The sequence below is a fragment of the Vigna unguiculata genome, chromosome 8 (genome assembly GCF_004118075.2).
Source record: "Vigna unguiculata cultivar IT97K-499-35 chromosome 8, ASM411807v1, whole genome shotgun sequence".
Classification (NCBI taxonomy): Eukaryota; Viridiplantae; Streptophyta; class Magnoliopsida; order Fabales; family Fabaceae; genus Vigna; species Vigna unguiculata.
Window position 1 is genome coordinate 25,173,725 of NC_040286.1, and position 144,179 is coordinate 25,317,903.

Genomic DNA, 144,179 nt, shown 5'->3' on the forward strand with positions numbered 1-144,179 from the left:
GTGCAACGTATGTATAAATTCTTGGTTGTTTATGTATGTTGGTCCGTGTTAGTGCATAATTCCTTGGGGTCTCTAGGTGAGACTTTCAGGGTTGCGCTTCAATGGGCGGGACGTAATTCCATGGCCCCTATTAGTGGGTGTCCATGGTGGTGTCCCATCTATATAACTAGGTAAGAATTCAAGGTAAGGTTGCATCCTGACACTCTAAGGAGTCCGTTAGTCTCACTTAGAGCGGACTGACTCCTTTGGTGAGGGTAGCAGGAGGCCTGCAATTCATTAAGGGCTAACCTTGTGGAGAGGGAAAAACTGATTCATTGTAACACTTGTAACACGTAGCTCGGGGGTGAGCAGAGGTATCCACCACAAGTGCAAGCATCCGCTGAATCCGACCAGGTTATACGTATCCGAATGAGTCTAGTCGAGTCGTAGTGTATTGATTGAAAAGTCTTAACATGCGTGGATGTTGTATGAATATTGGAAGGTGAAAATATATTTGACCGTATGATGAATATGTTGTCGGCTCTAGCTTACCCCTTTTGTTGAATGGTTGTATTGTATGTGGCTACTCTTTCTCGCGATGATCATCAATGTGATTGATGGGAGCAGATGGGCGAGGTTCTCGTGGTCAGCAAGGAAATGGCGATTCCGCTGCTTAGCCGTCTAGGCTGGATTTTTATTCTCTTCATGGTTTCCTTAGGGCTATGGCCCGTGTATTGTTTCATGCCTTCTTGATCTACTCTCTATTGTTAGACTTTTATTTAGTTTTTCTTTGGCATCGTGGTGTGCCCGGATTTGTAGGGGTTGTGTTAAGAACCCCAGGACTACGCTACATTGTTATCTCTGTGTGACGTTTCCTTTAATTTTGCGCATTAAATTAAAAGGGGCGATACACACTCTCATATATTTAGTTTTCTTTTGTTTTCGTTGAAGAAAAAGGAAGTTAAACATAAACTCATTATTTGTGCTGTCATTTCTCTTTTGTTCTCATTCATTTTTGAAGAAAAAATGACAAGTGTCTCTTCTCTCTCTTTATTGTAAAGTATTAGTTTAATAGTTAACATTTTTTTTCATCTCATGAGCCTTTTGTGTATTTATTTTTTATGAATATAAGAGAAAAGTTATGTATTGTGTGTTCTTTCATAACCAATTTTCAATTGCTGCTTGATTATCATGGGTTTTTATTTTAGAAATTATGGCTCTCAATTTTTTATCAGATTATGATAAATTATCTTTTAGCCTTAAACCTTGTTTAAATATTGTTGAAAAATAAAAGAATAAATTTAATTTTTAAAAGTGATAAATGGTGAAAACAAGATAAATTCAACTTCTTCAAATATTCTGGAGGATGATACCAATGATCCAATTGTTCAATTAGAGGGACCCTTTATTATTGTTCAAAAAATTACATGTGAGGAGTTTCATATGAGGTGTAACATGTGATGGATGCTTTGTTTATTTACTTGATTGATTGTTTAATTCGTCTTATTTTAACTCTTATTGTTTCTTCAACTACAACATAAAGATAATTTTCTGTAATGAAAATTATTAAAACAAGATTGTAGAATAAAATGGAAGATGAATTTCTTGCTGACAATATGGTATTTTGAGTGTATTATTTTGGCTCCCCAAAATTAGTGGTCAAGATCTCTCACTGATAGTTTTATTCTTCAACCAAAACCTATACTCATGAGGTTAAGGTATTCTGTTATCTTCAAACCAAAGCCTATAGTTATGCAAATAATTTCGGAAATACCACCACGTTTTGAAAGGATTCGTATATCTCGAAACTATAGCCTATTATTAGATGAAGTTAAATCATCTTTCTACACTAGTGATAGGTGATCCTTTATAGGATTAAAATTAAATACACTTAAATATTAAATATAATTAATTATTTAAATTTTTAGAAATGTTCAATTTTATTAATATGTTGTTATTATATATATATATATATTTTTTTCATAAACATGTATTTCATTTAATGATTTTTTTTTATAACTTAATCATATTATGCTATGATCAGTATTAATTTTGGGCATTCATTCCTATTATTTTCTTTTGTTTTCTCCTATCAACACTACACCATTTTTTACTTTAGACCACACCGAACTACTAGCCCACATGTATAAAATTGTTGTCTAAACGTAGAAAAGACCATAAATATATAAGTGTGACTTAAAACTGCTAAAGGCCACATTTTATAAATTGTTGATTATTTCGGCAACATTTTGTTTAAATGTTGCCAATGAAAAATGTGGGAAAAACAATAAAATTGTGGTATCTTTATTGTGTTGTTTCCTTCTCAATTCTACTATAAGCTATTCTTCATACCTATTAGGCAACGCTGACATGGCAATAAATGAAAAAACATTGCATAAAATATGAATAAGCCACGGTTTTTTTATTGTTGCTTATATAATTAGTTTTATTTGCCTTAAACTTAAAGAGCATACAACAAATGTTTCCTATTTGTTTCACGCAATACAGTAAAAAATGTTGATAGTTATAAGCAACAATTGTTAAAATGTGGATAGTTTAGACCACATTTTTAAAATTGTGGTAATTTAACTTTAAATATTTTTAAATTAACATCATGTGACAAAATAATAATTAAATTATTGTAAGGTGCATCAATTTTCTCATGGTAGAAGATAGGTGGACCAAGTCACAATCAAATCATGACACTTAAGTTGTTATAATCTTAAGTAGAAGAGGTGCAACCTAATTATTAGTTTTAGCTTTTGACTTAGTGCTAAGCGCTCAATCCAAAATTTGGTATGACATTTAAGGTCACGAGTTCGATTCTCAATCATGAACTTGATCACAAAGAGATTAGATAAATATGTTCTAATTAATAAGACCACAATTTTTTTTTTTTTACTTTAGACAACATTTTAAAGTTGTTATTTGAACTAAGAAATGGCATAGTGTAGGGTCATGGATGAATCCAACTATCACTACATTCATTCTTTCTATCATCCTAGTTTAGTATTTCTTTTAATACTCTATGTGAAAACAATTATAGTTCATGAAAGAAAGTGATTAAAATGACATTTCATGACAAGAACAAAATATAATTTTGTAGATGATTACATTCCGAAACCCCTGACAGGATCCATTGCGCATGTCATGTGGCTTCCGAAAGATAGCATTTTTATTTCGTGACTTTTGAACTCTCTTTAAAGGATATGCAAGTGAGAGTTCTACATTTTTCATCAGCCAAACAAACTTGGAGTGATATCCAATAATACTTTGAACAATGCAATCTACCGTTGATTTTCAATGAAAACGCAATCTTGTTTTGCTTCAAATATACATTTTAGTTTAATCCTATCACGCAAAGCTAAAATCAACAAGAGAATCTTTGATTAAATTGAAGTTTGGTCATATGTGTAACTAGAGCGACATCAACATGATGTGTGAAAAGCATGTCCCAAAAACTAGAGGTGGACATGGATTGAATTTTTATTGATCCAATTCACATCCATTTTAGATCCAAATAATTGTATTAGATTTTTGACCCAAACTCATTTTTTCATCAAAATTAGTTTGGATTTTTTTAAATTTCAGATCCAAATATTTGGATTAAGATTTAAATCCAGTCCAAATATTTGGATCAAGTTCAAAATCTATAATTCATTTTTTATAAAAGAAATTTAAATTGAATTTTCTAAAATTTGTGTCCTTAAAGCCAACACGACTCAACTTGTCCGGATCGTCGAGCTCGCTCGGCCCATCAGGGTCTTAGGCCTGCTCAGGTCGTCAGTCACGACACATCCAAATCGTCAGGTCCGCCCGGCCCAGCCCATTCGGGTCTTTAGGTCCGTATGGCCCATTCGAGCATCGAGCCTGCCCGGTCCGTACGGGTCGTTTACCACAATCCGTCTGAGTCGTCGGGCTTGCCTAGTTCGTACAGGTCGTCGGGCCGGACCATCCCAGTCCATCAGAGTCTTCAGGCCTGCTTCGCCCGTTCGGGTCTTCGAGCCCACTAGCCTGTTCGGGTCATCGAGCTCACTCGACTTTTTCAGGTTTTTGGGCCCAATCGACTCATCCGATTTGTTAGGCCCGCCTAGCCCATTCATGTCTTTAGGCCCGCCCAACCCATTCTGGTCATCGGGCCTACCTGGTCCGTACAAGTCGTCAAGCAAAGTCCATCTGAGTTTGAATTTAGTCTAATCCATCTCAACCTTTAGCCTAGTCCAACTAAAAGTTAAATTGAAAATTTGGATTGAATTTTTGGATTAACCATTTTTAAAAATCTTGATTTATAGAATGGATATTCAATCCATAAAATATATAAAATGTAGATTAGATTGAAATCCAGATCCATTAAAATGGATTGGATTTTTAATAAAATGAATTTTAGATGGATTGAATCAAGAAAATTATATTTTTTGTCCACCCTTATTCCAAACATAAGAAGGGAGGTTTGAATCTCATTTCAAGATTTTTTTAAAAATATTTATAGTGAATTGTCTAATGATCACTAACGCAAAAGGAGTCTTCCAAAACATCACATACAATAACTAATTTAAAATGTATTTCTTATTTTAATTAACATTTCTTATTTTTAAACTTTAGATAGTATTTAATTTAAAATGTACTATGTCTAAAGATCGAGAATCACATATTTATCATATTAATCAAACCATGCTTGGTACCACTCAATCAAATTCAATTAGCTCTCTTATAATTTACTAGTTTCCCTTTCCTAGATAGACACTTATAAACTCAAAAGGTATTTCACGCAAACTCTACCTCACATAGGTTGTTCTACCTGCATACAGAAAACTCTGATCAACAATTAGAACACATCCTTACAATCCTAACCAAACAAAAATTCACCTTAAGCCCTTTATAATCACATGCAAATATATACACAATTATATGCAACAAATTTACTAACAAGACTCAAAAAAGGAAAAAGATGAACTTACTTTCTTTAAGATTATAATCGGATATGATTGTAAACCTCAATGATATGAGTCTTATGGTGTATTCAATCTTCAAACAAATGAAGTATGAAGTCAAAGATCTAGAGACAATGCACAAAAATGTTTTAAAAAAATTGTAGAGAGATTGTTATAAAATGAAATTCGATTAATAAAAAATTCTATTTATAATTTTATTTTTTAAATAATAAAATAATTGAATGTCATTTTTAAAAAATCATTATTACCTAGATTATTTTCCAGGTCGTCGTATTCACAATTTAAATAATATGTAATTATCTATATGTATATAATCACATTTAATACGTTACCATATAATTAAACACGTTACCATATAATTCAACAAAATTATTGAACATTTAGTTTAACAAAAGTCTTGAAATATTATTTGTAAGGTTATTCACACTGATTATTAAACTAGCTTATTCATTTAAAACTATATAATATCCTGAAATTTGATTTTATAATAAAAATTAAATTTAAACCTGTCAGTCGATGCACTTTAAATATCATGTTAATTCATCCCACCAACATCACACCCAAAACACAAGCCACAGGACTGGAAACGGGTCATTTCACTGTAGTAGCTTGTTCATTTAAAAGTATACCACGTCTTGACATTTTCTTTTTAAAAGAGAAAATTTAGACCAATAAGTTATTAAATTCACTGAATAACAATAAGACAAGCGGAGTTTCCTGTACACCCAGCCGGCGCAACCCGGCCATGTTAAACTTGATCTGACAAGAAAGACAACATGAAACTGCAAAACAACCACAAAATGCTCAATTTTCAGAAACTGTCTCTTCTACTGACGTTGCTGTTTCTGGTAGTGAAGCCTGCAACGGCCAAGAACCTCTGCGCGGATAAATGTGGTCACGTTCGTATTGAATTTCCATTTTATCTCAGAAATAAAAACTTGAATCACACCACCGACTACCCTCCTGAATTCGGTCTATTATGCTCCCAACAAAATGAGCCCATGCTGAAGCTGCCTGCTGTTCCAATACCATTGTTTGTCAGAAAAATTGATTATAAATCTACGCTAATTGAAATATATGACCCCCAAAATTGCCTTGCTGATCTACTCTTGAAACTCAACAACGCGTCCATCTCTCCATTCCGATTCGTCAAATATTTTGGTCGTCCTCCTCCCGTCTTTGACGTTTCCTTCTTCCGTTGCGACTCATTGTCGTGCCCTATTTCGCTACTAGAATCCCACAACGACGTCGTTGACCCCCGATTAGTATCCTGCACGAAGCTGAAAGATGTTTCCGTGGAATGGTGGTGGTCTTGGTATTTTCAGCAGAAGCTTTTTATGGAATGGTCCAAACCTGACTGTGGATACTGTGAAGCACAAGGCCTAAAATGTAAATGGAAGAATGGTACTAACGGTGCAACTGAATGTTATGCTTGCCGAACAAAAAGGATTCCCACGTCAACTGTCGTCCACATTGCTACAGGTATGCAGTATTACAGCGACTATTATGCTATGATTTTTCTATTTTGTTGATTCCACCAACCACATTTGGAACTGTATGTGATCCTTGCTTAAATTGTTATTCACTTTTGTTAACTTATTTTTTCAACAACAGGAGTAGTAGTTGGTTTGATACTTTTGCTGCTACTGGTCAAGGCATTGTTTTATGCGTATGAATATTATGAGAAGAGAGGAGAAGACCAGACTCGAATAGAGAGATTCTTGGAGGATTACAGGGCAATGAAGCCTACCAGGTTCACTTATGCTGACATCAAGAGAATCACAAATGGGTTTAGTGAGGGTTTAGGGGAAGGATCTCATGGAGCAGTGTTCAAAGGAATGCTCTCCCGTGAAATTCTTGTTGCTGTGAAGATACTCAAAGATACAGTGGGAGATGGGAAGGATTTCATAAATGAAGTGAGAGCCATTGGGAAAATTCATCACGTTAATATTGTTCGCTTGCTTGGTTTCTGTGCAGATGAGTTCCACCGTGCTCTCGTCTACGATTTCTTTCCAAATGGGTCGTTGCAGAGATTCTTGGCTCCACCGGACAAGAAGGATGTTTTCCTTGGTTGGGAGAAGTTGCAACAAATTAGTCTTGGTATTGGCAGAGGGATTGAGTATCTCCACCTTGGCTGTGATCATAGAATTCTTCACTTTGACATCAATCCTCACAATGTTTTGCTAGATGACCTTTTTGTCCCAAAAATCACTGATTTTGGACTAGCCAAGTTGTGTCCCAAAAATCAGAGCACGGTGTCCATGACTGCAGCCAGGGGAACTTTGGGCTACATTGCCCCTGAAGTTTTCTCTCGGAACTTTGGTAATGTGTCATACAAGTCGGACATTTACAGCTATGGAATGTTGCTGTTAGAAATGGTTGGAGGAAGAAAGAATACAAATGTTTCAGTTCAGGACAGTTTCCAAATTCTGTACCCAGAGTGGATCCACAACTTGGTGGAAGGAAAAGATATGGAAATTAGCGTTGAGGATGAGGGAGATGCTAAAATTGCCAAGAAACTTGCCATTGTAGGACTTTGGTGCATTCAATGGAACCCAGCGGATCGTCCTTCCATGAAAACTGTGGTACAAATGCTTGAAGGGGATGGACATGAGTTAGTAGCACCCCCTTCTCCTTTTCATATTTCTGGTTCTTCTACAGCAAAAACTGTTGTTCCGACAAGACGTCAAAATTTTGAGTTGGAGGTTATTCATGAAATAGAAGAAAACAATGTCGATCACTTTTAGGTTTCCAAATGTTATCTACATATTTTAAAGGAGTTTTAAGATTGATCAACTATGATAATATTAACCATGTAAGCTTCTTAATCAACTTTCTTATTTCTTCTCACCTTAAGCTTCAACGATCCATTTTGATTAGTTTTGATGAAAAACATATATATTTAAAAATCAAAAATATCAAAGTATACAGGAGAATTGATTTCTATGTACTCACAAGAATTCATGAGAACTGGACATCGATCAAACTCCATTAAAATCAAATATAAGTACAAAAGAAACAAATAAAAAAGCAAAAGTAAGTGCCTGTAACTACTCAATACATCAAACTAATATAAAAAATAAAGAAAAAGAAACCAAAAATAGAATAATAGTACAAGACTTATTTTTCTAACCACATTTGTCTATTAAGTTTATTTGAGTCTACCTTATTTTAATAAAATTAAGGTTCTCACACTAAAATGGCCAAAATACACATTCCAAAAGAAATGTGAGCTTGGCCTAAAGAAATGACTTATTTACACATTTACAAAGCTAAAAGAAAGTAACATTGGTCCTTGCCATTGGCCAGTGTTGCAACTCCTTGGATTAGTTTGCATCTTGTCTCATTTGTCAAAGAAAGATGAAATATGATATAAAAATTAATCAATCATATTAACATTCAACAGTCACAAATTCGTTAAATTGAAGAGTAATTTTTAATTATTTGATTTATAGATCTTGAATTTTGATAAACTTTTTTGTGATGATGGAGTTTGAAGTAGAAATCTAAACACATTTTGAAATTTAGAAACCAATATTTTAAACTTTGAAAGGGAGGGTAATGTATACAAATGATTAACTATAGGACAAATGTACATAATAAGGTGGATGAAATCAAATAACCATGGTACATAATCCAACATTATTTGTTAGTTGCAATTTTCATAGAGGAACTAGAATAACTAGTAAATTCACTTGCTATTGTGTGTTTGAAATTTTCTGTGACTTCATATGGATATAAAGAAAATTTTGGAGGGATTTTTAGGTTTTCCATATCTCCTTCAAGCATTTCCACTACTTTGTTCATGGAAGGACGATCATTTGGATTCATTTGTATACACCAAATTGCAACTATAATCATCTTCTTTGCTATTTTCTTTTCCTCCTCAGTGATATCTTCCATTTCTATATCTTTCTCTTCTTTAATGTTTTCATAAACCCAAGATGGAAAGTAAACTTGACTTGAATGCTCTGCGTGGGGATTTAAGTTTTTCCTTTTGCTTGCCATTTCCATCAAAAGCATTCCAAAACTATAAACATCAGACTTATAAGATATTCTTCCAATGTTTTTATAAAATAATTCTGGAGCCATATATCCAATTGTCCCTCCCACTACAGTCATGGTGACAATGCTATTATCCATCGGATATAACTTTGCCAATCCAAAATCAGAAACCTTGGGATTGAAATTATCGTCTAGTAGAATATTATGGGGCTTTATATCAAAATGCAAAATTTGCATCTCACATCCATGGTGGAGATAAGCAATTCCACGTGCTACCCCAATTGCTATATTATATATTTTGTCATATCCGAAATCTATATTTCTATCTTTAGAAAAAAGAATTTTATCAAGAGATCCATTGGACATGAATTCATAAACAAGAGCACGTCTTGAACCCTCAACACAAAATCCAATTAAATGTACTACATTTTGATGATGTATTCTTCCAATGGTAGCAACTTCACTTATAAAATCATGTCCATCACCTTTTGATTTACCTAACACTTTTATTGCAACACAAGTTCCAGAAGATAACTTTCCCTTAAATACAGAACCATAGCCTCCTTGACCTAATTTTTCTTTAAAACCTCTAACCATCTTCTTGATTTCGGTGTATGAGTATCTAATAGGCACCAATTCATTGTGTTCTAGATAATTTTCAATATTTTCATATATTGAAGAATGCCTTTTCCGCCACTTGTATGTCAAAAGCATAATAAGTAATGTCACCCCCAACGAAAATCTCACTAACAAAAATACTGGTAGAACATAGTGTCCTATAATGAACGATGCTGGTTCAAGATAGAGATTTTCATCAAATCTTTGGTTTCCTTGTATTGCTTCAAGCAGTGCTGAAAATTAAATCAGGAATGTAACTGTATTTCAATAACGAATGATAAAGAAAGAAATATGTATATTTAGGCGCATATAAATCTAATTCTTTCATTTGTGTACTTCAAAGTATAATATCAATAATTAAAAAAAAAATCAATTATATTAATATTTTAATTAATTTTAAAGTTTGTTAAATATAAATCTTTTATTTGATCACAATTTTCAATTGTTCATTTTTAATCAATAACTAAACTTTATTTTCTAAAGTGAACGATTTTATAAGAGAGTGAAATCCAGTTTCTTAATATTCGAAGTTTTTAATATATGAAATGGTTGAGACTACCATATTGATGTTATTATAATAAATAGTAAAAAGCCGGCATATACTAATATTATTTGTAGCATAAAGAAGTAGAAAACTCACCTGCATAAATGTTATTCAGAAAATCTGCAAGAAAAATATACTGAAATCAGAAAACAGCGTAAAAATATTAGTTTGATGAGAAAGTTAATTCTAACTTATATCAATAAATTCAGTTCTTAATGTTACATATTCAGTCAATGTCATCTCAATATTAGTATTCGTCTACATAAATTATTTTTTTTTGTCAATAATAAAATATTAATATTTTTGTATTATATAGGGTTAAAATAAAAGGTTACGTCTATTTTAGGTAACATTCATATTTGAAAAATATTTGTTAAATTCGGATAATATGATACTACAAAGTCATTATTTAAAATTGTGACCGATGCAAGTGAGTGATTCTGCTAATCTATATTAAATATATTTGCCCACATACAAAATATTTTGAAAGAGGGACAAATATACATGTATTCTTACTGAAAAGTAACACATGTTTAGAAATGTTTTAATACATGATTAATAAATAAGAAATTATATATGTTTTTAGAGTAAAATAAATTATGTAAAAGTATATATTTATAGTAATAAAACATAAAAAAATCAATTCATGTTACACGATTCTTACATGCTGGATAAGCAAGCACCTGTAACCATATCCCGGTACCTGAAAATGAAAGAAAATATCATTTTCAGAATTCGTTTTATCACTCCGAGACCAAGAATATTGAGTATCATGTCATATATATATATATATATATATATATATATATATATATATATATATTTTGTTAGGTTTTCAAGGAAGGGTATCATTGGGGAGATAACAAACACCAATGAGACCACATAAGATACTGACATCACTCTCAACCCAAAACCTGAAGGTAATAAGTTTATGGGTCTTTATTCTTAGATAGTGCTCTACTTTCTCATTTCTGATCAATGTAAGACTTAGACTCACACTTGGATTCCTAATATATATATATATATATATATATGATGATTCGTAAATAATGAGTTATCATGTATGATGATAATTGAGGAAATTTAAATATTGACAAACAAATTAAAGGATATATATATATATATATATATATATATATATATATATATATATATATATATATATATATAAATAAATAATAGGTTTCCTTTAATTAAAAATATTAATTTAACTTGAACATGAATTCCTTTACCACATTTGGTTTCCAGTACTCCGAATATATCGTTGCAGTAGGGGAAACATCGAAGCTTGAGGGTGGAAGAGTCGAAATAGCAGTCGCCATATGGTGAGTGACATTGATCCTCACAGGCGAAATTTTTCCACGAAATCTCAAATCCATAAAGTAGCGCTGAGTTCATCATAGTGTAGGAAGATTTATTTGCGTCCAAACCCCACCACGACGTCGGAGAAAGCAGCTTTATACGACAACCAACTTCAAAGTCCGCTGATGTTAAGTCGCCAGCAATGGCATACATATACCCTTTCGACTCCCACTTAACACACGGAGTAGTATTCACGTACTTATAATTCTCACTCACTGGATGGCTGCAATTCAAGTATATTATGTGCTGGAAAAGACTCTTCCGGTGAGGACCAACCTCAGAGAATTGGTCTAGGGTGGCTCGGTATGGATCCATATCGCCAGCATGATAAGCATCACTGAAATTGGATCGAGACAAGAAATAGCGAGGAAGGGAGGAGCAACTTTGTTCTTCAACTCCCGGATCAACCACCCGGAGTGTGAAATTAATGTAGTTGATTGCCTGCACATGATATTTTCTCGAATACAAATTTAACACTGTAATATTATTTTCACAACTCAGTTCATACCTTCTGTCGCCGCAATGTACCGGGTCACCTTTCAATCTAAATGGTCGACTTATGTTTGCGATTTTCCCACAGGAAGAAGGGAGACAATCACTGGCGTGTTCTTGCTCATTCCTAGCACATATTTGTTGGACTACAAACAGCAAGAACATCACCAATAACACCATATCTTTCCATATGGTCATGGTTGGAGACTTGTCATTAGGAGTCGGACAATGGGATTATATGCGTGACAATATTTAAAAGTTTAAACGCAGGCTTACATTTTTTTACTAGGAAACTCTATCTGGATTTTGCACTTGCACGAAATTTATAAATGAAAAACCTATAGTGCGATTCCACATCGATCACGCTGTTTTCGCTTTAAAAATTTTCGTAATCACATTTAAAAGTTAAAACGCGGATTTCAACTGACTTTATCCGTGATTCCTCTCCGAATTCTTAGACCGAAACAAAAATATAAATATTGTATAAACGTACAGAAAAATCCGCGACATGTGTTTTTCTGTCTGTCATCACGTTCTTTTCAAAAAAGAAACCAAAGCATTCAGTGGTGTCCTTCCAAGTCAATTCCATGTTGATCACGCAGTCTGCAGGTATAATATTTTTTTCTTGAAAAAGTAGTGCGATGAAATTTAAAAGTTAAAACGCATACTTACGCTGACTTTGACTAAATTCTTTCATGTAACGATATATTGATTGGGTAAATTCTAGAATAATGGGACATTATAGATGAAAAAATCACTATTCTAGAAAACACTTCCACTCTTTCTGCAACTAAGTAAAAAGAGTTGAAAGAAGACAAGTAAAAGGATTTGTTAGGAATCTAAAGTGTGAGTCTAAGTCCCACATTGACCAGAAATGGGAAAGTAGAGCACCATATAAGGATCAAGGCCCATAAACCCATCGCCTTAAGATTTTGGGTTGAAAGTGGTGTCAATACTTTATGTGGTTAGTTAATGACACAATCTTTCCAAGAATAATAGGTAGGTAGTATTAAACTTCATTCTGGAAGAAAAGAGTTTGAATTAATAAGAATAAAAAGAATTTGAGACATAGGTATTTCATATCTTCATTGATGGCTTCTCTAAAATAACATGAGTCTATTTCTTAAAGGAAAAGTTAGAAGTCTTTGGAATATTCAAGAAATTCAAGGCCCTTGTCAAGAAACAAAATGGAAAACAAATAAAAGTACTTAGAAGTGATCATGAAAGGGAGTACACATCTCGTCCACAACAAAACGACTTCTTGGAATTAGGAAGAAGAAAAAGCTTTTAAAAGCAACACTTTAGTTCCAATACAACAACATCAAGAAGAAACTGAAGAAGAGGCAAAAGCTTCAGGTACACTTTCTTCACCTTCATACTCGAAGACGATACGAAACTTGCAATATGGCCATGATTGATCCTAACTTGTATGAAAACGTATGGTTAAAGGCTATGGAAGAAGAGGTTAAAATGATTGAGAAGAATAACACTTGGGAGCTCGTAAACTATACTAAGGGAAAAGACATCATAGGAGTGAAATAGGTATATAAAACAAAGCTCAATCTTGATGGAAGACAAGAGGGGTATAAAGAAAAGGATCAATGAGGATCATGAGTTTTAATATCAGAGGGCTAGGAGGTCCTGTAAAATGGAGATATATTAGGGAAATCATAAGAAAAGAGGAGGTTGACATGGTATGTATTCAGGAGATGAAAACAATGACAATAACAAAAGATAAATGTTACGCAATTTGGGGAAATAATAATGTGTAGTGGGAACATTACGAATCAGAAAGGGGGGTCAGAGGTTTGTAAACAATTTAGAACATAAACTTTTCATTATCAAATTCTAAATCTAGTAAAGGATACAAAATTCTAGAAAGGAAGTGGGGTGATAAGAAACAACCTATAACTATTGTGAATGTATACTCCCCTTGCATATATTTTGAAAAGAAAACAATGTGGAAAGAATTATATAGTAGTAGGAAAGGTGATGCTAACAAGGTGTGGTGCATGTTGGGGGATTTTAATGCAATTAGAAAATCTGAGGAGAGGAAAGGGTTAACTCAAAAACTAACGATGGAAGAGAGATTGTCACTTTCAACATGTTCATTGAGAGTTTAGAACTTTTAGATATACCCATGATTGGAAGAAAGTATACTTGGTAAAAAGTCAATGGGACTGCTAAGAGTAGGTTAGATAAAGTTTTAGTGTAGAAAGAATGGTTGGACATATGGTCTCAAAGTAAACAATATGTACTTGACAGAACAGTTTCTGATCATTGTGCTCTAATAGTTAAAAATACAACGTTTGATTGGGGTCTGAAACCATTCAGAAGTTTAGATGTTTGGCAAACAGAGAAAGGGTTTATGGAAATAGTGAAATGTTGTTGGGGTAGATATGAGGTAAATGGAAATGAAATCTGGACCCTAAAGGAGAAATTAAAGAGACTTAAGCAAGATTTGAAAATCTAGAATAAAGAGATTTTTGGGGACATCAATAAGATTAAGCAAAGGGTTATATCATCCATAACAGATCTAGATAAAAGAGATGAAGAAAATAGTCTAGATGATGAAGGTACGGTAGAGAGGTGTAATTTATTTGCAGAATTAAAAAGAATAAACTTTAGACAAGAAGCTCTAGAGAAACAAAAGTCAAGAACCAAATGGTTACAGGTAGGAGACTTGAACACTAAATACTTTCATAGAGTTACTAAATGGAGAAGGACAAAAATATGATCATGGGTTTGGTAATTGATAATGAATGGTGTGAAGAGCCAGAAAAGGTAAAAGAAGAGATAAAGAACATCTTTAGGATTAGATTCAGTGAGGATTCTAATGTGAATGTTAGGCTAGATAACATAGGCTTCCCACTTATTAAATCGGAGGATAACAATCTATTGATTAGTAGATTTTTAGAAGAGGAAATTAGGGAAGCCGTATGGGATTGTGACAGTAGCAAAAGCCCAAGGCCAAACGATTTTAATTTCAATTTTATTAAGCAAGCTTGGGATATTATTAAGATGGACATTTTAAGGGTTGTCAATTGTTTTCATAGTTGTGGTAATTAGCCCACTCGGAGTAATGCATCCTTTATTAGTCTTATACCTAAGACTGAAAATCCCCAACGGTTGGAGGAGTATAGGCCTATTTCATTAATTGGTTGTATATATAAAATCATCTCTAAAATTTTAGCAAAGAGACTACAAAAAGTTATACATAAGATAATAGACAAAAAACAATATGCATTTATAAAGGATAGAGGTTTATTAGACAGTGTGGTGGTTGCAAATGAAGTAATAGATGATGTAAGGAGGAAAAGAGATAAATGTATCATAGTAAAGGTAGATTTTGAGAAGGCATATGACTCGGTTGATTGGGCTTTTCTAATGTATATAATGGGAAGATTAGGCTTTTGTTCAAAATGGATCAAATGGATAAGGAGATGTCTAAAGTCTTCAACTATATCTGTTTTAGTTAATGGTAGTCTCATAGAGGAATTTAAACAACAAAAAGGGCTAAGGCAAGCTTGTGACTAAGGGGCTAGCAGGGGCAATTCGGGAGGCAGAAAACAAGGGCCTTCTATAAGGGGTAAAGGTAGGGCATAAAGACCTCTCCTTAAGCATGATGATATTTGCTGATGATACCCTCTTTGTGTGTAAACCAATGATACAAAATGTTTTGGCTCTAAAAAGTATTCTGAGATGTTATGAATTGGCCTCGGGGCTAAAGGTCAACTTCCATAAAAGTAGAATAAGGGGTATAGGAGTGCACTTAAGTGACATAGAAAGGTTCTCACTCATTTTAAATTGCAACACTATGACCATACCATTTACTTATTTAGGAGTACCTGTTGGGGGAAATCATAGAAAAATAGATTTTTGGCAAGTGATGCTAAGAAAAATGAGAAAAAGATTAGCTATATGGAAAGGAAGACACATATCATTTGCAGGAAGGGTCACCTAAATTAAATCTGTAATATATGATATTCCTATATACTTCATCTCAATCTTTAAAATGCCCTAGAGCGTGTTGAATGCAATTGTTAAAATACAAAGGCATTTCCTATGGGGATGGGGGTTTGAGGGGAGGAAGATTGCATGGGTGAAGTGGGAGCAAATGTGTAAACCTAAGGAAGAGGGTGGACTAGGCTTAAAAGATATGAGATTTTTTAATTTCGCTTTACTTGGCAAATGGAAATGGAGGCTAGTGAATGAAGAACCAGGTCTGTGTAGAGATATTATAATATCAAAGTACGGGTCTTGGAGAGCCCTAAATGAGACAAAAGAAGGTGCACATGACTCATGGTGGTGGAGAGATATAAGGAAAGTTTGTGGGAGAGGACAATGGGGTAATTGGTTTGATAGTAATGTAACATGGAATAGAGGATTAGGAAATAAAATAAAGTTTTGGGAAGATGTGTGGACAAAAGATTTACCTTTAAAACATAGATTCCCTCGACTCTTATCTAACTCAGTTTTAAAAGATGCCACTTTGAGGGAGGTTGGGTTTTGGAACGAAAACCAATGGATTTGGAATTTGGTATGGAGAAGAGAATGGTTTGAATGGGAGAAAGAACTGGTGGAAGAATTGATGAAAGAGATACAAGAGAGTATACCCAACAGAAATGGGAGTGATGAATGGTTATGGAAAGCAGATGAATCAAAAAAGTACACGATAAAGTCAACATATAAGAGGTTTTATAATGGAAATATAATGGATGACAATGACCAGTTTGTAAAACTTTGGAAATGCAGAGCATTACCAAGTGCTCAACATTTTGCTTGGCGAGTTTTTATCAATACGGTTGCAACAAAAGACAACTTTATTAGGAGAGGAATGACTTTAGGAAACAATATGTGTGTAATGTGTGGAATTATAGAAGAATCAATATCACATATGTTTTTTAGTTGTTCGGTGACTAGTCAAATTTGGAACAAGTGTGACATTTGGTCTAGGATAAATTTAGTTCACAAAATTGTGCTAAAGAGCACTTTTCACAGTTTCACATTATAGGGTTGAACAACAAACAAAATATTGTTTGGAGATGTATGTGGGTGGTAGTTATAAGGAATATATGGAATCATAGGAATAACTCTATCTTTAGGCATTGTAAAATTGATGTGGAGGAAGTATTTACCCTAGCACAAGTAACGGTTTGGGCTTGGATCACAACTAAGTATCCAAAAACAACATTCTCTTACTTTGATTGGTGTTTTAGCCCGATCACTTGCCTTCAAACAATGCATTTATAAGTCGTTTTTAGTCTTAAGGGGTAAACTATTCTAACAATATGTCTTCTAGATCTCCTTGTCTAGGCTAAAACTTGCTCACCTGTTATTCAAGTTATGATATACTTTAATCAAGTAAGTTTGGGCTCACATACTTGTGCATGTAGGTTCAATTCAAACGGAGGTATTGTGGATTTGTTTGCAGTTTGGTTGCAGGTTGTGTAATAAGCATGTTGTAGCTTACAGGGGTGCTGGAACATGGCTGTTAGGTAGCAGTTTTCAGGAAACAAGCATGAATGAAGCATCTATTGGTTGATACATGAAAGAAATCACTAGCAGTATTGGATCAAAAGCGTATGAGATTGTTATGTTCAATCAATTTTTTCATGTTTTTGTAATAGGGTCTAGTATTTGCTTTGTATGTATGGACATGCAATGTTCTTAACCTTTGTGTTATTTGAGAATGTCAGGTTTATGCACAGTAGACTTAGTATGGGAGAGGAAACCTTAAGACTTTTTTTGTTTTCTTTTTGTATTGTGTATATGGGTTGAGGTAACCCGATTATCTCATTAATTTAATTTATTTATTTTTGCCGATTAAAAAACAAAATTGTGGGACTTTATATCATAATTCAAAATTTGCATTTCACATCCATGGTGGAGATAAACAATCCCACGAGCTATCATCATTGATATATCATATATTTTGTCAAAGCCACAATATAATTTCTTATTCATAACATTGACAATTTTATCAATCAATAGTTTTTTATTTTATAAAGTAATATTTAAATTGATCAAAATAGTAATTTTTTATTACTGAAATTAATTATTATTTAAAAGTTTTCTTATCTACCCTAAAGTGACGAAAATGCATGCCAAAAACTAAAGTATAATAATTATAAAAATAGTTTTAAATAATAAAAGTGCACTATTTTAAGAGTGTGAAATCTAGTTTGTTAAGATTCAATTTTTTTATTAGATGTACTTATACAAATTATTATAATAATCCTCTAGTAAAAAGCCATCATAAAGAAGTACAGGACTAACCTTGGCAAGCACCTGTCACAAAATAATCTGCAAGAAAAATATACTTAAATTAAGTTGCCTGAAACATATATGTTTGATAAGAAAGTTAATTATAACATGAGATGTAAGTAATATATTTGGTAAAATAAAGGATGAATTTTGTTTCTAAAATTTGATAGTTTGTTAAAGTTTCATACTAAGTATCAACTTAGTAGTAATAATAATAGTAACAACATTAAAAGAAAAGTAAATGAATTTAGTTGATATGTTGCTACACGTAGTCAAGTTCGTCTAGTCTAAATTAGCGTTTAGATGTCAAAAATAAAATATAAAAAGAAAATGTTCTATAAAGGGTTAAAATGAAAGGTTATGTCAATTTTAGGTAACCGTTTCACATTTTACATATATTTGTTAAATTAGGTTAATAAGATAATACAAAGTCATAGTTTCAAATATGTGACAAGTAAAAGTTTATGATTGTACTAATCTATATTAAATATGTTTGCCCACATACAAAATATTTTGAAAATGGGACAAATATAGATGTATTATTATTAAAAAATAACATATGTTTACAATTGAAAAAGGGACAAATATAGATGTATTATTATTAAAAAATAAAATATGTTTACAATGTTTTATTCATAAACATCAAATTATATACATTTTTAGAGTTAATAAATTATCTTGAAGTATATTGTTGAATATAGTAATAAATTAAACATCAAAATCAATTCATCTTATTATTCTCATGACCAAAGGGCAGGTAAATTAGGATGATACTATTCTTACATGCTCGAGAAGGTAGCCCCTGTAACCATGTTCGTTTTGCTGTCTCTGAAAATGAAAGAAAATATCATTTTCAGAATTTCTTTTATCACTCCAACACAAAGAATACTACATAATGCCATAAAAGGTTATACCCATTAACAAGTTTTAAAAGTTATTATTTTGTAGAACTGTTAAAACATATATCTTTTTCTAAGTTCAAGTAAACCATAAAAACAAATTTAATGAATAAACGTAGACATGGAAAGCTTTGCGTGGAAATATCTCAAATTATTAGATTTAACAATAGACAGTTGGTTTTGCTAATAATTGGTAAACAAATAGTTATGATGTATGATGAGAATTGAAGAAATTTAAAGATTGCTGAAGAAATTAAAGGAGATATATAAGGCTTTCTTTAATTAAATACATTAATTTAACTTGCATTCGAATTCCTTACCACAAAAAGTGAACAGTAATTCTTTTGATCCTCACAGCCGAAATGCACGTTCTGTGTCTTTCTGTCTGTCATCACGTTCTCTTCCCAGAACAAAATAAACCACTCAGTGGTGCCCTTCCTAATTAATTCTATATTGATCACGCTGCACGCAGGTACAATATTTTTCTCTATAAAAAGTTGTGCGATGATATTTTAATGTTAAGACGCAGACTTGCGCTGACTTTGACTGTAGCTTCTCTCTTGATTCCTGAACTAAATGTAACAACAAAGATTCATTGATTGTGTAAACTTAAATTGAAAATTCTCCGAGTTTGGTTATCTAAGGTTCTTATCGCAAAAGAAAATAAAGCCTTGCACGGTTTACACTAGAGATGTCAAAGCCTAGTCTACTGTCTCTCCATGGCTATGGCATATTGATCACACTGATGCTATCCCTAAAGCTCATTCCTATCAAAGGTAGCAGCTACAATAACGAGTGCGAGGAATTGTCTTGTGGGGCAAACCAACCACCTATTAGATTTCCCTTCCAACTCGTCAAGGGGATGCATGAATGTGCTCATCCTGGCTATTGTCTGTATTGTACTCAAGAAAACAACACCATGTTTGTGCTCCCTACCATAAAACTCCAGGTCGAAAACATTGACTACAAAAAGTTTCAAATTTACTTGAAGGACCCCAACAATTGCCTTCCAAAAACCCTTCTCAACCACTTCAATTCTTTTAAAGATTATTACATTACCGTATCAAGCAGCTTGAGCTTCTTTGACTGTTCTTCAGTTGGGAATACACAACTCAGAAATCAATATGGATCGTACCAAGATATGAACTCCTGTCCGATTTACGTTACTGATTCTCAAGCAAGTGTCTTAGAATGGGACCTCACATTCTGTTCAAAGATGTTCGACGTCCCTGCTGCTACCGTCTCGGCATTGGAGATGCTACAGAATCAGCTGACGTTGACATGGTCCAAACCAGCTTGTACTGCGTGCAAAAAAGGTAAAATATGTAAATGGAAGAACAACAGCACTGAAGTTATCGAATGTTTTGATTGCTACGACCGCAGGAGCCTTCAGAAAAGAATCACGAATTTCAGATCTTTTATTGTTTCTACTACAGGTAAGATCAGATTCTTGCACACTACTTCGTTAAAGCTTTTCATATCTCTTAACTCTTTTTAATCGAGTCTCCAACAGTTATCGTAGGTTCAGTTCTTTTGGGCCTGCTGATCATTGTGGCTTTTAAGACTTTCCGCTATTTTAGAGAGAAGGAAGAAGACCAAGCAAGAGTGGACAAGTTCTTAGAGGATTACAGGGCAGAAAAGCCCACAAGGTTTACATACGCCGATGTCAAGAGAATCACCGGCGGTTTTAAAGAAAAACTAGGGGAAGGAGCTCACTGAGCTGTTTTCAGAGGAAAACTTTCGAATGAGATTCTCGTGGCTGTGAAGATCATCAATAATACTGACGGAGATGGGAATGAGTTCATCAATGAAGTTGGAATTATGGGGAAAATCCACCACATCAACGTGGTTCGTTTGCTAGGCTTTTGCGCCGAAGGAATCCATCGTGCTCTTGTCTACAATTTCTTCCCAAAGGGTTCATTACAAAGCTTTATATTTCCACCCGATGACAAGGACAATTTCCTTGGATGGGAGAAGATGCAACGCGTTGCTCTTGGTATAGCTAAAGGGATTGAGTATCTTCATCAAGGTTGTAATCATCCCATTATTCACTTTGACATCAATCCTCGCAATGTGTTGCTTGATGACAACTTCACTCCAAAGATTTCTGATTTTGGATTAGCCAAATTGTGTTCCAAGAATCCAAGTTTGGTGTCCATGACGGCTGCTAGGGGAACCTTGGGATACATTGCACCGGAAGTTTTCTCCAGGAACTTTGGAAATGTGTCCTACAAGTCAGATATTTACAGTTATGGAATGTTGTTGCTAGAAATGGTTGGAGGAAGGAAGAATGTAGACACGTCATCCCCACAAAATATCCATGTTCTATACCCAGATTGGATTTATAACCTGGTTGATGGAGACGTACATATCCATGTTGAGGATGAAGATGATGTTAAAATTGCGAAGAAGTTGGCCATTGTTGGACTTTGGTGCATACAATGGCAGCCAGTGAACCGCCCATCCATGAAATCTGTCATACAAATGCTAGAAACTAAAGAGGAAGATCAGTTAACTGTGCCTCCTAATCCATTTCATTCAACAACTTCAACTACTGCTAGTCTCACTTCAGCAAGAAGACCTTTGGAGTTGGAAGCGATTCATGAATAAGAGAATAGTTACATTAATAAAGATGTGTTTTATTGATTTATTATCATAGGAAGAAAACTGAGTATTTTAAGTTGTAGATTAAGTAAGAGTTGTATTTTACTCCGTAGAAAAAGTAACGGCTGTAATTTACATGATCTATCAAATACAATGGGAAAAGGATATTTAACAACTATTTCCTTAAACTTAATAATAAAATATTATATTTAGATGATAATAAAAAGTTTAAACAATAAATTTGTTTTGATCCATGATGATAACGTTTCTTGTCCCAGGAATAGTTTGTAAGACAGGATAGTAGCTCAATAAATATTTGTATAATTTTGTATCATGAAACAGAAATTCTATATTTGCAGGTATTTCATTTATATATATATATATATATATATATATATATATATATATATATATATATTTTTTTTTTTCTTTTTTTTACTTAACGTGTATGATTATAGAAGGGATTTTCGAAGTTGTTAAAATAAATACTCTTAAATATACTTTCTTTTTTATATTTGTTTATATTGTTTAGGAATACTACAATAAAATCCAATATTATTGATGACCAGTTATTCGTTAGTAACAGCAGAAATCCGCAATTAATTTTATTTTTTATGGATTACTTTTTTATGGTAAACAAAATTGTGATCTATCGATAATTTGACATGGATATTAGCAATGAATTTTCTCATCAATAAATGTAATATAATTAGAGATGTCAATTCGGTCCCTAGTTCATGGGTCAGTCCTGGCCCACTCTTCATAAAGTCCCTTATAGGGAGCTCCTAAATAAGGGGATCAAAAAAAAGTTCCAGCCCCCAAAGTCCCCTCTCCAGTGGGTTAGGGCTAGGATTAAGGTGGATTAGTCCCCCAAATAATACTACATTAAGTCAGAGTCAAAGATCAAGTCGAGCGACTCGAACGAGTCCGATGACCCGGACGGGCTCGACGACCCGGACGGGCCCGATGACAAGGACAGACCCGACGACCAAGATGGGCCCGACGACCAGGACGGGCCTAACAACCCGGACATGTCCGACAACACAGACGGGCCCGATAACTCGGATGTGCCCGACGAGGTGGATGGGCCCTACGACCCAAACAGACCCAACAATTCGAACGGGCCGACGACCCGTATGGACCCGACAACCCAAACGGGTTCTACGACCCAGACAGGCCCGACGACACGTACGAGCCCGACGATCCGGACGGGCCAGACAACCCGAACGAGCGCGACGACCCGGATAGGCCTGATAACCCGGACGGGCCCAACAACCCCTAAGGGCCCAACGATCCGAAGAGGCCAGATGACCCAGACGGGCCCGACGATCCGGACAGGCTTGACGATCTGGACGGGCCCAATGACCCTAACGGGCACAACGACCCGAACGAGCCCGACACTTCGGATGGGCCCGATGACCCGGACGGGCCCAAAGCTCCTACGGGGCCCGACGATTCAAACGGGCCCAACGACCTGGACGGGCCCGATGACCCATACAGGCCCGACGACCCGAACGAGCCAGATAACTCAGATGGGCCCGACAACCCGGACAGGTGCGATGACCCAGAACAGCCCGATGACAAGGACGGGCCAGAAGACCCGAACGGGCCCGACAACCCAAAAGGGTCTGACGACCTAGACGGGTCCAATGACCCGAACGGGCCCAAAGACCCAGACGAGCCCGATGACCCAAATAGGGCCCAATGACCCAGATGGGCCCAGTGACCCAGAGGAGACTGGATGAGACCTTTATGGGTTATTGGGCTCGTCTGGGTCGTTGGGCCTGTCCGGGTCGTAATGCACATCCGGGTTGTCGTGCCCGTCCAAGTAGTCGGGCCCGTCTTGGTCGTTGGGCCCGTCCGGGTCGTCAGGCTAGTTCTGATCGTTGGGCCCGTCCGGGTCATCGTGCACATCCGGGTCGTCGTGCCCATCCGGGTTGTCTGGCCCGTCCGGGTTGTTGGGCCCGTCTAGGTCGACGGGTCAGTCTAGGTTGTATGGCCTGTCTGGGTCGTTAGTCCCATCCGGCTCGTGGGGCTCGTTTGGGTTGTCGGGCTTGTCGTGTCGTCAAGCCCATCTAGGTCGTCAGGCCTGACTTTGTCGTAAGACTCGTCTGGGTCGTCGAGTCCATACGAGTCATCAGGCGTGTTTGGGTCAACGGGCTTGTTTGGGTCATTGGGCCTGTCAGGTTCGTCGGGCCCGTCCGGGTCGTTGGGCTGGTACGGGTCATCGAGCCCGTCCATGTCGTTGGGCTCGTCCGTGTTGTCAGGTTTGTCCTAGTTGTCGAGCCCGTTTGGGTCGTCGGGCCCGTTCGGGTCGTTGGGCCTGTTTAGATCATTGTTCCCGTTTGAGTCGTCGTTCTTGTTGAGGTCGTCGGGTAGGTCCGGGTCGTTAGACCTATTTGGGTCGTCGTGCTTGTTCGGTTCGTTGGGCCTGTCCCACAAATAGTAATATATTTTTCATGTGGAAGATGAAAGCCCATGGGTTGGCCCTATCCCACAAGGCTTTTGTAGGGTTTTTGGTCTTGTGGGCCTCTTTGTTGGGGGCTTCTTTTCAATGTGGGCTTTTTTGGCCCTAGTCCAAATGGGCCAGAGCCAAACCCTGTGGACTAGACCAAATTGACACCTCTAAATATAGGCATCTAGTGTAGAGATTTTTATTCTCTGTATGTAGATAAAACTTGCCAATACCAATTAAGCAAATAATGTTGACGGACTTAAATACTATCACATAAGACTTAAATACTACCACCTTATACAACTTATGAAGTTCATCTAACTTTACCAAATCAATGACTTACAAATTGAAGGAAAGAATGAACACAAATAAGTTATGATTTGTCTAACATTTTTTGGTAAAATACTATGAATAGCCGTTAGTAACAATTGTTGTATTAAGATGTGGGAGTCGTGAGACTTCGGTCTAATGAGCTTCAAGTCCTACATCAACACTGTAAGTTCTTAATATTTAAAGAGTATCCTTGTTGGACCTTGACACTCTTTACAAAAACTTATCTTTTCTTGTTTGGACATAGTATGCAAGGGTCAAAAAGGTACGTTTACCAACTGCCAATGGTGCCAAGAAAATCCAAATGAGCATTTCACTAGTGGAAAAGGGAGAATCTATGACGACTTATTGAGCCACCTGTCATAATAAGTTGACTGGTGGCATTTTTGTAATAAAAGTAACAATTATTATGACGGGTGAGAGGGGATCTACCACAATAAGTGAAAAGAGGAAACTTATTATGACGGGTGCAGTAAACCTATCATAATAAATAGATGCGATGGCAAAATTGAAATATGTTAAAAATATATTATGGTAGATTTTGGGAGACCTGTCATAATATCTCTAAATCCCTAATTTTTTCCATTCTCTCATCTCTCTTTCTCGCCTCCCTTCTTTCTCAAAGTAGTTTCATTTCTCTTTCTCGTCCACCTTCTTTCTCAACCAGTCCATGTTGCGTTCGTCGTCTCCTTCATTCTCAAACAGTCGACGCGACCTTCGTTTCTCGTTGTCGTAGCTTCCACAAGCGTTGCCGTCATTAGCCTCTCCCAACGATGTTGTTTGGAGCGTTTTTCGATGATGTCATTCGCCGCGTCATTTGCCCTCATTGCCACATCGGTGATTCTGCCATCGTTTTGACAGGTTTTCCCTCTTTCGTTCACTTAGTTTGCACATGTCTGTCGGGCTATGGTTATACTTTGGAGTGACTGAGAATTGCTTTGTCATTTTAATGTGTGTTGCAATTGTTATCCTGTGTTGGCATCATATTGAATCTTAAAGGCGTTTCTAGATTGGTTGAAATGTTACACGGAAATGAATGCTTATCTTAGGTTGTAATGCTTGTGTTTGGTTTAAAGTTTTAATTTGGTTGGTTTTCGATTCATCCAAAAAATTTTATCCATGTTACTCGGTTTGCTTTTTTTCCTTATTCGAAAGTTTTGGGGGAATTATGGGTTTAATTTTAATTCCCCTGATCTTGTGACTTAAGAATTTATCTGTAGGTGCTAAGTTTAGGGGTTGTCTTTTATTTTTATTTGGCTCATTCATGAAATTTTAAATCCCATTTTAATTTGCAAAATAATTGGTTGGACTGATTTCAATGGAATTTGTTTCATACATACATAAGCAAACAACATGCATTACCCAATTTTTTTAGTAGAAAGCTTCGGTGACTAAATTTTACTGATTAATTATAATTATTTTATTCATAATAGAGATTGTTTTAGTAATTAATGATTTTTTATTTTGTAAATTGATTGTTATAATGATTAACAATTTTTTATCATTGATATTTGTGGTTGTTAATAGAGGATTTTTTTTAGTGAAGATTAAATGATGTAGAAAAATAGTCCATTCTTTTTAAATAATTTATTTGTGAATTTAAAATTCATAAAAACACTATTTTTAAAATTTAAATTTACAATAAAAGAAACCTATTGTTTTTAATCGATTATTTTCACAAAAGAAAGTTGCTATGATTTTTATTTTCATAAAGATTTGCTGTGGATAGTTTTCATAGGAACTTTGGCAAGAAATTTATTTTGAAATTTTACAATCATTAACTATTTACAAACAAATTATCTATCAATTAAAACGGACAATATATACAATAATAAATTACTTATCTTACATATTCTAAGAAATCTAAAAAAAAAACTCGACAAACATTTGTCTTTCCTAAAATATGTGTGAACATGATTATGGAGATCGAAGTAAATTTGAGCAAAATTATAAATTTGGTAATCCATATTTTATACTTCAAAATATAAAAACAAAGGAGAATAAATTATACAAATGAGAGCATATTCAACATGTCAAAAATTATACCCTATTGTAGGATTGGTTCTGATTCTCTAGAGTACTAGAATAACTAATAAATTCACTTGTTATTGTTTGTTTGGAGTTTTCCGCAGCTTCACATGGATATAAAGAAAATTTTGGAGGAATTTCCAAGTTTTCTATATCTCTTTCGAGCATTTCTACTACTTTGTTCATAGAGGGACGATCATTTGGATTCATTTGTATACACCATAGTGCAACTACAATAATCTTCTTTGCTATTTTCTTTTCCTCTTCTGTGATACCTTCTAGTTCTATATCTTTTTGTTCTCTAATGTTTTCATAAATCCAAGAGGGAAAGTAAATTTGGCTTGAATGCTCTACTTGGGGATTCAAGTTTTTCCTTCTACTTGCCATTTCCATCAAAAGCATTCCAAAACTATAAACATCAGACTTATGAAATATTCTCCCAATGTTTTTATAAAACAATTCTGGAGCCATATATCCAATTGTTCCTCCCACTGTTGTCATGGTGACAATGCTATTATCTACCGGATATAGCTTTGCCAATCCAAAATCAGATACCTTTGGAATGAAATCATCATCAAGTAGAATATTGTGTGGCTTTATATCAAAATGCAAAATTTGCATCTCACATCCATGGTGGAGATAAGCAATTCCTCGAGCTATCCCAATTGACATATTATATATTTTGTCATAACCAAAATCTACACTTTGGTCTTTAGAAAAAATAATTTTATCAAGAGATCCATTGGACATGAATTCATAAACAAGAGCACGTCTTGAACCCTCAACACAAAATCCAATTAACTGTAATATGTTTTGATGATGTATTCTTCCAATGATAGCAACTTCATTGATAAAGTCATGTCCATTACCTTTTGATTTACCTAGCATTTTTATTGCCACACAAGTTCCACTAGATAATTTTCCCTTGAACACCGAGCCATAACCTCCTTCACCCAATTTTTCTTTGAAACCTTTAACCATCTTCTTGATTTCCTTGTATGAGTATCTAATAGGCATCAAGTTATTGTCTTCTAGATAATTTTCAATATTTTCATACATTGATAAATGCCTTCTCCGCCATTTGTATATCAAAATCACAATAAGTAATGTCACCGCAAACAAAAATCTGAGTAGCAAGAATAATGGTAAAGCATAGCGTCCAATGATAAATGATATTGATGCAAAGCTAAGGTCTACTTTTTCAAATATTAGGTTCCCTTCTTTTATTGTTGCATGGACTCCTGAAAAATAAAATTACAAATGTAATTGTGAAGAAAAAATGTGTAAGTCGGCACCATATAAGTAGAACTTCCTAAATCTGGTTAATAAAGTGAGAAGAGTACATGTTAAAAGTTCACTTATGAAATTATATAATTACTTTTAAAGTTTGTACATAAGTATAACTTCCTGAATTCGCCTACTAAAGTAAGGAGAGGACAATGTTAAAAGATCAATTATAATAATTATATTATTACTTTTAAATTTTGTTATATGAGAGTATTTTGATTTATCATAATTTTGAGTCATTGTTTTTTAATCAATAACTAGACTTTATTTCTAAATTGCACTATTTTAAGAGTGTGAAATCTAGTTTCTATAAAGGTTTTTATTAGACGAAGTTCTAGAGACTATCATACACAAATTGTTATAATAAATGTTCTATTAAAAAGCCAGCATATAACTAATATTATTTTTAGCATAAACAAGTAGAACAATTTACCTGTCCAAACATAAGTCACAAAATCTGCAAGAAAAGTATACCTAAATGAGTAAATAGAGGGAAAAACATTTGTTTGATAAGAAAGTTAATTAACATGGGATATTATAAGAAAATATATTTGTTAAAATAAAACATTAATTTGGTTTCCAAAATTCGATAACAAATAATAATAACATTAAAAGAAAATTAAACTTTGTTTCTAAAATTTGATACCAACCATCAACTTAGTAATAATAAGAACACCAAAAGAAAAAAAATTGTTTGTAAATTATATCAAAAAATTTAGTTCTTTTGCTGCTACATATTAGTCAATTCATGTCAACATGAAAGAGGGACAAATATAGATTTATTAATTAAAAAGTAAGATATGTTTAGCAATGTTTTATTACTTGATTAATAAATATGAAATGATATATATATTTGTAGAGTTTATAAATAATGGAAAAGTATATAGTTGAATAAAGTAATGACACATCCAAATCAAAGAGCAGATAAATTAAGGTGGTACTATTCTTACATGGTGGATAAGCTAGCACTTGAAACCATATCCCTGTACCTGAAAATATCGAAAGAAAATATCATTTTCAGAATTATTTTTATCACTTTAATACCGCATAGAAAAAATACATTTTAACACGTTTCTACATTTATTTAACACATTGTTTTTACTATCCCATTATAAAAATCATGTCAAAAAAAATATAAGTGTCATCTTATCATTGCCCTACTGCATAATGCCATAAAGGAAATACCCAATAACAAGTTTCAAAAATTATTATTATTTAAAACTTCTAACGCCTGTATCTTCTTTTCTAAAAGTTCATGTAAAGCATACAATTAATGAACAGAGTGACGTATTAGTCATAAAAAAAATATAAATATAGACATGGGAAGCTTTGCTTAGAAATATCTAAAATTAGTTTTAACACGATGGGTTTGGTGATCATTGATAATATATATGTATATAGTTATCATGTATAATGATATATAATTGAAGAAATTTTAATTTTAATTTAACTTGAATTTGAGTTCCTTTACCACATTCCGTTTGCAGTAGTCCGAATATATCGTTGCAGAAGAGGGTGCATTGAAGCTTGAGGATGGAAGAGTCGAAATAGCACTCGCCATGAGATGAGTTTCCACATTCATCCTCACAGCCAGTATGTAGCCACGACATCTCAAATCCATAAAGTAGCGCTGAGTTCATCATAGTGTAGGAAGATTTATTTGCGTGCAAACCCCACCACGACGTCGGAGAAAGCAGCTTTATACGACAACCAACTTCAAAGTCCGCTGCTGTTAAGTCACCAGCAATGGCATATGTATACCCTTTTGTCTCCCACTTCACCCACGGAGTAGTGTTCACGTACTTATAATTCTCACTCACTGGATGGCTGCAATTCATGAAAATTATGTGCTTGAAAAGACTCTTCTCGTTAAAACTAAGTTTAGACAATTGGGCTTGAGTGGCTCGGTATGGATCTACAGCACGATAATTATCAGTGAAATTGGATTGAGACAGGAAATAGCGTGGAAGTGAGAAGCTTTGTTCTTCAACTCCTGGATCAACCACTCGGACTGTGAAATTATTGTAGTTGATGGCCTGCACATGATATTTTCCCCCGTACAAATATAACACCGTCACATTGTTTTCACAATCCAGCTCATACCTGTTGTCGCCACAATATATTGGGTCACCTTTCAACCTAAATGGAGGCCTTATGTTTGCGATTTTCCCACAGGAAGAAGTGGGACAATCAAGAGCGTACTCTTGCTCATTTATCGCACATATTTGTTGGACCAGAAACAGCAAGAACATCAACAATAACACCATCTCTCTCCAGCATCTCGCTCAAGTGGAAAGCCCATATTTTGGACGACAGAGCATCTCACTCAAGCGAGAGTTCCTCCAAAATTGTGGGGATTGTGTGGTTCTGCTTGAGCAAGCTCAAGCGGAGAGTCTTGTTTTGGGCGACAGAGCATCTCGCTTAGGCAAGAGTTCCTCGCCTAAGCGAGAAATCGTGTGAATTCGTGTTGTTTCTGCTTGACTCGCCGCCTAAGCGAGAGACTTTGGTTCTAGGCAAAGAGCGATCTCGCCCAAGCGAGAAGAACTCGCTCAAGCGAGAATTTGCATTGTGACACTATAACGCGATCGCTCAGGCGAGAGACCCTAGCTTAAGCGATCAGGCCTGGTCGCTTGGGCGAAGATTTCTAGCTTAAGCGAGAATAGTGTAGTTGTGTGGTTCCAGCCAGGCAATATTGTTGCAGGCTTGGATTTTTGTGTGTTGTTTGTACGCATTGATGCAGACTTGGATTAAGAGATATTGTGTCATGAGCGGGTAGGTTCATGGATGGTGGTGAACATGTGATGATATGAGTGGGGAGGTTCATATCCAGTTACTCTCGTGAAGGGATACGAGCGAGGTAGATTTGTATGTTCTATGCTCACACTTGAGAGATAATGTGTGCGGGGAGGTACGTAGCTAGTGGATCACGTGTGTTGGACTATGGGCAGATAGGTCCGTAGAGCAGGACTACGAGCGGGAAAGTTCGTAGAGTAGGCCTATGAGCGGGGAGGTTCATAGAGGCATGACCATGAGCGGGCATGTTTGTGTGAGCATCATAAATCCTGAGTCCAAAGCTAACTGTTTGTCTGAATTGAAGGTTGAAAATCCTTGGGATATTAAGGTCTTGGCCAAAAACTAACTGGGATGAATCAGATGGGTGAATTGCTTTTATTATGTTAACTGATATGTTATTCTATTTATAAGCTCACCCTTTCTGTTTGTGTTTGGCGATGATCGTGTGATTCGTTACATGGGAGCAAATAATGCTACAAGTGATGTTGTTGACGTTTAAAGACAGAAAGTGGGGCTAGCTTGGGATTCAAGCTAGGAATTGATTTATGTTTTTTGTTATCTTTATTGGATTTTGGAAATTGTAATAAGGCTATTATTTTAGCTTCAATAAATCTTTGGTGCTTTGAATAATTTGTTTTAATTTTCCAGCATTTGGGAATAATGAAAATATGAGGTTGTTTTATAAATTATTTATTTATTTATTTCAATGACGTAATTTTCAGTAGGGATGTTACAATTGTGACTTTTCTCTCTTTGCATTATTTTTCACATTCCAAATTTGATTCATATTTAGAGTGGAATGGTGCAGTTGTTATCTTTTATTTTGATATACTTCTCGATGATGGACATTTTTGGTTTTCCTTTTTTTTATATCAATTTTTGGTTTGATGGTTAGAGAACCATAGCATGCATAGAAGGGTCATTTAGTTTTACAGTGCAGCCACAACGTTTATGGGCATAGTTTCTCTTTGTTTCTTTTCTTAGAGCCTTGTAGGTAGTTTAGTTTTTGTCTTTTAGCATGATTGGGAGCAACGTGCACATTTAGGAGTGTGGGGTAACTTGTGTTTAGTTTCATGTTAACATCACATTTTTATCTGTTGGGTAGGAAATTGGGGTCCAATTTCCTTTGGTTTTTCTTTAACCACGTAAATGCATGGATCTTGTGTTTTTTTGTTTTTGTAGCAAGCGTGACTTTCTTTCACAATACATGAGTAAGTTGCTATAGATATATGTGGGATAAGGTAATTAAAGCTAGATGGGACATTGGTACTTTGGAAAGGTTTGGTCAATGTCTTTCTTGTTTTATTTTGGGTTGGTATGTGTGGGCATTGTTTGTGGTTTACGAAAATGAGTGGCAGCATCATGCAAGGGTTTTGTAATTATTCACATGAGTGCAGGTTACATAAATATAGTATTACCTTTCTTAATGTGCAGTACATAAGGGCTCATATAATAGTGCATTTTCACTTCCATAAGTTTTTGGGTTTCTCTTCTTTTTCACTTTACATGGTAAGGTGTAGCCACTTTTGGGTCAATAACTAAGTCCTCTTTCTTGGATGCAATTCTATTTTGTTTCACTAGCTTTTCATTTGGTTTTACTAGTTGTCTTATGTTTTAATGTGTTGGTGGCCTTTGATGGGATGAGTGTGTTCTTTGGCTTTACTTTGTGCCTTATATCATGTGATGGTTATCTTGCTAAAGTGGGTTATATAGCCATAGTTGCAATGTCAATGCTATGTCTTTTGCTTGGTTACAAGTAATATTATGGTTGAGGGTTATTAAATTAAAATGGTGGCTTGGTACTTTAGTGTTTGTTGCTTCTTTTGGTTTTGAAAACACTATTTAAGTTCATTGCTTGAATGTATTGTTTGGTTTTTCGATAGAACTTTATTTTCAATGCATGATATGGTGATGTGTACTTTGTTGGTAGTCTATAATTCTCATGTATTGTATGCTGAGAATCTGATTGTGATTATAATACTTAAGCATCATACTTGGATGTTACTTGTTTGAAAAGTATTATTTTACTAAGAATCTTTTATATATCATTGTTTATGTTAGCTTACCCTATTTGGTTGTTTTGTGTGTTTGTTGTGTGTGTAATGATTGTATGACGTGTGTGTTGTACAGGAGCAATTGATAATGCAGAGGATTCTGGCAAGAAGTAGATCGTCGAGAGGATGGGGTGAACTCAGGAGTTTATTATAATTTGTTTAGTTGTTTTAAATCAGATACCGGAAATTATGTAATTTTTATTTTCGCAACTATTATTTGAATATTTTAAATCAAACTACAAGTTTTTTTATTAGTACATTTTCAATGATAATGCTTTTCTGCCAAACGCGTTCATTTTCTAACCTTAAGTGAAATCCCAAAATTGGGGTGTTACAATTGTCAATCTGGTGATATCATAAGAGCATGGAAGTGGTTATTAGATTGATAAATTTCTATGGAAATGGTTGTTTTGTTGTTTTTGGCTTCGGAGTTCAATGCATAAATTTTAGTGATGAATTTTGGTTGCATGATTTTGACCTATGCATGATTCTTATTATATTGCATATGTTGAGTGGGTGCATGTCTAATTGTGATCTAGTGCATAAATTCTTTCATGTTCAAAGTGGTAAATTGGTTAAATGAATTATATTATATTCATTTATGTGCATACTTTGGAAGGTTAAAAGGTAACAAAGAAATTTCTTGTGAAGGATTAAGAGAAACCTTAAATTGATATAGTGCTACTTGGTGTATTCCAAGTTTTGGTGCTTTAGAGTTAACCAAATAAATTTTGGACATTGTTTTTTGTAGTCCTGTACTTGTCAGGTCATTTGGCAATAGGGTTTGTTGTTGGGCGAGGGACTGTGGTGAGGCAAACTAGTCACTAGGCAACTGATGCATTTGCTGAAATAAAAAAAATGCAAGGTAATGTGGTCGTTGGCCAACTAGTGGTCACTAGTCTACTAGATTTCTTGTTTGTCAATGCATGTTTTGTTCGTTTTGACTGTTAGGTTGCTTCTTTTGTTTGTTTGGTTTGTTTTGAATATGATTGTAGGTTTTGTTGTTGTGATACATGTATGATGTGATGTGATAAGTCATTTTCTAATGGATTCACATGATGAGTTGAGGTGTGGTTGATCATACGATGATCTTATATGGGTGTACGAATGTAGGTGGTGATGGTGTATGTGTTCTCTTGTAACCATAAAGTCAGGTTGGTTCATTTACCCAGAGGGCTTTAGTGAGTCGGGTACAAGAATTTCTTTCGACCATAAAGCTTTGACATGTGCTTTGCAAGAGTGCTCTTAATAAGGCTTTGGTGAGCAGGTAAAGTTGTTTCTTGTAGTTCTTATAGAAAGTAAGGGAAAGGCCCTTTCCAACAGGCATTGGTACGAAAGGAAGGAAAATGGTTGGTTATGAGAGAATAAACATATGTGATCATGCTAGGTGATTTGTATGTTGGCAATATATGTTATGTGATGTTTTATTTGGTTAACTCACCCTTCCATGTTGGTGGTTGTGGTTTTCAATTGTGATGATCGTATAACTTGTGTTATACGACATCATATGTTGATAAAGATGCAGTTGCATAAGCATAGTTGTGAGGAGACTCATTCACTACTGCATATTTGGCTTTCTAACTCAACCTTTATGCCTCGGTCACAAAGGAAACGAAGCATACAAACATGTGGTAACAATTATGAAATTTTTGCAACATTTTATACTTCGGTTTGTCTTGCACCCGAGGCAGAAACTAGCCTTCTGCCTTGGTTCCTACACACCCAAGGCCTAATGCCTCTCAAAATTTTCATCATTCCCGCCTTTTTGAATTTTTAAATTTGAACAGAAAGAGTTTAAGCCTCGGTTCTAAAGGACCCGAGGTAAAATCTAGTTACCTACTTTTGTTTTTTGGGTAAGCCAAGCCAAAAAAGTTTGTCTAGTGACAATGATAAAGAGGAACTCAAGCAACCATCGAACGATGATGACGAAGAGGAACTCAGGCAACGATTGATCGGTGGGGAAAAAGTGGAAGTGAGAACGAGAATGGCTGATTTTTTTAATGCCTATTAAGCCTTTGTTATTCCCTAAGCAAGGTAGTAAGTTTCACTTTTCTGCCTTGGTTGCCCTAGAACCAAGGCAGTAAAGGCATAATATGCCTCGGTTGTGAACCGAGGCAGAAAAGTCACTTTTTTTACCTTGGTTGAATATGCCTCCGATCTTAAGCCAAAGCCAATTGGCCAAAATAGCCGCGACCGAAACCCTTTCCTGCACCAGTGATTGGGAAAGCTTTCGGGAGTTTTGGAAAGAATTGGGAATGGTTTTTTCTTATGAATAAGATGTAATAATTAACTTTTTAGAAGTTTTGATTCGAATTGGAAGGATTTGTAATAAGTTTCCTTCAATGACTTATACAAGTTTGGTTTGGTTTAATGTTGACTTATTTTGGAAATAAAGTTTTTATTTAGATGAAGTTTTGCTGATTGTTTTTGAAATAAAAATTTTGAGAAGTTTCTGTTTAATTAGGATGGTATTAAAGATATGTTGAGGTATTGTTTATGGCTTTAACTTCCAAGTAACATCCTCAAAGCAGTGTTACATTTAATGTCTAATTCTTGGTTTCTAAGACTAATTTAGTTTTTATAGTAAATTTCCTTATTGTTGCAAATTTGTTTTGATAGAGTGTTTTTAGCTATGATTTTAATTTAATTCTAATTTTGGTTAATTTCTAGCTCATAAAATAGTAGAAGTCATATTTTAATTCCTAGTTCTAAAGTAGATTTGTAATTGTTCTTTTGTTAATTTTTCCTTAGTGATTGTGCATAATCTAGCTTAACTTTGATTGTTTAATTCTGATACGTATTTCAATTTTTAATAAGTGTTTTTAGGTGTTGTAAATAATTGTCTAGTGTTGTACATTTCTCATGAGAGGATTTTAGAAGGAAGTTTGGACAAAATTAAGGAAACCTGCTGAAAGCTGGAATTGGATGCACCTCACGTTACCAGTCCTGGCTTTATTGTGACAAGTTTTTACTTAAGCTTGCTTTGCATAGAAGTCTTGCATGAGAAGCGAACCTACTGTCAAGCTGAACTTGAACAAGTGACTTAGAACCTACTAGAGCTTAAGTGGTGACCTAGACGAGTTGGGAGCTCCAAAAGTCATATTTTGTGCACTAATCAAACCTACACTGACAACAGTTGCATTGGGAGGAAGTTGACATGGTAACCGACTACTTATGTGTTAGGTTAAGTTAGTTTAGTCAGTTAAAACAATTTGTACATTATTGTACTGGTGTTAGGCAATCAAAGTGACTTATAATTTCATGTTCTTCAAATTTTAAGAATCACCAATGACAAGGCATATAAAGCGAATATTTTTAGATTTTCGAAAGAGATAAAACTACATTTTTACATTTTAAGATTTTTTTAGTTTTAAGCTTTGTAAACACTTTCCTCTGAAGAATAAGATTATATTGACTACAACGTGAGCTGGATAATCATTTCTTACATATTTTAGTGTGATTGCTAGTTAGGTTTTTCTTCATTCAGTTCTTTACAATTCTCTACCGATTCAATTTTTGTTTTCTTTTACTTGTTCTAGGTAAGTTCGTTTGTCTCTCACGCCACTAGTTTTATGTTTGGTTTGGCTATTGATTTCTAATTTCTGGTGCTTAATTCTAGTTTTAATTCTAGGTTTCCATTTGTTTATACGATAGAATCATGTTTGTGGAATCAATCTTAGGTTTACACTTAGAATTTCAATTCTTACATTTTCACAATAAGTTCAATTAGTCTAAGTTTCATATGTTAGGTTAGAATTAATATTTTCAATTCTATCATTGTTATTGTTAATTCTCTATTCCATTAGTTAATTAAGATCATTATAAACACATTTGCATTTTCATTTAGCGAAATTAAATAGTTGGGCAAAGTAGAATAGGAAAATATAATTTTTACGTCACATTAAGCTAGTCTTTAGTTCTACCATGTCAGGTTTAACATGTGTAATTTTGTGAATTTGATGTTGTGTGATGATTTTGAACATTTTTTGTATATCATTTTCGTGATTCTAATAGGTTTCGTGCATTTATAAAGCATATAGCTTAAAATTTACATTTAAAACCATATTCTACAAGTTTTGTCAAAAGCTGATGAACTTGTTCCTTGTCAAATTTAGAAATGTGGTCTTCAATCGTGATTTTGTGATTTTTGCATTATTTTCTAGTTCTGCATGCATATCATACTTTGTTTTAGGTTTATGAATTTGTTCTAAGCATTACTTTTGCATAAATCTCATTTTTAGTTCATTGTAGCATTTTGTTGAACACATTGTAAATTTTCAGTTTTCACTTAGGCATTTTCAAAAATACATTGCATTTTCATTGTTCTACATTGCTTTAGGTAGTTTGATAGTTTAGAATAGGTTCAATATCAATTTTTAATACATTCCACACAATCATATATGATTTCCATGCATTAAAATTCATTATAGATATAAAAAAACAATATACCCTGTCAAATTTTATGTAGTCTTAGATTTGTTAATACAAGCAAGCTTGGTCCAAAGATTTGATAAATCAAAGTGCATGAGATAACATGTGGTTGATGAAGATTGATGAAGATCCATTCAAATATCATGTTTCTATTGTATTAAATATGGAAATATTCTTTTGAATATGATGGTTACATGTTATACCATATTGGTAGGCTATATTGTTGACATGTGAAGCCTGGGTGGTGTGTCTCATGAAGATTTGATGAAGCTATGTTGAACTAACTTGAAGCCATTGCTTTGAAATCATGCCTACATTGATGAAGTTATGGAGATTTGGTGGTATTCATGTTAAACAAGCCTTGAAAATGTGCCCTCCACATGAATCAATCATTAGGAAAGAATGCTTGATGTTTGTAATTCACATTTTTTACCTCTTAGCAATAGTTTGATGTATTTGGTCTTTATCGTGTTTTTTGAATTTGTTGAAATATTTTTCAACAGGTTAAAATGTGTCTTTTAATTTGTTGAATGGATTTTCAACAGGTTAAAAGGTTAACTGTAGTAGTCTCAAACTATGACTTATTCAATCAATTGATTTAATTTTTAATGGATTGATTTTACATAAGTTAAGTGAAATCAACCTGTTGAATTTCGTAACAGTTTGACTATAAGTGTTATGATTTTCGAAAGAGAGGTAACAAGACCATTTTTTACCGTAAAACTGTTCTAGAAACCTTGGAATTCACTCTCTTTCGTGATCATTCAGACTGCAGCTGTTGAAGATTGATCTTGGATCAATTCTTAGAGGTTTTTACTTGTGGTTGAAGCTTTGAGAAGGTGTTTTTGGTAGGCAAGACTGTGCTACCATTTAGGTTTGATCTTTCTCAAGCTTTATGTGTGTGTCTAATGGTTTTTCAAGTCTGCAAGAGGTGTCTTGTTGTGTTGTTGTGCTTCTTATGTGATTCAAGAATCTTGTGTGTGTGTTTTTGCTTATTTTGAAAGTGTAAGAGTGTAAACTTTATAAATCTTTTGAAATAGTGCAAAGTCAGGCTCGGGTTGTCTTGATAAACTGGATGTAGCTCAGGTTTGAGTGAACCAGTATAAAAATCTTGTGCTCTAACCTTTTCTCTAACCCTTCTCTCTTGCATTATCATTTAAAGTTTAAAGAATTTAGATTTAAACCATATTTTTTATATTCTTGTGTGTTTTGGTGGCATCTACAGCATTGAGTATGTTTATATAATCAATTAGAACCTGTCTTGATTGATCTTTTACATTGTTCTTGCTCTAAATCACAAATCCGCATATTTGTATTTTTTCCAGTATTTTAGTCAACTATTTTTCTGATTCAATCAATTAATTATACCAATACAGTATCTGTCTAGTAAGTTGAAAGTATATTGTCTAGAAGTTTTTGCTTATAAACTTGGTGATCGAATTGATTCAATTAAAGATAGTTTTTAGCCTTTAAAGATTGCCTAATTTTTTAACTAGCCAATTCAACCCCTCTTCTTGGCTTTTCAACCATTTCAAAACTTACAATTATATGACATAGCTGAGATGTCTTGTTAGTTTCATTGTGTCCTTTTTAATCTGTTAAAAAGGGTTTAATAGGTCAAAATGCTTGTTGTATATACTTTCTGGTATGAATGTATTCAATCAGTCTATATCGACTGAATTTACTAATAGATTGTACGAAAAATTCAACTAATTGATTTCACTTAAGACAAAACTATATAAGTTGTGTTTTCGAGAGTAGAGGCACGATTTCTTTTGAGCACAAAAACCTGTAATTCATCACTGAAAAACTCTCTTTGTAGGAATTTTGGCTCGGGAGTAACTTGAAGATCTTGTGTATGGTTGGCTAGGGAGAGCCACCATCAGGTTTTGTAGTTCTTGTGCCTTTTCATATGTTCTTGGTGTGAGTCCAAATTTGTGAGTGTGATTCTTGCATGGTTGTAGTCTAAATTTTTGTGTGAGTTTCTTTGTTCAAAAGTGTAATCTTAGTGTGTGATTTTTAAAACTTTTGAATATAGTGGAAACCAGACTCAGGTTGTCCTGATAAACTGGATATAGCTTTGTGACTAAGTGAACCAGTATAAAAACAACTGTCTAACTCTCTTTCGTTCATCTCACTCACTTTAAAATCTAAAGAAAACTAACCAAATCATTCTTTGTTATGTTTAAATGCGTTTCTGTGTAATATGATACTGCAACCTTGTTAGAAATATTATTTGGAACGAATCTTGTGTGTAAAAGTATGTTGTTTGAGTGAAATTCGTGAAATCTGTATTCTGCATAATTTTCCAAAATTTTAGTTGATTGTTTTGAAATTTTAATCAACTAATTCATAGGTGTATGAACAGACTAACTTGTTGTCTTATTTTTTGACCAATTGAAAGTGTACTATCCTATAACTTTTGCATTCATGTTTTGTGTGGTCAATTTGATTCAATCAAAAGGGGTTTTAAACTTTCGAAAAAGTTTTAAACAAATAATTCAATCCTCCCTTGGCTTAAATCACCATTTCATATCTAACAAGATATAGTTCATTCATCATTTCATTAGCATTTTAGGACCTTTTCGTTGTTGCTTAGAGTATTAGATTGCATTCCCCTTATGCTACACACACAATTTAGATATTTCACATGCCTAAATCACTCATCACTTTATCATTTCCTTGGATTGATACCCAGGTTATTAATCTACTACATTAGGCAACAAAAGGGTTTAAGAGCATTAAGTGTAAGCTTCCAAAAAATTGATGATATTTAAAAGCACTTTGAATCATAAACACAAGTTTAGTTCCACCTTGTAGGAATATCTAGACACAACCACTTGATGCATGAATATTCCAAATTTTTTAAAGGCATTGCTTAAATTTAATCATTCTACTCGTAGAATCCTTAACATACTTGACGTTCTCCAAAATTTGATCTAGAGCATCACCAAGTACATTTAAACCTTCCTAAATAATCAAATTTAAAATGTGTACACAACAACGCATATGAAAGAACTCACCATCACTAGTAAGTGAATTTTTCAAAACAAACTAACATTTTAAAGTATTTTATGAAACATCATTTCTAGAAGCATTATCCAAAAGGATAGAAAATATTTTATTTTTCAATTTCCTAATCATGCAAAAATTCATTTATCTTCTTAGACAACTCAAATCTAATGCGAGGTGGAGGAAAATGGTAAAAGTAAGAATTTTGGTAGCTAAATTCCAAATTGAATCAACATAATGTGTTGTCTAACATATAAATTTTATAGTGCAAGTTGTCCATAAATTAAAAGTTAAAATCCCACTTGTAAATTTATTCATTTCTTCCTTTAGCAAAAATTTTTCTTTCGTAAATATTCTCAATATGTCATTGTTAATAGTGTTTCTAGAAACTAGACTTGCATCAAGATTCAAATAACTTAACCAAGTCCTAAGTTCTTGATACTCAACAAATTTGTATGGTAAACCATGTCGAAATATTAAGTTAGCCAATAATTCACAGGACACCATTTGATTTTTTGTTGTCAACTTTCTCTGCATGTCCAAAATCATTTAACTTGCATATTAAGATTTGTTTTTACCACATCTTTCAACATTACTCTTTAAATGGGAAGTCCCATAATTTTTAACACCAATTATATATTTTTTGTTACAACCATTACAAATTGCACTTTCTTTTCCATCATCATAAACACCAATCCTAGTAAAGAATTTCCAACAATAAGATATTATAGACTTATCTTTTTCATTATTAGGATCAACACTTTGAGATCTTTTCTTAATAGGATTTTTAGCCCCATTCTCAGCCACATGATTGTCATGGACACCAATGTCACAAAGAGGTTTACTAATAGACTTGTCCATTATTGTTAATGTTTAATCCTATTACAAAATAAAAAAGTAAACTTAATTCCTAATATGCAACATACCATTATCATTGAAAAGTAAACTTTTCCTAATATTAGCATACAAATATTATCGGCATATCAATATTCTAAGCATACCATTGTCATTTTGCAATGGCACACTCAAAGCAAAACTATATGAATGAACTAACCTTCCTTCACTTTTAAAACTCTTGCTAAGGATGCTTTCCAAGCCACAACTAAGCAACATATGTGTAATCATAATGACCAAATACATGTGTGACAGTGACAAGATCATAACAAAAGAGAAAGATGTAGAGTGGACCAATGGTGATACGCACAAATGAAACTCTAACCCTATTTTTCCCTATAAATCAATTAACTCTAAGAAGTGAAAGAAGACTAGAAAATATATAGAAGAAGAAAGATGGGATGCAACTCTAATTCGTGTCCCTAAACTAAATGAATTTGAGAAGAGAAGAAGATAAGAACAATAGAGAAGAAGAAAAAAAGAATGCAAACCTAATTTTTCCCATAAGCAATTACATCTAAAAAGAGACAAAAGTTTAGAAAACTTGTGCAGAATAAAGATGGATGCATTCATGGTTTCGCGCAATGTGTGTGAGTGAGAACAATGTGTAAGGGAGAGCAATGACTATAAAATTCATAAAAGTAGTAAAGAAGAAAGAAGGATGTATTTGTAGTTTTGAGCAGTGTTTGTGAGAAAGATGTGGAATTAAAATTTTATGGTTAGATGGGCTAACAAGGTGGCCTGCCTCGCCCTATTTGTAGCCTGACGAGTTGGCGAGCTAGGTAGGCTGAGTCGCTGCGAGTTGGCAAGTTCAAAACTGTACAATAGCCCGCTTTGCCACCCTTACTTAAGTCACACATACATAATGGTGAGATGATGTAGATGGTGAACATGAGATGATATTTATATATGTTAATATGCTTATATACATATGTGGTATTATTATTGTTGATGAGATGCATGCATGTATATGTTATACATAATGTTGTATATTGTATGTGATATATGTACGATGAAATGGTTCTTTTGTGTATGTGTTTCCCCCTATGGGTATGTCACTAGTGCAGTTTTTCTATTTAAAATAGCCTTATATGTTTTAGTTTTATGAAAAAGAAGCATATAAAAATGCAATAACAATTTTCAAATTTCCGTTAACTTTTATGCTTCGGTTCCTAACAAGTCGAATCATATATGATCTTTATGCTTCAGTTTGATAGGAATTTACAATTTTTTATTTTTGTACTATCCTTTAGGCATCAATTTTACTAATAGCTGAAGCAGATTAGCTTTCAGGCTTCGGTAAATAACCGAAGCCTAAAGGTTTTTCTTGGCTTAATCTTCATGAAAGATTCAAAGGTGGCCACTTCATTTCTACTATTTTTTTCTTCCTTCCTCCTTTACGAACTAGCTCATCGTCACCCTTGAGTGCAACTGTCCTTACACCGTTGTATGGTCGAAGCCATGCCACTTGTTGTAAGGATATCATATTGTTGTATGTAGATTTTGGTTTATTATAGGTTTCGTAAATATAATGTGCTACTTCTGTGTTGCTTCTGTCTTATTATTTGTAGGTTTAATATGTAGTACAAAAACAAAAAATATATTTTAAAAAATTTATACATTAGGCTTCAATTATAACCAAAACCAAGCATAAAGGGGGTATTAGGTTTCGGTTAAGGTAATAACCAAACCTTAGTACCCTTTATGATTAAAAATATTATTTAATTTTAAGGGTATTAGGCTTCGGTTTTGGTAATAAACGAAGCCCGATATCCTTTATGGTTTAAAACATTATTTAATTTTAAGAGTATTAGGCTTTAGTTCAAGTAATAACCAAAGACAAATAGTCTTCCTAATTTAAAACATTATTTAATTTTAAGGATATTAGGCTTTTACTATGGAGATAACTTAAACCTAATACCTTTTTTTGTCCTATATTTATTTATCGTTTCATGCTTTGGTTAATATGGAACTTTATGCTTTAGTTCATAACCAAAGTCAAATAGCCACCCTTTTTTCTCTGCCTGTAAATGCTTCGGTTGTTGAGCCGAAGTTCAATATCTAAAATAATCTGTGCTAAAACCATTTTCTGTAGTGAAGTGGTGTGACCTTTATGTGGATGTGGGGTGATGGATACATGGGATGATATGATGATATCATATGTTTAGTTAATGATCTAATTACATAGATAAGACAGTAAGTGATGAAAGGTTGAAGAAAATCCTTATAGCAATTGCAAGGACCGTCTTAACATAAGAAATTGAGGTTGATTTTTACCAGTTGTGTTTTTGAAATTCATGTGTTAGTTTTTACTAGTGAAAAAATATCTAATCTATATTGAGTCATATCTTGTGAAAGGTATTGAGTATGATAAGTTTAAATTTAATTATTTCATTGATATACAATTAAGAACTCATGTACTCTTGAATACATGTTATTCCATTATAATTTTTGTGTTGTATGTTCTCTATTATGAAAGTGTAATGTAATTGATGCTTATATTATATGTAAATAGTTTTGTATGATAAATGAAAAATAATTAATTTATTCTTGTATTTGTATTTTGTAAACTATTATTATCACATTTGATACATTAATTATTTAATTACAGTGAGTTGTCTTTTTTTTTGTTAAGTATATATTTAGTCTCTGAAATTTGATGCGAAATTGAGATTTGTCTCAATGTAAAACTTTGATATATTTTAGTCCTCAAACTTTAAAAATAAATGGATTTAGTTCTTTGAACACTAATGTTAATTTTTTTATCTGTCAAACGCTTTTTATGTTAGCACTTGAGTTGATTATATCGGATAAAAAGTTCTCGTCTCAATATTTGTTGTTAAATGTGTTGATGCATCCAAAAAAAATTAATCTAATTGGATTAAAAGCACTAAATTCATTCATTTTTTTTTATAATTTAAGAACCAAAATATATCAAAGTTTAAGACATAGACAAATTCTAATTTCACATTATAATTTTCTATGACCTTATATCGAAAGTTTTAAATTCTTACATATAATTTAAAAGCATACTAAAATTAACAGCATTAATGCGTGTTACCTCCGGCAATTGAGTTTATTTATTTTACTAGTATTATGGTTATGAAACTAAAGGTTATTAACTTATAAAGCAATTACAAAAATAAAATCATACTCCACCAACTTTAACAAGATGATTACTGTAAAAAGCATTACGCTCACTTTAAATCAAATTAAGTAACCATATTTTCTGTATATATAGTAATTATGAGATCTATCCTGAAACATTATGATTGGTTCAATGTTTTCATGATCAATTCATATAACATTAAAAATAATATTTGATCAAGAAGTATGTTCTTCTCTCAATAAAAACATAAGTTATACGTTCTCAATGAATAGATTAGTCCTAATTTATAAGTTTTAGAATATTGCATAATGAGATAAGAGAATACGTGAAAACAAATACAAATGGAGTCGGGTGGATTAGGCAACTTGCGAATGGCGAGTGCAGTTTGCTGTAAATTTGATAGTCAATCCTTTCTCGGCCATGTTGTGGACGCATAAATCGATGCTTCACTACTTTCTGCATATTGTAAAGGTCCCACACTAAGTTGTCAACTTCAAACCTAAATCATGTTATCACATTTCTAAATAAATTCATGCCGACATCACCTCACAGGTAATAAAAAGAAAATGAAAATATGTTGGACTAACCAAACACATAATTAAATTACACCAGATAAAGCATCGTTACCGTATAAAGTAGTGTGTTGTACATGGTCAAAGTGTCCTATAGGTACTCGGCCTAGAAAATTAGTGTGCCATATGCAGCAAGATACCCTACAAAGTACACAGTCCGGGGTCAGTACATACCGATCCTCTACGACGATATGTTCTCTAATTGTTCCAATGAACCAAGCCGATATAACCATCATTCAAAGAAGGTAAATCCAAGGTTAATTACCTCAATCCTAGTATAAAAGGCACATTTATGAAGTACATGATTATGTTTTCTCTAACATTTATTTTCTGGTATCTCAAACTGACTTTGGCATCGAAGTACCTTTTGCAAACACCTCACCCCCTCCCTTGTTTGCAACTTTAGAAGATGAGTTCCTTTCGAGACTGAGTTCATGAACCCCTAAAGCTTTTTAGGTGAATTTACAAAATATTCTATGAAGAGGAAGCTCTGAAGATTTGAAGCCATAAGAAATGGTCTACAAGGAACATAGTAGTGGTAAGAGGAGCCATACCTTCTATTGACCTCGTTGTTATACTAGAAGCTCAGACAAAGATGCAACAGAACTATGATGACTATACGAAACAAAATGTTGAAGAGATGGAGGCCTTGAAAGAAAAGAATGCAAGGTTGAAAAGGAAGATCGAGGTCGAGAAGCAGATTAAGGGTCAAATAATTAATGACATTGTGCATGTAGGGTCGAGGACCCTATCTAGAGGAATAGCCGCTAACGAACAAAAGAAGAAAGCGAGTATCCAACCCCTATGACTAGGGGCGCGACCTAAAATTCCTTAACAACAAAGAGCAGCCACTGGCATCCCTTCATTGATGGCATCACCGAAACATCCCTCTCCAAGCAATGGAAGACCCCCAATATTTGTTATGATGACACCTCAAATCCTGATGAGTGTGTGGCATGTACACCAACTAGATTAACCTTTACTCAACTGACAACGTCGTTTTGTGCAAAGCGTTTTCTTCTACTTTAGGAGGACCAACTCTAGATTGGTTCGCTAACATACCACCATTCTCCATCGACTGTTTCGACACATTAAACTCATCAATTACAACCCACTTTGAACCAAGCCGTGATCATGACGTCTCCTCCCTCTCTCTCTACAACATAAGGCAAGAGCAATGAGAATCCTTAAGAGCCTTCATTGATAAATTTGGCATAGTTTCCCTTACAGTGAAGATTTTGAACCCTGATATCATATTGCAATATATGATTAATGGTCTCTAGATAGGGTCGTTCACTGATAAGTTGTGCATTAATCCCCCATTAGGATTAATGATTTGAGTCAACACACTGCCAACTTCATAAAGGTGGAGGATATGAGGAAATATAAAGCTTATGTCAAAACCAACATCTTCCCTATGGAGATGGAGACTAACAAAGCACCCGTCCCTCGAAGCAATGTTTGGCAATGAGAGCGCAAGCCTATTCGAAACACGAACTATGCACCCCTCAACGCTCCTAGGTCACACATCTTGGAGGAAGCTTTGTATGCTGACCTCATCCCACCACCATAGATGTTTGAGATCCCACTTAATGTAGATATGAACAAATAGTGCAGGTACCATCGCAACAATGGTCCGACGATTGACGTATGCTTTACTTTGAGAGACATAAGAGAGCTTATTAGGGTAGGAGACGTCAACATTTCGTTAAGCGAGAAGATGAGGGGCATAAAAAATGGGTACCGCAAGTATGATGATAAGAAGGATGAAAGAGGAGATCCTGAAGTTTGACCATCACTTATCCATGTGAAATTTACCTTATTAACCTCTTATCCCATAACGTCTCTCGATCTCTTGAATATTTGCTTTCCATTTCTCGATACCCCTAATAGTATTAGAAGAACTTTCTAGTGTATCATCTGCATTGCAAATGGGGGCACTAGTGCAGGAAAGGGTTTCAACAGCGATTATTTTGGTCATTTGGTCTCGTTTTAAGACCCAAGGCTTATCTAGCGGAGGCAAAAAAGGGTCACCTTTCTGCCTTGGTTCTTAACCGAGGCATATACCATCATTACTGCCTTGATTCTGATGGCAATCAACAAGACGTAATATGCATTAAAATTTAAAAAAAAATACAGAAACTCCTCTGCCACGTTCTCGAGTCTTCTCTTCTCCAACTTTCCACTCTCTCGGCCTTCCAGCACCCTTAGCCTCCCTTCCTGCCTTTAAGACACAATAGTCGTCGCACGGATAGGAACATGTTTCCATCTCTCGAGATTAGGGGTTTTCCATCCAAGTTTTTCTATCAAAATACAAACCCAATTTCTAGAAAAAATCATTAGAATATCAAATTCAATCTTGAAAACCCAAGAACATACAAAAAATGCAAAAAAAAAAAATGGAGAAGAAGCAAAAACGAACCAAAAATGTGTGGTGGAGGGACAAAACTAAAAATTGTGGCAGCAATAGAGACAATGCCGCAACGCTGGAACGCCAGCGGTGATATGAGCATGAGTGGCTAGCATGGTTGCTACGTGATGGAGGAAAGAAACGCTAGCCAGAGGAAGAAGACGAGCAACTGTTGTGGGCGAGGATGAAGACAATATTGTTCATAATTTGGGTTTTTTAACCATAGGAATACTTATTGCCTCGGTTAATTGAAACTAAGACATAAATCCTTATATGCCTCGGTTGGAAAAGGCCCGAGGCCTATTCTAGGTCAGATGCCTTGGTTAAATTTGAACCGAGACATAAAATTCACGATGAAATTTAAAAGTTTCAAAATAGCGAGAAATGTGAAAATTTTTTATAGACATATGCCTCCATTGTATTGATAATCAAGACATAAAACCTAGTTTTCCTCAATTGTAATGAAAATTGAGGCATTAAAGTACTCAGAAATTACAAAAAATGGCACCGTGTCTTCGTATATCTTATTTGTGCTAGAATCCCTGCATATAGGACGAGTTAATAAGTCCAAAATGCACTAGTGGGAGATTCAATGGCGAGACCCATGAATGAGGAGATGAAGTTGCTTCATCTAAGCAATACTTAAACTTTTGCTTGTATGCTTATAGGTTTTAGGTTGATCAATTATAAATAAATTTTAAATTTTGAAGATGGTAATCTCGGAACCGATCAACAAAAATTGCAAAATGGGATTGGAAGCCCAAGAATTTACTAAAAGAAAGGAGTTGATTATAATGATGTTTTCTCTCTTATCGTTATGCAAAACCCCCTATAGATATTATTAGTCAAGGTTGAAGAGTTTAACCTTCATATAGAACAAAAGGACATTATGATTGTATTCTTATATGGATACTTAGGAGAGACCACCTACATGAAGCAACCAAAATGATTTGAGGTAAGGACATAAGAACGATTGTGTTTATAAGCTAAATTGATTTTTGTATGGTCTGATAAAAAAATCCTCAAAGCAATGGAATAATAAGTTTGATAAGTTCATTAATAATATTAGTTTTAAACATATTAGTTTCTAGCAAAAGATCGCTCCATATTATTATTGTTGTATATTGTTGACATTTTGATAATTTATAATATTAAAATATAAGATTAAAAAATATTAAGGATGAACATTATAATAAATTTGATAAGAAGTTGCTAGAAAAGGATTGATATATATTAGAAACATATTTTTATTTAGTTGAATTGCATTATATTATGTCGGAAAAAGGAAAGTACACTAATAAAGTTTTCGTTTTGTTTGTTTATGTTTTTAGTAAGTTTTTTTAGAATTGCATCTTATTTATTAAAATGTTCTTTGTTCTTGGTTTATTAAAAAGGGAGGGTACAAGGAACAAACTTTTCTTTGTTCTTTACAAGAGCAACAAACACATATAGTTTCTAGTGCTGATAATTGTTGTTATCAAAAGGTTGTGAAACAAGAATGAGAGCATAACTTTGTCCTAAATGCAAAAAAGAGCAATGGCCGGATTGGTGAGATGATCGAATTGAGAAGTGACCATTAAGAAAAAAAAAAGAACAATGACGCAAAGTTAGACTACTACCATGTAAGTGTATTGAAGATGAAAATTAAGAGAAAGATAATTCTTTATTGAAAGACTACACGTTAAAATTACATAGAAAAGATATTACATATATATTTGCATATTCAAGTCACTAGAGAAGCGAAGAAAAAAATCGGAAAACATAAGCAAAAAAAGATTAATGTTCCTGCATGGATAATGTTAAGTTATTAGGGGAATCAAACCTTATCTGGCTCTTCGGATGGATACTCTACGGTCTTGTTCATGATGTCTTCATTAGTGGATACTTAGGGGGAACATGGGGTCGTTACCTGTTGAAAATACTTTGACGATAAAGTCAGCAAAAGCTCTTAAAGTCAAATTTCAGATTATGCTCTGATGAATTGCGTACCTTTAATTAATGAGGTCTGAATTTATTTATAAAGGATTAATCACTTGTAATTTCCTTGCTCGGTTTACTCGTGGGTTAGGCTTTAACTAGGTTTAAGTGCCTTTGAACCAATCTCTATAGGACCTAACTGGGCTTTATTGGTATTGTGCTTTAGGCCCAATATCATTTGAAAATGCTTAATTTAGACTTTGCCTTATTTATGCTTAAGTTAGAGTTGGTTCGGCAACATACCGACATAACAAACTTTGTTGTCTACATATATTTGGTTATTGTGCATGTCTCCTCTTTAGCTGAAAAGGCTGGATAGTTCACCAGTTTTGCTGCTATGTAAGAGACCTTGTGCATATAAGGTGTAGATAGAGGTCAGGAACCATGCTATTTGTTATGCTACAATGTATCTGGCTGCAATGTTCGTAGTATATTGGGTTCAACGGTCATTTGGGTTCACGACCATTTCGGGTTACCGATTTTATGGAATAACGACCAATCCGATCCCTATAGTACAATCAATATAAGAAAAAAAATAAAATATTAATCATATCTGAATCAAAAAATGATAAATAAATCTAACTTATCAAACTCCTTTTTATTTTACAAGTCAAGTCTCCATCTACTCAATGTCGTTGAACAAAGTGGTGAGTTAGTATTATGCTATTCTTTCAGCAATTCTTTGAAGTTCTGATAAATATACTAAAACAAATTTATTACTAAATATATTACTTTTTATAACATTTAAAAGATGTTGCTAAAGCCTAAAAAAATGTTACCATTTGCAAAGGTAACATTTATACACATGTTATCTCTAATGCATGTTATCAAAAGGTTTTAGTAAAATTTTTACGTAATATTCGTATCATTTTTTTAAATGTAACTAATTAGCATCTTTACTAACATTTAAAAAATGTTGTGAAATTTAATTTGTTTTTAACATTTGAAAATTTTTACCTATACATTTTCTAACATTTAAAGAAAATGTTACTTGTATATTTTCTAACATTTAAATAAATGTTACCAATTATCTTATTTCGTAACAATTAAAAAATGTTACAAATTGCCTTTTTGTAACATTTTAAAATTGTTACTAATTTATCTACCTAGAAGTAAGAATGGTACACTTTTTGTGAAATTGAAACAATCCTATGACAAGATTTAGGTAAAAATCAATTTTATTGTACCATAAAATACTCCATACAATTCTATTCACTACATGATTTTTTAGATTTAGTAACATTTTTCTAACATTTTTCTGTTAAATATTGTCCTAATGACTGCATCCTATTTTGGAAAGAGCATGAGAATGAAGATATATGCCCCAAGTGTGGCGCTTCTAGTGATAATTAAGTTACCAAAAGAAGTAGCAAGACTTTTAATTAAGTTAAGCTCATTCTTCAAGATTTTATGCTCCAAAGTTATCAATGTTGAATTATTTGAATGTTTGGATGTTGAAATTGCATTGATTCTTTGCGAATTGGAAATAATTTTCACTCTATCTTTTTTTGTTATAATGGTTCATCTATCAATAGATTTAGCATATGAAGCTAGAATTGCAGGACCCGTGCATTACTGTTTGATGTATCCAACTGAGAGGTAATTTGATTTATAGTTTTGTGCTTTTATAGGTTTCTTTTTAATTTGTACTTTAGTTTTATACTTTTATGCTCATAGGTTTCTTCTTAAGTTAAAGATCAATCTTTGACATTTTGTTCCAAGAACTTAGATGACGATATCCAAACAATTCAATAAACAAGCAAGGAGTTTAGATGGTCCTATAGGAGATGGAGTCATGACAAGTTTGGATCCTCTTACATGTCGATATGTGTTATTCAATTCTGATGCTATTAAACCATTTCTCAAGTAAGAAGATATGCATACTCAAGAATACATATTATTACTACACGTTATTATATTCCAACACACCCCTATCACGCCGAGGTACATACATCTCGTGCGGGAGTCTAGAAATGGGTGGTCCGATAGCGACCCTATAGTAGGTGGAACAGAATGTCCAAGAAATCTCACTAGGATAAGCTTTTTTTAAAACAATGGCTCTGATATCATGTTAGAAGTGGACCTTTAAGCCTAACACAACCCCATAAAACTGGCTTGTAAAGTGATGTTTGCAGCTCACTTATATATTATGAAATTGCCTTATCTCTAGTCAACATGGAACTTTCAACAGGTTGTCAAAAGGGCCAAATACAGTTGCGAGAAGATTTTCTGCATATGCAATAAATGACTAAGTTTGTCATTGAAAGTCATGAAAGAAAAACACAAAATTTAGGGGTTATGGTTGTTTCATCTATAGTCAAGTTTAGAAGCAAGAAAGATGAAAATCCCTTGGTAGAAAATGTTACCTACTATGGAGTTTTGAAAGATATAGTTAAATTGGATTACTATGGACATTTCAAGTTTGTTTTGTTCAAATGTCATTGGTTTCAAATTAAAGAAGATGGTTTTGGATTGGTACTCATAAATTTTTGAAGGTTGATCTATGAAAATGTTCCTTTTGTATTTGCATCTCAAGTAAAGCAAGTGTATTATACAAAAGACCTAAATGATGATTGGCATGTTGTTACTAACACCACCCCTAAAGATTTGTTTGATATATATGGTGATCTAGAGAATGGTGATATGGAAAAGCACTTGGATGATCAATTACGAAGTTCAATGTTTGATCAATTTACGGTTAATGAAGATGAAAATATTTGGTTTTGGGACCATGTACCTAGAACAACAATTGATGCAAGTTTAACATATGATGAAGAAACAAGAGAAGAACCTAGACAAAAGTCACTTGATGATTGAGTTCACAATTTAAATTGCTTATGTTTTTATTTTTATATAGTGGTACAATAACTTGTTTTTCAAGAAGTTGGGACCACTAAACCTCTAGTGGCGAATTTTGCAATTGAAAAGTGAGGAATATCTCAATATCCCATTCTAAAAGAAAGAGGAGAAGGCGTGATGTTTGGGTTTGTGAAGAATCGACAAGGGTTTCTAAGGGTGAAAGGGTGCTGCAAGATTGAAACAAGGTTTCAACTTTTCCTCTTCTGCATCTAACAACGACATTCCCAAACCCGACTCTGCCCTTGCCTCCTCCTCCTCCTTTATCTTCAAATTTGTCAAAGCCATCCTTCACATCTTCCAAGCCTAGGGTTTCTAGCAAGGAAGGATATGAGTAAAAGATGAAGAAGGAGCAAAGATAGATACAAGGGATCGCGGAGGTAGAGAATTAAAAGGGTTTCTCCTCGCAGAAAGCGTAGGTCGGAAAAGGCGATGAATGATATAGGGAAAGTGAGTGAAGCGAGAAAGGGAAAGAATGATGCAACTGTTTATTTCAACCTAATTGAAGTTTATGAGGGTATGAAACGTTCCACTCTTCTAATTCCATTTTTTTTCCTCTCTATTTGGCAGAAATTATCCATACTTCTTAAATACTTTTTTCACCAGGTCTCTGAAACTAGTAATGTTTGGAAATGAATTATTTTTCTTGATGTATCGAACGTTGATGCTAGGTACACTAATCTTGAATGTTCTGAAAATTTTTCCTATAGTCGAGTAGTTGATAATGAAATGATTATGTTAATCACTAACACAAAAAAGCCTTTTAACGTCCGACATTTTCGACCTTTGACGTTTGCCCAAACACCAACGTCGTACCAGGTGACGTCAAAATAACGTCAGAAAAATAGCAGATGCCACTTGACGTCGGTCCTTTAAGAGTCCGACATTATCCAACGTCGGGGCCAATAACAGTAGACGTCAATTTTTGCATTGAAATGAGGGAAAAACCTGAGCAATTTAACGTCTATTAGAGCCCGTCAGACGTTAAATAACGCGACCCTGGTACGGTCAGACGTTAAATAATGTCTATCAGGGCACACCAAACGTCAAACTGCTCCATTTTTTTTTAAAAAAATTTACTGTTTTTACAACATCCATATACCTGAAAATCAGAAAATTCCCAAAACAATTTCATAATACTTTAAGCACAATTTTGGAGTTACAGTTATATATAATAGAACTTAAGTTTCAACATATATTCTAAACTAATATAAATAACAACAAGCTAAAAGTTTCAACATGAAATTCTTGTACAATAAAGTTTTTAAAAGGAGTTCTAATTCATGTGGTATCAACTCCATCTCTCCAATAGATATGCTGCCCATTCCTGTCTTAGTGTGTGGATAATGTCATCTGGCAGAGGTGATGGATTCTTGAATCGTTGGAAAAGTAATACAATTTCATTATGTATGAATATCATTCTTTAAAGTTTGATATGGTTTATAATATGTGAAAGATATATATAATTACCTCTATCCATTCATCTTTAATTGCAGCTCGAATGATTGTTCTTATCCAAGACATGACATAATATCCCCATTCCCATGAATCTTCTTGCTTGTTACACCGAACATTACAAATAAAATAAACACATCAAAGTCATAAGTTGACATACAAAAATTAATAACTTTAAAATGAATGATTTCTAACCTTTGGATATATGACTTTAAGTTGTTGGCCTCTACGCTTACCCACAATTCTAATGAAATTTTGGAAACATAAAACATATGTAAGTTTTTATAACTAAGTAGATACATAGGTTAGGAATCAAAAAAAAAATAATACTTACTCTTGTAACATGTTTTTAAAAGCTGGTGGAATCTTCCTATGGCATGAACAAAACCATACAACTAGGCATTGTCTTGGAATGATGAGACAAAGTTGCCAATGATACCTACCATCAATCACAAGTACTTAGCCAAAATAATTAATAATACTTCACAAAATATTATTAGCAAAAACACTTACGAATCAATGTATGGTGTAAAGTAGATCTCTCTATTTGACTCAACCATCCATGTTTGCAAATAAAGTTTGATGTGGTCAGGTGAGTTTCCAGAAGGTTGAATTGTGTGAGGTTCAATGAATCCATAGACGGAAGATCGACCTTGGTCCACAATGACTTTGTCCATGTACTTACAAGAAGACGGTTAGGTATAATATTAAAAGGTACCAATTCCTTGTTTTAAATATGAAATACAATAAAAAAAATCTTACATGCACCATAGTTGTATGACTGAAATATTTAACATCTTGTCTCCTGTAATGATCTCTAGTGTATCATTCAGATTTATGTACAATGGGACATGACAATGGAGGCCAAATACTCTTAACTCCCACTCTAGCTCTACCGGTCCTATTTTCAACTTGTGTAATTTTAGAAGCAGCTTTTCTAGAGGATCATCTTCTGCTTCTGCCATTTCATCATCTTCACGTATAACACGTGGATGTCAGACCGGTTGTTTTTAAGGACGAGTGGACTGAAATAAAGATTTAGAAAAGTTTGACGTTAAAAGTTTTATAAATTGTAAGATTGAACTACTAAAAGCATGATGTCATAATACCTTTTGTGGGCTAAAGTATGGCATGATCAATGCTTTAGGCCAAGCAATAAATGTGCCTAAAGCTTCCCCAACAAATTGGATTTCTAAAGTTGGCATAGGCACTTAAGCATGGGGATCTCGAACTTCATCAATCATCACACGCGCATATAGGGCAATAGAGGAACATCATGGATAGTCTCCCCACCTTGAAGTTATCGTCCTATGGCCACTACGCGCGGGGGTCTTCATCAATCAATAGCTCATACTGACTTATGTAGTCAGTATGATCTATACCAGAGCATGAGCCTTTTGTACTCACACGTTGTCCTGTTGGAGCTTGAGTGGGTAATTCCATGTTCTGTTGCTGCATGGACTGAAGCTTTTCTTCAAGTGTTCTTTGTATTTGTTGTTGTTGTTGATGTTGTTCCATAAAATGTTGCTCCATGATTCCCATGCGTTGGTTGAATCTTTCCTCCATTTGTTGCTCCATCTTCCTCAAGGCCTCTTGACTCAACGATTCATTACTTCTTTGTGGAGGACCAAAGTAATCTCGAAGACCAATGGCACCTCCAACACCACGCACACGTCCTGGGTGCTCTGGCCTTCCAATTGCCGTTGTGAGTATATCGTCCCGACCATGGCCAACAAACGAACCTTGAGTCTCTTGCTCAATTAATTTATCCTACACCACAAAAGAAAGTTTAATCAAAAGAAGAAACATATGAACTATGATAGTCAAATAAGGTTTGTACTTACTATTTTTTGAGATATGATTTGAGCTAATTGTGATGTCATTTGCCCATCGGACTTAGTTCGAGCAGCCTTCCACATCTCGTACCTAGGAATTGCATCCACTAGGTCAGGGGACTCAAGTCCCAGAGACTGTGCACGAGACTTTTTCAATTTTTTCTCCAATAACGCATAACCACTTCGAAAGAGTACGTGTGGTGTATCATTAAGCCTTTGTCTTTGTTGGGCTGCTGTCCTTTTTTCCTGTCACAAATAACTATTTAATAGTTTTAATACACAAATGTATGACTAGTGTCACTACAAACAAATTTAACAAACAAACCTGCCAGTCTCCAGACTCTCTACAAGCACGAAATTGCATCCACTCCTCCTCAGAGATTTTGTACTTCTCACAAGGAGTGTCATGTTGTCTATCTCCAAACACATATAAACATGTGAGCCTTGCCTTGAAGTCCCTCCATCTGGTGGCTATGTGAGATAAAACTTTCTTTCTAATTCGCTCAGTGTTCAGAGTAATCTCAAATTTGTGCTGTTTAAAACATAAAATATGTTATGTTAACAGTAACATAAAAAAATACTATAGTTGGTTTAAGTAAACATACCACAAGATCCTGCCATAGGAGGTTCTTCTCGACCTCCGCGACGTCATACCAACATGCAATAGCAATAGAAACTTTTGTTTTGGCCAACATTCCTATGTAGCTACGGTACTTTTTTTCCCAATGGCCACTGGGTTCACCTGATCAAGGATCAATGTGGACCGGCATCCTCTCTCGTCGGTTTGTGACATCCGGCAATTGAGTCACAGATCTACCAGGTCCCTCCTGGTCTGATTCGGAGCTTGTCATACCTAAAACATATCATTAGGAAATGTTAACACTGAAAATATACTCAATTAACCTCTATTATATTAAAATAGCAAGAAAAATAAAAAATTATAAATGTGACAATATTATTAAATAAACACCTATCAAGAAATTGTGTTCTCCCATATGCCTTCATTGTGATCACTTCGAATAACATGAATGTCATCAATTACATCATCAACTTTGTCTTGAATGGTTCTTGATGAGAAAGACGTTGTCTCAAGTATGTCTAGACAATCTTCATCATCATTTACGTGCATGTTTCTTCCTTCTAATACAACTGACAATTTCTGATTGGCTAGATCAATGACATAAAAAATTTGTCTTGCTTGACTAGCCATAATAAATGGTTCATTTGTATCACTCATCTTGTTAAGATCCACCAAAGTAAAGCCAAAGTCATCTGTGCCAACACCCGAATTACTATCAACCCATTTACATTTGAAAACTGGCACTCTAAAAGTCACATAATCAACTTCCCATATTTCGTGTATTATTCCAAAGTAACTCATGGATGCTGTAATTGGATTCTTGTCCTTAGAACTGACAAAATGTACAGATTCAGCTTGAAGTGTAACCCCACTATTTTGAACTCTACTTTTGTCGTCTTCCATCTTTGAATAGAAACAATGATTATTTATGTAGTACCCGCCATATGTAATGACATCATTGTTCGATCCACGAGCTAGCCTCAATAGAGTTTCAGAAACAGTTGGAGTCGTGTAAACCTTTTTCTTAAACCATGATAAGAATGTTTTGTTATGTTCATTAAGTGCCCATTTTTCACTCATTCGTGGATGTGCTGATTTCGTTTCATCAATGTGTTGCGTAATGTAAGGAATGACCTCTACAGTGTTGTTTAAGATGTACAAATGGGCTTGATCAACTAATTTTCTACTAACACTTTGAATCTTCACTCCACACACACCCTTACCTTCACATTTACCTTCATGTCTAGTCTTAGGAACTCCAATTGGTTCACAACTTGGCATATAACTTGAGCAGAATTCAATGGCTTCTTCTGCAATGTACCGCTTTATAATTGAAGCTTCTGGTCGATATTGATTCTTGACATATCCCTTTAAGATCTTCATGTATCTTTCCACTGGGTACATCAATCTCAAGAAAACTGGCCCACATAATCGAATTTCCCTCACAAGATGAACTATCAAATTTCCCTCACAAGATGAACTATCAAATGAACCATGATATCAAAAAATGAAGGTGGAAAATACATTTCCAATTGACATAATAGCCTAATGGCCTCATTTTCTAAATCGTCTAACACTCGAGGGTCAATAACTTTCTTGCATATGACATTGAAGAACATACACAAACATGTTAGAATACCTCTGACAAAAGTAGGTAAGATGGCTCGAAAAGCTACTAGTAAAAGTTGTTGCATCAACACATGACAATCGTGAGACTTTAAACCGACTAACTTTAAATCTTGCATAAAAACAAGGCTACTAATATTTGAAGAGTAACCTTGGGGAACCTTCACACTTCTTAAACACTCACAAAAAAATTGCTTCTCTTTTCTAATTGATTGTGCATGCAACTCAGAACGGATGCCCATTTCAGCCAAATCTTGACGTGGTTTAACTCCATCTTTAGTCTTTCCTTTTACATTTAGTAAAGTCGCGATGACGCTATCACATACATTTTTTTCAACGTGCATCACGTCTATACAATGTTGTACATCAAGTTTACACCAATATGGAAGATTAAAGAAGATTGATCGTTTCTTCCTAATGCTTATCTCCGTGGTTTTTTTCTTTGGATGTTTCCCAAACACAATGTCAATGTTTTCCACTTGGTTGTATATTTCTTCACCATTGCGGGGTCTCGCTACAACTTCATCCTCAGAACTTCCATTAAATGCTTTTTTCATTCTACGATAAGAATGATTTCGAGGAAGGAACTTTCGATGTCTTGTGTACACAATTTTCTAACTGTGCTTCAATTGAATATAACTCGTGTTTTTTTTACAAATGAGACATGCAAAATGACCTTTAACACTGTAATCGCTCAAGTTTCCATATGCAGGAAAATCATTTATGGTGCAAAACAACATTGCACGCAAACAAAACAATTCTTGAGAATATAAATCATACACATCGACACCTTCTTCCCATAACAGTTTCAAATCATCAATCAACGGCTTTAGGTACACATCAATGTCTTTTCCAGGTTGTCTAGGACCCGATATCATCATAGACAACATCATATATTTTCTCTTCATGCACAAAAAAGGAGATAATTTGTAAATCATCAGCAAAACTGGCCATGAACTATGTTTGCTACTTAAGTTCCCATAAGGATTCATACCATCTGTAGCAAGTCCAAGTCTTAAGTTTCTTGGCTCAACACCAAATTCTGGAAATGTTTCATCAATCTTCTTCCATTGTGGAGAATCAGCTGGGTGTCGAAGAAGATTATCACACTTTCTTCCATCAACGTGCCATTTCGGGTTTTTTGCATCTTCTTTAATGGAAAATAGTCGTTTGAATCTAGTTATTATAGGAAGGTACCACATCACCTTAGCAGGTGGACCATCTTTGTCTTCATCGCCACTATTTCCATCAACTTTCTTTTTAAACCGCGATAAACCATATGTTGGGCATGCATGTATCTTTTGATATTCCAAACCCATTGGACATAAAACTTTTTTCGCCTCATAATTACGGATAGGTAACGTGTTATTTTTTGGAAGCATCTCCTTTAACAACTCCAACAATTCTGTGAAACTTGTATCCGTCCATCCATGCCTTGCTTTTAAACTGAATAATTTCAAAGTTGCTGACAGTCGCGTAAAGTTAGTGCATCCTGGGTACAATTCTTCCTCTGAATCGGAGTTAAGAGAATCATATAAATGAACTTTTCCAAAATTCTCCTCCCCAACATCACGTACCATATCTTCTAAATGATCATTCATCGAGTCGTCTACATAATTTGTTCCTCTTGACGTTGTAGGCTTGTCTAATACTTCTCCATGCCATGTCCAAAGTGTCTAACTTCTCATTATACCAAAGATGAATAGATGATCACACATTGTTCCCAAGTTATGACGTATTTGATTAAGACAATGAACACAAGGACAAAAATATGTCCCGTTACTTGAGATTGTGTGTTCTTGAACATATTGCAAAAACTCAGAAACCCCATTTTCATACTCTTCACTTATGCGACGCTCATTCATCCAGCTTCGATCCATACTATGTTCGTAAAAAACTCAATCAATCTCAAACTTTTAACTCTCACAAGGTGAGGCCTTATCCATTCGAAAAAATTATTTTTCATAATTTGCTAACACATATACAAATAAGTCAAACATCATAAATTTCACAAAATTTCGACAACATTTCGCATTGGTCTCTGAAGTACACGAGATGAAAGTGATTAATCATGATCACAATCAAGTATGCATCCAGAGAACAACACAAATTAGCCTCAATTGAAATTTTATGAAATTTATGCGTAAACCTCAATGTACACATTGTAGCAAATTATGAAAAATAATTTTTTCAAACTGTCCAATCGGACAATTCAAGATTTAATACAAACAATTAAAAATTTAATCATTTGTACTAAATCTCAAACGGGAACTAAGTTTCGCTCACTGTATACTATAAGTATAATAAATCTACATATATAAAATAACACTGCAACAATAATATTCAAAAATAAAATGCAATGAGAATTATTTAAACATGCATATATCTAATAATAAATATAATTTTATTTCGTAATTTTACAAATATTATTATAAAATTTTAAATAAAAAAAATAGGCCAAAAAATTAACAAAAAAAATAGTCTAAGACTAAAACTATAATGACATTTATAAAAAAATACAAGTAATTCTATACATACAATGAACAAATATATACATACAATGAAAAACTAACCTCTTCTAATTGAAAGACGAACTTTGAGAGGGAGTCTAGGGTCTCCGCACACTGTTGGCCAAATGGGAACGAAGAGCAAGTGGGACGAATCTCAAAACGCTGCAAACGGGGATGAAAACGAAAAATAATCGATTCAAAACGCGTAAAATCAACCCATAATCAAACCCCAACAAGTTTGATGGTGAAAACCTTTCGAAACTCACCTAGAGGGGGTCGGAAGTGGCGTCACCGGCGGGAACTCTCGCGGAAACGATGAACAACGCGAGGGTTTCTGCGTTTCGCACAGAGATAAACCAAAACTTAACGTCAGGGGTGTGGTATCCGACGTTAAGTGACGTCTGACGCGTCCTGGTCCGACGTAAAGGGACATCTGGCGCGTCCTGGTCTGTCGCCAAAGGACATCTGTCACGCTGGGGTCCGATGTCCTTTTTTGAGTGACGTCGAGGTATCTTTTAATAGACGTTAAGTGACGTCTGCCCGCTCCACGTCAGACGTTAAAAAGGTCTCGTTATTTACAAAAATGCCACCGATCATTTTTAACGTTGGGCTTTTTTTAGGCATACGTTATTGGGGTGACGTTAAAGGGCTTTTTTGTGTTAGTGAATGTTACACAGAAAACTTAGTTTTTGGCACAAATACTTGCGTTGCCTTCTTTGCTCTTGTAGTATATGATCATTTGATATTAGAAACTACTAGTTAAGGTTGTTATTATCTAGTTATTATCTAGTCATATATCTAAAAAGAGCTACCTGTTACAAACCAAAATTTTAATGTTTCACCCTTATAATGTCGATATAATTTATAAATATTTGCTCTCTAACTTGCCAAATGAGATGGTCTGTTTGTATACTCGATACTTTTAAATGTAGTTGCACATTATTCATTAAAGGGTGTCAGTTGGGAGGTGCACATTGGTCAATTTAATCCTTTTTCTAATTCCTTCTTGGACCCATAAGTACAATTTTCCTTGAGTGTTGGTTGTTCTCCATTCTCAATAAAAGTCACAAAACTAGTACATTTTAACATTTTTAAGTTCTATGTACACATTTCTATATTATTTTTATAATCTCCTTTATATAAGCTTTCTTAAATTTGTTGATTTCTATAGTTTGTTGACCCTGTTATAGGAAGATTGGATACCAAGGACTGAATTAACCTATTGCTAGTAGTTGTCAAGACCAGTTCTAGCAGGTTTGTCATAACCTAGTAAATAGAAGTTCCATGATGTATTAAGTAAGATTCATTTTCTTATTACCAACTTGAAAATTTTCATTCATATCTAGTTATTGAGTCTTGATAAATTTTCTTCATTGCTTTAGAGGGAATCTCATGAATTCTGATTTCTTGATTGTACAATGCAGGTTAACAATGAAGGGATTGATGGAGTAGTAACCAAATCAGTTCTCCTCAACTGTGGGGTGAGTATCCAGGCCTTTTCCAAATGGTAGTTAATAGACATGGAAAGTTGCATACTTGCCTATAGAAAGACCTTATATTGTTCAAGGTCTTTGAACTACATTATTTTTCTATTAAACAATTCTTAACTTGTCAAATTAAATTATCCTACTTATCTTGGTAGTATTCAGAATGTTGGAACTTGCCCTTTTTGCAATGTTAAGTAATAATACATGACAATGTAATTGTTAAAAAGGTTGTGATTGTTGAAATTTCTATATTTGCAAGATATTCTAAATTATGAGTCTGGGTTATCATTTATTTATTTTGTTTCTAGATCAAGAAGTTTTACTTTCGCTGTTTTACTCACTAATGGGATATACTTCATCTCACTACACTTAAACCAGAAAGGCTTTGATAGTTGTAATATCATGTTGCATACCAAACTACTTAATTACTTCATAAATAGTTAGGCAATAAACAAACCCAGGCTTTGCTTCTAGAAGCTTAACATGAAAATATTATTTTGAGTCAAGCCTTTATTCTATTAATTTGATTATTTCTTCTTTGCTACTGTAAGAGAAAAACCAACTAGTATATTCATCCATAAAGTACATTGATAGTGAAAAATCACCTACTGAATGTTTAAACATGTATGGTAAGTTTTCAATAATTGTGTTATAGGCTTTATTGCCATTTTGAAATTTTGAAACTTCATGCATGGTTGATTCACTATCTCCTTGGAAACAAAGATAAATATAATTTAACTTGTGTACTTGTTTTTGGTTTAGATATCCAAACTAAGAAATTGTAATATAATTGTAATTAGGTAAGTTTCATTGTATATATATAGTGAAAGCCTAATGAGGAGTGGAAGTTCTCTACATTATATATTGTTTTACTAGTTAGGACTTGTGTTATTATTGTTTTACTAGTTGGGATTTAGATAAGGGATAAGTTGAACTTTTTATTTTCTTTTTGTTACAGGATATTGGTGAAGATCAAGAGGAAAAAGAATGATAAAAAATCTAAATGTTATATGAAGATCAAGATGAAGAAGAATAGTGCAGTTAAGATAAATTGTACTTTTTTTTTTAATTTTAGAGAACATACTTTTTATTTAGTTGTAGACATTTTTACTTATGGAGCTGAAGACAACATTACAATATAAGTTTGCAATATATGGAAATTTTCAATTCCATTATATATTAGAAGTCTTATTTAATTTATTTTATTTCAACTATTTTAGTAGGATAAATCTATTTTAATTGTTACTCTTCAAATAAAACTATTATATCTCATTTAAAATAGCATTATCTAAATGTATAAATAAAATAAAATTTTTATTTTAAAATTATTTTTCATCACTCCCTTTTTATAAGCCTTGTTTAAACAAATATATTTTGTTTAAGCAACATGAAAAAAATGTGGCTTATAGAAATAAGCAACATGAAAAAAAATTGTTGCATTATACTGGCATGGAGACTATTATGTATTGGAATACCTTAGGCAACATTTTTGAACTGTTGCATAATAGGCAACGGTTTTCTAAATTGTTGCATATTAGGCAACAATTTTTGCATTTCCTGGCCTAAACGATAAAAAACCATTACCTCTAGTATAGGCCACGACCACCTATGCAACGACTATAAATTTGTTGCCAATTCGTTGTGTAATGTTAAGGCCACGAATTTTTTGCTTTTGGCCATGGTTTTTTGTGCATTGCCTAAAGTCATTTTTGCTATAGTGTAAAAACAAGATTATTCTTTTGTCATTTATTATAACAAGTCTTATTATCAAGAAGAAAATGGGGTCCAACAAAGTGTCTTAAGACTCATGGTTTGAGTCATGAAGATCGCATTCAAGTTAGACTAAATATTCTTGGCCAACCTATTGGTCAATATATTTGGGAACATTGGCTAGGAATGCAAACATTGCTCCTTTGACATACACACCTTGGAGAGAGTTGAAAGATAATTGGGAGAGGATATGTGGCAAATAGTCAAGGTATCATTTTTTTTTCTTATCATTGATATATGCTTTCTATTTCTTTCTAAACTGATTTTGGACCAATATTGAAAACTAAATGCCAATATATTAGTGTTAAGAGCTATACAACTCACATCTATACAACTTGTGTGACTTTTGTCTTTGTAATTTTTTGTGCTTTAGACGAATTCTACCATGGGAATTATGTTGTCATGTTCTTTTTGTTATACCCTACAACCACATAAAGCGAAATCAAGTAAATTCTCACAATGCTATTAGATATTAGTATTTGTAGAATGCTATTAAATCAATTCTTGTGACTTTGTGGGATAGTCAAAATAGGGTTTGAACTTTGGACTTTTTGAATGTTGTTTATTTCCATTTGGAGTAACTTTATGGTTTTATTTTGAACACACAAGTTATTTCGGAATTGATATAATGTTAATTCAAATATGTTTTGGTGTAGTCAAAGTTTAATATAGAAGAATGTGGTAAAAAAGTGGGTGTTGCAAAGTATTGGTTCAAGTTGGAGGACTCACAAATGTCGCTTGAAATATGAGTTCTTTAAGCCAAACATGAAGGAGGAGTACAATTTAAAGAATCAACCATCCATTATTCCACTTGCACAGTGGAAAATACTTTTTAAGTTGTGGAAATCTAACATGGCTAAGGTAATAGTAATTTATAGTTTATTTTTAGCTATGTTATTTCCTCCCTATGCGATAAAGGTGCTATTTTGTTTTGTTTGTTGGTATTGGATGCTGATTCTCATATTAATTAGATGTTGAATTGTACAAATTTGATCTTTTTTCTACCTTTTGGCTAGGTTACTTTGTTACTTTGTGATTAAATTTTTCCTTTGCTCATGTGGTGTTTTTATTTTAAAGGAACGTAGTGAGAAGAATAAAATTAGCAGAGCAAAGTATACATTTGTCCATACCACAGGATAAAAAACTTATGCAAAAATTTGTGAAGAAGAGGTAAGAAAACTAGTTAAGGACCATTTTTCTTATGCTTTTGTAAGAATATTGGTTGAACTAATCTTACATATTTTATTTCAATAGAGGATAAAGAATGTTGATGCTAAAGATCCCTCCTGTGTAGAAATATTCTTTTTGAAATATAAGCCAAAGGATGGAAATAAGATAAAGTATGGAACAAGTACAATTGTTGTATGAACATCTCTATCATTTATCCTTAATTTTGTTTGACAATTATAATTCTTTCAAATTAAGTAGATGTGCTTTGATTTTCAGTCAGAGCTTGAGGATGCCATTACTTTACACCCTAAAGTAGAGGAAAGCACAACTCAAGATGATCTATTTTCCCAAGTCTTGGCTTTTTACGCACATATGGAAAAGGGGTTGTACCTACAAATTTATGGGGAACTAAGTCTACAATTAAAATCCCGAAAATAATAGATAAAGTAAAAAGGAATGCTAGAGTACATATACAAGAGGAGATGCAAGTAAAATTACAAGAACAAGGGGAAGCCATCAAAACTAAAATGTTTACTGGTTTTAAAACATTTTTGGCTCAGCTGTAGACATGCTTTCCAATAGCAGCAATTCCAGATTTTTCTAGCATGTGAAATCTAAATTTAAATGAAAGAGATATGAAGGCATGTTTTTATTCAACATCATTTTAGGTCATTATTCGCTTATTGTAAATATATGCATCCTTGTAAATTTGTTTCATTTTTTCTCTCCAAATTTAGCACAAAATCAACTCTCATAGGAAGAAAAAGCGAAAGGAGGAAAAAGCTCAAAGGAATCAATCTAACATGATTTTTATTTGTTTCTTTACATCTTATAGTAATATGTCTTGTTTCTGCATGTTTTCCCCTTCCCTTATTATTCATTTATTCATGTTTTAGTTAATCATTTTCCTTTGCCAGTATTGTTCATACTTCAAGACATGATTCATATATATTTAATCATTTCCCTTCCCTGTATTGTTCATATTTTTAGTGTATTTTCCTGTTGAGATTGAGATTAATATATTGCTTGATGTGTGTATTAAATATATTGCTTGATGTGTGTTAGGGGTTAAGTCATGAAGATTTAAACAGACAAACTTTTTTGTTGATTTTAGTTTATGTGTTGAATTCACAGGGTAATCCTTTAAAAGGTATTCACAAATTAGTGGATCCAAGCCTTGAAGAAAGTTATCCAATTGAATCAGTTCTGAAGGTTAAAGATTTTTTTTCTTTTCTTTCAATAATAATTTAATACACAGTACATTCAATTTGATTTTCAAGATGATATAAGCCTATTAATTCTTAATCATATTTTTTTTACAAACATTGAATAAGTTGAAAGTAAAAATGTAAGACCCACGAAATTTAATTAATTAAATAAATAATTAATTAATAAATGCGGGTAGTGGGAGCATTTATGACATTAAATTCTAACTTGTATAACGTGGAAAAATATTAACTTAAGTGGTTGAGAATACTTTGATTGTGTGAAAGGACTTGGGTTTGAGTCCTAAGTATGCCATTTGTGCATTATTTATTTATTATTATATTTAAATATATGTTGATCATGATTGAAGAATGATGTATTCATTGAATTATATTAGTCATTATGAAATATGAGTTTGTTGAATGGTTTGAACATTGTTTTAGCATTGGCATGATTACGGGTTCAAACCTTGGGGAATCCAAATTAAACTTTATTTTTGCTAAATTAAGTTTTCGCTTGAATTTGAAGGGTTAAAGGAAACCCTAACTGAAGTAGCAGCCAAGAGGGGCTGGAAAATAGTCCATAATTAACCATTGAATGACAATTATCACATGCATTACGCCAATTTCGTTTTGGAACCATTAACCCCAATTAAGGTACAATTAAAGAGGGAATAAGGGAGGGAGAGAAGGGTTTTTGAGTCTGCCATTGTTCTGCAACAATTTGAGAGAGAATTCAGAGTAGGAATTGTGTGAGAGATTGACGTATAGGAGCTGAATTGTGAGAGAAAGCCAATGGGAGGCCATTGGCGATCATAGGAAACTCTCAAGTATCCACTTTAAGCAAGGAATCCAGGTGATGGGAGTTTTACATGTTAACTGTTTATGTTTAAGCATGAACTGTATGTTGTATGGTATAATATGCATGACTGTTCCCTTTAATTGTTGAATTTTCGTGTTTTTGGAAATTTCCAGAAACTGCTTGGCGGCACGTCCCTAGCTGTCAGGCGACACATACTATTTTACCTGTTTCTGGGTTCCTGAAGAGGAACCGCCTGACGGTAAGCTCCCAACCGCCAGGTGACACGTGTTATTTTAATCAGATTTCTGGGTTTCTTGATGAACTGTCTAGCGGTGATGAACAACCACCAGGCGACGCGAGTTAAATTCGACTCGATTTGGATGTTTTTGCGTTTTGTTGTGATTTTGTTCGGAGGAAAAGCCAATTGTAGTTGTTAGGGTATGATTGGAGGTCTAAATTCCTTTAAATTCATTTAAATGATTGCTCAATTGGATGGAACAATGAAGATAGGTTCTTAGGGTTTGGCAAACTGGGGTTTTTATGATTCGTGTATCTCTATGGTAATCAGGTAATGAAATTGTGCTAAAAAATAGACAGAGTTGGTTATCGTAGCTTCGTTATTGAGTTTTTTATGGAAACAAAGAAAAGTGGGCAAAGTGATAAGAAAGGGGAATGAAGGAAGCGATTAGTAGGTGTGACAGAACTTGGAAATTTTCCAAGGACTGATGCACCACCTGGCGGGCTATAGCGTGCCGCTAGGCGACAACGCAGCACCTAGAAGCATTCTGGGGATTTTTGGTGTGCTGAGTTCGTGTTGGGTATTGTGGTAATTTTTGGCATGTAATGGTGTTGATAAACTAGTGAAAAGGATTGATTTAAAACATCGTGGGAGTTGGAGGAGAAACTTGATTAAGGAGATGAAATGAGAATTAAAGAGTGAGTTAGCAATAGGTAATTATGGATTTTGGACACTTTATTTATCCAATGAAGCTTTAAATTTCTCACGTTTTTGGAAAATGATGTATTATTAAATGACGAGTAATTAATGTTTTCCTTATGTTATTATGTAAATCCGTAATATCCTGACGGGATGTTACAAAAGACACCACAAAAAAGAAATTTTAGTGGTGCTAAGCTCAAGAAAGGTGAGAAGAAATAAGGATTTTGTCATGATTGAATACATTGCTTGTATTTGCAATTTGTTGAGAACATCTTTTCTTATTGTTGCAGACTTTTTTTCCTATTGTCACAAACTTTATTGTTGATGCCTAGTAAGTCATGATGCTAGTGCAATTGGGTACTTGTTAGTAGAATTTTATGGAGCATTTTATGGGACAATAAAATTGTATGAAGCATTTTAGGGTACACTAAAATTGAATTTTACCTTGTCTTAGGATTGTTTCAATTTCACAAAAAATTTATTGTCCTTATTTCTATATATATAAATTAGTAACAATTTTAAAATGTTACAAAAAGGCAATTCATAACCTTTCTTAATTGTTGTAAAATAAGATAATTGGTAACATTCATTTAAATGATATAAAATATATAGGTAACATTTTCATTAAATGTTAGAAAATATATAGATAACATTTTTCAAATATTACAAAAAAATTAAATTCGTAATAATTTTTAGATGTTAATAAAGATGCTAATTGGTAACATTTTTAAAAATGATACTAATAATACGTAAAAATGTTACTAAAACATTTTGGTAACATACACTATATATAACATGTGTATAAATGTTACCTTTGCAAATGGTAACATTTTTTTAAGCTTTAGCTAAAGGTTGCCCTTCTCAAGAGAAAATTGAATGGTGATTATGGGACCTTAATCATTGCAAGAAAAAAATCCAAACCATTTTTCCTTTCATTTAAAAAGCGAATGTTTATTGCAGAGAAGAAAGATATAGTGTAACTAGATATTTTTATTTTCATAGTAACCATATAAAAATATAAGGTTTAATTATGCCTTTGGTCCCCATTTTGGAGTCAAAATCTCAAAATGATACCCAAATTTTTAAAAGTCTCAAAATGGTCCCTATCTTTGTTAAAACGTCTCACGTTTGTCCTTTCTGTTAAGTCAAAGTTGGCGCCGTTAGAGGGAGTGCCACGTGTCAGTTCCTCGATATTTTGAATTTTTTTATTATTTTTTTTTGAATTTTTTTTGAATTTTTTTTTTGAATTTTTTTAAAAAAATAAAAAAAAAACTGCCACGTGTCAAGCTGTCATCGTGCCACGTGGCAGTGAGGAGTGACATGGCAGTGACAGTGACAGTCACACGTGTCAATATTATCATTTCCTTAGTCTCAATTTGGTCCCTTTATTTTAATTTGTCTCAATTTAGTCCCAATTTTTTAAAAAAATGAGCAATTTTGTCCCTCTCCAAATTGAAATTAAATTTAATTTTATATAAATGTTATACAAATATTTTTATTAAATTTGATATCTTTATTCAAATTGATATTGTTATTATATATTTTTAACATAGCTAAGTTTATTTAAAATTATGTTTCACATTCAACTTTACTTCAAATTGTTTTCAAATTTTAAATTTATATGTGTTTTATTTTTACATGAACTAGTTAATTTATGAATTTTTTTCTATTAACATTATTTTCTATTAACAACTTTTAAACCATTTTAAATAAAGTTTAATGTAAAATATCAATTAAATGAACTTAATTTGGTTAAAAATATATACTTGAAATATCAATTTTGATAGAAATATTTGTGTACATTTATATAGAAATTAAATTTGATTTCAATTTGGAGAGGGACAAAATTGCTACATTTTTACAAAAACTGAGACTAAATTGAGACAAATTAAAATAAAAGGACTAAATTGAGACTAAGGAAATGACACCTGACATAATACTGACACGTGTATCAAAAAAATTCACTAAGGTGTTTCTCTGCGCCGTGGAACAAAAATGTGAATATGTACGTGAAGACAGAAAATGGGTGAGGGGCAAGATAAAATGCTTACCTTCGTGTTAGTACGACTTCTAGAACTTTCTTTAGAACTATTAAAGGGTAAATAGTTTTATTTTAGTTGGCGAAAAATCTGTAACATCAATATAGTTTTTCTAATAATTTGTATACATCACCTCAGATATTATTTGATAATAACAATATTACCGCAAGAGACTACTCCTGTAGTAATATAAGGTTTTCAAAATCAAACTGAAATAAACTTTCTTCTTAAGATAACTTCACACTGTACTTCATTTTAGAAACATAAAATATATGTAAAGCAACGAACTAATCTAAAACTGATTTATAACATTTTTTCCCAGAAGAACTTCACGAACCATGTTGTCCAAATTAAGAAAAGAAGTTCCGTAGGGAGCAGAAGCAGCACTCTTTGCCAATTCCTTCCATTGCAGTGCTTTCTCTTTCATCTCCTTACCCTTTTCACCATCCATCAACTCCTTCACAAGGCTCTCTATTTTGTCTCTCTTAACATCTTCAATCTCCAACCCAACGCCCCATTCTTTGCAGGTGAACCTGCAATTGGTTTGTTGCTCCGCAAAGAAAGGCCAACATATCATTGGAACACCAGCACACAAACTTTCTAAGGTTGAATTCCAACCACTGTGTGTCAAAAACCCTCCAATCGCAGGGTGATTCAGCACCTGCTCTTGAGAACACCAACTGGACAAAAGGCCTCTATTTTCTGTTTGTTTCACAAATTCTTGAGGTAAAACAGCATTTTCACCAGCCACAAGATCTGGTCTTATGACCCATAAAAAGCTTTTGTTGCTGTTACCAAGTCCCCGTGAAAACTCGACCAGTTGCTCACCAGTCATAACTGTGATGCTCCCAAAATTCACGTAAAGAACACTATTAGGCTCTTTGGTAGCGAGCCACTCCATGCACTCAGACTCCTCCTTCCACAGATTGGACTCAAATGCATTCAGTTCTTTGTCATCAACACTCTTCACAAGTAAATTCAAAGGGCCTATGGAATAAACAGGAGGCAAAATAGACGAGAACGCTTCCAACACGTCATGCTCTAATGTATCAAACGTGTTCAACAGTATCGCAGAAGCTCTTCGAGCCCTCTTGCACTCCCCTTGCACGAAATCAAGCATAAGATCATTTGAATCTGTGGTCCTAATGAAACTAGGAATATCCTTCAAACGAATTTCCTTGATGCCTGGTATCCAATCGATGGTAGTCTCCAAATACCCGTTCGTGACATCACTTGAGTCTACATGGCAAACACACGACGTTAATTTATTAAAGGTTTAAATACTATTTTGTTCAATTTTGTTCCTTTTTTTTACGCGTTCAATGTGATATCTTATTTGCTAAATTATGTTCAATTTCTTTCTTTTCTTTGATACCGTTTAAATAGATGATGACAGAGTTTTCATGCTGACACTATTCACATGACGTGGCAAAGTTCACATTATGATGGATTGTGTTTTGTTCAAATAAGTTCCTATTTAGTTAAATTTGTTCAAATTAGTCTTATTATCCCTTTCATGGCAATGGTGGTTGTTTCAATCTGGTGGTAGTGGTTGTTGTACTGTACCTAGCCAAGCCCAATCAAGTAAATAAGTACACACGTTAAAACCACATACCATCCAGCACCCGGACACAACCAGCACTAGCCATCTAGACAGGTAGCCGGCCAAAACCGACTACTTGCCTAGAAGGCTAACCCACTTCAATACACCTCTGGAAACTGCTTTAGGACCAGGCCCACTCATGGCCCAAGCTGGGGCCCAAGCTAGAGCCCAAGTCAAGGCCCAGCCCACGAAATGGTCAAACGTCATTAATGTCTATAAATACATGTGGACCCCATCATTTAAAGGTACGCATTCATTAATTGCTGATTTGACTCTTGAGAGCTTTGACTTACTTGAGCTTCGGAGATTCTTCTGCAGGTAACCCCTCCTGGGTTCAAGCCGGCATGTATCGAATGGGAAGAGGCCAACTAAGGAGATAGCGGACTACATAGTAAGGTGACGCTCGTGCCTAACTTATCTTATTTGTCCCTCTGCAGGAACAATTGGCGCCCACCGTGGGGCCCGAGACGAACACCCTTAGTACCCGCTTTTCTCTGAAGATGGTTTCTACCCGCAGCAAAGCTGGAGCTAGCAAGCAAGTTGACGCTGGTCCCTCTGGACCCTCTGGCGTCACCCCTGATTTGGCCGCCATCCTAGACGGCCAGATGAAGATGCAAGAGGAACTTGCAAACCTCAAGAAACACAACGCTGAAGAGATGGAAGCGCTCAGACAAGAGAACTCCCGCCTCAGGAGGAAGATCGAGGCAGATGCCGACCTGAAAGGAAAAGCCAAAGAGACCTCTGAAGCTGTGAAGTCTCCGGCTTTCCAACCTACAGAGGAAGAAAGTGAATACAACCCCACCCCCCACACCTTCACCTCCACCCAACAAACCCCTCTCACTACCACACACCCCCAACACTTCCCACCAGGTCACCCGGGACCTACCGTACCCTCAACAACCCACGTTCCCCACAACATACCCACTACGCTCCACACCGCGTATATCCCACCCTACAACCCCCCATATCTTCCCACAACCCACATCCCCCCTCATAACATCACCTCCACCTTCCCTACCATGATCAACCACCCACTCCCATCCCACATTCTCCCCTCCCACCAGCCCAGACGCCGCCACCCATTCACAGACTTTATCGCTAACACCCCTCTCCCAACCCAGTGGGAACCATTCAACCTCGATCGCTACACTGGCGAAACCGATCCCGATGAACACCTGAAAGTTTACATCACACATGTTGCTCTGTATACGTCCCATGACGCAGTCTTCTGCAAAGCCTTCCCCACAACACTAAAAGGCCCCGCCCTAGAGTGGTTCACTACCCTCCCACCCTACTCCATTGATAATTTCGACACCCTTTCCCACATGTTTTCCACACATTTCGCCGGCAGCCGCCCCCACCAAACCACCACCATGTCCTTACTGGGCATCAGACAGGAGCCTAATGAACCTCTCAGAACATTCATCGACCGCTTCAGTAAAGCAGCCCTTCGCACACCACACCTCAACCAGGAAATGATACACCAATGCATGACCCTCACCCTGCAACCCGGACCCTTCGCTAACAACGTCTACCTTCACCCACCCACCTCCATGCACGAACTCAAGCTGCGTGCCGCTGACTACGTTCGCAGGGAAGAAATGCAAACCCTTCACACTAAATTCTGCAACGACTATGCCGCCAACACCACCACCCCCAATCCCAACCCCGTACCCAATCCCACCCCACACCCTCACCCGCGCCTCGATACCCGTCCACGTGAACCCCGCCAACCACGTTTTACCAGATACGCCCCACTCACAGTAGCCCGCTCCCGCATCCTTGACGAAGCCCTCCAAGCTGACCTCCTCCCCCCACCACGCAAAACGACCACCCCTCCTAACGCAGACATGACCAAGTACTGTCGATACCACCGCAATCACGGTCATACTACAGAAGAGTGTAAAGCGCTACAGGATAAGATCGAAGAACTGGTACGCGCCGGCCACTTTCGCCGCTTCATCCGCAGAGATGACCACACCTCCTCTCGAACCCACCACCCCCCACGACACGACCACTGACGACAACCAAGCGACGCTAACCATAATAACCAACCCGCCCAACCCAATGACCAACATTCACAACCCGCCCACACCAACATCACCCCTGCCGACCCCCCCTTGCGAGGTACTATTAACACAATCTCTGGTGGCTTCGCAAGCGGAGGCTCCACCTCATCTGCCAGAAAGAAACACCTCCGCCACATACAATCTATCAACCACATCACCCAAACCCATCACAGACGACGTATGCCCCCCATCGTTTTCACTGATGATGACTTTCACGGCCTCGACCACCAACAAGACGACCCCATGGTCATCACAGTTGAAATCGAAAACTATGCCGTTAAAAAAGTACTGGTAGATCAAGGCAGCTCAGTTGACATCCTCTACTGGGCCACTTACCAAAAATTGCAAATCCCTGACACCGCTATGATCCCATATGACGAGCCCATATACGGCTTTTCTGGCGAACAAGTCTCTACCCGGGGCTATATAGACCTCCATACCGTCTTTCGAGAAGGAACCCAAACAAAAACAATCCCAATCCGCTTCCTAATAGTCGACGCACCCACATCCTATAACATACTCTTGGGCTGTCCTTCCCTCAACACCCTCGGAGCAGTCGTCTCCACCCCCCATTTGGCCATGAAGTTCCCGGCACCATCCGGTGATATCCTAACCATCCACTGCGACCAACGTTTAGCACGCGAATGCTACATGGCAAGCTTAAGGCCCCAACTCCCAATCCAACAAACAAACCACATCGAACGACCACCTAATTCGCGCATAGCCTTATCCGGCGAAGACCTAGATCCCAGAATAGGCCGAGATGCCCGCCTCGAACCAGTCGAGGACACAACCCCCCTGGAACTCCCCAACGGCCATTCTATCAACTTGGGCACTGGTTTAAGTCTTGACGAGCGTGCCATAGTTACACCCATCCTTATAAACAACACGGATCTCTTCGCTTGGTCAGCCGCCGACCTCCCAGGGGTAGACCCCAACGTCGCATCTCACAAGCTCTCGGTATATAAAGAAGCCCGCTACGTATCTCAGAAAAAACGCAAACTTGGTGAAGAACGCAGACAGGCAGCCAAAGTAGAAGCCGAGAAGTTGCTGAGCGCAGGATTCATTGATGAAGCGCATTACACCACCTGGCTCTCTAATGTTGTCTTGGTGAAGAAGGCCAATGGTAAATGGCGAATGTGCGTGGACTACACAGATCTAAACAAGGCATGTCCTCGCGACGCTTACCCCCTACCCAACATTGACCGCCTTGTAGACAGCGCGGCAGGAAATAAAGTACTTAGCTTTCTGGACGCATACTCAGGATATAACCAAATACCCATGGCCACAGCAGACATGCACAAGACCGTCTTCATCACAGATGATGCCAACTACTTCTACAGAGTCATGCCCTTCGGCCTAAAGAATGCTGGAGCAACCTACCAGCGGCTAATGGACAAAGTCTTTAGCCACCTCGCGGGACACTGTGTCGAAGTCTACGTTGATGACATGGTCGTCAAATCCCCAAGTCATCACCAACACGCTACAGATTTGGAGGCGGTCTTCTCCGCACTGCGCCAGTACAACCTCCGCCTAAACCCAGAGAAATGCGTATTCGGCGTGGACCGGGGTAAATTCCTCGGCTTCATGTTAACCCAGCGCGGCATAGAGGTTAACCCCGAAAAATGCAAGGCTATCATCGAGATGCGTAGCCCCACCACCATCAAGGAAGTACAGTGACTAATTGGCCGCCTCACAGCTATATCCCGTTTCCTACCAAAACTAGCAGAACAAACTCAACCCATAATCCAGCTCCTCAAGAAATCCGCCCGGTTCACATGGACCGAAGACTGTGAACAAATCTTCCTTAAGCTCAAAGCATCCCTAACCTCACCCCCCATCCTCCGCAAACCTGACACTAGCCAACCCCTGCTAGTATACATCACGGCCACCGATCACACCGTCAGCGCTGCCCTTGTCCAGGAAGCAGAAGGCACCCAGCACCCTGTTTACTTTGTAAGCAGGACACTCCAAGACCCTGAAACCAGATACCAAATGGTAGAAAAACTAGCCTTATCCTTGGTCCACGCCGCACGCCGTTTGCGCCCATATTTCCAAAACCACACCATAACCGTCAAGACCGATTATCCAATTCAGAAAATATTGCAAAAACCAGACTTAGCCGGGCGCATGTCGTCATGGGCCGTGGAGCTCTCCGAATTTAGCATCCGCTATGAACCACACGGCCCCATCAAAGCCCAATGTCTCTTGGACTTCGTTAATGACCTACAACAAACACCCACCGAGGACCAATGGACGCTTCATGTAGATGGCTCCTCGAACCCAAGAGGTGCAGGTGCCGGCATCGTACTAGAAGGCCCCAATGATATCCTCATCGAGAAATCCCTTCATTTCAATTTCAAAACATCAAATAATCAAGCCGAATACGAAGCTATACTAGCCGGTCTCTCCCTAGCCCGTGAAGTAGGCGTCAAAAAGCTAATATGTAAAACCGATTCCAAACTCACAGTAGGTCATTTGAACGACGAGTTCCAAATCAAAGACCCCATCCTCCAACAATATTACCATTTAGTCCGCGCAATCATCCAATCCGCCTTCGAACTAGTCCGCGTCGAACACATACCCAGAACCGACAACGTCAGAGCCGACATCCTTTCCAAATTAGCCAGCACCAAACTCAAAAACCGCAACCGATCCTTGCTACAGCAAACACTATCCACACCCTCCGTCACACACACTTGCCAAACGTTAACCCACACCCCATCAGACAATCTCACCCCTACCCAAAGCCCAAACTGGACCACCCCTTACATTCAGTACCTCAAAACTGGCAACCCCCCGCCCGACGCGGACAAAACTTGGATGGCCAAGGCCGCCAGGTACACTATGGTAGGCGACGACCTCTACAAACGCGGATATGGCCAACCCCTACTCAAATGTGTCACACCAGAGCAAGCCCAGTACGTCATCAAGGAACTACACGAGGGGATCTGCGGTTATCACTCAGGAGCGCGCACCATGGCCACAAGAGTTCTCAGAGCCGGGTACTTCTAGCCTACAATAGAAGCGGACTGCCAAGAATACGTCAAAAAGTGCAAACCGTGTCAAAAGCACGGTAACCTCATACATCAAAAACAAGAACAGCTACACCACATATTGTCCCCCTGGCCATTCGCTAAGTGGGGAATGGACATCCTAGGCCCATTCACACCCGGCAAAGGACAGGTTAAGTTCCTCATCGTAGCCGTGGACTACTTCACCAAGTGGATTGAAGCCAAACCATTGACCACTATAACGGCCCAGCAAGTCCAGCAGTTTGTGTGGAAGGACATCATATGCAGATATGGTATACCGCATACCATCATAACAGATAACGGCCGACAATTCATTGACAAGGAACTAGCAAAATTCTACACTGGTTTGGGCATCAAACATATCACAAGTTCTGTAGAACACCCACAGACCAACGGGCAGGCGAAAGCGGCAAACAAAGTTATCCTCGTGGAACTGCGTAAAAGATTGGATACCGCTAAGGGCCGATGGCCAGAGGAGTTAATTGAAGTACTATGGGCCTACAGATGCACCCCACAATCGTCAACTAACGAATCCCCCTTCAGCCTAGTATACGGCGCAGACGCCATGATACCAGTAGAAATTGGCGAACCTTCCCTGCGCCGAGAACTATACGACCCAGCTCACAACCACGAAAACATGGCCTTGCATCTCAACCTCCTTCCCGAACTCAGAGAAAAAGCCCAAATACGCAATCTCGCCGCCAAACAACGAGCCGCCAGGAAATATAACGCAAACCTGCACCCGAGATCGTTTGTCATAGGAGACCTAGTATGGAGAATGGCCAGCAGTGCTAGAAAGAAGGATGGCAAGTTCTCCGCCAATTGGGACGGCCCATACCGCATACGAGAAGACACAGGAGGTGGGGCTTATCGCCTAGAACACTAACACAAAAAAGGCCTTTAACGTCACTCCAATAACGTCTGCCTAAAAAAAGCCCAGCGTTAAAAATGCGCGGTGGCATTTTTGTAAATAATGAGACATTTTTAACGTCTGCCCGCTCCACGTCAGACGTTACTTAACGTCTGTTCAAAAACGCCCCGACGTCACTCAAAAAAGGACGTCGGCCCCCAGCTCGACAGACGTCAAGGGACGTCGGACCAGCGCGCGCCAGATGTCACTTAACGTCGGCCCCCCCCACCCCCGACGTCACTTAACGTCGGGCATAACACCCCCGACGTTAAGTTTTGCTTTATCTCTGCGCGAAACGCAGAACCCTCGCGCTGTTCATCGTTTTCGCGAGAGTTCCCGCCGGCGACGCCATTTCCGACCCCCTCCAGGTGAGTTTCGAAAGGTTTTGGCCATCAAACTTGTTGGGGTTTAATTATGGGTTGATTTTACGCGTTTTGAACCGATTATTTTCCGTTTTCATCCCCATTTGCAGCGTTTTGAGATTCGTCCCACTTGCTCTTCGTTCCCATTTGGCCAGCAGTGTGCGGAGACCCTAGACTTCCTCTCAAAGTTCGTCTTTCAATTAGAGGAGGTTAGTTTTTCATTGTATGTATATATTTGTTCATTGTATGTATAGAATTACTTGTATTAATTTATAAATGTCATTATAGTTTTAGTCTTAGACTATTTTTTTGTTAATTTTTTTGGCCTATTTTTATATTTTATTTAAAATTTTATAATAATATTTGTAAAATTAGTAAATAAAATTATATTTATTATTAGATATATGCATTTTAAATAATTCTCATTGCATTTTATTTTTGAATATTATTATTAGATATTATAGTATACAGTGAGCGAAACTTAGTTCCCGTTTGAGATTTAATACAAATGATTAAATTTTTAATCGTTTGTATTAAATCTTGAATTGTCCGATTGGACAGTTTGAAAAAATTATTTTTCATAATTTGCTACAATGTGTACATTGAGGTTTACGCATAAATTTCATAAAATTTCGATTGAGGCTAATTTGTGTTGTTCTCTGGATGCATACTTGATTGTGATCATGATTAATCACTTTCATTTCGTGTACTTCAGAGACCAATGCGAAATGCTGTCGAAATTTTGTGAAATTTATGATGTTTGACTTATTTGTACATGTGTTAGCAAATTATGAAAAATAATTTTTTCGAATGGGTAGGGCCTCACCTTGTGAGAGTTAAAAGTTTGAGATTGATTGAGTTTTTACGAACATATAGTATGGATCGAAGCTGGATGAATGAGCGTCGCATAAGTGAAGAGTATGAAAAGGGGGTTTCTGAGTTTTTGCAATATGTTCAAGAACACGCAATCTCAAGTAACGGGACATATTTTTGTCCTTGTGTTCGTTGTCTTAATCAAATACGTCATGACTTAGGAACAATGCGTGATCATCTATTCATCTTTGGTATAATGAGAAGTTATACACTTTGGACTTGGCATGGAGAAGTATTAGACAAGCCTACAACGTCACGAGGAACAGATTATGTAGATGACTGGATGAATGATCATTTAGAAGATATGGTACGTGATGTTGGGGAGGAGAATTTTGGAAAAGTTCATTTATATGATTCTCTTAAGTCCGATTCAGAGGAACAATTGTACCCAGGATGCACTAACTTTACGCGACTGTCAGCAACTTTGAAATTATTCAGTTTAAAAGCAAGGCATGGATGGACGGATACAAGTTTCCAGAATTGTTGGAGTTGTTAAAGGAGATGCTTCCAGAAAATAACACGTTACCTATCCGTAATTACGAAGCGAAGAAAGTTTTATGTCCAATGGGTTTGGAATATCAAAAGATACATGCATGCCCAAATGATTGTGTTTTATACAGAGACGAGTTTGCTTCACTGAAGGCGTGTCCAACATGTGGTTTATCGCGGTTTAAAAAGAAAATTGATGGAAATAGTGGCGATGAAGACAAAGATGGTCCACCTGCTAAGGTGATGTGGTACCTTCCTATAATTCCTAGATTCAAACGACTATTTTCCATTAAAGAAGATGCAAAAAACCTGAAATGGCACGTTGATGGAAGAAAGTTTGATAATCTTCTTCGACACCCAGCTGATTCTCCACAATGGAAGAAGATTGATGAAACATATCCAGAATTTGGTGCTGAGCCAAGAAACTTAAGACTTGGACTTGCTACAGATGGTATGAATCCTTATGGGAACTTAAGTAGCAAACATAGTTCGTGGCCAGTTTTGCTGATGATTTACAATTTATCTCCTTTGTTGTGCATGAAGAGGAAATATATGATGTTGTCTATGATGATATCGGGTCCTAGACAACCTGGAAATGACATTGATGTGTACCTAAAGCCGTTGATCGATGATTTGAAACTATTATGGGAAGAAGGTGTCGATGTGTATGATTCATATTCTGAAGAATTGTTTTGTTTGCATGCAATGTTGTTTTGCACTATAAATGATTTTCCAGCATATGGAAACTTGAGCGGTTACAGTGTTAAAGGTCATTTTGCATGTCCCATTTGTGAAAAAAACACGAGTTATATTCAATTGAAGCACGGTCAGAAAACTGTGTATACAAGACATCGAAAGTTTCTTCCTCGAAATCATCCTTATCGTAGAATGAAAAAAGCATTTAATGGAAGTCCTGAGGATGAAGTTGTAGCGAGACCCCGCAATGGTGAAGAAATATACAACCAAGTGGAAAACATTGACATTGTGTTTGGGAAACATCCAAAGAAAAAGACCACGGAAAAAAGCATTTGGAAGAAACGATCAATCTTCTTTAATCTTCCATATTGGTGTAAACTTGATGTACGACATTGTATAGACGTGATGCACGTTGAAAAAAATGTATGTGATAGCGTCATCGGGACTTTACTAAATGTAAAAGGAAAGACTAAAGATGGAGTTAAAGCACGACAAGATTTGGCTGAAATGGGCATCCGTTCTGAGTTACATGCACAATCAATTGGAAGACGAACCTACTTGCCTCCAGCTTGTCACACTCTTTCTAGAAAAGATAAGCAAATTTTTTGTGAGTGTTTAAGAAGTGTGAAGGTTCCCCAAGGTTACTCTTCAAATATTAGTAGTCTTGTTTCTATGCAAGATTTAAAGTTAGTCGGTTTAAAGTCTCACGATTGTCATGTGTTGATGCAACAACTTTTACCAGTAGCTTTTCGAGCCATCTTACCTACTTCTGTCAGAGGTATTCTAACACGTTTGTGTATGTTCTTCAATGCCATATGCAAGAAAGTTATTGACCCTCGAGTGTTAGACGATTTGGAAAATGAGGCCATTAGACTATTGTGTCAATTGGAAATGTATTTTCCACCTTCATTTTTCGATATCATGGTTCATTTGATAGTTCATCTTGTGAGGGAAATTCGATTATGTGGGCCAGTTTTCTTGAGATGGATGTACCCAGTGGAAAGATACATGAAGATCTTAAAGGGATATGTCAAGAATCAGTATCGACCAGAAGCTTCTATTATAGAGCGGTACATTGCAGAAGAAGCCATTGAATTCTGCTCAAGTTATATGCCAAGTTGTGAACCAATTGAAGTTCCTAAGACTAGACATGAAGGTAAATGTGAAGGTAAGGGTGTGCGTGGAGTGAAGATTCAAAGTTTTAGTAGAAAATTAGTTGATCAAGCCCATTTGTACATCTTAAACAACACTGTAGAGGTCATTCCTTACATAACGCAACACATTGATGAAACGAAATCAGCACATCCACGAATGAGTGAAAAATGGGCACTTAATGAACATAACAAAACATTCTTATCATGGTTTAAGAAAAAGGTTTACGCGACTCCAAATGTTTCTGAAACTCTATTGAGGCTAGCTCGTGGACCGAACAATGATGTCATTACATATGGCGGGTACTACATAAACAATCATTGTTTTTATTCAAAGATGGAAGATGACAAAAGTAGAGTTCAAAATAGTGGGGTTACACTTCAAGCTGAATCTGTACATTTTGCCAGTTCTAAGGACAAGAATCCAGTTACAGCATCCATGAGTTACTTTGGAATAATACACGAAATATGGGAAGTTGATTATGTGACTTTTAGAGTGCCAGTTTTCAAGTGTAAATGGGTTGATAGTAATTCGGGTGTTAGCACAGATGACTTTGGCTTTACTTTGGTGGATCTTAACAAGATGAGTGATACAAATGAACCATTTATTATGGCTAGTCAAGCAAGACAAATTTTTTATGTCATTGATCCAGCCAATCAGAAATTGTCAGTTGTATTGGAAGGAAGAAACATGCACGTAAATGATGATGAAGATTGTCTAGACATACTTGAGACAACGTCTTTCTCATCAAGAACCATTCAAGACAAAATTGATGATGTAACTGATGACATCCATGCTATTCGAAGTGATCACAATGAAGGCATATGGGAGAACACAATTTCTTGATAGGTGTTTATTTAATAATATTGTCACATTTACTTTTTTTTTTATTTTTCTTCCTGTTTTAATATAATAGAGGTTAATTGAGTATATTTTCATTGTTAACATTTCCTAATGATATGTTTCAGGTATGACAAGCTCCGGATCAGACCAGGAGGGACCTGGTAGATCTGTGACTCGGTTGCCGGATGTCACAAACCGACGAGAGAGGATGCCGGTCCACATTGATCCTCGATCGGGTGAACCCAGTGGCCCTTGGGAAAAAAAGTACCGTAGCTACATAGGAATGTTGGCCAAAACGAAAGTTTCTATTGCAATTGCATGTTGGGATGACGTCGCGGAGGTCGAGAAGAACCTTCTATGGCAGGATCTTGTGGTATGTTTACTTAAACCAACTATAGTATTTTTTTATGTTACTCTTAACATAACATATTTTATGTTTTAAACAGCACAAATTTGAGATTACTCCGAACACTGAGCGAATTAGAAAGAAAGTCTTATCTCACATAGCCACCAGATGGAGGGACTTCAAGGCAAGGCTCAGACGTTTATATGTGTTTGGAGATAGACAACATGACACTCCTTGTGAGAAGTACAAAATCTCGGAGGAGGAGTGGATGCAATTTCGTGCATGTAGAGAGTTTGGAGACTGGCAGGTTTGTTTGTTAAATTTGTTTATAGTGACACTAGTCATACATTTCTGTATTCAAACTATTAAATAATGTTATGTGTGGCAGGAAAAAAGGACAGCAGCCCAACAAAGACAAAGGCTTAATGATACACCACATGTACTCTCTCGAGGTGGTTATGCATTATTGGAGAAAAAATTGAAAAAGTCGCGTGCACAGACTCTGGGACTTGAGTCCCCTGACCTAGTGGATGCAATTCCTAGGTACGAGATGTGGAAGGCTGCTCGGACTAAGTCCGATGGGCAAATGACATCACAATCAGCTCAAATCATATCTCAAAAAATAGTAAGTACAAATCTTATTTGACTATCATAGTTCATATGTTTCTCCTTTTGATTAAACTTTCTTTTGTGGTGTAGGATGAATTAATTGAGCAAGAGACTCAGGGTTCGTTTGTTGGCCATGGTCGGGACGATATACTCACAACGGCAATTGGAAGGCCAGAGCACCCAGGACGTGTGCGTGGTGTTGGAGGTGCCATTGGTCTTCGAGATTACTTTGGTCCTCCACAAAGAAGTAATGAATCGTTGAGTCAAGAGGCCTTGAGGAAGATGGAGCAACAAATGGAGGAAAGATTCAACCAACGCATGGGAATTATGGAGCAACGTTTTATGGAACAACTTCAACAGCAACAACAAATACAAAGAACACTTGAAGAAAAGCTTCAGTCCATGCAGCAACAGAACATGAAATTACCCACTCGAGCTCCAACAGGACAACGTGTGAGTACAAAAGGCTCATGCTCTGGTGTAGATCATACTGACTACACAAGTCAGTATAAGCTATTGGTTGATGAAGACCCCCCGCGCGTAGTGGCCATAGGACGACAACTTCAGGGTGGGGAGACTATCCATGGTGTTCCTCTATTGCCCCATCATGTGCGTGTGATGATTGATGAAGTTCGAGATCCCCATGCCCAAGTGCCTGTGCCAACTTCAGAAATCCAATTTGTTGGGGAAGCTTTAGGCACATTTATTGCTTGGCCTAAAGCATTGATCATGCCATACTTTAGCCCACCAAAGGTATTATGACATCATGTTTTTAGTAGTTCAATCTTACAATTTATAAAACTTTTAACGTCAAACCTTTCTAAATCTTTATTTCAGTCCACTCGTCCTGAAAAACAGTCGGTCCGACGTCCACGTGTTATACGTGAAGATGATGAAATGGCGGAAGCAGAAGATGATCCTCTAGGAAAGCTGCTTCTGAAATTACACAAGTTGAAAAGAGGACCGGTAGAGCTAGAGTGGGAGTTAAGAGTATTTGGCCTCCATTGTCATGTCGCATTGTACATAAACCTGAATGATGCACTAGAGATCATTACAGGAGACAAGATGTTAAATATTTCAGTCATACAACTATGGTGCATGTAAGATTTTTTTTATTGTATTTCATATTTAAAGCAAGAAATTGGTACCTTTTAATATTATACCTAACTGTCTTCTTGTAGGTACATGGACAAAGTCATTGTGGACCAAGGTCGATCTTCCGTCTATGGATTCATTGAACCTCAAACAATTCAACCTTCGGGAAACTCACCTGACCAAATCAAACTTTATTTGCAAACATGGATGGTTGAGTCAAATAGAGAGATCTACTTTGCGCCATACATTGATTCGTAAGTGTTTTTGCTAATAATATTTTGTGAAGTATTATTAATTATTTTGGCTAAGTACTTGTGATTGATGGTAGGTATCATTGGCAACTTTGTCTCATCATTCCAAGACAATGCCTAGTTGTATGGTTTTGTTCATGCCATAGGAAGATTCCACCAGCTTTTAAAAACATGTTACAAGAGTAAGTATTATTTTTTTTTGATTCCTAACCTATGTATCTACTTAGTTATAAAAACTTATATATGTTTTATGTTTCCAAAATTTCATTAGAATTGTGGGTAAACCTAGAGGCCAACAACTTAAAGTCATATATCCAAAGGTTAGAACTCATTCATTTTAAAGTTATTAATTTCTGTATGTCAACTTATGACTTTGATGTGTTTATTTTATTTGTAATGTTCAGTGTAACAAGCAAGAAGATTCATGGGAATGTGGATATTATGTCATGTCTTGGATAAGAACAATCATTCGAGCTGCAGTTAAAGATGAATGGATAGAGGTAATTATATATATCTTTCACATATTATAAATCATATCAAACTTTAAAGAATGATATTCATACATAATGAAATTGTATTACTTTTTCAGCGATTCAAGAATCCATCACCTCTACCAGATGACATTATCCACACACTAAGACAAGAATGGGCAGCATATCTATTGGAGAGATGGAGTTGATACCACATGAATTAGAACTCGTTTTAAAAACTTTATTGTACAAGAATTTCATGTTGAAACTTTTAGTTTGTTGTTATTTATATTAGTTTAGAATATATGTTGAAACTTTAGTTCTATTATATGTAACTCTAAAATTGTGCTGAAAGTTTTATGAAATTGTTCTGGGAATTTTCTGATTTTCAGGTGTGTGGATATTGTAAAAATAGTCAAATTTTTTTAAAAAAATGGTGCAGTTTGACGTCTGGTGTGCCCTGACAAACGTAATTTAACGTCGGACTGTACCAGGGCCGACGTAATTTAACGTCTGACTGTTGCAGGGCCGACGTTATTTAACGTCTGACAGTCTCTAACAGACGTTAAATTGCTCAGTTTTTTCCCTCTTTTTGGTGCAAAAATTGACGTCTGCTATTACTGGCCCCGACGTTGGATAACGTCGGACTCCCAAAAGGACCGACGTCAAGTGACGTCTGCTATTTTGCCGACGTTATTTTGACGTCACCCGATACGACGTCGGTGTTTGGGCAGACGTCAAAGGTCGAAAATGTCAGACGTTAAAAGGCTTTTTTGTGTTAGTGGAACAACTATCCGGGGAAGAAATCCCCAACACATGGAATGTATCCCACCTAAAGTTTTATTTCAGTTGAACATACACCATACTTGTAACCACGGGTGTACTCTTTTTCCTCACTTGGTCTTTTTTCCCTAAGGAGGGTTTTGGCCAAGGAGGTTTTAACGAGGCACCCCCATTTCAATCAATAAAATGAGTGGTTCCCTACTCTATGACTCTATGATACTTGTGTTTTAATTCGTTTAAGTTCCCCACCCTTACCACAAGTAAGCGGCCTGGGTCGAACACCCTCTACTTGTGTTTTAATTCGTTTAAGTTCCCCACCCTTACCACAAGTAAGCGGCCTGGGTCGAACACCCTCTACTTGTGTTTAATTCATTTAAGTTCCCCACCCTTACCACAAGTAAGCGGCCTGGGTCGAACACCCTCTACTTGTGTTTTAATTCGTTTAAGTTCTCCACCCTTACCACAAGTAAGCGGCCTGGGTCGAACACCCTCTACTTGTGTTTTAATTCGTTTAAGTTCCCCACCCTTACCACAAGTAAGCGGCCTGGGTCGAACACCCTCTACTTGTGTTTTAATTCGTTTAAGTTCCCCACCCTTACCACAAGTAAGCGGCCTGGGTCGAACACCCTCTACTTGTGTTTAATTCGTTTAAGTTCCCCACCCTTACCACAAGTAAGCGGCCTGGGTCGAACACCCTCTACTTGTGTTTTAATTCGTTTAAGTTGCCCACCCTTACCACAAGTAAGCGGCCTGGGTCGAACACCCTCTACCTGTGTTTAATTGGTTTAAGTTTCCCACCCTTACCACAAGTAAGCGGCCTGGGTCGAACACCCTCTACTTGTGTTTTAATTCGCAAAACGCCAACAACGTTCCCTTATTTAAATACACATACAACATATCTCATATTCCTATCACATGCTATCATCAACAACCACAAAACATGTATATATCCACAAGATGCATCATATTAAAAACAAATCAAAATATTGTACGAGTTATTACAGACTTAGGATTCATTGCGAAATCAAACAATATAAAAACTACATCCTAAGCTGCTTGGTTACCATCACCCTCCACGGTCACATCCGCTTCCTTCTCTGCCTCGGGCGCCTCACTCCCAACCCCTTCCTCACCTTCTTCATCCTCCCCTACCAGCTTTCCACCGACCACATCTTTATCTACATCAAACCTTGAATCCAGTGCATCCACATCGTTATAGAAGAAGGCCGCCTGCCGCAACCCCTTCTCAAAGCCGTTTATATGCTCCTGAATAACATTGTTCTTTAGGTCATCCAATTCACCGACAGCCCCATCATACTTATCCTTTAGATCCTCATAGTCCTCCTCCATCTCCCCTATCCGCTTATCCAACTTCTCCTCAGAGTCTAGACAACGAACCTTCCACGACACCAACCTTTTTCTCTCAGCTTCCCATCCTTCCTTCTCCTTCTCCAACGCCGCCTTCTCCTCCGCCAACTTGTCCAACTTACCCTGCAGCTCCCCCACCTCCTTCACTTCCCTTCTGTAAAGGGACCCCACACGTCTACCCAACACCAATGCCTTACTCCCAAATTCAACCATGGTCCTCACAATATGATCAACCTCCATATTGTCGATGGAGTTCACAACAGTATCAGGCAAGTTTATCGAGATATCCTTCCTCACGGATATCTCCGGCAACTCGATTAGCCCGGCCTCCGGCGCCTTCTCCCCGTTGGCCGATCCCGCCCCATCACCTGACCTAAGGATAGCGGCTCTTATCTTCTTTACATCCTTACCCTTCCCAGGTCGAGCCGGAAGCTCAGCCCTCCTCTTCGTGCCGCCATGTACATGCACTTCCACCACGGACTCCTGTAGATTGGGAACACCAGCTTTCCCAGCCTCCTTGGCCTTGGCGGCCATCTCCTTCCTCAGTGCTTGAAAGAGCGCCAAGTTCTTCTTGCCAGACTGTGCCATATATCCTGCAATAACATATCACAACTTGGATCAAAACAACTTAGCATCATTAACACAGATTAAGTAATAAACAGATACCTTCAATATCTATAATCGGATGCACCGAATTATAAACCCTAACTAAGCCCTTAGTGGGCAACTTATCCACAAATCTTAACAACATCCCCACCACCTCCTTATCTCCGGACGACAACTCCTCCATCCCCATATCCTTGTAACGCGAAGGGTTATTGGTCCAACTGAAAGGGAACTTTGTACTCCCATCCGCATTCAGGAAATGCTGCTCACCTCCCTCCTTCACCACAACCTTGAAGTATCCATCCTTGAAGTGCTTGAAAGACTGGGAGAATGCATCCAACCTGCTAATGCTGGGACGACTTATCAATGACAACCATGTAGCCGGCCTCCGGGGTCTGGTATCATAGAAATACAAAAACGCATAAGGTGAAGGCTCCAAGTACAGCGACTCGCACAGAATGCGGAAAGCCTGTAATTAAGCCCAGCTGTTAGGGTGTAGTTGAGTAGGCGCCACATTCAAAGCCCGCAACACGCCCATGGTAAAGTCGTCGAAAGGTAGACGTATATGCAGTTGAGAAAAATGGCACATATACATGTAAAAGAACTTCTCGGTAGCCCCTTCTTGCCCATGGCATACCCGGTCTATGGCGCTCACTCTTTCCAATGAAACAATGTCTCCACTGACCCCTCTAGAGATGACGGGTGTACAGTTTAGCCAGGAATTCAGCAGACGAGACCACCTGAACAGGGATGACTGCTCACGAACATCAGATGCAACCCACGCATAACCACCCTTAGCCGGCCAATTACTTTCCTCCAGTTCTTCAGGGGGATCTTCTCGGATCTCCCTCACTACTTCCATTGGCACCCCGCTTGTGCCAACTCCAACATTCACACCCTCTCCACGGAGCCGGTCACCTCTACTCCTATCCGACTCAGTACTCTGACTACTACTACACGTAGATAACGATGAACTATCGCTACTGGACATACCTGTTTGATTTTTTACGGAAAGATGTCGGCGGAATTTGGGAACTAGTCGGACAAGATGTTGCGCACAAGATCTCTGATTTCGAAACTCGCAAATGAACCAAGTAAACCATCAGCTGCATTCAAAGCTGTATTTATAGTCCACGATCCCAAACGACTTAAACTTTTCCCGCCAAAATGGAATCCCAGACCAAGCGACACCATCATTATGAAATGTATGACACATAAAAAACGACGGCGCCAAAAGTTTAACGATGTGACCACCTGACGCCTTTTCACCTACCTTCTGACACTTCATAGCCTTAACACTGTTCATCACACTTAAAGGCTGGGGGACTGGTGTATCATACCTAGCCGGTTTTGCTAGTTCACCAACACATGTTATCCTTGACCGACAACCTATATCGGACAAGGCTGGGGGACTGGTGTACTGTACCTAGCCAAGCCCAATCAAGTAAATAAGTACACACGTTAAAACCACATACCATCCAGCACCCGGACACAACCAGCACTAGCCATCTAGACAGGTAGCCGGCCAAAACCGACTACTTGCCTAGAAGGCTAACCCACTTCAATACACCTCTGGGAACTGCTTTAGGACCAGGCCCACTCATGGCCCAAGCTGGGGCCCAAGCTAGAGCCCAAGTCAAGGCCCAGCCCATGAAATGGTCAAACGTCATTAATGTCTATAAATACACATGGACCCCATCATTTAAAGGTACGCATTCATTAATTGCTGATTTGACTCTTGAGAGCTTTGACTTACTTGAGCTTCGAAGATTCTTCTGCAGGTAACCCCTCCTGGGTTCAAGCCGGCATGTATCGAATGGGAAGAGGCCAACTAAGGAGATAGCGGACTACATAGTAAGGTGACGCTCGTGCCTAACTTATCTTATTTGTCCCTCTGCAGGAACAGTTGTGTTTAGATTGGTAGTGACAGTGGTTTTAATGTAGTGGTGGTTATGGTTGGGATGTTGGTGGTGGTGGTAGGGTGGTAGTAGTGGTTTTAGTTTGGTGGTGATGGGTAGCAGCGACATTGGTGGTGGTGGTGGCAGTGACAGTGCTGGTAGTGGTGACAGTGGTGAATGATAATTAAATAGAGGGTGAGACTAAATTGAACAAATTTAACTAAAATAGGCAAATATTTCAACAAAACACAATCGGTCATAATGTCATGTTATTTGAACAGTGTCAGCCTGTACTAGGATGTCAAAAAAATTCATACCTACGGGTATCCGCGGATAAAACCCGCAATGGGTAGGAAATGAATATTGTAAATGGATACCCGTAGGTAACGGGTACAGGTATTTTTAATATCCGCATGTTAACGAGGCGCATACGCGTATCATAGTATCTATACCTGTGGATACCCGTACCCGCTATACTCTAATTTAAATTAAATAAAAAATAAAAAATCATGATTAAAATATTAACATATTGATTTTAAATGAGTTATTTTTTTATCAATTAGTTTTTAAAAAAATTCATTTCTTTGTAAACCGTCATTCAATACTATTTAAATGAGTTATTTGGACTTTGTTTAAAATTTATGAATGTTATTTACTTTATTTTATTTAAATTTACGATTAAAATATGTTGTTAAATATTTATTTTTATTTTTTTGTAAATACCCACGGGTACCCATAGATATACGTGGATATTAAAAAATTATATAGGTACCCGCATAACATATACCCGACAGATATGGAACGGATATTTATCCAGCGGGTAGGGTACGGAGGAGCTACTACCCGTACCCTACTCGTCCTATTGACATCCCTTGCCTATATACTCTATTATTATCAATTTAAACGGCGAACACGAAAAAAATAAAATTTAACATAATTTAACAAATCAAGAACCAAATTCAATGCGAAAAAAATAGATCAAATTAAATAAATTGAACCGAAACAGAAACTAAAATAGTATTTAAATCCTTATTAAATTTAAATAACATAAATACAAAACATGTAAAAAACTGACAAAGGAGTAATAATATTCTGAAAGTCTTTATTTTGTACATGATTATATTATTATATCTCAAATAATTTTGTAAGAAATAAAAATGATCAAAATATCATTATTTATAATTTAATAAAATTTTGTGTTACCTTCGTCTCCGGCTGAATGCGAGAAACTGGAAATAAGTTTATAAGCAGACAAAATAAGTTTATAAAATAAATTAATAACATGTATATACATACACATATTGATGTTTCAAAGGCACTAAAACATTTTTTTTTAAATACAATCAATTAACAATTTTTTCTGAAAAAAAAAGGACAAGACTGAAAGGTATACTTAACTGTCATATTGACGGTTACACACACAATACATATAATGTCTTAAATCATATATGGTTCTACCATTTTTAGGGGTTGAGTGGAAATATAATTAGACTCATGAAAAAAAAAAGTTAATTCATAAAATGAGTATCGTTCCAAAAATTTATGTACATAACTACCAAAAGTACCACGTCGTTTTTAATGGTAACATGGATTAAATAAAATTAGGAGAGATTACCTTTCAGGGGTGTTATGCCCTTGTGAATTAAATGTTCGTATTGAACATAACACATGAACCCACATGCACTGGTTGTCCAAAACAGCACCTCAGGGACACCCAATTCTTCGGCAGCATCAACGGTGAAGCTCATAACACCGTCAGAAACTATGCAGGTCACAGGAGGGGCATCTGAGTTATTAACCTTAGCGAGAAGGTTTCTGAAGTGAGGGAGGCAAGTTCTTCTGGTGGAATCACAGAGGGAAGGAACATCCTGAGTCACATCCACATCGTACTCGGGTAGACCATCGGGGATGGTTTCAAAACGAAATGAAGGGGGACCATTAAGCGAAGAAGCCCCTCTGGATTTAAGAAGGCGTTTATGGTTATACTCGGTGTTAACAAAGGTGATGTGGAAGCCATTGAAGTGAAGGAGTTTTGCCAGCTTTAGCATTGGGTTTATGTGACCCTGTGCTGGGTATGGAATGCACACGGCATGGGGTTTATTCACTATGCCCAAATAACCCATCTTTGTTACCTCTTCCATAGATTGCACTTGTGATATGAAAACGAATATGCAAGTTGTAGCTACATCGTATTCGGCTATCAAACGTTTGATTTTATAGGGGAACAATGGCTTGGCCGTTTTCAAATTAATGTCGATAGACTTCAACTTCAACACCACAATCACATGGGAGAGGTGGGTTAAGGAGGAGTTGTTTGCGTACATGCCTCTTGTATGTGTTGGATAAACTTAAATGTGGTAATTGCATTTAATAAGTTTTGTTATAATTAATTGTGTTAGGAGATTTCAAAGTTCAGGAGTGATTCTTTGCAATAATTATGACATACAATAAAATTCATTAATTATGTTTTGGTATCAAAAATTGTGTTTAAGAGTTGAAGTTGAAAGGCCAAAGGTCTAAGTAGTTGATGTATTAACAATATCAAGTAATAATACTAGAAGTATTTTAAGAAAGACATGTTGTAAACAAATTGACATCAGAGTTAGAGAACTTGAGTATTTGAGTGCTTAAGAAAGACTCAGATAGTTAGAAAGTTTGAGGGTGATGGCTAACCTTGCAAAGAGTATGTCCCTACCTAAGATAACAAAATTTGTCAACTACTGGAGTATACAAATGAAGGCCCTTATTGAATCCTAAGAAGTATGGAAGCAATTGAAAATGACAACCAAGAATGAGCAACTGAAGGACAGAAGAATGCCCAGCTTGCCACGTTCAGAGCATCTCGAGTGAAGAACAAACCAACTATGTATTTATTGTACCAAGTTGTCGATGAGTCAAGCTTTAAGCAGATAGCAAATGTTAAAGCTTCAAAAGAAGTGTGGGATATATTGGAAAAGAAATATAAGGGGGATAATCGTGTAAAGCAGACCAGACTTCAAACTCTTAAAAGCGAGCTTGAGAGCAAGAGGATGAAAGAGGCTGAAAGAGGTTAAAGGAGTGGCCGAATACATCTCTCGGGTTGAGAATATGTTGAATAAGTTTGGTAGGAATTGAGAAACATTGCCCACTAGCCGAATAGTGGAGAAAATCCTAAGGTTGTTAATCGACAATTTTGAGAATATAGTATGCATTATTGAGGAGTCCAAAAACTTGGCAACGCTCTCGGTTGAAGAGCTTGTTGGGTCACTTGAGTTGCATGAGTAGCGAAAAAAGAACAAGAAGAAGGAGTCTCTCGAACAAGCATTTCAAGCAAGGGTAACTATTAAGGAAAAGGAAGCACATTTTACTCAGAGCACTCAAAGTTTTGGTGGTAGAGGTAGAGAAGGATATGAAAAGGGTAAATAGCAAAACGACCAACAAAATTGGCATGGTTGAGGATGACCTCAATGGAAAGAAGGTCGGTCAAATGTGGAAAGTACGATCATTGCCCAAAATATTGCAAATCGGACTAGTGCAACAATTGTGGCAAGGTCAGGAATTTCGCGAAACATTTCTGATTTGAGAGCAAGAAAGAAATTAACTTTCTCTCAAAGCTTGTTAAAGAGAAAGATGGGTTGTTGATGATGTTAAGGAGCTTGGGTGGAAAACTAAGTTCGACATGTTCAGATAACACAATTTGTCTAAAGATATGAAAACCTTTTTAAGTAGCTCTCTAAAGTTGAGGTTGGGCACAATCGTTTGGAGATCTATCTAAGGAAACAATAACAGGCCAAGGTACAATCTGGTACCTGCAGAAGAATGGTCGAGTTGGAGAAATCAGAGATGTGTATCAAGTTTTTTCTATTTTTAATAATATCTTGGAAGTCCTAGTCTTTAGGCATAATTATTTGGATTTTCAACTACTACTAGCGCCTTTATTTCCGCTAAGTGGATTATTGGTCAATAAAAGCAAGTCATTTCTCTACAATTCATGTTTTATATCAAAGCAATACATAAACCATTCTTAACATTTTGGAACCAAAGCCCCCATTGGGCCTGATATGTTAAATTCGCAAACTTTGCATACTTATCCTAACATAAAAAAATGACATCAAAAGATAGCTTCGTCCAACTGACCATTCCACACTTTGATGGTCACTATGACCATTGGAGCAAGCTAATGGAAAATTTCCTTCAATCTAAGGAATATTGGGAGCTAATTTGGCCTGACTATGTTGCAATAATAAAAGGTACGACACAAACATAACCACATCGAAAAAAGGATCAATGAGATGAAATTGAAAGATCTGAAAATGAAGAATTATTATTTTCAAGCGATTGATGAAACTGTTCTCGACACCATTCTCAAGAAGGACACTGGTTGAAGAAAATGCAAAGGCCAGTAGATCTCACCTTCAAGCCCTTTGTAGAGAATTTGAAGTTTTTGAGATGAAATTTGAAGAAATAGTGACAGAGTATTTCTCTAGGGTCAAAAAGAGTGGCCAACAAAATGAGAATTTATGTAGAAAAAATTCCCTGCTCTATAATATAGAAGTTGGTTTATATTGTATGTCCTACTCAAGGACATTGAAGAAGAAGAAGAAGAAGCATGGTTTCTTTATTCAGGGTGTTCAAAGGATATGTGTGGTGATATAACTATGTTTCATAATTTGGATGAAAACTTTCATGATTCAGAAGAAGAAGATGCATGGTTTCTTTATTCAGGGTGTTCAAATGATATGTGTGGTGATATAACTATGTTTCATAATTTGGATGAAAACTTTCATGATTCAGAAGAAGAAGATGCATGGTTTCTTTATTCAGGGTGTTCAAATGATATGTGTGGTGATATAACTATGTTTCATAATTTGGATGAAAACTTTCATGATTCAGTAAAATATAGAAACAACTCTAAGATGAAGGTGATGGGAAAAGGAGGTGTTAAGTTGTCGTTAGATGAAGTAAATATCGTAGTCACTGAAATATATTATATTATAGAGTTGTGAAATTATCTCTTAAGCATAAGGCAGCTACAAGACAAAGGTTTTGGACATTTTGATCAAGGGAGGAATATGAAAAATATGTCAACATGAGTGCCAATAGGATGTTTATCCTGTTGCCTCAACCCTTGACTTTGGTACCACAGTCTAATAAATGTTTCCACACAAGCACTTGAAATTTTTCTCTCCTTTGGCAAAGAAGGTATGGCCATTTAAGTTATAGTGGCTTAAAAAAATTACTAAACCAGAACATGGTACATGGACTTCCTCAAATCTCTATGTCAACTATGACCTACTCCAATTGTATCAATGGGAAGCAACATCGCTATTCTATTTCCAAGAAAAGTCACTGGAGAGCAACTTAGATTTGGAACTCATTCATGCAGATATATATGGTCCCATCATTCTAACATCTAATAGCAACAAAAGGTACATTCTACTATTCATTACTGACTATAGTAGAAAAGCATGCTACGATTTGGTAGAGAAGCGAGAAGCTTTGAACTCTTTCAAATGCTTTAGGACTATGGTTAAAAAGGAGGCTGAGACATGTATAAAGTGTTTGCAAATAGATAGAGGAGAAGAATTCAATTCAAATGAGCTCAACAATTATTGCAAACAAAATGGAATAAAGAGGCAACTGACCACTACTTATAATCTGCAACGTGTTGTTGCTGAGTTGAAGAATAAAACTGTGATGAATATGGTGCACTCGATGCTATCAAGTAAAAACATTCCAAAGACCTTTTGGCCAGAGATTTTTAACTGGACTATTTATGTTCAAAATAGGTGTCCCACATTGGCAATAAAGGATGTAATGTCAGAGGAGTCAGTGGTGTACAACCCTGAATTAATCACTTTCGGGTATTTTGATGCATAACACACGCACATGTTCTAGAAGTAAAGAGGATTAAACTTGACAATAGAAACATTACTTGTGTATTGTTAGGAGTATGTGATGCGTCATTATTTTCCTACCTTTTTGTACCCTTCTTGTTGGATATTTAATGCTTAATTATCTATTGTTAGTGCATTCTCATTTATTAGGCTTCATTAGGCCAATAATTCAAATTTTAATTAATTTGGATTTACTTGATCTAATTTCATTTCTTAATTATTTTTAGGTTTTGGGCTTGGACATTAATCTTAGGTTGAAGAGATGAGTGCCACATCATTTACGCCTCATTAGCCGTTTTTCCCTCTCAATGTTAGTGATGGGCCATCCTTTATTTCAACCTAATGGCATTTTTATAAGTCTGCAACCCAAAGTGGAAATTTTGTAATTCTACACATGTTGTATGATGTGACCACAAGCTCTTTGGGGTTTTAGGTGGAGATTGTTAGTTTAAAATGGTGATTTAAGCTAAGAATGGGAGTTGAATTAGCTGTTTAAAAATTTTTTGAAAGCATAACACCAATTTTCATTGAATCAAATAGACTGTGAAATTCGAATACAAAAGTTACAGACTAGTACACTTTTAATCAGTCAAAAAATAAAACAGCAAACTAATTTGTTCTTGAACCTATGAAACAGTCGATTAAAATTTCAAATCAATTGGCTAGGAATTTATGTAGAATATACAATTCATAGATTTAACCCAAACAACAAACTTCTACATACAAGACTTGTTCTAATCAATACTTCTAACAGGTATGCAACATAAGATTACACAAAAACACATTAAAGCACAAAAAAGAATGAATTACTTGTTTTTCTTAAGTGTTTAAAGTGTTTTAAAGTGAGTGAGATAAAGGAAAGAAAATTGCACAATTGTTTTTATACTAGTTCACTCAATCATAAAGCTACATCCAGTTTACCAGAACAACCTAAGCATGGTTTCCAATATATTCAAAAGTTTTATAAATCATACACCAATATTTCACTTTTGAACAAAGAAACTTACAAGATTTTGACTCACAAAAATCTAGACTAACACCCTGTAAGAATCACACTTATAGACCTGAAATCACATTAGGCAAACAACCAGAGGCACAAAAACTACAAAACCTGATGGTGGCTCTCCCTAGCCAACCATACATGTGTTCTTCAACCTATTCCCAAGCCAAAATGCCTCCAAGATCAACTAAGAACTTTAATCTACACGATGCAACTATGTATTGTAGAGACAAAGAGAGTTTTCCAATGATGAATGATAAGTTTTCGCGCTCTAAAACTCAGAACTATACCTCTACTCTCGACAACACAACTTATATAGTCTAGTTTAAGTGAAATCAGCCGGTTGAATTTTCCGTACAATTTTTTTATTTTACTTGACTTGAGTGAAATCAGTCGATTAACTTTATTTCATTTTAAATATTATTTCCAGATTTTATACACTAGAAACATAATCTTTAAGTGGATCTTCATCAATCTTCATCAAACATGTGTGATCTTCATGCACTTGGCTTTATCAAATCTTTGCTTCAAGCTTTCTTGTGCCAATATAGAGAACCCTTCTTCTCCATTCAGTCTACTTTTGGTGCATTTTTTAAGAACACATGAGAGCCCTTGAAGTAGCCACCACTGGATTGAAAATTTTCTTGATCTTGGCCAGCACCCACTTAGGGTTTTTCACATTTTCTACATATGTTTACGTTTTCTACGCATTGCCTCCCCTCATTCATGTTTTTTGTCCTATTCTTTTTCATTGAAATGATGCATTTTCAACTTTGTTTGAGTTGTAATTCGAATCCCATGGAGAATTAATTGTATGTATTGATTCCTTAAAGAGAATGAAATGAAACCTTGAGATTGTTGTTTTGTTTGGTTGGGATTTGTTATTTCTCCATTTTGAATTTTGGGTTTTGTTTAATGAAGGAACCATTTCTTTATGCTTAATTTGCGGAGTGAGTATTTATGTTTTGGGTTGTGTTCATGCTTAATGAATTGTGGCAGATTCATGAATGTGTGCAATTCTTATTTGCAATTGAAGTCATTATTAATCTTCGCTTAGTTGCTTAATTGCATGTTTCATTAGAGTTAATAGAACCAGTAATTTTGTGATCTATGATTGGTGATGTTCATTTGAACTAAGGAGTCAATAATTTTTTTGTTAGTGTTTTATAAATCTGCAGCCGCGTTTTAAATTTTTGTGGTGAGTTTATGAATCTACCAAACCCCTCATTTGTTTGTAATTGGAACCATTGGTTGAATACATTAGTTACTAGGAGACATCCTTGGGATCACTTCCTAAGTATTACATTTAAATTGTTTTATTTGATTGGGTAGGACCTCAATCAGTAAGTGAGAAATCAAAAGGCTATAGGTTATATGACCCAATTGTTAAGAAACTTTTGTTGAGAAAAGATGTTATCTTTGAAGAAGAAAAACAATGGGATTGGGATAAGACACAAACGGTACCGGACTTAGAATGGCATGATGATGAAAATGAAAGAAATATTGATAGAGAAACAGGGGAAATTCATGATGAAAGAGTTAAACTTGAAGAAGATGCTTCTAGTGACGGTGAAGATATAATATCAAGGCAAAGACAATCAAGAATTAGGCACCCTCCTACATGGATGGGTGATTATATTAATGGTGAAGGCTTATCAGAGGATGAGACAAACATGGCTTAATGGTGTCAACTGATCCAATATATTTTGAGGCTTTGATATAACACATGAATTATAGAAAAAAGGATTTGCTTTTGTTAAGAAATACTCTCAGCTTAAATAGTCAATCAATGTATGACTGTTATGTAACTAAAATAAAACCCACTTAATGGAATTAAATACGCTAGTGGTAACAAAAAAGAAAATTCAAATAACTATGCCTAAAGACTTGGACTTCCAAGATATTACTAAAAAAAACTGCAATACTAAATGGCTAAACTCTTTGATTTCCTACCTTAAACAAAATGCTATAAAGCAATTAGTTTATATCATAAATGTTGCACACTCCCAGTAGCTCTCGAAGCTTCTGAAACACTTCAGTCTTCAATGGTTTTGTCATTATGTCAGCCACTTGATCTTGACTTATGCAATGAACTAATTCAAATGTACTCTCCTTGGTAAGATTTCATACGAAATGAAATCTCACATCATGATACTTGTTACGACAATGGATAACAGGATTTTAGACAACTTAATGGTTGAATTATTATCACACATCAGAGTTGAAAAATCTCCATAAGAATGTCCTAGTTCTTGTAAGATTCTCTTCATCTAGACTCCTTGACAAGCATAAGTAACAAGTGCTACAAATTCTGCTTTTGTGGTTGATAAACTTCCAATAGGTTATTTTTTTAACACCATGAGACAACACCTGAATTCATTAAATACAAATCGAAACATCTGATATTAATACTATTCATTTAAGGTAGTTTTTGCAAAATAAGCATCAACTCAATTTGGTTACACTAATGTGCAAAAAACATAAATACAAATTTACTATTGCAAAACAAATATGATTTAAAGACTACTATTTCTCTGAGTAATAAATAATCTACATAGTAGCACTAGACAAAAAGGTTATTCCTGATTGGGATTAGCCAATGGTCCATGGCATCCAAGAAGGTGCAAAATCACAAAAACATAACATGTAACTCATAAGGATAATTGCCAGCACTAATAATAACTAATTAAAAGAAAAATGAAAATTTGATTCAAAAACACTATTCAAAGCATTCCTGAGATCCAAGAGAACAAGTAATATCATTCTCAATATCCAACTGAGACAAAAAAAAAGGTCACCTTTTTGCCTTGTTGTCAACCAAGGCATATCTCTTCATTAATACCTCGGTTCTGATCCAATCGAGGCCTAATAGACATTAAAAATTAACAAAAAAATAATTCATAAATTATACAATTGAAGGGTGTTATGGAATTCTCTTCATTCCTCCATCATCCTCAACAATGTTCATCCCCACTTTGGAATCACTCCACGACCCCAACACCATATTCGCTCAATACAACTTTGTCTTTTCCATTTTACCACAAACATGTTCTACATCCATCTTCCACTCCATTTTTAACTAGTACAGAGAATCACCTTTCCACCAATACATAAAACCATATCTAGCGACCCTAATATTCTCCTCCTTTCTTCTCCTTTGTAAAAGAAGAACAAAGACAAATAACCATTAAAAAAACACGAACAGAAACAAAGAGAGGGGTTGAAAGCTTATTGGCTATGCATTTGAGCGAAAGGAAGAAAACGCTCGCCACATTTAGAGAAGAAGATGGAGCAGAAAACCCCAAACACGAAGGAAATCATGTTGTTGGTGTTGTCTTCAGCGACAATGGCGTGGTGCGACTGCCATGCCATAGTGCGGTGCGGTGGCGGCATGGAAGATAGTCATGCAAGAAAGAAGGCATCCAATTCTAGCATGGAGAAGAAGATTAAAAGCGCCAAAAGCACCAATGACGTTGCCAGTTCTGGTGATTGCTCTAGCGACGACTTTGGTTGGCGGTAGGAAGGTGTGTCTGCTGTAGTGCATGGTGCAAGAGACGTTCCTTCATGAAAGATGAAGAAGAAGCCCCACTTTATGGTTTCCTGCAAAGGACAGAAGAAAGGGATTTGGGCCTAAGGCTGGCCATTTTAACTGGCTTTACTGCCTCGGGTTCAAACAATCGAGGCATAACTAGCTTTTCTACCTCGGGTCAGTAACAACCGAGTTATAAAGCTCTTTGTTTTAAATTTAAAAATCCAAGTGGCGGGAGGGGGGAATTTTCAATGGGCTTTAGGCCTTTGGTCCTTCATAACCGAGGCAAAAGACTAGTTTCTGCCTCGAGTCAACTAGTGACTAGAGCATAAAACATTGCATAAATTACAAAACTATCACCTCGTGTTTATATGTTTCGTTTCCACTATGACCAAGGCATAAAGCCTGAGTATGCATTGGTGGTGCAGTTAAACTTAGTAAACCCCCTAAGTAAGAATTTAGAACTAGAGTTAAAGCCATACATAAATAGTGCAAGTCTACATATAATTTATATAATACATATAAGCTACTTGCACCCATGTTAATTGTTATTCATATAGATTATATATAACTAGAAATAGACAAAAAAAAATTAAGGCTTAGAATTATTTGTCATGTTTAAGTTTGCAAAATTCCTATCTTAAAAGAATAAAATCTATGAATAGATAAATAGGGAACATGCATTAAATGAGTGATTAACAAATGAAGTAGTGAACAATCAAACAGGATATGTTCACCAATGTTCTTTCATTCACTTCCTTTTCATTGCAAAACATAAGCTCACGTGTCTTCGTCTTTTTTCATGGCAATTTAAAAAAAATGAATTAAGTTAATTGTATACAAATCGCAGAATCATCCATTTACCACACAACACAAATTCATCAAAGAATCATATTATTATATAAATTAGAAGGTAATGAAATTTCATCCAATTATGATTCAAAAGATTCTAATAACTATACTTTCCACATTCCAAATCCAACAACTATGAATAAAGATAGATATCACTTCTTGCTTTGTATAATCTTTTGATAATCGGGGGACTTGGATTTAGCATCATAGAGGACCTCTTATGCATGGTAGTTGTTGTCGTCCTTGCAGCAGAAAGAGAGCAAGACCTGACCAATATCCATTTTAGCATAAGTACACTATGGCTCTCCAAAGGACTCCTCGTACCGATCTAGAGCCTATAAGCACTTGTCAACACCCAATTTCGTCCGGATGAATAAATTTATTTTCATAAATATAAAATAAAATAAAATAATTTTTTTAGTTAATGAAAAATAAAAAAAAAATGTGAAACAAAATTTTCTTCAAATATTTTCAAACTTTAATTTTAGAAAAAAAAAAAGAGAGATTAGAAAAAGGAAAAAAGAAGGAAGAGCCTAATTTGTTATCACACCCCTCTTCATGAGCCCAACAACTCAACATATCTTCTACCTTTGTTCTGATAGAAAAATTAGTGATATGATTCTAATAATTAAAAGCAATATCTCTTCATATAATTAGAATCAATATTACTAATTGGGATTGATTTTTGTGCTCTAATTTGTTAACGGTTAGAATCAATATTTCTGATCTTGATTCATTTTGTGCTATGATTTGCTATGATTTGATCTCTATAATGTGTTGCTATCATGACCAATTCCTTCCTTATATTGTTCATTACAATTAAAGTTGAGATTGCATTGATATTGCAAGGTGTGAGTATAAATACGCACTCTGTCATGACCAGAAAAAAGAAAAAAGATTCTCCACACTTTTCTAATTCTTTACCATCACCACTCCCACATATACACTTCCTTTTTTATCTCTCTTCCAAACAAAAATATTAAAAAACATATTGAAGGAGGTAGAAAAAAAATAGAAGAAAACATTTTCTACACTTTCACTTTCTCTCATTACCACTCACAAAGACACCTCTCATTTTTATTTCTATTGGAAAAACAAACACAAAAATATTAAAAAAGGAAGCAAGAAAAAAGAAAAGAGAAAAGGTGAGGAGATATTGAAATTTTTTAAAGTGCATCACTCTCAGTTCTTTCATTTTTTTGATTTAGTTTTTTTCAATTTTCATTCTTTTTTTTAATCATAAAAAATATTCTTTTCCCCTTTCTTTAGTGTTTGCCCGGCCGCTCGCGTCGCATGACATCCAATTTAGACTTTTGTTTTTTTCTTAAAAATATATTCAGATGATCTAAAAATAAAAAATAGTTTTCTTTATTTACTATTTTATATCTATTTGGTTGCTCACGTCGTAATGACATCCATAACTACTTTAAAATAATTTTTAAAACATATTAAAAATTTATAAATGACTAAAAAAATAAAAAAATAAAAGATTAGAAAAAAGAATTTATTTCAAGTGTCTGTCTGGCCGCTCACGGCGTGACACCAATTTAAAAATAATATTAAAATTTAAATAAAAAAGTTTTCAAAATTATAAAACAAATTAAATCATTTTTCAAATACTTTTCCAAATAATTTTTCATAAAGAACTACGTAACCCTGATTCTCCATTCACATGGAGATACGTAGGAGCGAGGATTAATCCTCGTCGGGCCCCTAAAAGCCAAAAAAATATTTTTATTTCTTTTGTACATCCTTTTATTGTTACTTGTGGGAAAAATTAAATATTTTTAAAATTACATCTTTTTGCATATTTAATTAAAGGTACCGCCTCAAGATGGACGTTGTGGGGTGCTAATACCTTCCCTACGCGTAACCGACTTGCAGACCCAAAATCTGGTTTTTTTAGTAGACCTTGTCTTTTTTTTCTGTAGTTTTCCAGAATAAACTATGGTGGCGACTTCAAACTCTGTTTTTACAAATTTTAATTTTTTGTTCATCATCCCGTCGCGATTTCGGTTGCGACAGATGTCGACTCTGTTGGGGATGCTAGAGAGTTAGACCATTTACTTAGATGTGTAAAATTGATGTGGTTTTTCTTCATATTTTTCTTTCTCGTTTTTTTTCCTTTTTAGGTACGTGTATTTTTGTCTCTTTTTATATTTAGAATAATTGTATATGTATATTCTTCTTTATTTTGGTATTTGGAATAATTTTCAGGTGGGGTTTTGGGTATCCATGGCATTCTCCCTTCACACACACATTTTGTTCATTAGAATTAGAGGGGATTGTGTAGTAGTGCCATAGTGGATGTACTTCCCAAGTGATCATTGTGAACCCCAGCTAGAGTTTGTTTGCTTCATTGATACTCTCACTTCTTGTTGTTTACCAACTGTCGTGGGAAATGCCATGAAGTGGGCCATAGCTCTAGTGACCTTGATATTTAGGTATTAGGGAATTATCCTTGTGAGTGCATATACTTTCCCTTATAACTTTAAGCGGCAAACCTATGTTAAATTAAGGCACTAAAGGGAGACTGTTTGCATCCTTTACCCTCACCTTTCCCTGTATATAATAATAAATTCATCACTATCACACCATTATTAGCCATAAACATACATTTCATTAGCATATCAAGTGAATAAGTGTCCTGCGAGGTGTAACATCCCTAAGGAATATTACTTTGATAATAACATAAATAATTAAATAAAATGAAATAAAGCGCAATAATATTAGTAATTCCTCATTTATAAACACATGTTCCAAAAATGCGGGAAAATTAAAATCACAAAGTTTAATACATGGTAATGTTCGCAAATCAAAATTATTACAACTATGGAAGCCCAAAATGGCTAAAGTTCAAAACATAAAAATATCAAAAACTCAGGTCTTCCAAAAGCCCATATAATCCCACACTCCAGTCTCAAGCGTCTCCTGGCTCACCTATCAAATCATCTGCTCCCGGATAATAAATTATCCGATCATCGCCACACACATACAGATAGGGTGAGCTATGCATATATCAATATAAATTAAACATGATACCCATCCCAAGCAGTAAATTTACTGATATGTGTTAACTACAAATTATCCACCCCTGATCTCATATTTCTTCATGATTATATGCATGTAACTAGGTCTTGGGAATTCACTGTGCTCCCACGAAACTAACTCATTCGTGGTCCAACCCTATGAGCCTATCTCGCTCATAGTCCTGCCCTACAGACTCCTCGTCTGTAGTAAATCATCCAAGCCTTCTCAACTTGGACCCTGGCACGCACGGAATCACCATACTATGGACTCCTCGCCCAATAGTAGCCGACGGGAACATCATAGTTTCTTGCCCATCGTACGTCCAACACATGTAATCACCATACTAAGGACTCCTCGTCCAATAGTAGCTGACGGGAACTCAACCTGTTCCATGCCCATCATGCGTTCAACCACTCAAGCACATCCCAGACCCCTATTGGACTTAGTCCATCAAGCCTAAGCACAAAGGTAAGTGAACCTAATTCTTTAAGTCCACTAATCAAAACAATAACCAATTACACAACCACAAAAACCGCCTAGCACCACTTAGACACCGCTAGGCGGATACTTGCAGAAAACCGCCCAGTAGCCAACACTCTACCGCCAAGCGCCTAAAACCAAACAAGAGCCATCCAGCTCCGTTACCGCCTGGCGGACACAACCCCACCGCCAGGCGCCTCCTGCGAACAGTGGCCACTGCCACTGGTTAGGGCCCTACCGCCTGGCGGTCTGCCCCTCATGGCCAGGCGCCATACCAGTAGCGCAATGCTACTGGTTTTTGGCACTTTTTACAGATTTGAAGGCCTCAACTTGCAATGTTACTTCCATACATCAATCATAGTATTTACAACATATCACCAAAACTAAAACACACCTAGTACAATCAATTCATGCACAACTCAAATATTATCATATCTTAGCATACCTCATTTGATTATTTTAACAAGACAAGCCACAAACAATAATAGTATCCCTACTACTTTACATTTTACAAGTTATTCAGTGTACATTACCATACCCAAATTTTCTCAATATCCCCAATGAATTATCGCACCCACCCCAATTTGATCAATATTGTACTTAGACTTGGACACCCAAACTAACACTGCCACTACCAAATATATAAGAGACATCCCATGCACATATTTCATCCTTCCCTTATTACTCGAAAATCATAGATAATGAAATCCCAACCTGTCCCATCTCAAAATACTTCCAATAAAAAAAACCCAATTCAATGCGTCCCATGGCAAGAACACCTCCTAAATTGAACCTGCTGTTTTACTGACAATTCGCCTAGCGATAGCCTCTGTGCCGCCAGGCGGTACGTGAAAAACTGGGCTCTACCCAGATTCCTCTCGCATTCGACGTGACTCACCCACCCTACTGTTTCACAGTTCCCCCTTAAAATAATGTAATTTCGCACGTATCACAATCCAGATTCAGATTACAATCAAATTATCATCAATCACACACGAACAACTCACCATTCACATTCACCGCTTATGACATTCATTCCCAAACCCAAGCAGAACCTAAAAATCCCAACTCAAATGAAAGTTCATGAAATCTTCCACCAATTTCTCGATTATAGGTAATCACACAACACCTTAATCATACATACATCATATAACTTAACCCAGACGTCCAACATCACAGAAACACCCAAAAACCCGTAAGAAGTGGGCAAGCCAGTTCGTATCGCCTGGCGAACAGCACCTTGCCGCCAGGCGGTGCATGAAGAAAACCTAGTTTTTGGGTCCTGAACGTATGAGTCGCCTAGCGAGCCTTCAACACCGCCAGGCGGTTTCCGGGAAAAATCCAAAAACTGCGAAAAATGTCACAAAACGCAAGAAGCACATTCAATTTCATTCACACTTGACATAGTTTATCATAACCACAATAAGACCAACATAAATAGCTCCCCTAACCTGGATTAAAGCTTTCCTTGCTCAAAATTTGACTTCTTGAAAGCTCCAATGTTCACGAATGGCTTCCTCCCAAATTACCCTCCTATCTCAACTCGCCTATCACTCCAGAAACACGTTCCTCTCTGAATTCTTGCTTCTCACAGTACCTCCTCCAATTCCAGCTAACCAAACCCTCCTTTTTACCACTAATAAGCCTTATAATGGTTGTTTAATAATGCTTAATTGTCAAAAACGAAATTAAGGTTTAATGGCAGATTTAATTACCCTTCAATTGCATGATATCTTCTGCCTTTTCAGCCATCCTTGGCTGCTAAGTTTACTAGGGTTTCCTTTAACCTTTCAAATTCAAGACAAACCTAAAAATAGCAAAAATAGAGTTTCATTTGAGTCCCTCTAAGGTTTGAACCCACACCCATGCAATTACCACTCAATGTCAAACCATTCAACCAATTCATATTTCATACTAATCAATATATTTCAATTATTATAAAACTCCACAACATATTTAATATACATAAAAATAATACTAATTTAATAACACAAAAATAGCATACAATCAAGTACTCTCAACCATTTGAGCTAGTACTTTCCCACATCATAACATTCCGCATTTATTACCTTAAAGGTTTTCTTTTCTCGCATTTATTAAATAATTATTTAATTAATTATTTAATTTTTCCCGGGTCTTACACGAGGCACAAACATGCATTGCATTCCATTTTGTGGTCATTCATGATACCTTATCCAAAGATTCATACACATAGCATGCATCAGCATAAATTTGGGAAAATAAACAAAAAAAATTGTACTACAACAAGTTCAAATTGTTTCCCACTTTCTTTATCACCAAATTCTTGGAATCTTTCTTATGAAAAAAGAGAAAATGATAAAATATTTTTTGGTCAATTCAGTGGATTTAATAAAGAAATAAAATTTTGTTTGTTATCATGTCTTTTGAAGCATCATCTAATCTTACATGCATGAAATTGATCAAATCCATCTCTGTTTCCATCTCTCTTCCATGGAGGATCATCATAAAGGGGACACATATCTTAAAATGATTTCAAGAAACTCTCTTGAACATAAAAAAAAACAAAAAAGGATGAAAAATTTGCTAGACTAACAACTTTGAAGGACAGTCTAGGCAAAAAATAAGACAAAAAAAAGTGAAAAAAAAGAACAAAATAAGGGACATCCTGTTACATGAACTAAATTATTTTCCTCTGAATTAAATGTTAAGAGGGACAGTTGTCAACACCCAATTTCGTCCGAGTCAATAAATTTATTTTCAAAAAAAAAATATAAAAAAAATAGTTTTTTAGTTAATGGAAAATAAAAAAAATGTGAAACAAAATTTTCTTCAAAGATTTTCAAACTTTAATTTTACAAAAAAAAAGAAAAAAAGAGAGATGAAAAAAAGGAAAAAGAAGGAAGAGCCTAATTTGTTATCACACCTCTCTTCATGATCCCAACAACTCAACATATCTTTTACCTTTGTTCTGATAGAGAAATTAGTGATATGATTCTAACAATTAAAAGAAATATCTCTTCATATAATTAGAATCAATATTACTAATTGGGATCGATTTTTGTGCTCCGATTTGTTAACGGTTAGAATCAATATTTTTGATCTTGATTCATTTTGTGCTCTGATTTGCTATGATTTGATCTCTATAATGTGTTTCTATAATGACCAATTTCTTCCTTATACTGTTCATTACAATTAAGGCTGAGATTGCATTGATATTGCAAAGTGTGAGTATAAATACGCATTATGTCATGACCAGAAAAAAGAAAAAAGATTCTCTACACTTTTCTAATTCTTTCCCATCACCACTCCCACATATACACCTCCTTTTTTTTATCTCTCTTTCAAAAAAAAACATAAAAAAACATATTGAAGGAGGTAGAAAAAAATAGAAGAAAATATTCTCTACACTCTCTCACTACCACCCACATAGACACCACTCATTTTTATTTCTATTGCAAAAACAAACACAAAAATATTAGATAAGGAAGCAAGAAAAAGAAAAGAGAAAAGGTTAGGAGATATTGAAATTTTTTAAGGTACGTCACTCTTAGTTCTTTCATCTTTTGATTTACTTTTTTTCAATTTTCATTCTTTTTTTCAACCATTAAAAATATTATTTTCCCCTTTCTTTAGTGTTTGCTCGGCCACTCGCGTCGCATGACATCCAATTTAGACTTTTGTTTTTTTTTTCTAAAAAATATATACAAATGATCTAAAAATAAAAAATAGTTTTGTTTGTTTGCTCTTTTATATCTATTTGGTTGTTGACGTCGTAGTGACATCCACAACTACTTTAAAATAATTTTAAAAAAAATATTAAAAATTTATAAATGATTAAAAAAATAAAAGATTAGACAAAAGAATTTATTTCAAGAGTCCGTCCGGCCGCTCGCGTCGCGTGACACCAATTTTAAAATAATACTAAAATTTAAATAAAAAGGTTTTCAAAATTATAAAACAAATTAAACAATTTTTCAAATAATTTTCCAAATAGTTTTTCATGAAAGAACTATGTAACCCTTATTCTCCATTCACATGGAGATAGGTAGGAGCAAGGATTAATCCTCGTCGGGCCCAAAGAACCAAAAAATTATTTTTGTTTCTTTTGTACATCCTTTTATTATTACTTTTGTGGAAAATTAAATATTTTTAAAACCACATCTTTTTGCATATGTAATTAAAGTTACCGTCTTAGGATGGACGTTGTGGGGTGCTAATACCTTTCCCACGCGTAACCGACTTCCAGACCCAAAATCTTGGTTTTTTAGCAGACCTTGTCTTCATTTTTTTTTTAGTTTTTCTGTAGTTTTCCAGAATAAACTATGGTGGCGACTCCAAACTCTGTTTTTATAAATTTTAATTTTTGGTTCATCGTCCTGTCGCAATCTTGGTTGTGACAACACTAACTCACAAAAGCATCAAATTAGAGAACAAAATTACAAATAGTGACCATTGCATAATAACCAAAAACCAAAACGAAATGCAGCAAACCTGTAACAAATAATTACCATTGGTCTTGAGTTGACATACACATAGGTTACAAAATTTCATCAATCATATTATATTGTGTATTGGTATCAAGGCAGTACTCCAAGAATCCCATATTTGAAATATGGCTAGTTTAGAACTATAATATTGATTCTACTTACTTGTAATACTTGGCAATTTTCCACAGTGCTTTCTCTACCGTGTAGTTTCACAAAAACACCCAAATTAAGAATGAGCAAAATGAAAATTAAAACCAAAATATATTGACAAGCAATTTAATTATTGTTCTATCACAGTAGAAAGAAAAGCTCTAAGCTTACCTTAATCACACTACCCCTAAACCTCTAATTTACCAAAACGACAATGAAAGACTTGCACAAACAAATAGGAATAAATAGGAGAACCTGATATCATTGACCAAAATTGTAACACCCCGATTTAGGGTGCCATGAACATTTATAAAACATTCGTAATATTTTTAAATGCGTAAATTAAATGCGTAAATGCAACTTTAACAAAAGAAAACCCTGAGTTCATTCCCTCCTCTCATCCATCTACTCCATGCCTGAAGCACCTATATTATTACCTGTTCCCGTATAACACACACGTTATAAAATCATTGCATACACAACAAACACACAAAAGCAAGGGGTGAGCTAACTAGAGACAATAAAAATATATGCCAAGATTTGGTAGAACAAGGCTGAATAAATAATGCCACACATCCCGTTCCACTACCTCACACAGCCGAAAGAGTCACCACTGGTTTCTAGCTAGGCCGAAAAACCTCACAATCACGTAACTTTCAAGATCCCTCCCAAAAGCAAGAGTGAAATTCGCACGATCATTATACCACGTGAACAAACTAAAACTAACATCATCCATAATTCATACTTTAGTTAACCATACATGCATTATTTCTTCTTCCGTAATTTTAAAGTTTCTTTGTGACTCCTATTAATGCATTCCAATTTATTTTTCTTACATATATGAAACCCAAAAGGATGAAAACCTACCACTCAACCATTAAACATACAAAACTCATACCTCTTTTGAAACATGATCACGGGCACGTATCCTGGAGTAATTCAATCATATACATGCATGGTGTTTAATATATAAGAAAATGATATAGTGACACAAAAAAATGACAACTTCTCTCACAACCGTACGTGGAATTGAGAATTTTATTTTATTTTCTCTTAATAAACCCCAAATTTAAACAAAAGTGTGATTCTGAATCCCATTTTCAACTACATCTTCTCTAAGTCATCTTCTTCTTCTTCAACTCGCATTTACCTCTCCACGTCGCTTACTTCCTCAACTCACGCTTCCTCAACTCTCATCTTCTTCAACCTCTCGACAAAGTGTTGAACCCCTCTTTCTCTAAAAACCCCTTTGGTTTTTCATTTCCCCTTTGTTGCTATTGGTGGAAACATTTTTCGTTTACCCAATGTACGAAAGTTGTTGTGGTTCGTCGCAAGGGATCTGGCTAGTTTGTTGATGAAAGGTCTCGGAGAACACATGTAAGCAAAAGCTTTTACTATTAATTCCTTTAAACTTAAATATCATACCTTGTTTAACTAATTTATCATTGTTTTCTTTCATAGGAAAACTTTTCAAGCAGACTGCCACAGGTCAGATCTGATCAAGGGTCATGTGTTGATGCGTTAGAGCATAATGATGATGTTGATCAGGAAGACGTCATTAGGACACAGTGTTGGGTTGATGTCGTCGGTAGAAAAAATAAAGTAAGACTTTATGGGACTGGAGAACTTGGCAAAATTTACACTGTTGGAAGAGGTATCCACAAACAACAACCATCTTGTGGAGGTCATGAACCGACTCACACAAAGACTAGAGAAGCGTGATCAGGCTTATCAAAATTTGAGCCGGGATTTTCAAAACCTCCAAAATCTAGTCATGGCCTTTTTGCCTCCTAATGCCCATGCTTGTCTTTAACAGCAACAGTCCAATCCAACACCGTACCAGTAGTAGCCCACTCTAGTCTAGCCCACTCCAATGCAGCCCACTCCAGTTCAGCCCACCGTAGTCCAGCCATATTCCCAGCAGCAACAAGACCCTAAAGCAGAAAAAAATCATTCAGATGATTATGTAGACTATTAGAACCTTAATGTTTGTTTGGTGTATGTAGACATATAATATTGTATGATGGTTGTTTGGATTACTTGGCAATAATTATATATGAGATTGAAAGGTCTGATTGTATTTGTGAGACTACAAGTCTAATAATTATTTAAGTTAGGGAAGCTGGAATTGTAGAATGCACCCAAAAATAATATTTACAATACTGACAGATATTTTCGTCGCCAAATTCGTCGAAAAATTACACGCCTGTCGCATGACATTACTGACGGATATATCCGTCGATAATTTCCTAAGGCCAATATTCGTCGATAATTAGCGACAGAATAATCCTTCGATAATTACCGACGGCTATATCCGTCGGTAAGTATTACCTACGCCATATTTACCAAAGGATTGGTGTCAGTCGGTAATCCGTTAGAAAGACACATTTATCGACAGATATTACTTGGTTCCAATGGATTTAAACCAACGGTAATAGTTGTTTTTTTGTACTAGCTTTCTTATTTTATTGTATCAACTCATAATAGAACTTTTCGACTACTGCAGATTAGGACTTCAGTGCCACCACGTTGATTTGAACAACATTGTTCTGAAACCTCTCACAAGTGGCCATCTCCCTTCATTCCCCCCACATGCAAAAGAACCTCGTTCATGCTATTGTGAGGCAACGCCCCTCTCCAAGAGTGGAAGTAATTTCGTGCCAACACTACCTAAGAACATCACACGATGACTACCACAAAACCCATGTATGCACTATGGACAAAGAAGCTTGGTTGCCATGCGGAATCATGTGTTTCCAAAACCCACTAAGAGAAATAAAATACTAAGGTTCTATATTTCTTTAAGGGTCACCAAGGTTTCATTCACACGTTGCCACTTGACATCTCCACCTTGATGTAGCGTCTTCTATGCTTCATAGGTGGTCTTCAAAACATACCCAACAAGCTCCCTCATACCTATGAAACCCACACGTCCAAAAGAGAGAGAGTGAAAAAAAGTCAAGAGAGGATGGATACAAGCACACTGCAACACTATAAGAAGGTTGTAGGTGGCATAAGTCTTCTTTGCACTAACACGATCCTGACGCATTTGGTAGAGAAAAGGAAAAGAACGTGTACAAGGCTGCCCCAAAAAGCAACACAAGTCATCCCATCAAAACCACCAAGGCACCACTTCACACAAGGAAAATCACTAAGAATCATGTGTCTACAATACAAACACACTTCAATCATGATACAAGAAAACTATTCTACATGCATAACGTGGGTCCCTTCAATATAGCCTCTATGCGTGAAACGGGTAAAAGGTATTGAGAGTATCATTGCACCATCTTTCGTGAATATGATGGGTATATCAAGAAGAAAAGAAAGCCAACTGATGAGTACACCATAGGCCCAATTCTAGGCCCATATGCTCCTAAAGATCTAAGCCCAATCAAAGGCCCATTAACAAGAGGCATGCTTAAAAGGATCCAAATGGGCTAGTCTCAAGAAGATCAAATTCATCATAGGCTTCATATGTTATTCTCATGGGCTCAAGAAGATATCAAAATATGAGAGGAAACATGATTGGAGCATTAGAATATATTTTATTTTTGGGCAAATGTTAGGCCATGTTATAAAATAAAAATGCTAAAGTACTTTATTGTTTAGCCTTCAAATTGGGCTAATGCAAGCCCAATTAAATAACTCGGTCGAGACTATGCTTAGAGACAAAGTGGAACGCACATTTCATCCTTGGTGCAAGGCTTGGAGTGCCTCTTTTCCACATGGTGCAAGCAAGGAGTGTGTGACTTGCCACACGGCTCTAGATCCCTCACTCTTTTGCATCCAACGACCACCATTTATGGTTCTTCTCCAAGCTACATCCCCATTTCATTTCATGTTACATTTTCATTACATTAGGTTGGCCATCCATCCTATAAATGGGGCCTTCTTACACTTGTATTTGGTTACTTTGGAATGGTAATAGACTTGTTGTTGAGAGTACTCCACTTATTGCCTCTAAAGTCACTTGCTAAACTAGTTTTCTACCAAAAACTCCTCTATCCTCCTTCCCTAGAATAGAGAAAGATATAGAAACTTCAACTTTACCTGATATTTAATCATAATAATAGATTGGTAATGAAGAAGAATAGTAATAGAAGAAGATTTTTAATAGAAGACAGAAAATATTATTACTTATAGATAGGTAATGAAGTGGGAGAAGATTGTTACTGATAGAATGAAAATAGATTAAGATATAAATAAACTCAACATTCGTAGATATAAATAATAACGTTAGAGTTATTAAAATGGAATGCATGATAAAAATAAATAAATTAAATTCAAATATTTTAAATGGAACCTTTAGTAAAAAAATACATACCTGATGTAGAAAAGGTAGAAAAGAAAAAAAGATAACATTCATTATGGCTGAACAAAAACTTCATTCAAAGAGAACTATGAATCCAAAAATACAAAAATCAATAAATAAAAATAAAAAGTGAAAATCATTAAAAAAAGCATGAATGTGTTTGACACTTTGTTAAGAAAAAACAAAAGAAGAGTTCATTCATCTAAAAGAAAATTTTCATTTTTAAGGTGCAAAAGAGACAGAAAACTACTTAAATGTGGAAGAAGCAGAAAACATATGAGAGAAGAAGAAAAAACTGTATGTTTGTTGTCTTGTTGAAACAATTAATTCATTTCAAAGAAAAACTGCATTGATAAAAAAAAAGACATACAACAATACATACAAGTGGTAGAAGCAAAAACAATCCACAAAAAAATGTATCTTTGTTGTCTTCTTGAAACAGTTCCTTCATCTCAAAGACATACAACAATATTGTGTACCTTTATTGTGTTCTTGAAACATTTCATCCATCTGGAGAAGAAGTATTCAAATCTGGAAGAAGAAAAACTTCGCGTGAAGAAGAAAAGCTTGTACCTTTATTGTGTTCTTCAAACATTTCACCCATTTGATAGAAAGAAATCATCCATCAAAGAAAATAAATAAAAAAGTATTTAGATATGGGAGAAGAAGAAAAGATCGAGAAGAACAAAAGCTTATACCTTTATTGTGTTCTTGAAACAATTCATCCATCTGCCAGAAAGCATTCATTCATTAGAGAAAAAAAAACACAAAAAAGTATTCAGATCTGGGAGAAGAACAAAAGATCTGCGAGAAGAACAAAAGCTTCTACCTTTACTGTGTTCCTCAAACAGTTCATCCATCTGACAGAAAACATTCATTCATTAGAGAAAAAGAACATAAAAAGTATTCAGATCTGAAGAAGAAAAGATTCGCAAGAAGAACAAAAAGCCTCGACCTTTATTGTGTTATTGGAACATCTCATCATCTGCTAGAAAACATTCATTCATCAGAGAAAAAAATATAAAAAAATATTCAGATCTTGGAAAAGAAGAAAAGATCTTCGAGAAGAACAAAAGCTTCCACCTTTATTATGTTCATTCATCTGCTAGAAAGCATTCATTTATCAAAGAAAAAAACATAAAAAAGTATTCAAATCTTGGAGAAGAAGAAAAGATTCGCAAGAAGAACAAAAGCTTCTACCTTTATTGTGTTCTTGAAACATTCATCAATCTGCTAGAAAGCATTCATTCATCAGAGACAAACAAACATAAAAAAGTATTCAAATATTAGAGAAGAAGAGAAGAAGAAAATATCTACAAGAAGTAGAAAACTTACTACCTTTATTGTGTTCTTGAAGTAGTTCATCCATATGTAAGGAAACATTCATTCATCAAAGAGAAAAAAAAACATAAAAAGTATGAGATGTTAGAGGAGATTACGGAAAAAGAATGTTTGAATCTGGGTTTCCGGCTGACGAAGACAGAAAGAAAGGAGGTCTCAAAATGTTTTTTGCAATGAAACATGAGATGTAGGTCTAGGTAATACTAGGGGTGTCAAAACGGGCCAGACCAGCCCGTTTTGGCCCGGCACGCTTGTGGCCCACCAAAAACGGGCTGGACCGGGTTGGCCCGCCATGTCAAAACGGGCCGAAAACTGTAACCCGTCCCGTTTTCGGGAGGGCTGGCGAGCCGGCGGGCTGACCCATCTCTTTTTTTTTACTTTTTTTTACTTTTCTAAATTTTTTTTAATTTTTTTTAACTTTTTTAACTTTTTATTAAAATTTTGTTTATTTTATTCATATCATGTAAAAAAAAGTATTATTTTTTAATTATTTTTAATTTTAAACATAAAAAAATTAAAAAAAAATGGGTTGGCGGGCCAGCCCGCGGACTGACCCTTTTTGGCCCGTTAAACTGGCGAGTCAGGCGAGTCGGGTTGCAGTGGGTTCACGGGTTAGAAATTCCAACCCGACCCACCCTTTTTTGGGCGGGCCTGGCCCATTTTGCCATCCATAGGTAATACCCTTTGTTTTAGATTATCGAATTTTTTTTCGGTGCAAAATCCTCATTCAATGCCACGTTAGTGTTAAAGCTGTTTGTGGTCAATAAAATTTGAATGGTTTTGTGAAGGATATAATATTTTATTAAAAAATTTCCGATTGTTAGGTTCTAAATTGTATATTAAATTAGATACGCGCAATGTTACTTCAGAAATGGAATTTATTTATTTTACTTGTAAATTTTAAATTATTGGATAAATACAAATGTACACGAATAGAGATGGCAAATAAACTCGTCCCCGTGGGTATTGCCCGAACCCGTCCCCGTTTTGACGGGGAATCCCCGCATTGACTGGGTATGGGTATAGGTATGGAGAATCCCCGATTTTTTCAATTGGGTATGGGGATGGGGATAGGGATGAATATATCCCCGTCATAATACCCGTCCCCGACATATTTCCACCCTCGTTTAAATTATTAAAATATTCACAATTAATTAAGTAACCCTATATATTCTTTTTATTTTTTATTTCTTCTAAATATTTGGTTTGTCATGAAACTCATTCGCATCTCCAATATATTTTTTATCTTATCATAATCTTTATGTAATTATGTTAAAATGATGTATGTCAATTAAAAAAAATTATGTCTAACATTTGAATATTTCTACTATTTTTTAATACTTTTATTTATTGTATATTTTCCTTTCACATGAGAATGTTTAATACTCTTAATTTAAGTGTTTAATAGCATAAACATTTCATTTACTTGGTAATATAAAAAAAATCTTTACTTATTATTATTAAATTTTATTTCATTTCAAGAACTCTTTTATTTCGCTAAAACAATTTTTGTTATTTCTCAACCATTGAGTAAATATGTTGATATTTGAAAAGTTTTCTTAGATCTCTAAGATATTTTTCGTCTTATCATACCCTTAATTATACATTTGTTTTTCTTTGTGCAATTTTTTCCAATAGTCTCCAAATTTTTTATAAGACACACATTTGTTAATTTTTTAATATTTTTATTTTTGTTTATTTTATTCAAGTAGAATACTATTTCGATTATTTTTATTTAATTATTTTTTATTTTCTAACTCATTACAATCATACTTTAATTTTTTCACTATAATTGTATAAATAATTTTTATTTACTACAATATAAAAATTTAATGTAATTGTCATGAATATTTTTTATCACCATCCAACATATATTGGAGTTTAAAAGATACAATATCTATGATAAAATTTTATTATGTTTATTATTTGTTCTTTGCGTCATTTTTTTTATCAACCATTGAGTATATATGTTGATATTTGAAAAGTTTTCTTAGATCTTTAAGATATTTTTCATCTTATCATACCCTTAATTATATATTTGTTTTCTTTTGTGTGATTCCTTCCAATAGTCTCCAAATTGTTTATAAGACACACATTTGTTAATTTTTTAATATTTTTTTTGTTTATTTTCATCATATAGAATACTATTTCGATAAATTTTATCTAATTATTTTTTATTTTCTAACTCATTACAATCATACTTTAAGTTTTTCACTATAATTGTATAAATAATTTTTATTTACTACAATATAAAAATTTAATGTAATTGTCATAAATATTTTTTATCACCATCCAACATATATTGGAGTTTAAAAGATACAAGATCTATGATAAAATTTTATTATATTTATTATTTGTTCTTTGCGTCATTTCTTTATCAACCATTGAGTATATATGTTGATATTTGAAAAGTTTTCTTAGATCTCTAAGATATTTTTCATCTTATCATACCCTTAATTATATATTTGTTTCTTTTTGTGTGATTCCTTCCAATAGTCTCCAAATTGTTTATAAGACACACATGTGATAATTTCTTAATATTTTTATTTTTTGTTTATTTTCATCATGTAGAATACTATTTTGATAAATTTTATCTAATTAGTTTTTATTTTTTAACTCATTACAATCATACTTTAATTTTTTCAATATCATTGTATAAATAATTTTTATTTACTATAATATAAAAATTTAATGTAATTGCCATGAATATTTTTTTACCACCATCCGACATATATTGTGGTTCAAAAGATACAAGATCTATGTTAAAATTTTATTATTATGTTTATTATTTGTTCTTTGCGTCATTTTGATCAAGTGATGTATTATAACTTTTATTAGTGTATAAAATATAGATTCATTATAATTTAAAAAATTGAAGTAAACAAACATTTAAAATATATTTTAATTTAAATATTTTTTCCTTTTATATTTTTTTAAAAATATTTTTTCCTTTTATAATTTAAAAAAAAAATATTTTTAAAGTTTATCAACTAGGTTTCATTAATGTTTGCGAATTTAATAAATGTTTTGGTTCTCATTAAATTTTATTTGGTATTCTAATCTAAAATGTAAACAATTATAATTTATTTCAAAGTATTTGATATCAAAGAAACAACCATACTCCTAATATTGAATATTTGATAATATTATGTTTCCTTTACCGTAATTTTTATTATTTTATAAAAATTAGTTAAAATTAATATTAAAGTAGTAAGTAAACGGGTACGGGTATGAGTACGAGATTATACCCGTTACTCGGTGGGGATGGGGATGGGACAAAAGTTTGATACCCGTTGGGTTTGGGTATGGAGATGGGGATGAATTTTTTTTACGGGGATGGGTATGGGATAGTGAAACCCATCCCCGCCCCGCCCCGTCCGTTGCCATCCCTATACACGAATTGTAAAATATTATCATTATATAACTAAAGGTTATTAACTTATACAGCAATTACAAAAATAAACTCATACCAACTTTAAAAAGATAATTAATGTAAAAAACATTACACTAACTTTCTATCAAAACCAATTAATCATATTTTTTTACTACACTAAAAAAACTCTTAAATAATAATTAATTTTTGTGACAAAATATTGTTAATTATTATAGTGGCTAATTTACAAAATAAGAAATTATTGATTATTAAAGTAGTTATTATTATAAATGATAAATTATAATTGATCTTTAAATTAGTCATTAATTAATTACAGACTAATTCAGAAACAAATGTCTTTAGATAATCATAAATGGTAGCTAATGTTTAATGAACAATTTATAAATTAATTCCTTTGGTAACTAACTCTTAGAGTCCAATTTAAAGACTAATTATAATTTTTTATTCATAATAGTGATTATTTTAGTAACTAATGATTTTTTATTTTATAAATAAAATTTAAAGTGATTACTGTAATGACTGAGTTTGTCACTAAATTTAATCATTAATAAAAAATTTCTGGTAGTGATATATTTATTACGATATTTGTCTTAAGCATTATGATTGATCCAATGTATTAAAAATAATATTTGATTAAGAAGTATGTTCTTCTCCCAATGAAAAGATAAGTTATGTTCTCAATGAATAGATTAGTCCTCATTTATAAATTTTAGAATATTGCTTAATGAGAATACGTGAAAAAAATCCAAATGTAGTTGGATAGATTAGGCAACTTGCGAATCGCAAGTGGAACATTTCATGTTCACTGTTTGTCAATGATATTGCTGTGATTTTGACTGAGATAGTCAATCCAAATCGATGCTTTGTGGACCTCTCTCGGCCATGTTGTGGACACTACTTTCTGCATATTGTAAAGGTCCCACGCTAAATTGTCGACTTCTAACCCAGCCACATTTCTAAATAAATTCATGTTCAACATCAAATCTAAATCATACTAAGTTTTGTTCACTTCTACAAATTGTAAAGGTTCCATACTAAGTTGTCGACTTCAAATATCTAAATCATGTTATCACATTTCTAAATTAATTTATGTCGGACATCACCAAATACATAATTAAATTACATCATATACTATAATCACATTTCACTAAATAACCTAATTTAAACATGTGTTGAACTATCTAAATTTTTTAACTTTTTTCTTTCTATTTTTAACATGTATTCGAAGTAATAGAAAAGCATCTTTACCGTATAAAGTAACATTGAAGGAATACAAAACGAAAGAATACTTTCGGTACTAAAAGTTCCAAAAAAAGAAATAGGCACTAGTGCAGATTTAAAATGTTACTTCGTCTTATACGTCTTGGTTGTCCCTGAACCAAAGCCTATAAGGAGGCAGTGGCATTTTTGCAATTTTTGTCCAACTTTTGGCCCCAGTTACAACAGAACTGAAGCATATAAGGCAGCATCAGTATTCAAATTTTCAAAAATGCCATCAGCATCAGGCTTTTGGCCTTGGGTCTTTAAGTATCGAAGCAATAAATGGGACTTTTGGCCTCGGTTGCAACAGAACCGAAGCATATAAGGCAGCGTCACTTCTCAAATTTTCAAAAATGCCATCAGCATCAGGCTTTTGGTCTCGGGTCTTTAAGGACCGAGGTAATAAATGGGCTTTTGGCCTTGGTTATTAATTGAACCGAGGCCATAAGGGCTGTTAAAATTCCCAATTCGTGAGCCCTAGCTACTATTCATCGTCTCCCCTAACTCTCTTCTCTCTGCACGAATTTCTCCGCTTTGCCACCACCACCACGCTCTGCCTCCGTCACCGACCAGCATCCTCCGTCAATAGTCGTGCGTCGTCGCCTCTGTCGCGCTGTCCAGGTTCACCGATTGCAAATCACCTCCCGCCGCGAGTGAGTTCGAAACTGCTTGGTTCATCTCATCATTAGTAGCCTTTGATGCGGTATTTACATTGGTATCACCCTTCTCCTCAAATTTTGATGAAGAAACACTTGGTGAATTCGAAACCAAGTGTTGAGCTTGCAGAACTTCTGATTGTTCTGGATCCAGTATCTGATCTTGCAAAGGAGGGTTTTCTAGCTTAACATCTCCTTGTTGGATTTTGTGTTGTGTTTCAGTGGGAGCCATGGATGGAGGTGCACTGGGTGGTGCAGGAGGCCATGCAAAGGCTGTGTGAAGTGGAGTACATAGAGGAAGCAGTCCATGGGCAACCCACCATACAGTTGCGGCGGCAACGGTGGCTGTTGTAATAGTTGTCACACTCGGAGGAGTGCACACGGGAGAATCTGCGAAAGTTTCTGCATTTACCATATGGCTTCGGTTCTTGTGGACCCGAGGCAGAAAAGGAACCCTATGGCTCCGGTTCATTTAGAACTGAGGCATAAAAGGGACTCTATGATCTCGGGTAATAACCAAGGCCAAAAGGGGGTACCTTTTGGCCTCACCCCAATATGCCTCGGTTCCAGACCCGAGGTAAAATGAGGAAAACAACCGGGGCAAAAAGCCCTTACTACACTGGCGAGGTAGTTTTAGTTCATATTTATAGTGTGAAATTTAGTTCTATTTTTTTTTTCAAAATATATCCGATATCTTTTTTAAAAAATTCTAATATATTTTCCCACGTTTCATTTTTTAAAGAGTTAAATATATCTTTTCACGAAAATAGGGACAAAATTGAATAAAAATAACAAAAATGGGAACCAAATATATATTTAAACCATTTTTAAACTAGACATGTTTACTATATAAGTTCAATATTGAACTCTTAGGAGGTCAAATTGTCAATTGTAATTAGGGAATCTTGGCTCGATCATCAAATTCTTACATATTTTGTGCTTTATATAAATTCTTTTAAAAGGAAAGAGAAGGGAAAATATTAAAACTAGAAGGCAAAAGAATTTATAATATAAAAAAGTAATCCATTTTGAGATTCATATATGTTGTCTAAGTCATATTTAGTCTTTTTCATGTTGTTATTTCTTAGTTTTAACGATTGAAAATGCAAAATATGAGGTCTATGTGATTTTTTTTTATTTTAATTATGTAAATTGTATATGTTAATTGTCCTTTTGAGTGTTTTTTATTTTTCATGTTTGAATTCATACTTTTTATCAATTCATTAACAAGTTCTTAGAGTTAGGCATATCTTATGTTTGTTTGAGTTTCTTATTCTACAAATTTGATTCCATTAGGTTTCCTTCATTTGAGTAGCTTCTTGTTTTCTTGTTTTTTGTTGCAAGTAATTTCATATGCTGAACATGGTAGAGTAGTGGTCTTGCTTTGTTGCTACAAAATTGTTGAAGAACAATTCAGAAAGAGTAAAAGAAAAATAGAAAAAAGTGTTGATCAAAAGAGCAAAAGAAAGAATAAAAATATGTGCACTAGGACCATTACTACTACTCAATTTAGTGTTGTTTCATTTGATTTGAGTTTCGGAGCTTTATTTCTTGTGAATCAAGTACATGATTGTCTCTAGTTTGAATTTTATCTTTGCAATCTATTCTAGTGTCATTCCTTAGGTGTTTCTTATTTGTGTGCTTAAATTGTTTCTTATCATTTTTTATTGTTTTTCTTCATTGGATAATCTCTAGTTTTGTCTCATGCGTTCTCTCTTTCAATTTAGCTTCTGTTTATTTTAAGCCTTTTCTTGCTATGTTTTCTTTGGTGTTCTTTAGGTTTTGGTGTATATCTTTGGTGTAGACTTTCTTTGGAGGTGGACCAGTCTCTTGAGATAGCATCTTAGCGGGTGGAAATCAAAGTGAAACTCAACTTGAAGGAGATTAGTAGCCAAACAATTGAGAGAGGAAAAGGAAGAAGATGAGTGAAACACCTGGGAAAAAGACTTATTTTTTTGTGTATTTTTTTAGTTTAGCAACTTGTTGTGTTTAGCCTAATTAGGTGTCTTGGAAGAGCCTTTGGTGTTCTCTCATCGCCAAATTATAACCTCTTTGTAATTAATAAAAATGCTTTAGATGGTGAGTATGTCTTGAAGGTTCTAAGTGCCAAGTAGCCTCACCATTAGGACACTCTTAGTTTAGGTGCTTTATTTTCTTGCATTGCTTGTTTGTTTTTACTTTATAGCTTACTGTGTCTCAACTTCATCTTTCACTTGATTCCATTTAAGAACTTTTGTGCAAGAGTATTAAGGTATGCTTTGACAAGGAAAGACTTGAGTAATCCAAATGACTCACCTTTCTTTTTTGACAGTGAACTTAAGAAACTTCTTATCTACTTCCTCTTTGGAATTACTTTGAAAGAAAAAGTCACAAAAACCTGAAAAAAAAAAAAGAATAACCATGTCTAGGAATCATTCTTACTAAATTGGTAGTGACTCTAGTGAAAAGGCTCCAAAACTCTTTAACCAGATTTCTCAAGAGCTAAAGTTACAAAAAAATTAGAAACTTAGGCCATTTAAAAGAAAAAGAGAAAATTCAAAGAGAGGACCAACTTGTTATCCTAAAAGAGAAACTTAGAATTTTAAAGCAAAAGGATGAGAGACTATAAGAGAAAATTAAAAGGAGGAGGCACTCAAAGATCTCAAGGACTCCCACACTTATCACACACTACGAGGAGGTAGTAGGATAGTGGACCAATTTTATCAACCTCCTTTTCCTCCTCCAAGAAGAACTAGAATGGACTATGTCCCAAGAGAAACTAAGGTAGATCTCGTTCACTTCTATGGGAAAGATGATGCAGAAACATATCTCAATTGGGAGATGAAGGTGGAGCAACTCTTTACTTACCACCAAGTAAATGAGGAGAGAAAAGTACCCTTGGCTAACCTAAGCTTTCAAGGATATGTCATGTATTGGTGGACATTCCTAGAAAGGGAGAGGAGAATCAACATTGCTCCTCAAGTCCAATATTGGAATGACCTTATGAGTACCCTTAGAAGGAGACACATCCTTCTTACTACCATAGGGAGCTTATGAATAAGCTCTAAAGACTCAATCAAAGGAACATGAGTGTTGAGGAATATAGACAAAAGATGGAGCTATACATGATGAGGGTTGGGATTAGGGAACATAAGGACACAACCATGTCCTAGGTTCCTAAGTGGTCTAAGTCTTGACAAAGAGATAAAGTGGAATTGTTTCCCTACCAAGACTTAAATGACTTGGAACAAATTTGCATAAAGGTAGAGCAACAAAATTTGAAAAAAAAAAATTGTAAGTACCCAATCTAACTCTTATGGTAAGAATGACTACAAAAGGGAGGGTAAACAAGTGAAAGAAGATCCCATTAGGAACTTAGTAAAGGAGAAGGAAGGAAAGAAATTAAGGGAAGGGTCATCATCACACACTCACACTAGTAATATTAAATGCTTCAATTGTCTTGGTACAAGTCACATTGCATCTCAATGCCCCACAAAGAAGACTATGATTCTTAGGGTTGTTGACATCTAAAGTAGCTAAGATGAAGAGAGTTCTAGTGAGAGTCACTATAAAAAAATATTATATTTAGTGGAGGTTATTTTGTGGAAGTTATAACCCCCTCTCCTCCACGAATTGACAGGATTTAGGATGGCCTAGTGAATTATCTTAAGTGATTATAATAATTGGGGTTTAAATTATTTTTTAAAGAGGTTTTAAACATACACCATTTTATTATTCTTTTATTTATTTTTATTTCCCACCTCATTTTCCATTCTACCTAATTTTTTCACTAAGTAAAACTTTTCCCCTAAATAAAACACACTCAACTAAAACATCCCCAAAAATCAAAACCCTACAATTTTACCAAGATCAAAATCCTAAGCAAAAGTTCATCAATAGCAAATCACATGTCCATCACCCTACAGTCGCCTGCTCCCTCTGCCGCCATCCTCTGTCAATGGCAATAGTGATAGGTTTCGCCTCGAGTTAGGCAACTTATGTCATCCTTGAGGCAATTAATGTTCATGATCTCGTTCCATTGGTTCATTCAATTATTTGATGAACGATGAGTCTGAGGTTGCGTTGAACCACGCCCACTGGAGGAGCGAGGACGATGTGAAGGAGTTTCCAACCGTCGAGGCTCGGACTCAGTCTACTCACAATGAGGCGAGTTTCGCCAGCGAGGTCGTTGGTGTTGGGAGGTAGCATAAGGGCTACATGGATATGTTTTTCACTTCTATCTCATCGCGAACGACATTGTTTTGAAGCTCTGGAAGATTAACCTACAATTTTCAATTTTGGCTATTTTTTGGTTGCGTGTCTTATCTTACTTTGTTTCTTTATAAATAGGGTTATAAAGAAGATGAGAGTTTGCATCAACAAGACAAGGTTAACCTATTCCTTTCATTCAAGTTCTTAAAGTCTACTCCATTGTTATCAAAAGTCCTAAACATGAAGGTAACATCTTCATAAACTTCAAACTATGTTATTCATTCAATTAAGGACATGAACCCTAAAACTTTTTCTCAACACCCTGAAATATGCTTTCCTCTCATAGTGGCCAATGCTTGATAAATTAGATTTATTCAATATGGAATGTAAGTATTGCTTAATAAGATGCCCTTACATATTTTTCCTTCTGTTATTTTTTGAATTCAAGGAGATGCCTCTATAAAAGATTCCCCTACATATTTGTCCTTCATGCTAATGCATTTTTTTAATGTTATCATAGATATAATTGAGTTGCATTTCATCTTTTAGGCCCTACGATGATTACGTTATTTTCTAACAAGGAGCATATGGGATTTTGGTATAGTTTTTTTAACAAATGTCTTTTTTTCATTTTGTTATTACATTATAATGAAATGCAATCATTATTTGAAACAATTATTGAACTTTTTTTATTTTTTACAACCTATTGGTGAAGACCAAGATGAAGAAAAATGATAAAAAATCTGAGTGGTATGTGTGAATGAATATTAAGAAGAGGAGGAATGAAAATGTAAATAAGTGATTCATAAATTGTACTCTTTTTATTTTGGTGAACATTGTATTTTTTAAATAGTTGTAATTACTTTTTTGGTTAAAATACTCCCTTGGTCCAAGTTTTCGTTCAAAACTCTCAAATAGGTCGATAGATTTTTTTTAGTCTCAATTGGGTCTATAATTCTGAAAAATTGTTACAATTAAGGCATTTTTTTATTTTTCATAAATGGCGTTTACACATGATGATTTGGATTTTTGTATAGTACTTTGTGCATTTAAATTTTAAATATAATGGAAATGACGTGGTTGGTCTCCTTTTTAGTAATAGGAATGAGTTTTCCCTAGCATTTGCAAGTATAGGTTTTTGAAGGAGTGAAGAAAAGAGGTTGTCTTCCCCGTTTATCAATTTCTTGTTCTCATTCATGCTCGTCGTGCTCCTGTAATGGTTTGGGGATGCAAAATCGAAGTGATTCTTCTCATGGATGTGGCTTAAAGAGGTTGGGTTTAATACCAGTTTGCTATTATGGTGAGAAATTGTCTTGAGAACTACTAGAACCCCTAAAAGTAGGGGGAAACAATTATGGGGTTGTCCTAAGTTTAAGGTAAGATCCATGGAAGTTTTTCTTTCTTTTTTTTGGTTTAAGATATGGAGAAGTTTTTTTGTGGTAATTTTGACGGGTTTTTGTTGGCTTGTTGGACAGAGGGGATCTGAACAATTGCTTGGCTACAATTACTTCAATTGGTCCAGTGGAGATGTAATTGAAGAAATTGTTTGTCCCGTCATGAAGAATGAAGAAATGGATGTTAGTGTGCTGAAGATGGAAGAAATGGATGGGTAAAGGATGAAAATATTGACTTTAGGAAAATATGTTTTCATTTTGGAAAATAGGGTGAAGGTGTTAATTTGGGGGGTCTATTTTGTTTGTGTATTGAACATAATCCTATTTTCAGTGTTGATGAAAAATCCAAGATGCATTGTAAAATGGTGGAGCACTTCGTGTAATCACATAATTGAATGAAAAAAGTTTTATTAGGTTGTGTCATTGTGTTTCGAATAGAAATTTCAATACATTGTTTGAATTAAAGGTGATAATAAAAATGGGTGCTATTGAATCTTGCAATACATAATATTGGAATTGATATAAAGTTATTGATCACCAATTGTACTGCAAAATTACATCATAATATTGCTCAAAACAGAGCCAAAATAGGCACAAAACACAAGTATCTTTGCATTGCTTACATCATAACAACAAATGCATAAAATAAAATGAGATCAACAATTGAAATATCACAAGTCCACAAAATGAAACTACTAATACAGGCACGTTTAAACAACTAAAACCAAAGTAGCAGGTTCCAAAACATATATAAAACACCTTATGGCTTCGAAACTCGTCCCCTCTTAGCCTTGAGCTTATTCCTCATTGGTTGAGGTGGAATCTGAGATTATTGGGACAGGTTGACTGATATTTGTGGGGTTGTTGTTATTGGTTATGTTGTTGGTAAGGGTGTTGTTGGGCCTACTCTTGTTGATGCTAGTTTTGAGGTTGTTGATGGTCCTACTGTTGGTGGTGTTGTTGTTGGGCCTACACCTATGGGTGGGGCTGTTGTTGGTGGAGCACCTATTGGTGGGGCAGATTGTGGTGGAGGAACTGATTTAGTTTATTGTTGTCGAATAGGACAATATTTTTTGTTGTGTCCAACTTGCCTACATACAACACATCTTTTATGAAACCCTCCCTAAGCCAATTGAGTATCATCCATCTTTATCTCCCATGAAAAATCTTCTCTTTTTCTTAGGTCTTCCAGGTAGTATTCTTTTCTTTTGAGGCATGACATCGGGATAAGATGTAATCTCCCACACTTCTGACCGTTGATAGGGTAAACAATTGATGTGTATGTTTGTTCATAGGTTGACTTCCTAAACCAATGTGAGATAAAGTCTTTTGCATTCATATTCAAAAACTTCATTGCACTTAGGGCGTGATAGCATTGAATTCCACTAATCCTCCATTTTCTGCATGTGCACTCCTTTTTGTCAATCTTAACAACAAATTGTTCCTCAAGTGTTGACGTGTGGCAGAGTTCAAATAACTTATCTCCTGTTCACCTAATTTGAGTAACAAATCCATAAATATGACAATTGTAGAGGACCAAATTAAGACAAGTTATATAAAATAGAGGACTGAATTGATGTACTTAAAGTAAAAGGAGGACAGTAAGAACAATCTTACAAATGCTCCGTTTTAGAAATTCATGTACCTTGGTATCCAGTGTCTCACTAATTCTGATTCCTGTTTAAGTCTGTCTAGTATTTTTAGGCAGATTAAGCCCTTATGAGCTCATATTCTTTTTTTGTTAGTGGCCCATTTCTTCATGATATACACTTGAATATCCTCTAACATGCTTATAATGGGCTTGGTCCGAGTATGAACTAGCACACCATTGAATGACTCACACATGTGGTTTACTAGAGTGTCACATTGAGATCTTACGATGAACCTAGATCTTGACCAAAACCTAACAAAACAGTATACGAAATATTTAAATAATGAATATATTATAATGTCCACTAACAATGAATATATTACTAACCTTGAGGGAATAACAATTAAGTATTTGAATGCATCCTAATTGACCTCCTTAATTTTCATCATTGCTTTCTCCCAAACTTGTGGATATGCCGAATATGCAACCATCCGCATGAGATGTTTCAGATTTTTTTCAGGGAATTGCTTGTGGAAATTTACATACAGATCTCGTACACAAAATCTCTGGTCCACTCTAAGGAGAAGTTCTTGGATAGCTTGTAGCAAACCCCATGAAATAAAAATGGTTTTGTTATAAGCACAATTTTTGAAATAAAGTAGCATTATAATAAAATATTATAAGAATCCCACATTTTATTGATCTGATATAAAGGTGCATGATGCATCCACTACATCCCCACCCAAATCATCTATTAGAAGCTCCAGGAACCATCTCCATGAATCCTTGTTTTCAACTTCTACAATTGCATATGCTATTGGAAATTTGGTCATTGCCATCTCTTCTAACTATTGTCAATAACTCACCACTGTACTTGCCTTTCAAAAAGCAGCCATCCACTCAATGATAGGTCTACATAAGGTGAAACTATCTTTGCATGCCTTCAGACATGCATAAAATCTCCAAAATATTCACCGTCAATTTTTTGACTTTGACCTTTATTGTAGATCCTAGATTTCCTCTCAAAAGATCATGTGTATAATCATATATTCTTCTATACTGCTTTGTGAATGACCCATCAATAGTATCTCTTGCAATAGCTTTAGCTCTGAAATCCATATTTTTAGAGATACATACATTCAATTTCCTACTAAACTTGTCATGAATATCCATCACCTACATATGTGGGTTTTCTCTAACTATCTTTTCCATCTATTTTTCATTCATTAATTTCACATTAAAGTCTCTACTACAGTTATGCTTATCTATTATTTTCCTTTGTTGCCATGACTTCACTATAGACATATATATGCACAATAAGCATAAAATTTGCATTTTCCCTTGGCACCAACACATTTGACAGTAACTCTCTTCTTGTCATTTCGATCAAATCTTAAATTCTTCCCATTTACCAACGCATACATTCAAATGGCTTCTGTAAATTCCTTTTTCTTTGTGAAATAAGTACCTAGTTTCCTTTTGTATTGCTCCATACGTTTTGGCATTGAGAAGGTTCCAAACCTTCCACAACTCTCTTTATCATTGTCTTCTTCATCACTATTTGTAGCAGTAAGTAATTCATCTAAGTGTCACTCAATATCAGAAAATTGGTTGTCATATCCTACTCCTTCAACCTTATCCTCATGTGAATCAATACACTATTATTGACTAGAACAAGTTTCTTTTGCATTATCTTTTGAATACCTTCAACTTCACATTCCACATAACCATCCCGTGACTCATTAGCTGTGTCACCTTCAAGGCTGACATCAACTAGCCCTTCATCAAAAAACTCCTCAACTACAACACCATTCTCTTTATCCTCACCCTCCTCATCTAACTTATCTTCAGCTTCACCATAAACCTCAACCTCATCCACCTCATGTAAGTTGTCTTGACCTTCAACATCACCCTCCTGCAAATCCTCGTTATCTATCTATTTTACTCCATTCACTTCACCCTCATCTAATTCCTTTTCACCTTCACAATCACCCTCCAATTCTTTCTGCCAGTCATCATCAACCACAACCCTTCAATCATGTTTATTAGCTTAGGTTCAGTCATCATGTGCACCACATAAAGATGAACAACACCATTTATCATAGCTATGGTGGCCATATGCATAGCCCATTTGTCATCAACCAAAAGCACTAACCTATCTTCAAACATTGACTCACCTCCTACAGAGTACCACAACTCTTTCGGATTAATATGTCCCAACTCTTTTAGTCCATTAAGAATCTTGAAATAGCTCCACGTATCAGGATCACATAACCATGTTGCCCTTTCCCCATCATCATACCACAACTTCCCATTCCTGAAAAAATGTTCACTATGGTGGACGACCACTTCAAAACCGTCCTCGGACATGCTACCTACAAACTTTGCCCACAAAATAATACACATATTACAATCCATACCACTGTCATACAAACAAACTAAAATGGGAGACCACAAATTATATAAACTACAATGCTCAAATGAAATGGGGGACAACAACGCCACGCCCAAAATGGCAAATAAAGTAGCTCAGACCCCAATCAGACAACAATCCCACACTCTCATCGATCAAAACACACCAAAACAAAAAATCAACGCCTAAAACCCTAATTCATAATCAACGATAATAACTAACAAAATTAAACTAATTACAACTGACCTTCACTATAGATAACCTTCGTTCACCATTGAACTCACATCCAATGCCTGAAAATCACCTTCCCAATCAACGCTTGAAGGTTGTTCCTCAATGTTCCTAGTTCTCACAAGCCCTAAATCTCAATCAATGCAAAACGACAATGTTGTTTTTACCTAACAGTAGTAGTAAAAAAAACTATTGTTTTCATTAAAAAAATAATTTCCACATATTACTGTTCACATTAAAATAATATATCCACATAAGAAAAAAAATTTCCATCTATGGACTCCTACAAAAAAATCGTTATTGATGTTAACACCGTTAATGATTTGGGCTTAATTGTAACAATTTTTCAGAATTATAGACCCAATTAAGACAAAAAATCTATAGACCTATTTGAGATTTTTGAACGAAAACGTGAACCAAGGTAGTATTTTAACCTACTTTTTTTTATGAAAGTGTGGACAATATTACAATATCATTTTAAAATATATGGACAAATTTTAAATTCCATTATATATTAGAATTTTTTTATTAATATAGTTTAACTTTTATTTATTTTATTTTATTTATACTATTTTAGTGGAATACATTTATTTTAATTAATAGTTTTATTAAATTATTGAAGAGAGTATTAACCCCACAAAAAGAAAAAACTTGAAAATATAAAGGATTTAAATCTCTGCAATAAAATAGTTGCAATTAAAGGAGGTTTCAAACCTCCACAAAATAATAATCATAAATAGGAGAGGTTAAAACCCTTTATAAAAGAATCTCTTTTTGGCATAGCACTTTTGTCATAACGTAAAAATTATTCCATTGTGTCTAACAAGGAAAACTAGTAATTTTAAAGTATGTAAAATTCCAAAATGTTCGTATGTATGCTATTTTCCTGGATCCCTTCCTTTTGAGACATACCTTTTTTTTAATATAACCTAATTTTGATAGAATATTTTAACTAATTTATATTAATTACTTGATCAACTTAACAATTTTGGTAGGGTTGAATATAAAGGGTCTTTAATTTCTGTTTAGGAATCATTTGGTTTATGTTCCTTGCTATCTTAGTGAACCGTTAAACGAGAAGAACAGTGTTGGTTCGAATGAATGTTATCTCTAAACATTTGAAGTTGGTCAGCATGTAGAGGCATGGCTTGCATTCAGATTCTAGACACTTCATAGTAAGCTAGAGAAGAGTACCAAATGGACCTGATCCAATACACAATAGGTACACACATTTATGATTTTCTGAAATGCTCTATGATTATGCTTTTATTCATGTAATTTGCATTAAAACAATGAAAAGAAATTATTGGATGTTAAGTGATTTGGTAAAGCCATTGGATCATATAGTGTGTCTGCTTTTGCATTTTACTCAAAAACCTTCATGCCCTCTGATTATATTCAATTAGATTCTCAAGCAAAATCTACAATTTTCATTTTGATATTACATTTTACAAATATGCAATCATTATTTGAAAAAATTATTGAACTTATTTTATTTTTTACAACTTGTTGGTGAAGATCAAGATGAATAAAAATGATAAAAAATCTAAGTGGTATGAGTGAAAATCAAGATGGCAAGGAATGAAAGTGTAGACAAGTGATTCATAAATTGTACTCCTTTTAATATGGTGAACATTGTAATTTTTAAATTGTTGTAATTACTTTTACTTATGAAAATGTAGACAATATTACAATACTATTGTTCAATATATGGACAAACTTTAAATTCCATTATATATTAGAAGCGTTTTGATTAATATATAGTTTAAATTTTATTCATTTTATTTTATTTCTACTATTTTAGTTAAATACATATTTTTCAATTAATATTTTTAAAACAAAATTATGGAAGAGGTATTAATCCCACACCAAAAAAAAATGGAAAAAATGGAGGATTTAAATCTCTACAATAAAATAGTTGCAATTAAAGGATGTTTCCTCCACAAAATAATAGTCATAATATGAAGAGTTAAAACCTTTCAGGAAAAAAACCTTCGCAATATAAATTGGATTCCAGCGGTCGTCGTAAACCTCTACAAATAGGTTGTGGGGATTGTATATGTGGAGGTTTAAAAAAACCCATACAAATTAATTTGCAGAGGGTAAAGCCCCCCCCCCCCCCCCACAAATTTAAATAAAAACCTCTACATAATAACTTTTTTTTTGTAATGAGTGAGGAGTCAAGTGATGCTTAGAGTAAGGATGCCTACCCTTGTGATGGGAAAAGTTCTCAACAATCAACCTAGTCCACAAGAAATATCACAAAGAGAGGACATCTTTCACACAAGAGGAAAAGTTTTAGAAAATACTTATTCTCTCATTATGGATAATGGATTGTGTCGCAATTGTTGTAGCACAAGGTTGATTGACAAGTTGGCTTCGATTGTCTTGCCCTTTCCAAAACCTTACAAACTTCATTGGCTTAATGAAGATGGGAACTTGATAGTGAACCAACAAGTAAAGGTCAAATTCTTTATAGGAAAATATGAGGATAATGCTTAGTGATATGGTGCCTATGGAAGCTTGTCACATCTTATTGGGGAGACCATGGAAATTTCATTAGAAACCATGCACAATGGTCTCACTAACGAGATGACGTTCACTCATAAGGAGAAAAAGTTTGTACTTCATCCTTTAGCCCCATCATAAGTGCCTAATGGTCAAGAACAAATGAAGACTAAAAGAGATGAAAAGAAAAGAAAAATCCAATTCAAGAAGAGAGTTTATAAAATAAAGATGAATTTGAGGTAAGGGAGCTTAGTGTTCCTTCCCCAAAGGTTATTCAACATGAGAACATTTTATCCAAAATATCAATAAAAAGAGTTCTCCATGTTGAACAACCTTCATACCTTCTTCTATCTAAAGGAATGCATATCCATTGTCACTAATTTTAAGTTTAAGAAACAATCTCCTACTATTGAAAATCTTTTGAAGGAGTTTGATGATATATTTTCTGAGGAAGGGCCTATTGAGCTTCCTCCTTTTAGAGGAATAGAGCATCAAATTGACCTTGTCCGGAGCTAGTCTTCCCAATAGAGCAACTTATAGGACCAATCCCCAAGAAACCAAGGAGATAAAGTCTGAAGTACAAGAGTTGTTGGAGAATGGTTGGGTTCAAAAGATTTTTAACTCTTGTGTTGTGCCTGTTTTATTAGTACCCAAAAAGGATGGGAAGTGAAGGATGTGTTGTGATTATAGGGCGATAAATAACATAACCATTAAATATAGGCATCCAATTCTTAGGCTTTTTGATGAGTTGCATGGGTCCACCATGTTTTCCAAAAGTGATCTAAAGAGTGGTTATCACCAAGTAAGAATCAAAGAGGGTGATAAGTTGAAAACTACTTTTAAAACTAAATATGAATTATATAAGTGGTCGGTGATGCCTTTGGGCTTATTAATGCCCCTAGCACATTCATGAGGCTTATGAATCATGTTCTTAGGGATTGCATAGGTAAGTTTGTAGTTGTTTACTTTGATGATAATTTAGTGTATAGTAAGAGTTTGCATGAACATGTAGGTCATCTTAGGTCTGTCCTTGCCATTCTTAGGGAAAATAAACTTTTTGCAAACATATAAAAATGAACTTTTTGTGTAGATAGTGGTTATCACCAAATAAGAATCAAAGAGGGTGATAAGTTGAAAACTATCTTTAAAACTGAATATGAACTATATAACTGGTCGGTGATGCCCTTTGGGCTTACTAATGCACCTAACACATTCATGAGGCTTATGAATCATGTTCTTAGGGATTGCATAGGTAAGTTTGTAGTTGTTTACTTTGATGATAATTTATTGTATAGTAAGAGTTTGCATGAGCATGTAGGTCATCTTAGGTCTGTCCTTGTGATTCTTAGGGAAAATAAACTTTTTGCAAACATATAAAAATGCGCTTTTTGTGTAGATACTGTCATTTTCTTAAGATTTGTAGCAAATAAGCATAGGTTCATGTAGATCCTGAGAAAATAAAGGTCATTCAAGAGTGGTCTACTCCCAAAAATGTATGAGAGGTTAGGAGCTTCCATGGGTTGGCAAGTTTTTATAGGAGCTTTGTTCCTAACTTCTCTAGTCTTGCCTCATAACTCAATGGGTTGATGAAGAAGGATGTGTCTTTTAGTTTGGTGGTAAAATAAGATACTACTTTTTAGCAACTCAAGGAAAAACTCATAATGCACACATTCTAGCCTTACTTGGCTTTTAAAATAGTTTTTGAGCTTGAGTGTCATGCATCTGGTGTAGGCTTAGGTGTAGTGTTATTGCAACAAGGTCACCCAATTGCTTACTTCAAAGAAAAACTTCATGATGCCTTCGTCAACTACTTCACCTATGAAAAATATATGTATGCTTCAATGAGAGCCCTTCAAACTTGGGAACACTGCCTAGTGTTTGAGGAGTTTATCATTCATAGTGACCATGATTCAGTTAAATACTTGAAGGGCCAACACAAGTTGAATAAAAAACACCCTAAGTTGATAGAATTATTGGACAATTTTTCCTATGTGATTAAGTACAAGAGGGGAAAAGGTAATATTATGGTTGATGCCTTGTCAAGAAGGCATACTTTGTTTTCAAAATTGGGAGCCCAAATTCTTGGATTTGATCACATTAAAGAAATATATGTTTTCCTCAACCTATGTTGAGTGTTTAGAGAGAGCACAAGGGGGTTTCTTTGTGGATGAGAAGTATTTGTTTAAAGAGGGAAACAATTGTATACCTCAAGGGTCATAGAGAAAGCTCTTTATCAAGAAACAAATAAGGGGGGACTAATGGGCCATTTTAGGGTAGAGAGGACCCTTAGTTTGCTTAAGGAAACAAAAATTGAACACATATGAGGAAGGGTTTCCAAAGACATTATCATAAATGCATCTCATGTTTACAATTTAAATCTAGGACAATGCTTCATGGACTTTGCACCCCCTTACTTGTTGCTTCAACTCCTTACGAAGATATTAGCATGGACTTTGTTCTTGGTCTCCTAAAACCCCAAAGGGGATGTGATTTCATTTTTTTGGTGGTTGATAGTTTTAGTAAAATGACACATTTTATACCTTATAACAAAGTGGATGATTTAAACAACATTATTAGGCTCTTCTTTGGAGATATGGTGAGACTTCAAGGAATACCTCGCACCATAGTGTTAGATAGAGACTCCAAGTTCCTTAGTCACTTTTAGAAAACTCTTTGGCCAAGACTAGAAACAAAGCTTAACTTTTCTACTTCTTGTCACCCACAAACCGATGGGCAAACATAATTTGTCAATAGGTCTCTCTCCACTATATTAAGGGCAATCTTGAAAGGTAACCACAAATCTTTGGATGTGTACCTTTCCCATATTGAGTTTGCTTACAATAGGATAGTTCATAGGACTACTAAAATCTCTCCTTTTGAGGATGTTTATGGTTTTAATCCTCATACTCCATTGGATTTAATACGACTTCGTACATCTTTTGGCTTTGTTCACAAAGAAGTGGGATAGCTAAATCTGAATTTATCAAGAAACTGAGAGGGTTAAAATTCAAATTCAACAACAAACTGAGAGGTACACAAGGTACAACAATTGGGGAAAGAGAGTGTTCATCCTTGAGTAAGGAGATTGGCTTTGGTTGCACTTTATTAAAGATAGATTTCCTAAGCAAAGAAGGTCCAAACTTAGTCCCCGAGAAGATGGTCCTTTTAGATTCCTTAAGAGAATCAACAATAATGATTATCGGCAAGAGTTGCTTGATGAGTATGAAGTTAATGCCACCTTTAATGTCATTGACCTTATTCCTTTTGCGGGTAGAATTGATGATGAGGCAAATCCTTTATATTCGAGGTCAAATTCTTTTCAAGAGAAAGAAAATGAAGATATACATCTAGCTGACAAAAAAAATTAAAAAATAAAAGACAACAAATTACTAATGTTCTCCCTAAAACAGATATAAATTAACATTTGTTGTATTTATAACATACGTTAATTTACATTTGCTGCCAAGGACAATAAACATTAATTAACGTCTCCCCTATATTGTCGGCCTTCAACAAATATAAAAGAGAAACCAAAATAATAACAAAATAACATATATAATAAGTACTTTGTGGTATTGTTTGTCATGGGTGCTTAACATTTTCTTTCTTTGATCCCGATGTTTTTGTCAATTATTCCCATCTTTTTTACCATATTTTTCATTAAATTTATATATGTATTTATTACGATAGAAAGGTAAAGTAAAATAACATATAACTATTTTATTGAGATTAAAGAAATTTATTACACTCGTTCATCTCTACCAAACGATTTTAAACTAGATATAAGAAAGAAAAAAAAGCAGATGGAGAACTCACAAAATCCTACTCACACCTCAACTGCTAAGAAGAGAAAAAGAAATACTTAGGTAAATAGTTTTATTTCAGTTGGTGAAAAATCTGTAATATCAATATAGTTTCTCTAATAATTTGTATACATCAACTTAGATACCTAATAACAATTACCGCTAGAGACTACTCCTGCGGCAATATGCTAAGGTTTTCAAATTCAAAATGAATTAAACATTCTTCTTCAGATAACTTCACACTGTACTTTCTTTTCCAAGTATAAAATATATGTAAAGCAACAAATTAATTTAAAACTGATTTATAACATTTTTTTCCAGAAGAACTTCACGAACCATGTTGTCCAAATTAAGAAAAGAAGTTCCGTAGGGGCCAGAAGCAGCACTCTTTGCCAATTCCTTCCATTGCAGTGCTTTCTCTTTCATCTCCTTACCCTTTTCACCATCCATCAACTCCTTCACAAGGCTCTCTATTTTGTCTCTCTTAACATCTTCAATCTCCAACCCAACGCCCCATTCTTTGCAGGTGAACCTGCAATTGGTTTGTTGCTCCGCGAAGAAAGGCCAACATATCATTGGAACACCAGCACACAAACTTTCTAAGGTTGAATTCCAACCACTGTGTGTCAAAAACCCTCCAATCGCAGGGTGATTCAGCACCTGCTCTTGAGAACACCAACTGGACAAAAGGCCTCTATTTTCTGTTTGTTTCACAAATTCTTGAGGTAAAACAGCATTTTCACCAGCCACAAGATCTGGTCTTATGACCCATAAAAAGCTTTTGTTGCTGTTACCAAGTCCCCATGCAAACTCAACCAGTTGCTCATTTGTCATAACTGTGATGCTCCCAAAATTCACGTAAACAACACTATTAGGCTCTTTGGTGTCCAGCCACTCCATGCACTCAGACTCCTCCTTCCACAGATTGGACTGAATTGCATTCAGTTCTTTGTCATCAACACTCTTCACAAGAAAATTCAAAGGGCCTATGGAATAAACAGGAGGCAAAATAGACGAGAACGCTTCCAACACGTCATGCTCTAAGCTATCAAACGTGTTCAAAAGTATCGCAGAAGCTCTTCGAGCCCTCTTGCACTCCCCTTGCACGAAATCAAGCATAAGATCATTTGAATCTGTGGTCCTAATGAAACTAGGAATATCCTTCAATCGAATTTCCTTGATGCCTGGTATCCAATCGATGGTAGTCTCCAAATACCCGTTCGTGACATCACTTGAGTCTACATAGCAGACACACAAAAGTTAATTTACTAAATTTAAATAACATAAATACCAAACATATAAAAAATCACGTGACAGTATAATGATATTTTGAAAGTCTTTATTTTGTATTTTTTATATTATTATATAATTACATCTCAAATAATTTTATAACAAATAAGAATGATCAAAATATCATTATTTAAGAATATTTCAACTGCGGCTGAGTGGAAGAAACTGGAAATTTTATTCTTCTGTAAGCATAGGTTGACAACTTGGTCAACGAAGAAACAAAAATAAATATTTCATAAAATACACTCGAATTTAGATGTAATTTTTCAAACCCATTAAAAATATTCTTTTAGAATAAAATCATTTAACAATTCTTTCTGAAAAAAAAAAAGACTGAAAGGTATACTTCACTGTCATATTGACGACTAGACACAATAAATAAATAAATATATATATATATATATATATATATATTCAGACGAAAAATAATTATCCTCATGCAAATAAAAAGAAAAAGTTAATTCCTAAAACGAGTATGGTTCAAAAAATTTATGTACATAACAACCAAAGTACCACATCGCTTTCAATCGTAACATGGATCATTAAATAAAATTAGGTAAATTACCTTTGAGGGGTGTTATGCCCTTCTGAATGAATTGTTCGTATTGAACATAACACATGAACCCACATGCACTGGTTGTCCAAAATAGCACCTCAGGGACACCCAATTCTTCGGCAGCATCAACGGTGAAGCTCATAACACCGTCAGAAACTATGCAGGTCACAGGAGGGGCGTCTGAGTTATTAACCTTAGCGAGAAGGTTTCTGAAGTGAGGGAGGCAAGTTCTTCTGGTGGACTCACAGAGGGAAGGAATATCCTGAGTCACATCCACATCGTACTCGGGTAGACCATCGGGGATGGTTTCAAAACGAAACGAAGGGAGACCATTAAGGGAAGAAGCCCCTCTGGATTTGAGAAGGCGTTTGTGGTTATACTCGGTGTTAACGAAGGTGATGTGGAAGCCATTGAAGTGAAGGAGTTTTGCCAGCTTTAGCATTGGGTTTATGTGACCCTGTGCTGGGTATGGAATGCACACGGCATGGGGTTTATTCGCTGTGCCCAAAGAACCCATCTTTGTTTTCTCTTCCTTAGATTGCACTTTGTGATATGAAAAAGAATATGCAAGTTGTGGTCTTACTCGGCTATGGAACGTTTCATTTTATAGTGGAACAATGGCGGTGGTTGTTTTCAAATTAATGTGGATAAGTCCCAGGTACGACTTCAACTTCAACACCACAACCATATGGAGAAGTTTAAGGAGTTGTTTGCGTGCATACCTCTTGGATGTATGAACACAATTTTTAGGAATACTTTAATACTGAACCCACTTTAAAATAATATTTTTATTTATAAATATCTACTTATTTGAGATATTTTTCCTATTGCTTTCTTTTTGTCTTGATGTGTAGGTGGGTTTTGAAATATTGTTGTTTAGAAAAAGTTTTCAATTGTGAGAAGAAAAAGCGCTAACATACGCAAAATAGTACTGTACATAAAAATAATACAAAAATGAAAGTATATGTATTCAGATTGATAGTATTTTTAACATATATTAAACCATTTCAATTACATCTCTTTAATAATGATAAGATTTAAATATATTTTTAATTTTTAAATAAAAATTATTATTATTCAAAATTGTGATATATTTTATTTTTTAACTTTAAAAATAAATCGATATAATTATTTTTAATCTAATAACATTAATTATTTTAGATTTAAATAATATTCTAGATTAATATTTAAATTGAAATATTTAAATCGTTTAAACAGTTCAAATATTTTATATCAAAAGAAATTAACATAATTAAATTAAAAAAATTATATTTATTTATTTTTAAATTTTAAAAATTAAAACATATTAAAATTTATGAAGAAAAGAACATTTATTTCACGTAAGAAATACATATTTAACTTTAATAATAATTTAATATAACTTAATATAACTTTACATTAATATCATTTTAGAAAGCATGATCATGTAAACTCATAATAAAAGTAAGATTTAAAGTTCTTTTAGATTTTTTTCAAATTTAAAGTAACAATTATGAATTATTTTAATATAGCTATTTTGTTTTATAGTGCATAAAAATTCGTTTTTAACTTGGTAAATGAAGTTTTAATAAATGCCTCTACCTACAGATCAATCTCAAGTTCGCAAAGTTTGACGTACTGGCAGAACATGTGCTCCTGAAGTTATGAACATGAAATGAGCAATCGTCATCATGACTTCATGAAAATGAATTGGTAAAAGAATAAGTATCAATTTGACCCAGAAGATAAATAGTCAGAGAATGAGAAAGAAAAATAATAAAAAATGAAATCATTCATAACTGTATCATTTTCTATTTTCTAATAATTAGGTATCTAGTTTTGTTCTCATTTTTACATTTAAATATTTGAAAACAAACACCCCATAAATCTTGACTTGCTCAATTTGATTTTCGTCTAATATTATTTGTTGCAGAAAGCAATTCTTTATATAAACTTATTCACTAGATTTTATTTTTCGATACAATTTTCTATTTTTCTCTTTATATAATTTAATTTAAATCCAAAATTAGAATGGTAAAACTGATAAGTTTGGTCTGTTTTGATCCGTTCTGCAATTTAATTCACAAAATACTAGTTAAATTGGCTTATTCAATAATTCAAAAACAGATTTATTTCTCTTATTCATTCTGTATCACAACTTGACCCGCAAATCCACATATTTACCCATATTTATATTAAATAAAATTATTTTATTTTATTTTTTATAATAATTAATTTTCATTTCTAATTCCGATTAATCTAATTAATCAAAAATAAAAAATAATAACATTATAGATTATAATTAAAATAAAGTAACAATATATAATTTTATAAAACATAATAAATTCGTTAATCTGTATAAAAAGATATTTTATATTTTAGAACTAAAATTATTATTTTATATTCATAATTATACATATTAATATTAATATTAATATTAATAATAAATTTAAAAAAATAACATAATAAAAAAATAAAAAATTTAATAAAAAGTATTTAATTTTATTAATCAATTAGCGGGTCAATCAGCGTTCAATCCATCTTTAACTCGTGTGAACTACAGACTTGTGAAAAACAAATCTATGCATGCCAGCAAATTCAGTATCTCAGGCCGCATTTTTTTTCTTCTACATATCTACGGTGGACATGTCTAACATGCGCCAAACTGTCACCCCTTACTAAAATTGTATTCACTTTGGTATAAGACATGCACTTGTTGTCAGAGGTGACGACAGCAAATAAATAAAATATGTAAAGAAAAAAGTGATTCAATAATTAAAATATGTTAATTGATAATGCTGCCATGAACAGTGAACAAGATTTGACCATCGTGGAGGCTTTGATTATTATTCATTCTACAACAACAATTGCGTTTCGATTCACAGAATTAAAGTCAAAGGTGAGTTTATAAAAAATAATAAGCGAAGAAAGAAACAGAGAAAATGGCGTCTGTGGTGTCACCTCACCGACGCCTATTCAGATTCTGTGTATTTAACGCCGGCTATTAAAGTGGGGGCAGACACCTTCCAATTGCAGGCTTTCTTTACTGTTAGCAATCAATATCTTTTAAATATATTTAAATTTTGATTAAATTATTTTGTTCCTTTTATCTATAATGAAATTTTAGTTTGATTTTCAAATTTTTCGTTGTTTTAATTTGATCTTTTTTTTATTGAAAAATAATTCAATTTGGTCTTCACCGTTAGTTTCATCAAACGGTATTAAAGTCAACGTCATATATCAATTTCTGGTTTTTTTTTATTTTTTTTTTGAAATTTTTTTATTTTTTACACATGTCACTTCATAGTTGTGTCACATGTCAAAGTGTGACATCCGGCACAACTTTGAAGTGTGACACGTGTAAAAAATAAAAAATATTAAAAGAATATTAAAAATTTAAAAATATTAAAAATTTCAAAAAAATCAGAAATTGACACGTGAAGTTGAAAGTTAACGGTGAGGACCAAATTAAATCATTTTTAAGAAAATAAGGACCAAAAACGAAAACCTTGAAGATCAAATTGAAATTTCATGACAAATAGAGAGACCAAAAGAGTAATTTAATCTTAAATTTTAATTACAAAATAATTAAAGTTTAAATTTATTTTTTACCGGTGAAAAGCTTACAAATTTCATGTTTAATCTCCAATTATTTTTTTCCTTCATGTTTGAAATATTTTGAGATTTTGTATTTTGTGCCAAAACAAATATTTATTTGTATTTTAATTTCAGTATTTTTCTTATTTTTAAATAATTTTGAACTGTCTTCAGAGATTTTTGTCTTGTAAATTTTTATTAATGATAAATTATCTCTTCACATATTTTTCTTTCACTTTTTAATCCAAAAAATTTAACATTTTATTCTTTTCCTTTCCTTTTATATTCTCTTACTTTTCAAATAAATAAAAAATGAGAATTTATAAAAGAAATATAAAAAATTAAAGTAAAAATATTTTCGACTAGTACAAGTGACATCATTCAATTGTTATATGACTCGAATCACAGTTAAGTTATTATATTCTTAAACTCTTAAATTACATATTTATTATTAAATATATATTAAATATAATTTGTAGGTACACTCAATTCAACACCAATTAATCTTAAAGAGAAACATTGCTTCTAGACCTGTCAAAACGGGTCACCCGACCCAACCCGGCTCAGTTCGAGACGAGTTAGTCACTTAGTGGGTCAATCTAACCCGACTCACTTATTAGTGAGCCAACAAAATTGGAACTCGACCCGACCCACCACAGGTTTACGAGTTAAATGAGTTAGCTCACTAACTTAATTAAAAATAACACACAATTTTTTCTTCAATCCAAAAAAAACTAAATTATAATTCCAATTAAAATATATATAATATATATAATATATATATATATATATATATGAATATATATATATATATATATTATATTATATATATATATATATTATATATATATATTATATATATTATATATTATATATATATAATATACGTATATCTATATATAATATATATATACATATAATATATATATATATATATATATTATTTTAATATTTAAAATTTGTTGGTGGGTTCAGTTTTAACCCGTACTGAAATTTATTATTTTTTTTCAATTCGACTTGAACCCGTGATGAACCGGATTGGCTCGCGGATTATAATCTATTTTGACGGCTCTAATACTTTTTTTCATTTGAATTTAACCGTTTATGGGAATTTGATTTGATGGAAAGGATGAGATTTTGGTCTCCTGTCATCAGCTAAAATGAGAAGGAATTAGACTTTTTTCTTTTCAAATTACTTGAATTTCAACATCGCTATCTTAAAATTGAAACAGGAAACGATTTGATGTAACTATTATTGTGATTGGAAATTATTACCTCGATTAATATTGTAGTGTAGGAAGAGGCGCATAAGCAATTATATCTATTATGTAGATATACCTCCTTTTAAGTATTTATTGCTGGAATTGTTATTGATTTAAAAATATTTTGAGATAGTTTATATTGTTTTTAAATAAAAAATATAAAAAAAACTAAAACGAAAATTTAATTTAATTACAAGCACGCAATTTTATCAATAAAAAAAATTCATTAGTAAAACAAAATTTATTATAGGTAAAATTTATTAATATAATAAAAAGTTTATTATCAACAAAAATATTTTTATCAATAAATTTTTGTCAATAAAATGGGTATTAAAGTTCCCACCTTAAATCTTGACCATCTCGTGATAAAATATGTCAATAAATCTGTCAATAATTGAGTTTTTTTTTTTTAAATTGGTTAGTAAATCTTTCGGTAAAGATTATTTTTGAAAATTGGTCGATAAATTCATCAGTAATTCAATTTTTGTAAAATTTATTGATAATTGCATTTTTTTTAAACATGTCGGTTAAAATGGGTACAAAATTTTTTTGTTAAACTTGATCAAATATTTATTATAAATTAATTGGAAGTGAGTGAGAAGAAGAAGAGAAAAACCAAAAGGGAGGGGAGAATAAGGAAGAGAAGGGTAGGTGGTAGCGGTAGTTGCAAAGGTGATGATGACAACAACAACAACAAAGAAAAAGAAGAAGAAGAAGAAGTGCCTTTGCCTGCGAGGTTATGCGTCACTCTTAACTCTTTTGAAATATATCTCGAATGCCTAGGAAAGGTGAAATTGAAATTTGTCCTGCATACTACATTGGCCAAGTTTTAGAAGAAGGGTGTGAGAACCTTATCTCCATGGTGCTTGCAGCAAACCTTTTCTACAGTAACATCCACAGTCCCACTATTTTAGCCGGAGCAAACCACCATGATTCCTCACTTTGTCGCATGAGAAAGATCAAACCACCATGTTGTCATTCAGCAAGCTCGAGGTGGACCCATCGAACAATACTGATAACTCATCCACACCATCGTAGATAACCTCGTCAAACGCCACCAAGATCAACTCATCCACACAAACCTTGCACTCAGCCAAGCGGGCTTTTAGGCGCGCCACCTATAGTTGTTGAAGCCTTGGCTGAAGACGTTAACTTTATTGACGACGTTGATAGCAGTCATGCAATTATTGTTAGTGATGTCCCAAATGCGAATAATGCAGTCGTCTAAGGTGGAGCAGAGATACCCTCGAAGTGTCTAACAAGGCAGTGGAGGAAGGTGAGCATGGTGAATTGGCGCTGCTCCGATGGTTGCAACAATTTTGGTCACCCTCAGATACGTGCAATGGTGGTTGACGATGGCAACATTTAAGATTTGGTGGGAAAAGATGGAAGATGAATGTGATAATGTGTCATAATTTGGCTGGTCCAATTTTTGAGTGAGGATGATGGATACATGGAAACTTTTCATTGGGTAGATTTATAGAGTAAGGATAGTCATGTGGCGACCTTTGATTAGCTAGCTTTGTGAGTAGAGGATTGTTTAAAAAGTGGAGTGCATATGTAAATTAGGGGGTGTACAATATATTTTTCCGGAATTTGCCAATTTTTGCCTATTTTTAAAGTGTTTTCTAATTTTTTTATTTTTACACCTTGTATGAAATTAGCATAACTTCAGTGGCATCAACAAACATTAGAACATCCAAGAAAATATTTTACGCAACTCAAATGCTATTTTCAATGCGTTTTTATCTCACGAGGCCACCATTGGAATTTTGCATTATTCTGAAGGTGTTTTTAATTTCTTTATTTTCACTCATTATATAGCATCAACAAACATTATAATATCCAAGAAAATATTTAATGCAACTCAAATACTACTTTCAATGTGTTTTTATCTTAGAGGCCACCATTGGAATTTGGCCTTATTATGAAGGTGTTTTGAACTTTCTTTATTTTCACACCTTGTATAAAATTAACATAATTTCAACTGTATCAATAAACATTAGAATAATCAAGAAAATATTTTATGCAAGTCAATGTTATTTTTTATGTGTTTTTATCTAACAAGGCCACCATTGGAATTTGGAGCGCTTGGTGAGTTAGGTTTTATCAAAGTAATGGGAAAAACTTTTTTCACACTAATTATTCACAAAATTTGAATAAAACATAATTAATGAAAAAAGTAGAGTGTTAAGATAACATTCT

General features: G+C 34.8%; 6 protein-coding genes, 1 long non-coding RNA gene and 1 pseudogene across 8 annotated transcripts; 3 read left to right on the top strand and 5 right to left on the bottom strand.

Annotated features, from left to right (window-relative positions):
* The first annotated feature begins 5,602 nt into the window (after positions 1-5,602).
* On the top strand, positions 5,603-8,271 carry LOC114195326 (rust resistance kinase Lr10-like). The gene is made up of 2 exons (XM_028085745.1): positions 5,603-6,413; positions 6,546-8,271. The coding sequence occupies exons 1-2, from the start codon at positions 5,708-5,710 to the stop codon at positions 7,676-7,678; spliced, it is 1,839 nt and encodes a 612-aa protein (XP_027941546.1). The 5' UTR covers positions 5,603-5,707; the 3' UTR covers positions 7,679-8,271.
* A 197-nt stretch (positions 8,272-8,468) lies between these two features.
* On the bottom strand, positions 8,469-12,257 carry LOC114195321 (LEAF RUST 10 DISEASE-RESISTANCE LOCUS RECEPTOR-LIKE PROTEIN KINASE-like 2.1). The gene is made up of 4 exons (XM_028085741.1): positions 11,331-12,257; positions 10,763-10,801; positions 10,195-10,218; positions 8,469-9,787 (listed from the first exon to the last, which is right to left on the bottom strand). Exons 1-4 carry the CDS (start codon positions 12,148-12,150, stop codon positions 8,574-8,576), a joined length of 2,097 nt encoding a protein of 698 aa, XP_027941542.1. The 5' UTR covers positions 12,151-12,257; the 3' UTR covers positions 8,469-8,573.
* Positions 12,258-19,641: 7,384 nt separating this feature from the next.
* On the top strand, positions 19,642-21,900 carry LOC114195323 (annotated as a pseudogene).
* Positions 21,901-26,547: 4,647 nt separating this feature from the next.
* On the bottom strand, positions 26,548-54,350 carry LOC114195039 (LEAF RUST 10 DISEASE-RESISTANCE LOCUS RECEPTOR-LIKE PROTEIN KINASE-like 2.4). Its single transcript, XM_028085436.1, has 4 exons — positions 54,229-54,350; positions 29,294-30,102; positions 28,256-28,279; positions 26,548-27,776 (listed from the first exon to the last, which is right to left on the bottom strand). Exons 1-4 carry the CDS (start codon positions 54,348-54,350, stop codon positions 26,548-26,550), a joined length of 2,184 nt encoding a protein of 727 aa, XP_027941237.1.
* A 1,616-nt stretch (positions 54,351-55,966) lies between these two features.
* On the bottom strand, positions 55,967-57,983 carry LOC114195040. The gene is made up of 3 exons (XM_028085437.1): positions 57,440-57,983; positions 56,220-57,254; positions 55,967-56,073 (listed from the first exon to the last, which is right to left on the bottom strand). Exons 1-3 carry the CDS (start codon positions 57,981-57,983, stop codon positions 55,967-55,969), a joined length of 1,686 nt encoding a protein of 561 aa, XP_027941238.1.
* An 11,477-nt stretch (positions 57,984-69,460) lies between these two features.
* LOC114193381 (7-deoxyloganetin glucosyltransferase-like) lies at positions 69,461-91,006 on the bottom strand. Of its 2 annotated transcripts, none has more exons than XM_028083147.1 (2): positions 90,423-90,994; positions 69,461-70,588 (listed from the first exon to the last, which is right to left on the bottom strand). In XM_028083147.1, exons 1-2 carry the CDS (start codon positions 90,946-90,948, stop codon positions 69,642-69,644), a joined length of 1,473 nt encoding a protein of 490 aa, XP_027938948.1. In that variant the 5' UTR covers positions 90,949-90,994; the 3' UTR covers positions 69,461-69,641. The 2 variants fall into 2 exon arrangements, with proteins under 2 accessions (XP_027938948.1, XP_027938949.1); XM_028083148.1 differs by lacking the exon at positions 69,461-70,588 and adding an exon at positions 85,852-86,896 and having other exon boundaries at positions 90,423-91,006.
* On the top strand, positions 77,214-81,920 carry LOC114193382. The gene is made up of 4 exons (XR_003606259.1): positions 77,214-77,334; positions 77,439-77,537; positions 81,507-81,754; positions 81,828-81,920. It is a non-coding gene; the product is annotated as an uncharacterized LOC114193382 (long non-coding RNA).
* A 44,330-nt stretch (positions 91,007-135,336) lies between the features above and the next one.
* Positions 135,337-137,759, bottom strand: LOC114193046 (7-deoxyloganetin glucosyltransferase-like). The gene is made up of 2 exons (XM_028082742.1): positions 137,146-137,759; positions 135,337-136,528 (listed from the first exon to the last, which is right to left on the bottom strand). Exons 1-2 carry the CDS (start codon positions 137,651-137,653, stop codon positions 135,582-135,584), a joined length of 1,455 nt encoding a protein of 484 aa, XP_027938543.1. The 5' UTR covers positions 137,654-137,759; the 3' UTR covers positions 135,337-135,581.
* Between the last annotated feature and the right edge of the window lie 6,420 nt (positions 137,760-144,179).

Coding starts and splice junctions, on each gene's coding strand:
- LOC114195326 (XM_028085745.1), top strand. CDS start 5,708: ATGAAACTGCAAAACAACCACAAAATGCTCAATTTTCAGAAACTGTCT. Junction 6,414..6,545: donor TGTCGTCCACATTGCTACAG/GTATGCAGTATT, acceptor TTTCAACAACAG/GAGTAGTAGTTGGTTTGATA.
- LOC114195039 (XM_028085436.1), bottom strand. CDS start 54,350: ATGGCAGAAGCAGAAGATGATCCTCTAGAAAAGCTGCTTCTAAAATTA. Junction 30,103..54,228: donor CTCCATTGTCATGTCCCATT/GTACATAAATCT, acceptor CACTTGAGCGAG/ATGCTGGAGAGAGATGGTGT. Junction 28,280..29,293: donor ACTACTGCAAACGGAATGTG/GTAAAGGAACTC, acceptor CTTTTCTTGCAG/ATTTTGTGACTTATGTTTGG.
- LOC114193381 (XM_028083147.1), bottom strand. CDS start 90,948: ATGGAAGAGGTAACAAAGATGGGTTATTTGGGCATAGTGAATAAACCC. Junction 70,589..90,422: donor GGGCATAACACCCCTGAAAG/GTAATCTCTCCT, acceptor TTTGCCATGTAG/ACTCAAGTGATGTCACGAAC.
- LOC114193046 (XM_028082742.1), bottom strand. CDS start 137,653: ATGGGTTCTTTGGGCACAGCGAATAAACCCCATGCCGTGTGCATTCCA. Junction 136,529..137,145: donor GGGCATAACACCCCTCAAAG/GTAATTTACCTA, acceptor TCTGCTATGTAG/ACTCAAGTGATGTCACGAAC.
- LOC114195321 (XM_028085741.1), bottom strand. CDS start 12,150: ATGACCATATGGAAAGATATGGTGTTATTGGTGATGTTCTTGCTGTTT. Junction 10,219..10,762: donor GGTGCTTGCTTATCCAGCAT/GTAAGAATCGTG, acceptor TTTTTCTTGCAG/ATTTTCTGAATAACATTTAT. Junction 9,788..10,194: donor TCTGAATAACATTTATGCAG/GTGAGTTTTCTA, acceptor TTTAATTTTCAG/CACTGCTTGAAGCAATACAA.
- LOC114195040 (XM_028085437.1), bottom strand. CDS start 57,983: ATGAAAAAAGCATTTAATGGAAGTTCTGAGGATGAAGTTGTAGCGAGA. Junction 57,255..57,439: donor CTTACCTACTTTTGTCAGAG/GTATTCTAACAT, acceptor GAAATTTGATAG/TTCATCTTGTGAGGGAAATT. Junction 56,074..56,219: donor TCGAAGTGATCACAATGAAG/GCATATGGGAGA, acceptor GATATGTTTTAG/GTATGACAAGCTCCGAATCA.